The 144,179-nt window shown below is 36.2% G+C and overlaps 3 protein-coding genes across 3 annotated transcripts; 2 read left to right on the plus strand and 1 right to left on the minus strand.

Annotated features, from left to right (window-relative positions):
* The first annotated feature begins 3,441 nt into the window (after nt 1–3,441).
* Nucleotides 3,442–6,403, plus strand: LOC113051938 (homeobox protein DBX1-A-like). Its single transcript, XM_026216130.1, has 4 exons — nt 3,442–3,898; nt 4,002–4,103; nt 5,389–5,591; nt 5,790–6,403. The coding sequence occupies exons 1-4, from the start codon at nt 3,556–3,558 to the stop codon at nt 6,060–6,062; spliced, it is 921 nt and encodes a 306-aa protein (XP_026071915.1). The 5' UTR covers nt 3,442–3,555; the 3' UTR covers nt 6,063–6,403.
* A 3,263-nt stretch (nt 6,404–9,666) lies between these two features.
* Nucleotides 9,667–13,266, plus strand: LOC113051940 (uncharacterized). The gene is made up of 3 exons (XM_026216132.1): nt 9,667–9,695; nt 9,765–9,781; nt 11,569–13,266. Exon 3 carries the CDS (start codon nt 11,725–11,727, stop codon nt 12,742–12,744), a length of 1,020 nt encoding a protein of 339 aa, XP_026071917.1. The 5' UTR covers nt 9,667–9,695; nt 9,765–9,781; nt 11,569–11,724; the 3' UTR covers nt 12,745–13,266.
* A 62-nt stretch (nt 13,267–13,328) lies between these two features.
* LOC113051939 (neuron navigator 2-like) lies at nt 13,329–97,637 on the minus strand. Its single transcript, XM_026216131.1, is given in 40 exon segments — nt 13,329–15,654; nt 16,515–16,715; nt 16,916–17,034; nt 17,142–17,338; nt 17,611–17,682; nt 18,279–18,433; nt 18,635–18,870; nt 18,968–19,136; nt 19,775–19,870; nt 19,965–20,065; nt 20,173–20,323; nt 20,483–20,636; nt 20,714–20,886; nt 23,757–23,905; nt 24,172–24,295; nt 24,399–24,482; nt 27,172–27,246; nt 27,557–27,580; nt 29,487–29,539; nt 31,530–31,709; nt 31,924–32,081; nt 33,427–33,477; nt 33,915–33,980; nt 35,211–35,627; nt 36,894–37,599; nt 38,319–38,625; nt 38,896–39,028; nt 47,640–47,762; nt 53,266–53,649; nt 54,411–54,519; nt 54,778–54,890; nt 55,258–55,792; nt 55,795–56,352; nt 61,140–61,273; nt 62,536–62,589; nt 65,017–65,224; nt 65,984–66,056; nt 74,087–74,139; nt 75,722–75,839; nt 97,174–97,637. Coding segments are annotated over 40 exon segments (7,155 nt in total). The 5' UTR covers nt 97,390–97,637; the 3' UTR covers nt 13,329–15,528.
* Nucleotides 97,638–144,179: the final 46,542 nt, after the last annotated feature.

Consider the following 144,179-nt stretch of genomic DNA (forward strand, 5'->3'; position numbering starts at 1 on the left):
TTGAGGAAGAAAATGTAAATAATTTTTGTTTTATTTAAAACTTTGAAAAATTATTTTTACAGTGCTCGTGATGAGACGTTTTTCAGTACAAAAAAAGGCACTGTAGTGACTTAACATGTTTCTATGCTTTCTGGGTTGATAAACAATTAAGTTAAGTTACATAATGTAAAAAAAAAAAAAAAATCAAAGTCAAACTCTATCAGGAACATTTTGTCATGACAGAGCAATTAAATTTGCATTCAGTCATGGACAGAAGTTATGCACAAAAGATCTGTTTCAGACAAGGCCTAAGCTCTCAGTGAAATTTTAAAAACTGGCCTGTAGAACAGTGAATAGCCTGGCTTGTTCCTGATTTTGAGACTGGGGAACAATACCTCCAAGTAAAGAGGATTATAACAGCACCTGTTATGCAGCCAGCCAAACAGGAGGGACATCTGAATTTAGTAATCTCAGAAAAATTGTCTCTGCCATCCCAGTCCTTTCTTCGTCCAAACCTGCAGACACGTTCAACGGTCACAACCAATGGAGGGTTCAAGACCGAGGCCAAAGAAAAACCTTAATCCCTGCTGTGACCAAACGCGGGTTGGCTGCCTGACATATCAAAGAACAGGTGGACCGAGACCAGGCGTACTAAAGGCTTTGTTCAATAGATGTGCGGGTTTTGTAGGGTTATGTTAAATGGCGAGTTAATATCAATTTAATGCTTGTCAGCGGTTCTATATATTTTTTTGGCAATGCAAATCCCCTGAACGCTTAGAAAAATAAGGGGGAAAAAAATCATGCTTTGGTAGAAATGGCCTGCTATATCATCTGATTATACACAATATATGAAGCTTGTATAGAATGTAACTTTAGAATTTAATTTCAATTTATTTGTCCTGCTAGATTTAAACAATATAAAGAATCAATGCACTTACGAAGCACAAAAATGTAAGACTTCTTGTTTGTCTAAGCCAATCTAATAAAAAAGTAATAAACACTTAACTACCTGCCAGACACGACACCCAGTAAACTATCCCAAAAGAACCCTTCATGCATGTGTAATATATTTACTCAGCTCTTCTCTTAACTTTAGGCAATATTGACACCAGATAATGCACAAGTTAATCTGTTTAGTATATTGTTGTGAAATAAGGGAACTGTGTAAAGAATCTAGATGGCACCGTAGCTGCTCCCCTCTCCACTGTCTGCACTTAAGGTGTTCCGGAGGGGCATAATGTCTTGGAAATGTGCATTTAATGGGTTTAATCAAATCCCACCAGCTGTTTTTAGCCTTTGCAAAAAGGAATAGCTTCCACAGCTATTAGAAATTAGCTTCGGTCATCGAGACTAAGCCATGTTTCCAGCTAACCATCTGCTAGTCCACGACAATAGAAGGATTTTCCTGAGCAAAGAAATATGGAGTTATGTAAAAAAAAAAATTAAACATAATGGAAAAAGGCTTTGTTTTGGTAATTTGCTTCATCACTTTTGCTTCAGTTTCATTTACACAATGTACTTGTGTGTGTGTGTGTGTGTGTGTGTGTGTGTGTGTGTGTGTGTGTGTGTGTGTGTGTGTGTGTTTCTAGAAAAAAATTAAATAAAAAAGCTGGTCCAGACAAGTTTGCTAAATATCAAATAAACCCTTTTTACCCTAATTATTTTATAAAGAGAGTAAATAATGTCTGTATAAACATCTTAAAATGCTAAAAGTCCTAGGGATAGAGATGGTCTAGTAATTATAATTAGCTTAATTTAAATACATAAGTATATATATATACTGTATGTATAACTGACAAATGCGGGACATCCTGACAGATAAGGATAACATGATTTTTTTAAATTATCCTAATGGTAAAAGGATACAGCCACAAAAAAAATGTAAATGGAAAATAAAACTTTAAGAGATAAATAAGATCTTGGAGGCAATTTGGATTATTTTAATAAAAGTCTTATATAGTTAAACTGAGCATGCTAAACATTATTAATGTAAGATATAGAGAAGCTTTATTTTTTTATACCCATTTAGCTTATTTAGTCCATCTGATATTGTCCTTACTGTTATATTTACATGTGAACTGTTAAAGTTTAAAAAGAAAAAAAAAATTACGATGAAGAATAAAAGGTGAGAGTTGTAATAAATACAATCTACATTTAAAATAATATCTATGAGAGGCAAGGAGTACTATGGGTGCTTTAAAAATAGTTTATGCTTGGAGGAGTGACATCTCCATAACACATGAAACTTTCAAGACTTTTGAAACACGTGGTAAAAAAAAAAAAGATAATCGAAATAATGTTGTTTCTTTTTTTATTATATTATTTTTGTCTTAATTAACCGACTGGACCAATCCTAAAATACGAAGCTTTGACTCATCCTTCCACGAGAAGAACTTGCGTGTGTCCTGTCCCGCACATCAGTTAAATACGAATTTAAACGCACCTCTTACGCATGCGTTTCAAATCACATATGCACTTTTATTCAAGCGGTTAAACTGGCAGAATAAGCCTAGTCGTCTATAGAAACAGAGATCGGTGTGTTTTTGTGTCCGAGATCTTTGTGAGGGTAAAAGAAAGCGAGGCGCGAGCAGCTGAGGGTGACAGTTCACGGTTCAAACGGGGCTGCACACGTCTCGCGAGCGTGTGTAAAGTGAGGCCCCAGCAAACGTGAATGAAGACTTGCCCGGTTTCAAACACGGGGGATATATCTAACACATCTGTCATGGCGATTCAACCACAAATCCATTTAGAGCTGTACTCCGTGACAGAGCCCAGATTGGATTTCAGTAGAAGTATACAGCATACAGCATAAATGATTATTAAATGGGGGTTTAATCGGGAGGTTCTTGAGAGCCAAAGGAAAGGCATAATACAGGATAAGAACTGTGCATATAGCACACAGGCTTTACGCATAGCCTAAAGAGCATGTGCCAATTTTATTTTACATTTTACATATTTAAGTATAAAGTATCCACAAGCACGTTTCAGACTCTAGCAATTCTATCTGTAAAAAAAAAATGCATTATATATTTATATTTAGTCACTGATATGAATGCGACAACAATGCTCACATTCAAAAATCAAACAATTTTGATAATTACTCCGTATTCATTTTGTGTGTCGTAAATTAAAAATAAATTTGCAAAAGAGTAGCCTAGCCTGTATATTTACGACACGAGTAAATTGGCTACATCATCTCGGTTTGTTCTGTAAATAAATAAATAAGCAAATATTTGTCGATATGCAAAATTTATGACCACTTTTTCTTTGTTAAGCGGCATGCTCCGGTCATTCAAATCTTATGAAGTCTAATCCAATCATAAATTGCTCTGTCGGGCCAATCAGGCACCTCCGAGGAATCATTCAATGGGACTCAAGCGGAGGACTTTATTGAGTCTCATTGTTGTGGCTGTCGGTCCTCAAAGGACCTTTACAGGGGCCTAGATATAAAGGACCCCTTCCCAAACGGAGACGTCCAGAAGCAAATCACCTCTCGTTCAGTTCAGATCTTGGCAGAAGAGACTTTTCTAATCCTAACAGGAGTAGCCGTGTTTTCGCAACAAAATAGCCGGGACAATGATGATCCCCAGTGTTATTGCACCACCTGCAATTTATCCAGCATTTATGCATCCTGCAGCATCGTTGCATTCACCTTTCCCGGCTCACCCGAGCTTTCTGGTGGAGGACCTCCTGCGCATTAACAGACCCAGCGGTTACCTGAACCAGGACGCGCACTCTCCATGCGCCTCTCCTCCTACTTCAACACCTCTTTCTATCCCGGATCACTCCAGGCTATTGGACAGAGTCAGCCCCAGCATCACTGAGAAACATGGATCTTGCTCCCCAAAAACGTCTAGCAAGGATCCAACCTACCTCAAGTTTGGGGTGAATGCCATCTTGGCACCGTCACCAAAGAAAGGTGAGCGTTTTAAATGAACCTAATCCTTCAAATAATAATGATAATAAATCATAATGACAAAGTTAATACAGCAAACTAACTTCTGTTTGCTTCTCTGTTTTAGCCACATCCCCACCGTCCGTTTACGGCATGCTTCCCAAAGGATTCTCGGTGCCTTATTTTGATGGTTCATTCTGCCCTTTCGTCCGTTCCTCATACTTCCCTGGTGCGTATTCAGATTTAAATGCTTGTATAATTAACTTAAGTGGTTTGAATTCAATTAACGCTGCGGGTAGAGAGAGAAAGAGGCAAAATAATTAGAATTTAGATTAATCGACTGCCAACGTGAGGTTTTTCTCCTCTTTAAGTCCTCAAACTACACGCGCTTTTGGCGCAGGTCTTTCCCACAGTGAGGGGGCATTTCGGCCTGCTGACAGCCAACAATACCGTTAGCACCATGACCAATTTGGTCAGCTCCCTCCGGGGCAAACCGCCCACAAACCCTGCCAAAGATAGACTTTTAACCAGCGACAGAGGGGCGTTTACCAGTCATGGACTAATTTGCCCATTAGGAGCCATTGAGCGGTTTCAATATTCTCACAAGACCGCATAGAGTGTGATTGGTGTTTGCGGAAAAAGTTTCAAAAGAACAATATCGAAAGCTGTGCGTTTAGAATGGAAGAGCGGGAAATCAGAAAAATCGCCGACAAAAAGCATTGAAAACGTAGGCTAGTTGCAGTTGCCAAACATTAATTTCAGCTCACTGCGTGCGAGACACACTTCGGTTTGGACGTGCTCGACATAGCAGGCTTTTTAAAATACAAGCTTAAAATGCTCTTTGCATGCATAAAAAGTCTATTGCATGTTATTTTATCGATGCCAAATGATAATTGAGCACGACTCTTTTCACTGCGCGCGCTGAATACCTTAACAAAATAACTTGAGCGCCATCAACTGCTTTTCGTGTTCATTTAATGAAAATTATTTGAGGGCAGAAAACGCGGTCCCCGGTCATCAGTATTCTGGCATGCAGTTGCGTTCAGTTTGAAAGTGTAAATCTCTCTTTTGTGGCAATAATATATGGCCTTAGCCGTCTGTCCGGAGTCTTTTCTCAGCCAGTTCATTACTACACAATTACCGTTCACGGTATATTAACTCCTCTGTCCTTCACCGGGAGGCTCGTAGAAAAGGATACTCTGCCTTTTTACCATACCAATGCAGCGTGGATCCGGCCCATGTGCTAATTAGTCACCTCGTGCCATTTCACTCAAAACATTCCAAGAGAATAAATTCAAAATAATGATTATAATGAAGAAAAGGTTTCTTTCTCCCTGATCATTCAGCACTCTAGACTGTCCCTGGGAAACGCAACACCCAATTGCCCTTAGTAACGCAACGTTAACTTTTAGCCTCCTGGGAGAAACAAAATAAAACTCATTGAAAGCGTTGTGGTACCCATGAATGTGTGCATGAATGCGTTATTTACTTTATGCACTTGTCTCTTGTAACAGCTCCTTCAACGGTTGTGCCCATTCCTGGAACTTTTTCCTGGCCTCTTGCTGCGAGAGGGAAGCCCAGAAGAGGGATGCTCCGCCGGGCAGTGTTTTCTGATGTGCAGCGCAAAGCTCTGGAGAAAATGTTCCAAAAGCAAAAATACATCAGCAAGCCAGATAGGAAAAAACTCGCAGGCAAACTCGGACTAAAAGATTCACAGGTGAATATAAGACTGGAAAAAATATTATTAAATAGACTAATTTAAACAAAAATAGGCATATGATATAGCTAATTCACAATTTTTTACCTTTAAACTTACATTTAAATATATTAAATAAATTATAGGCACATTTTATACAGTGTCTATTTCAACTTCTCTGCTGGCTTTAGTTATTAACGACATAATCTCTTCAAACAGGTCAAAATCTGGTTCCAGAACCGGCGAATGAAATGGAGAAACTCCAAGGAGAGGGAGCTGCTGTCTGCAGGAGGATGCCGAGAACAAACCCTGCCGACCAAAACAAATCCTCACCCTGATCTCAGCGACGTGGGGAAAAAGTCTTCTGAGGATGAGGAAGATGACGCGTGCGCTGCGTCACATTTCTGTCAACTTTCAAACAGCACTGATTCCAGCCTTTCATTCAAACACTCGGACTTCTCTGAATCAGAGGATGAAATAACAGTTTCATAAGCAACCTTACCTAATCAGCTGTATATGTATTCAAGCACACGTATACGCCAAAACCATTCTGTGGTTTTATTGGCGTATAATTTCACTACTACGTTCGAATGAGTGTTTGTAGTAAATCTTTTCCACATCACTTTATGATTACTTATTTGGAAATTCTTCGCAAAATGATTTTGCTGTGTCGCACAGCTTTTTTTGGGGGAGATCTGTACAGTATTTTATACAAATATTTTTGTATGGATATTTTATAACAAGAATTTTGAGTTCTAGATTCTTTATTAAAGTTGTAGAAGTATGTATAATTTATACGAATGTATCTCTTTGTGCCACATTGTATATGTTGAAAATGTTTTGTATTGTTTGCAATAAATTGTAAATGTAATCTTTGTTTTGGGTGGTTGATTAAAAATAATTATTAATAATTTGCAAAAGGAAAACAAAGAACACGAAAATACGCACCAAATACATGTAAGATGCGCAACAGGCACCGCTGAATACACTATTTAGGTTTCAATTATGAAATGCAACCTCTAAATATCGTAAAATCTCTGTTGATAAGCCCAGTCTTGTAGTGAAAAAATATATACATAATTTGCTTCGGTAAGATATTGTGCTAACAGGTGAAGTTCTATTTTTAATTCTTTTTAATTTGTAATCCTCTCACACCATTTTACTAAATATATAAACAAATCACACACATATGTATATGTATATGTATATATATATATATATATATATATATATATATATATATATATATGTGTGTGTGTGTGTGTGTGTGTGTATATATATATATATATATATATATATATATATATATATGTGTGTGTGTGTGTGTGTGTGTGTGTGTGTGTGTATATATATATATATATATATATATATATATATATATATATATATAAATTATATAATTACGTTTTAATAAATACTTATCAATTAAAATGTCAGCATAAAAAATACTGAATACATTAAATCACTGATGTACTCAAACTCTACTATAGTTTAGTGCATGAAATCATTTTTTTTCCAAAATAGAGTATGACTGAAACGAAAATAAAAAATGTATGAACTAAGGCTTTAATCTGAATAATTCTGTAAAGGATCAATCAGTTCATTTAAACAAATCTTCCGAACGAACCAATTCACTAAAACGAATAGAACATTGCTAACTTTTATTGCTTCTGCTCGCGCTGCTTTATTAAAACTGTGACATAAAGACGGCAATTAAGTAGTTTATCTATACTGATACTTGTTACAAAATGTAGCTTGCTACTGGAAAAACTGCCATTCCATTAAAGAAACATTAGTAGAGTCTAATCTTTTGTTAGTCTGTTTCGTTAACCCTTCAACAAAATCAACGCGTCATACACCACGTCGCAGCACGCACGTGGGCTCAGTTGCATAGTGGGATAAACTTGTGTTTCTTCAAATTTATGTTGTAGAACAAAACATGAATGAATTCAAATGATAACCACTGACCTTATTGTTCCCCTATACAGGTTCATCTCAATAAATTAGAATGTTGTGAAAATTTCATTTAATTAATTCAACTCAAATTGTGAAACATGTGTATTCAATAAATTCAGTGCTCACAGACTGAAGTAGTTTAAGTCTTTGGTTCTTTTAATTGTGATGATTTTCACTCACATTTAACAAAAACCCACAAATTCAACAAAATAGAATACTTCATAAGACTAATACATTTTTTTTTTTTTTTTAGTGAATTGTTGGCCTTCTGGAAAGTATGTTTATTTACTGTACATGCACTCAATACTTTGTAGGGGGTCCTTTTGCTTTAATTACTGCCTCAATTCGGTGTGGCATGGAGGTGATCAGTTTGTGGCACTGCTGAGGTGGTGAGAAGCCCAGGTTTCTTTGACAGTGGCCTTCAGCTCATCTTCATTGTTAGGTCTCTTGTTTCTCATTTTCCTCTTGACAATACCCCATAGATTCTCAGGTCTGGTGAGTTTGCTGGCCAGTCAAGCATACCAACACCATGGTCATTTAATCAACTTTTGGGGCTTTTGGCAGTGTGGGCAGGTGCCAAATCCTGCTGGAAAATGAAATCAGCATCTTCAAAAAGCTGGTCAGCAGAAGGAAGCATGAAGTGCTCCAAAATGTCATGGTAAATCGGTGCAGTGACTTTGGTTTTCCAAAAACACAATGGACCATCACCAGCAGATGACACTGCACCCCAAATTATCACAGACTGTGGGAACTTAACACTGGACTTCAAGCAACCTGGGCTATGAGCTTCTCCACCCTTCCTCCAGACTCTAGGACCTTGGTTTCCAAATGAAATTCAAAACTTGTTCTCATCTGAAAAGAGGACTTTGGAGTACTGGGCGACAGTCCAGTTCTTCCTCTCCTTAGCCCAGGTAAGACACCTCTGACATCTGTGTGTGGTTACTCTTGATGCCTTGGCCCCAGCCTCAGTCCATTCCTTGTGGAAGTTCACTCAAACTCTTGGATCGATTTTGCTTGACAATCCTCATAGGGCTGCGGTTCTCTCGGTTGGTAGTGCATCTTTTTCTTCCAAACTTTTTCCTTCCACTCAACTTTCTTTTAATATGCTTAGATACAGCACTCTGTGAACAGCTTATTTGGCAATGAATGTTTGTGGCTTAGCCTCCTTGTGAAGGGTATTAATGATTGTCTTCTGGACAACTGTCAGATCAGCAGTCTTCCCCATGATTGTGTAGCCAAGTGAACCAAACTGAGAGACCATTTTGAAGGCTCAGGAAACATTTGCAGGTGTTTAGAGTTGATTAGCTGGTTCTGATACAGTTGTTGCAGATGGTAATAAGGAGTGAAAACAGATTAAAATACAGAAGAAAATTACTGAAAATAAATGGATGCAAACCTTTTTCTTTTTAATTATTAACCGTTTTATGTTGGGCATTCACATTGACATTACTTACACAGATCTGTTTAGTTATAACTGACATTTTCAGTGAGCAATGTCTCTTTACCAGTCTGCATTTTGCCACTCCCTTCCTCTTCTTTAGAAGCACCAGTTCAGTAGAACCAGGAAGCATTCACCAAAATCTTGCCCTGACATGTCTATCTTTATAACTGCTGCACATTCCTCCTGATGTTGACAGATTATGACAACACAACGTTACACTTCTGCTTACTGTACCTGCAAACACTGGCCTCTGTAAGATAAATGTTTTTCTTTAGAATAATTTGAACATAACCCTAAACTAATCTAAGCCAATTAATCTAAATATGTTAATATTACATATGCAACAGGGTGGCATAAAAGTTCTCTGTAATTTTATTTTGTTTTTTAATATGACTAATCTCACTTTGTTCAATGTCTGATCAATGGTTACAATTACATGTTCATGGTATACATTGCATTTAAAACATTTGTCAGTCATTTGCAAAAGCACCATATGAAAATAATCCAAAAAACTCCTGCAATTTCAGTGTGTGGACATTTACTCAATTTGTACCTTATCATATCCTGTATTACAAGTTATAAAAAAAAATGATGATCATACTTCATTTAAAAAAAAACAAAACAAAAAAAAACACCCACACCCAGTTTCCCACCCACTCTGTTAAATAGGGGAAGTTACATAGGAATCTTGTATTTTTCCTGGTGTGGTTCATTAGAACAGGCTTATTGTAAGTAATTGTAAGGACTTAAGTTTGTCTGTTAGTGAAAAGTAATCAATTTCTGCTTTCTTATTTCAGCACCAAACCACTTTTTGGTAAGTAATGTACCATTGTATACTTAATATATACTGATGTTCCTATGCCCTGTGTTTTGCAAGTAACCATATACTTAAACCATAGCTACACTATTAAAATATGAACTGTTTATTTGAATGATTATTATTTTATTTAATATACTCATTGAACATATCATTTATTATTACTATTATCTTCTGAGCTGATATTCAGATTTAAATTGCTATAATTGTAAGAATTAGTTGTCTCTTCATTTTGATTAAAAACTTCTGACAAGCTGTTGTAGCACAGTGTTAAGGTCTGCTACCCAAACAAAGCTCAAGGTTTTTTTTTGGAAAGGCCAATGAGGAGACCATTACAATAGTCCACCTTGCTGGTGTTAAAGGCATGAACAAGTTTCTCCAAGTCTTGATTGGAAACAAAACATCTCATTCTTGCAATGTTTTTAAATGATAGTATTCTGATTTAGTTACTGCTTTGAGATGACTACTGAAACTAAGGTCTGTCTCCAGAATCACAACAAGATTCCTGACTTGATTTTTTAGTTGTTTGACCCCTAGAGTCAAGGTATGCATTCACCTTGAGAACTTCATCTTTGTTTCCAAATGCAATGACAGTTTTTTCCTTGTTTAAAGGTGCTGTAGGGAACTTTTGTAAAAAAAAAAATATATTTTTTACATATTTATTAAACCTGTCATTATGTCCTGACAGTAGAATATGAGACAGATAATCTGTGAAAAAATCCAGCTCCTCTGGCTCCTCCCAGTGGTCCTATTGCCATTTGCAGAAACTCCATCGCTCCCGGTAAAAAATAACCAATCAGAGCTGCGGTCCGTAACTTTGTTTGTGTTCAAAATGTAGAAAAATGTATATAATAAGCGAGTACACCATAAATCCATTTTCCAAACCGTGTTTTTGGCTTGTCCTGAATCACTAGGGTGCACCTATAATAAGTGTTTATATTCAGACTATTTTAGATTGCTTCGGGGGTACCACGAAATGAAAAAATCCAGGCTGTTATTAACTACGAGGAATGTCCTCCTCTACTGTTACGTTCCTATTCCATTGATTCCTCCACATCTCCACATCGTATTGTAAATTAATTGCTTGAAGCTATAAAAGGAAATATAGATTATGTGGAAGCTGCTAAATCAAGAGATGATTGTGACATCTCAACATTAACCGCTGATGTGGTACTACTTGCAGCTCAAACTTTCATGTTTCGAAACAAACATTACAATGCTTCTGATGAAGAGGCTCTCCAAGCTTTCCTCAAAGCCATTCAATATCTAAAAGGGGAGCAACGAACATCTACTGAATTCATAAATTGCTACAGGCGTGAGCTCACTGAGATTATCCAATGTGTAAACCGGCATTTCACAGAAGAAAGCATAGATATATTTGGCTTTAGAATAGCTAAAAAAGTGATGGATAGTATGAATCAAGGCGCAGAGCCTCCAAAACCAGACAGAATTCTTAATTCGTGGGATGTATACTTGCTCTCCGAAGTTTATTGCCTCGGGGCTTACAATGCTATGAAAGAAGAACATTTTAGAAACAAGAGTGATGATTACATAATTCCAGTGTGGGAGAGGGAGGAGCTAAAGTGTTTCCGCTGGTACATGTTTCGTGCACAAGATAAACAAAAAAAAAAACTGAATATTATGCCATGCAATTAAAAAACACTGTTACAATGCAAGGTATATATTATGAAGTTGATGGGGATTTATCAGACAGCAAAGATCCTGCCCTTCTGGAAGTATTTCAAGATGGCAAAATAAATGGTAAATGTTACTATGAATTCCAGGGGACTTCTGCATATTGCTGGAGCAGAGATGGCACACCTCCTGCTCATCCATATTTCATTGTGGCTCAACTCTACTGGCCTAATATCCCACGCAATTTAAACTACCGAGAGGAACAAATCACAGATCAAGAGGCGCTAAGAATACTTTATGATGATATGTCTGCTCTAGAGGGAAAAAAAGGAAAAACTGATCCAAAAACATACACTTGGTTTTTGAACAAACCAGAGAATGCTGTTAATGACTTCCCAGAACTGAAAGATTATTCTGAGGGTCAGACTTTCTCTGATGATTACTTGCGTCCTTCAACAGAACCTCTTCAAACAGATGGCTTTACCTATGAGTTGTCAAGAGAAGAACACGAAACCACACACAAAGACTTCACCTTCATTTTCAGAGCGAGGCCAACCTGTGAACGAGTGCCCCAGGTCATTACAGAGGAACAGAGAATTAGACTTGATTACTGGCAGTATATCAAAGAGTTTGTCTTCTTTGGTGGGTCACATCGTGAAGGTACAGTGCTTGCCCCGGATCCAGCTTGGATTGATCAAGCACACAGGAATGGGGTCGCCATATTTGGCACCGTTTTTTTGCCTCCGCTGGGAAATGGAGGAAATGTCAAAGACCTGGAAGAATTGGCAAAACCGGAGAACCTGCAGAAACTAGTGGACATCGCCCACCAATTAAACTTCGAAGGGTGGTTTCTAAATACCGAAAGCTACAAAGACTATACTGAGCCTCTTTTAATTACGTTGAAACTTGCAATTCATAAAATGGATCTCAGGGGTAAACAAATGATCTGGTATTTACCCAGTTCTTATCAAAGCAATAACTTTGATCCACAATCAAATGGAGTAAGGATGACGTGTGATGACAAAATCAATAATACAGCATCTGCCTTTCTGGAAGAAGAGGGAAAAAAGTTGTATTTGAATTTTCATAATCTGGTTTGTAGTGTGCTTCTTAATCAGGCTCCTCGGAGTTACCTCATGTTTGTTGATGAACCCTTTTGGGAAAGCAAATTAAAAGGCAGAGGATATTTAGTAGACCCTGTCAGATTTCCACATGCGCAGAACTGTCTCAGGCAGTTTTTTCTAGGAGAAAACGGTCTGGAAAGAAAACCAACAGGTCTGTATCCCTGGTATGGAATTGCTAAATACGCAAAACAAAGAAAATGAAGACATGCTCAAGTTGAATTGAAGCTATTCAGGAGATTTTGACTTTATCTCTCTCACACTTAATGAGAGACAGTACATTGACCTGTTTTCTAGACCCTTTGATTGATTGATTCTCATTATGTGAATTGTTTTAACTTTTTTTTAAAAAGTTTAACATGAAAATACATTTACATGATTCCTCATCTGTATTAAAATGATCTCAAAGCTAATATAAACTCTTGCAAGATTAGCTAATTCACGTCTGTGTGGTATAAATATTGTAATGGAAGTATCTACAAAGGTAGAATGAAAGATGCTCTGGAAAAGTTGTCACACCAATCCTTGAATTTAACAATGTGTTCATTTTATTGTGCATGCTAAGGATTCAAACATTTATCCTTTCATTTAAACATGAGAATATTTTAGTCAGTGTTTAACTAAAAATGAATATTGGTTGTGTGTTGCTTTTATTGTATTACTCATTTATTTTTAGTTTGTGTTATGATTACAAGTTGATATTATACAGTAAAAATGATGTGAATATATTTCTTCTGTCTTTCCATTATTGTGCATGCATGAAGTCATGAAAACAAATGCACAAACAATTTATAAATAATTATTAGGTTTATTGAATTACAAATAATTTAAAACGGGTAATGTGGTCAGTAAATCTTTAGGGCTCGTCTGTGTTTCACAGACCATCCGTGGGACTGTTAAGATGAAAAAGACACTGTACACAAAATATTCCATAATCCCAAACACTGTTATAAATGGCTAGAAAAAGATCATTCATCAAAATGCAGCCGGCAAACAGTCAAATATTTACATGGATATTTTACAGCCAGAAATGACATATACATTCAGTGACATGAAATCCAATTATAACAATCACATATACAACATTTGTGCTTAAAATGACTTCAACATCGTCATCATAACCCATCAAAGAAAATGATTAGTAGGCACATATCCTAAAATTATTCACAAATTATATACACAACTTATTGGCAGTGCTGACAGCATTACAGAGCTACGATATTTGACTTCCATATGAAATCCAGGATGATGTTGCATAGGAGCGATGGCCGACAGGAATCAAACTGGAGTGAATGGAAGCAATGGTGTAATTAAAACCCTGCAGTGCCATACAAACAGCATTCGACAACATAAAGAAGGTGAAGACACTGAATAGCCCTATAAATTATGCTTTCCCATGCAGTGAAACTCACTATCCATCCAAATAACATTCCTTTATAGACAATCCAAGATAAAATTTTATGTACAAATCCTCAAGAAAGCATCCTTGCATTACAAAGCAGCAAATACAGTATATTATTAATCCAATGACTATGTGGACATTTCTTACACTTTCACATTGAATGCATTGATATGTACATGAAAAAGGCCTAAATGGTCAATGAGGTATACTCATGCACCAAATTATGAACAATTTCTCACTGTGCTTTTGTCAAGATGTGATGAAATGGTCTTTAAGCACCACATAAAGCCTCATAGAAGATCCACTTAAGATAAAAACATGTATAAAATGGATCATTTTTCTCACACATGTTTGAAAGTTTTCAAGAATATGTAAAACGTCTCTTTAACTGTGTCACAACTTTGCTTAAACAAAATTTAGTTTCAAGACAGATGGAGGTTACAGTCACTCCCTTTATCCACTTCCTCTTATCTAAACCACACATATCGTATGATATGATGACTGAGGCTGTTTATTTTAGGCAAACTCAAAGGACTAGTGCAGAGCCCTGTAGTTCAATTACGAACTGTAATAAAATCAGCATTTTTCGGGAAGTATAAAACATAGTGCCGTTTATTTATTCTTTACAAAATGGAGTAAGGCACCAGATTCTATTCAGCACCAAAAATTGTGTGCGATCGAGTGTAAAAAATAGAGAGATAGGCTTTTCTGCTACAGTAAAACACTGAAACATGTGGTCAGCAGTAAAGAAACGGGTGGTTTAACAAAAAATGGGCAAAACAAAAGCACGTCCCAGATGGCAAACGAGGTATTATTTTCCTATCCTCACAATAAATAAGTCCAAAATCATAAGTGTAGCAACATGCTACTTCATCTGTATCCTTATCATGTAAAACATGAAACAATGGTCAGCATTCGATCAAGCTGGTTTTGTAAAGCAAGTCCATCAAAACAGGGAAAGTCTATGAGGAAATAGATGCTGACGCAAAGATGGCAGTGTCAGATTCAAGATGTAATTCCTCCGTTTCACCAGTAGAGGGTAAGACAAACCAGCATTGCATTTTTTGAAAAAGTTTCGTCGACAGTTCAGGTGCGATCACATTTAGAGAAGTTCTGCGAATTTTTGTAGGTGAAATGATCCAGTCAGTTCAGTAGAAATCCACGAAATTGTGATTTTCGTGTTAATGCGAAAAAAATGTTTTTGCAGTAGCTTCAGGTTGAATTGTGTGAGCTGCGTTTCATACATTGCTACATTATTGACGATGAATAATTAACCTTTTTTCTGTTCATAAAATTTGGCTAATGTGACCACACTTTTATTTTTGAGGTGCAAATTGGGACAAAGCACTTTCTTCTGATTTTGTTGATGATTTTACGTTGACGATTTACATGAGGCAGCTATAAGTACCGCTGAGTTTTGGCATATATATATATGTATTTTTATTGTTAAATATATCTTTTTATATATAAAGCATCATTCTTTATTTGGGTTACCTGCACCCGTAGATGTGATGTAATGACTTGATTTTGCTGCCTCGGCTGGCATTAGAGTTGAGGAATTAAATGGCAGAAGGGATCAGGTCGGATCACAGTGTGGACTCCAGCGAAGAGTCCAGGATATCATCATGATGACTGTTACTATTGGAGTCACTGTCGTAACTCTGTGGGCCGGAGCAGCTGGCCGCCTCTTTCAGACGCAGGAGCATGTTCATCTGTTCACACAATACATAACAGTCAGGCAGATGTCTTAATATATATTCCTGAAGAAATCGGAGCTATTATACACATTTGTGATTAGTGTGGCTACCCTTAGTTAAACTAAAACTAATTTGCATTCATTAAAATAAAATAAATATTATATATTATTGCTAACTAACTGAAATGAGTATGTTCAATCTGAAATAATAAAACTAATAAAAATTAAACTGACACAAAAACAAATGAAAGCTAAATAGAAATATAATATAAAAATATATATATAATATTTTTAAGCCTAAGGAAAAATGCACATAAAATTACTAAAACTTAAAAGTAAATTTTAAATGAAAACGGGAGATATAAAATTAAAACTAAATTTAAAATATTAATAAATACTACAATAGTATGTATGTATAATACTACAATAAACATATGTGCCATACTCTGTTTGCAGGCATACAGTATCATCCATAATTAATTAATTCTAATTTAATCTCAGTAATAATAAATAAATAAATAAATAAATAATTAAATTATATTTGACAGATCATGTAATATCAAAATGGGGGGAGGGTCCTTATTTAGAATAAAAAAGTTTTTCTTCACCAATGATCAGCCTGGAGTCCTCATTTTATTTGAATTTACATCAACTATTATGTGTATTAATAATTTTCAATCATTGTTCATTTTAGGATTTTTTTAAGCAATCTTTTCAAAATCAATTTTCGCCTTTATAATGTTCCCAACTTGAAGAGTTTAGCATTTTTATTAATTAACTATTGCAGCAAATAGTATATTTTTATAAACATAAAACCACCAGAACACAGTTTATGGCCACACTACACCAATACTACATTCTGTCTGTGTTTCTCACCAGTGGGTCGGCATCACTGTCACTCTGAGTACTCTGTTTATTAAGGCCCTCTCTGGAGGCGGAGTATCCATCGAAGCCCACGTCCTCTGGGCGGAGCTGCAGCAGAGCTGGCCAATCAGGGTGCTGATGAGAAGCTGCCCATGGAAAAGTCTCCAGAACCCACAGCGCAGGATCCTCCCATGCAGCTCTGCGACCATATAGCTAAAAAAATAAAATAAAAAATAAACACTGAATCAATAGATTGCTCCAGATACTGAGAGATACATAGAAGGATGAAAGAACAATGCATTTGATAATGGACTTATAATGCTGCGCAAGGTCACTTTTACAATGAAATGTAATAATTAAAAAAGATATCAGTGAAAAAGGTAGATTTGACTATAAAGGAGGGCAAATGTTACCTGTAAGCCTTCTCTCACAGCCTCCAGCATGTAGGGGATGATGGAGTAGTTCCACAGGTCAGTGAACCAAACGCGGGAACCGTCCACATCCATCGGACATGACAGGAACAAACGTGGACCTGGATGAGGAGACATGAGACTCTCATTTAACACTTGTAGAGCATATTAGTAAGCCTTGGAAGGCTCTGTTAATATCTGGCTTCAGTACAGTGCTTTATCTCCGTACCAATGGTCACATCGGAGGAGCTGTGGGCCTCCAGGAAGCGGTTGAGGTGGTGCCAGACCTGAGGGATCCAGTCTATGATCTTCACCAGCTCAGGGTTACGCGCTCGGCTGCCGATCTCGGTCTCGATCAGCTTCCTCCTCAGAAACCGGCTCAGGAAACCTTTTACCGGCTCCATGTGGTTAGCGCACAGCACCCATCTGGGACGGAAATCACATGTTCCTCATGTTAGCATCTCTCATGTATATAAACATATACATATTCAATTCCAGTCCTGCCAACTCAACTCAACTCAAATTAAATATAATTAGAAAGAAAGAAACATGGATAAAAAAAAAAATTTAAAGAAAGAAATCTCATCATTGCTGCCAACAACAGGGCAATGGTGCCCCCTTGAGATCACTCTGTAGAAGTTTCCCTGTTTAGGTATCATTTTAGTTAATTAAAGAACGAAAAAAGGATAGTTTTGTACCTGAAGTTATGATGGAGCTGCAGGTTTGGAGCAGAAGATGTCGCCTGACTCATCGTGCCGATTATATACGGGCTGCAAATACAGAGAGACAAAATTAATTGTGCACTAATTATCATTGCTGTGTTCATGTGACACAAACTGCAGTGTGTACATAGCCTTTTTTTATTAAAATAAATTATATAAATATACCCAATTGTCAATATTTTAATGCTTCTGAAAGCCTCTTATGCTCACCAAGAATTTATTAATTTGATGAAAAATACAGTAAAAACAGTGATGTTTTGAAATATTACAATTTAATACATTTTATATATTCAAATATATTTAAAAATGTAATTTATGTGATGCAAAGCTGTATTTTCAGCATCATTCCTCCAGTCTTTAGTGTCACATGATCCTTCAGAAATCATTTTAATATGCTGATTTGCTGCTCAAGAAACGATGTTGAAAACAGCTGTGCTGCTTCATATTTTGGAAGAAACTGTCATGCTTTTTTATTTCAAGTTTCTATGATGAATATAATATTTTATAACATTATACATTTCCATTACTTTCACTTTCGATCACTTTAATGTGTTCCTACTTAAGTATAAAAAAAAAAAAAACATACTAACCACAAAGATTTGAACACTCATGTATTTCTGAAAAAGTATGACAGGCAGACTGACCAGCGCTGGTATTTGCAGTTAAGCAGGCCGTTGAAGATCTCTCCCAGTGAGCTGATGTGATGAAGGTTGTCCAGAATGAGCACGAGAGGGGCTTCAGTCTCCTGCCCGTCAGCGCTGCACTGCTCCACTATATTTGCTAAGTACTGACGCAACTCCTGGAAAATAAATATATATGCATCCTTACTTTCTAATGTACAAGGATTTCTAGATCATTTTAGCATTTTTCATTTACATTTTGGAGATAAAATGGGTTTTCCGTGCTCTTTTGACATATATGTTACATAAAATAGAGTTTAAAAGATGCAGAGCTGATACAAACAATTGCTCACAAACTAAGGAAAAGAGATGAGTCTCACCTTGCAGGATTTATGGTCGACATTGAAGGTGACGATGTTGCTCTCATTGGGCAGTTTGCCCCCTCGCAGCACCAGATGCTCCGCCAGTCTGTGGGCCAGGTAAGATTTTCCAGTACCACTGGGGCCTGAAAGGATGATCCTGCGATGCTCCTGGAGCAAAGACACGTAACGCTGAAGCATGGGTTTGGGAATCAATGTCTCGAAGACCAGAGAATCCTCGGACTGAGTGTTCACACCTGAAATGAGAGCAACATAAACAACGTTAACAACTACAGAAATATGGAGCAATTAGAACCAATGCTGACAAATAAAACTTTAGTTGATTGTGTGAACCTTTCAGCGAGATGTTGATGGTGTCATTCTCTCCCACAAGGTATCCACAAGGCAGGAGTTCAGGTGTGTCTGCTCCGCCGGACCGGATCACGTCTCCAATACGATATCCCTCCACACTGTCTGAACCCAGGCCCAGATGACTGACCGGATCTACATGCCTGATGTACTCCTACAGAGAGACCACCAGGTAAATCAAATCCAACGGGTCTCCACTCATTTTTAAATATGCACACAATAATGCACACAATCTTCTCAGGATGGTTGCCTTCTTTCATATAGCAAACATCAATAAAGTCAAATCAGTTGCATGTGACTAAATAAATCTGCTGTCAATAAATGTCCATATTTCACCCTAAAATTATTAGCAATTGTTTTTCCCCATTCATTTTTAACATTATTTTCAAACAATTATGGACATTTCTTCCATTAAAAGTCAGTAGCCTACTGTAACAAAAAATTAATCACATTAATATTGCATATTTTAATATAAAAATACTGTGCATTCACAAAAGCAGCTTAGTTTTAATTGAGCCATATGTAATTTGCTCTTGCATTAATATATGACCTGAACATCTTACAGTCTTACAGGTTGCTTTCACGTGTTTGGATAATACTTTGTGTTGCTATTAGATCTTTCAGAAATCAGACTAGAGCACTTTTCACAAACCATTTCATGTTAAACACCTCGACTCTTTCTGAAGTATACAGAGACTGCAACAGATCAAGCAGCCCCCAAAAATGAATGCTATAATCCACTGTCTAATGTTTCTGAATGTACACAAGTCATCGTCGTGTGAATGAATGTACCTTAAACAAGCGCCGCACAACTCCGTCCAGAACATCCCACTTGGTTTTTCCACTGACACCGATGCAGCCAATCAGATAGTCCCGAGTCCTGCAGTCCTGTGGGAGACAGAAGACAGTTCATTCAAACAAAACCCTCTCAAACGGGGCATGTTTTATAAATCTTCCTGTAAAAAAAGGCGGGAGAACTGACCTCTTTCCACGTGACGTCCTCTTGAAGACTGACCACTATTTTCACATGTCTGCTCTCTTTACGAGAGCTTCCGTCTCCACCAGAGTCGTCCAACAACATGTCTAAAAGCAGACAGACTACATCTTTAATGTGCTTTTATGATTGTTTCTCACATGCAGCTACACAACTAGCTTTTTATGGAAAAATGAACCAGAGAAACTGCTCATACCGAAGCTGCTGGACTCTGTGTGGTTGAGGCTGTGTTCAGACAAGCCAGGCGTTGCGGTCGAGCTCGGGTTATAGACAGAGGCCCTGCTCCCACTGGCTTGGCTTTCCAACTTAAGGCGATCATTTTCCACCTTTAACTTCTCGATCTCCACCTATCAGACCACCCACATAATGATAAATATATAACATTCCTCTTTTTTGTACTAAAAACTTTGTAAAACACTATTGCAAAATGAAGCATCTCAGATAATTGTTCCAATAAATCTGATTCGTGGGACTCCAAGAAGGTAACGTGAAGGTCAGTCTCACACCTGCATGTGGTTCATAGCCTCCCGCAGCTGGTCCAGCTGGTGGGCGGAGCTTAGGGCTTCCAATCGAATGTCCGTCAGCTTCATCTCCTTCTCTCGTAGCTCGCTACGCAGCTGCATCACAGTCTCCGCCTCCGCATCCAGACAGTCTGACAGTCTACGTGACGACACACATGATGTCAGATGAAAAGAGCACGAAGATGAAACAGAAAAGGTTAACACAAACACACTCACATTGAGCTGGAGTGTGTGTTGCGGAGCAGCAGTGCCGAGGTGCTGGAGCCGTTGTGAGGGAGTTTGGGAGAGGAAGGGAGAGAGGAATCCGTCATCTCCTCAATGTCTGAGTGGGACGAGGCTGATTTAGGGGATTTCTTCTTACTGAAGGCCTGTTTGAAGGAGCTCCGCAGCTGCAATGACAATAGAGAAAACAGAGAGAAGGTAATTAAGGAAAATGATTAGATTACGCAGCAATGAAATATGTGCAGGAGAAGCAATACAGTAAAGACAGGGGAGTAAAACTGCTAGAAAAAGAAAGTAGGGAAAAACAGTGCAAAATAAAAAAGATAGCCTTTTATCTGTGTTTTTATGTATGGGTTTGAATGTTTTGAGAACTGTTGTTTCAGTATTACATCTATTTGTCTATAGTTGCAAAACCAGAAAATTTATTATTAATATGTTTACAACATTGTAGTTGAAAATAAAAAAAAATCTAAATAAGTTCATAATCAAGAATTAAGAAATGTAACAAAAAAAAGCAAAATTAAAAATCAAGTTTAGAATCAGAATGTTTATAATCAAGAAATGTAAAACCAAGTTTCAGATTAAAATTAAAAACAAATCAGAAAGTTAAATAAATTGACAAAAACATTTATAAATAGCATTCAAAACCAAAAACTCAAAGCCAAGAAGTTCATAATGAAGATCTCAATATAAAATCAGGAATTCAAACATCAGGAACTCATGATTCCAAGGAACATTTCTGCAGACTTTGCTCTTTTGTGTAACAGTATACACTTAAATAAATATCCGCTTAACTGTATATATAAATATAATGACTCATAGATCACTATAAGACATCATTTCAAATAGGAAGGGAAGAGAAGAAAAAAGAAGGGAAAGGAGGTCATAAGGACAGTGTAAAGGTGAGAAAGACATCTACGGTTAGCAGGGTTAGTGGTGTTAGTAGAGCTGGGTTAACCAAAGATTCTCTGAACACACACTCTTACCTCATGCACCTGCCATATGAAGCAACAGCACAGCGAGAAACAGAGAGAGACACACAGAAAAACACATTCAACCATGTGTGTTTGTGTCCTGCACAGGGCTCTGAAGCACAAGCTGCATGTCTACCACTAAATCTGCAGGAAGAACTGCTAAGTTGAGAGTTGAGAGAAATAAACTACATTTCACTTCAAGACCTCTCAAGACCAACATGAACCCAGGACCAATGCGAACGCAATAACACAAATCATCTGCAGGAATAGAGACCTACTGTAGTTAAGCTGGTGTTACCATTCTCCAAAACACTAGATGATCACCAAGCCTAAATGACCAGGTTTTTTTTGCTAAAAGTGCAGTGACCCACCTACAAAGCTAAATAACACAACTAAAATCAATCTAAGATTAATCGTTAACTAGAAAACATCACAAACTGGGACACTAAACAACAACTCAAACTGTTGTGTACATTGTCATTCAAACGTTTGAGGCTGCTAAGATGTATTATTTTTAAAGTAGTCTCTTATGCTCACCAATGCTGCATTTATTTGATCAAAAGCACAGTAAAATAGTGAAAAAGTATTCAAATTGCCAATAACTGTTTTTTATTTGAATATATTTAAAAATATAATTTATTCCTGCGATTATTTTCAGAACAGAACAGAATTCATGCTTAAGATTTTTTTTTTTTTAACAATGTAAGTGTCTTTCCTGTTACCTTTAATCAATTTCATCTATACTTATGGAATTCATTTTTTGATTTCTTTCAAAAACAAGGGGAAAAAGTCTTACCAACCCCAACCTTTTGAACAGTAGTGTATATAAATCTATGTGTATATAAATCTATAAGGACTGCTGGACTATCGGGTGACTCATGCTACTTTAACATACATATTCATATTCATATTCATCATCTGACACGTCACCTCCAGCACAGGTCACCAGCTACAGCCATAGCATGACACAGCAAAACAGGAAGTACGATATTAAACTGTTTACAGGAAAAGTATAAAAGTAAATGTTTGTTTTTCAATATGTTTGTTAGTAGTGTAATCATTTTTTAAGTTTTAGCAACTTCAGACAAAAACATTTCAGACAAACATTAGACACAAATAAAATGCAGAATGAAGAAACACAGTTAAACATTTCTTTAAAGGGATAGTTCACCCAGAAATGACAAATTAGGTATCTAGTTGTTCCACACCTGTATGAGAAGATAGATATTTTGAAGAATATCACTGACTTCCATAGTATAGACGGTTTCATCGGGCGCACGCGCCTGGACCTAAGTTAACTTCCGGTCTGTGTTGTGTATATGGTCTGGCTGCGGTGCCATCTACAAACGCAGTTAAAGCCAAGGTGATGAGTAGACTTGGTTGGGCTCAGGTGGCTGTGCTGCGGGATGTGTTTCCCATACATTTATTTATTTTTGGAGACTCGCAACAATTTTAAAACTGATCGATTTTCAAAAAGGCTTCTTTTAATAAACATGAGTAACATAACGTTACGCAACGTACTGCACGTTTAATAATAATAATTCCTTACATTTATGTTTAAATATCAAAACGAGGCACAGGTGTTTTTATATTGCTGTATTTCTGAAAGAAGACTTGCATGTTATATGCTTGATAAAGCAGCGTGTGAGCGTACCAGCTCTGCTTTGTTTACAGCTGTTACTGGGGAAACCTCTATTTCTCGCGCTTTATGTCTATGCTTTAAAACATCTCCTGCTGGCAAATAATGAATTAGCATTTTCATTAAGTCTGCCTGATCCACACAGAAAACACATTTTGTTTGTTATCAAAAAATATCTGCTCTAGAGGGACTTGGCTGTTGTTATTGATTCTATTTGGAGTCTACCGGAAGTTAAGTTAGGTCCACAAAAGCGCTCACGCGCATTAACGTTTGTTTATGTTGATGCCGTTGAAACCGTCTATAGATGGGGACTGGAAACTGCTCTGTAACCAACATTCTTCAAAATATCTTTTTTTGTATTCAGCGGAAGAAAGAAACTCATACAGGTTTGCAACAACAAGAGAGTGGTTAAATGATGGCTCACCCAGTTCTTCCTCTTCTTCTTACTGTTGGAGTCGGGGTTGTCCATGTTGGAGCCCAGGCTGGAGTGGCTGGTGGCGCTGTTGATGCTGGAGACGCTGTCAGATGAGTGCTGTCTGCGCATGCGCAGGTCCGGCTGCGCTCCATTATTACCTGAAGAACAGAGAGAGATTTTAATTGACATCAAGTGTGCCCTTTAGTGTTCAAACTGCAAAACTTAACAATACAGTACAATACATCAACCAATCAGAACAGAACAATGTCTGGGAAGTACATATACAGAATGCTCAAAATACATAATGTTACTAAAACAGAAATGTAATCACGTTAAAGGAGAAGACACAGAGCAAAAATTTGAAATCAAATCTCATAGACGAAGTCAAATTTAAAAAAAGTAATGATTCTTTTCTTTTGCTCACCTGTGCGTTGACTCTTGCAGGTGAGTTCTGGAGTATTGATGACGCCGTTGATAGCCGCTTGAGCCACTGCGTTTTGCTTCTTTAGCAGCTCGATGGTTTTCCTCAACTCATTCAGCTCAGAGTCCTTACACACAAATATAAATTGAAATGCATCTACAAAACCATGCTGTTTAAGTTTATTGATGAACAAATGCGGTTAACTCAAATGCAAGCTTGTTGACATTTACCTTCTGTTCTGCGGTCATGGTGATGCTCTTCAGTCGGATGGTCATGTTGCCCAAACTCTGCTCAAACGCTGCCACCAGGTGGGCCTGAAAAGAAGAACAAGTAAAATGAGGAAATCCAAAATGACATGCATGCATGCATCATAGCTGCACTATAATACACTATTCACACAATACACAGTGATTGTGCAATCTAACTTCAAAGTGGTTACATTAAATCTGAGCAAAGCTTTCTGTTTGAGATGATAATAAGCATCACAAATGCACTTGTTCAAAGCTGCATGTACTGCATGACATGTGTGAGAGCTGCCTGGATATAGAAATGATCAACAGAAGCAGCAAAGCTTAAAATTATTAATATCACTCTTTGCCTTTAAACAAACACTTAGACGTGCAATCTAAACTTTGGCCCATATCCCAGACTGACATGCGGCAACAGAAACCTAATTTACCCTCTCATTACAGCTTGCCTTTCCTTCTTAATCTAATCTTCCCCATGGGAATGAAGACAATTACAATTGATTTCCTAAATATCTTGAGTGTTTCTCCCAGACTGCAATGAGAATTAACGGAGATCAACTGGAGAGCTCCGTAAAGTATCTAGATCGTCAGACTTGAATAAAACCTGAATATTTACAAATGCATCCTCTAAAAGCAAGAGATTTCAAACCTGAAAAATCAACCCCTATCAAAAATCAAATTCTTCCGAGAGAACATTTTCTGAATGCAACTTTTTAAAATATACGAACAATTGTCTTATTCGTTTTATTTCTCACAAGATATTTTCAAGAAAATACGAGAGTCAAAGTTAAAACTTCCGAAGCTAATATTCCTAAACTATGAAAAAGCTATCACTAAACATACAATTTTCTTCCGGGTCGTCACCTCACCTCACATCCAAGAGGGACCTGGGAGCTGTCAGTTGTCTCTGTAAAGCCTCTCTGTCTATATGTTTCTTCCTGAGAGGGAGAGTGTTTCGCTGGGCACCCATGGGAAGGGTAGCGGTTCAAAGGGAGCCAGATCAGAGGGCCGGTCCCGACAGAACAAGCACTAGAGCTCTTCTGCTGTTCCATTGATAGCTCAGATTCTGATAACTAAACTACAGGGATATATCAAGAAACTGCAAAGCTCCTCCTAACACTGATAACTGAGACAGACAAAGCAATGAGGTCACCTGGGGCCTTGACATGTTTTACTGATGTCTCAAGGGCCCTCTTGTGTTTTTTTACCATTCTTTTTCTTTCTATTTGGACATTTCTTACTGTTCTGTAGCTGAACACCCACTAAAGTGTTTTGTCTGCATACAAGATATGATCATAAAACCGAAACAATGTTCTATATACATCTTACTCGGATAAATAATCCTTCACCTCACTTCATTCCAGTCAAACATGCTCATGGTGTACTACTGTACATCATGTCAAAAACCATTACGTACAAGCCTGAAACAGAAGAAATGACAACAATGCAGAAAAAATAAAAGATCTTGTCTTATTACTACACATTTAAACTCCTCTTTTGGTAGTATCTCTAAAAAATCGTGTCTAGGTTGTACTTACAACACAGGATTCCTTTGCCTTAGGCATAACAGACATGTCTTTATGATTCACACATGCATTTATCTTTAGGAGGACGCATCAGAAACGCTGAACATGGTCTGTACTCGCCTTTGTCTATGGCCATAAAACATCAAATCAAACACAGCCCGTTTCTCCTGTGGAAATGACGTGGATATTCTGCATAGTCTCACAGTATATTATCATTTAGTCTAGTATGTTAATATTATAAATATACAGTGGCCCCAAATAATATTTTATTTTATATATAATTTTGAATTTATATCTCACATCATGAGTTTTATTTCATAGTTGTGACTTTATTTCTCAAAATTGTGACTTTTTCTGTTGTATGCTACTTTTTTCTAATAATTGGGAATTTTCTACCGTAAAATTGTGAATATTTCTCATAAATGTGATTTTACATCTTACAAATGTGACTGATTATTGCAACTTTTTTTCTGATGACTGCAACTTTTGTATGCGACTCAACATTTTTTCAGATGTTGTATCGCAGAATTTTTTTTATCTATCAATATTACTTTATATATCACAATCGTGTCTGCTTTTGATACTTGCAACTTTTAAACGATACTATGGTATATATACTATACTATAAACTTCTTGACATAACTGTGACCTTTATATCACAAAATTGTGACTACTTCTCACAGTTTGAATTTAATATCTCACAGTTGGATTCTTTTTCTTTCTTTTACAGTATATCTCAAACTTGCGACCATTTCTAGCAAATGCAATTTTGTATCTTACAACATAGCATGAAATTTCAACTTCATACCTCAAAATTGTGACTTTCTTGCAATAATAACTGTACATCTCACATTATGACTATTTCTTGCAAATGCAATCTTATATAGTAGAGCGATCTCTAAAAGTTAAAACAAGTTACATTTTTTTAACTTGACAGGTTTAACTTTATGAGTAAGTACATGTTAAGTATAAGAATAAGTTTTGCAATAACAAGTGTTGCCTAAGACGTAGCGCTATTGTATGGTCAGGTAACGACAAATGAAACTCCAATGAGGTCATGATGACATTAATCAAATTCACAACCCACACAGGCGTCACTGAGATTAGGATAACACCATTTATAAGATGCCTCAGGATGACAGCTGACACTAGATGCAGAATTGGGAATTAATTATGCCCTGTAGATATAATAAAAGATGATAAATAAAGAGTCATCTGTGTCCACCTACATTAGCACTGAGTTGCGTTGTCAGGGCGGACACCTTTTCCTGGGAGGCGTCCAGTTCTCGACGCAGCTTGCGGATCTGGAGAGAAAAATGCAGAAGAGAAACAGGATGAAAAGGGGAAGAAAAAAACAAAGATGAAAAGGAGGCACACAAGGGATCTAGGTGTGTCGTGGAAAGAGAACTTTGTGATTCGGTATCAAAGGGGGGAAACAGTTTGCAGGTGGATGTGTGTGTTGCACAGGTGGATGTAAAGATCACAGAGACGTGGATCCGCCCACAGTTTGTGTTCACAACAGGTCAATGCTGGTGAATAAACACGATGCAGGTGACAGCAATGCGGTTCACAGGTATGTGGTGTTTTTACCAAAGTTAAAAGACATGTCCTCACCTCTGACTGTGATTTCTCCTCCGTCTGTTAAAATGAAAAGACAGAGTGGTTACTGGCACATTTAAACAGCCTATTTGCACAACTCCTCTTGTGTAACAGTTGAAAAATGAGCTGCTTTCTCTCCTGAGGGTATACAATGAACACCAGAGACAGCAACACACACCTGAAAGTGAACAGAATGCTAACCCTAAAGCTCTAAAGAGGGACTTTTCCTTTTCCTATCATCTATGAGCTCACGTCTACTGGCACACTGGCAGATAAACAGGAAGTTGGAAACATTCAGATACTGAACACATGGATTTGCGGGGAAGTTGGTAACTCGACAATGGGAATCACCTAGAAGCACTTGAATGATACTGACATAAACATCATGCGTAAAAGCCTCGTTTAAAAGATGCTTGTTTTTACCAATTTATTACAGATATTTAATTTAATGCATTAAATGTATTAAAATGTACTGTATACAGTTTGTGTAATTAGAGGTTCAGTGCAAAGAAGCACATCTGACCTCTTGTGCCAAAAAAAGTCACAAATTAGCTTATTTGAATAGTGATCTAGAAATAATGTCCAATATTAAATATTTGACTCATATCATAACTTTTTTTTTTTTTTATCATATTTTGAATGCAGATTTTGAAATGTTCGGGTGAATATGCATGCTTGCTGACAGCGGAATGCTTTAGATCGTAATAGCATACTGGGGCCCTTTGTATGTTGTCTGGCAAACATGCATGTATTGACACTCACTATAATGATTTTCTTCGCCGTTGACACCTGTCCAACAGCTAGACTGACAGTGGCATTAAAACAGCAGCATTGTCTGTCTGTCACGGCATCATATGACATGTGGGACAAACCCAGATGCGTCTAGCTGGTCTGGTTTAGTCACGTCTTGCTCTGTGTAAATGTGTCTGATCCTACAGACTCAACATGTTGCCTTGTCAATGCAACTCTGATCAGAAGAGCTTTGTTGGAAATCTCGAAGCTTTTGTTGTCTTTGAGACGGAGGATTACCATGCCATTATATCTGTCTTTTGATGAACATTCAGTACTCTGTAGTACAGAATGAATCCGTATCTTCAAAAGCACCACAGAGATTTCATGTTAGTGTCTAAGAGACGCTATGTTTCTGCATGACAGCTGTTACCCACATACACAAACAAACACACCTCACAGCCTCCAACTTCAGACAAATCAGCATTAATACACACTAAAGAGTCAATTCTCTATTTAGCGAAGTCCAACAAGAGACACTTTCCAAGTCAGTACAGATCATTAGTTTCCTATTTACTGGAACTTAACTGAGAATGAATGCACCGTAATAATATGTCACACAAATGTATAAATATAGAATAGGGGCAATCTAAAAACTAAGGTTCCTACCGTGTATCCCCAAGGAGTCACAGCTGTCCCCATAGAGAGAGTCGCCATCATCATGATGTTCCACTCGTTCTACTTCAGTGAATCTGATTCTCTCTAAACAAATCTCTACCCCCTAAGTTCCTCAAATCAACCTCATTTGAACTGAAGACTCACCACACATGTGCCTGAGTAAGACTGTTGTTAAAACACCTCTGCAGGTAAGAAGAGCCGCCCATCTGGAGGTGTGGCACAGTCCAAATCAACCTATATCATCACTGGCTGAAATATACACTTAGCCTATAATGAAATACATAATAATAAAGCTTAAAACCTATCTATCTATCTATCTATCTATCTATCTATCTATCTATCTATCCGTCCGTCCCGTCCGTCCGTCCGTCCGTCCGTCTGTCTGTCTGTCTGTCTCTCGTACAACAATTTGGTGTTCAGATTGTATCATTTGCAATGTTCATAAATGTTTATTTATTATGAATGTGACTGTACGAATCAAAGACAATACAAATAATTTTTTTTTCTTAAAACACTTTAAAAGGGACTGAAAACTCACCGTTGAATAGACAGAAGAGGTGCTGGACACCAGCGAGAGAGACGATCCATGAACTAAAGAGAGAAACATACATTTCTAGAAATTAAGGCTTATTCTTGTATGAAACTGTTCTTATTTTACTGCATTGGGGTGTGACAGACTGTTGTTAGGCGACAAAACTAAAACCCCAGATCACAAGTAAGTACATCACATCACGCAGCAGAGAAAATCAGTGTATTTTAACCCTAAAATCTACTACTTCCATTAAGCAGTAACTTTAAAGTACACAGAAGAGATTACATCCAGCAAAGTGTTTGACTGTTTGCTTTTCAAAACACCTAAATGCTACGTTAACCGCCAGCTAATCTCTGCAGAAAAACAGACACACACAGACAAAAGCATCAACCCACACACACTGTGTCTAACAACTAAAACCTTTAATTAAACTTTCACCTGCCCCGACAAGATGTGAGTCATCAGAGGTAATAATAACTTCAGTCACAAACAGTAATGTTAATCGTGACTGTGAGCTCAGGGGTGTGACTTCAAATCATTTCCCAAAGAAATCACAGACACCAGCCCAACCACAGTCCACCCACGGCTCGCCTGGCACTTCCTCATGATGCCAGATCAGCCCGGAGGAACAGCCAAACGGCTGGCTGGGCGTGATGTGGGCGGGGCTAAAGATGTGAGAATGAAAGAGCAGCGATGCGTATAAACTCAGCTAAGGACCACACAGAAAACCAAAACAGATATAATGTGTGAGAGAGGGAGGATGGTTCAGGGACGGAGGAAATGCATTATGTCTTCCTGTGGCTCAAGTGGTAGAGCATTGCATTAGCAGCGCAAGGTTGTGGGTTCAATTCCCAGGGAACACAAGTTAGGTAAAAAAGAAAAAGTTTGTCTAAATGCACTGTAAGTCACTTTGAATAAAAGCGTCTGCTAAATGCATAAATAAAATAAAAAATGAATGTCTCTTGCACCGTATTACCTGCATGAGTCTGTAACAAACATGGTACTGTAGTCCACCACACTTTGAAATACACTATAACCATCTAAGTTAAATGTAAGCATAATTTAATTCTATGTATACCTGCTCAAGAAAGCACTTTCTGATTTCTGAAGGTAGTTATTTACAATGGTATTTACATGTTACTACAAGATATTTCCAAGGTAGATAGATACATACATAGATCACTACTGCCAGAGGCTGAGGATATGAAATGTATCTTCTTTACTTCCTGTGTGTGGATCAAGTCCTCTCTTAAACCTGTTCCCACAATCCCTCTGGGACGTTTACAACACTCATGTTGCAGTGTTCAGTCCCCTGTCCGTGCTACACATACTGTATCATATTTTGATTCTGAAGAGAACGTGCATGGCTTTTAACCTGGATTTGGTTTCAGATGTCACAAAAGGCACAGTTGGGTAATACTGGGTTAGTGTGATGTGAGTGTCATTCTAACTCTTTTCTACAGGGGACAGTTTATGGCTTAACTGTCTTTGGCAAACGTCTTCCTGTTCTTAAAGGAGAGACTCGTAACAGGTAAGTGCGTGAACGAGTGTCTGGGCTGAGTGAAAAAACTGGAATGACTTAAAATACTTTAAAAGCTTTATGTACACAATAATTATTCAAAGTCGAGGTCGAGGAGAGGAGAACAGAGACTGTTGATTAAGTCAAATGTGACTGAAGATAGACATATAATGCTAACCCTAAAGCTCTTAGATGGTTTAATACTGGAAAGTACTGCCATGAATACTTCAGCATTATTATAAATTGACCATTTCACCCTATTTTTTTCTGTGTTATATATCAACTATAATGGAAACTATTTTGATTTGTATGAGTTGTGCTATTTGCCTGTAATGCCATTGCAATGTCCAAATCAATCACTTATGGGGTTTCTTTTTCAGTTAGGATACTGTCTTAAAAGGTAGCTGACAACACAGAACAGGTCTCTCACTTTGTTTCTCAGGATTATGAGTGCATGAATGAAATTAAACATTTACAAAGTACAGAAGAGCATCAGTCAATCTGCTGTCTATTGCATTTATTTTTCTCACCTTCCTCAAACCCGTCCCTGAAGGATCCCGACCGGCTCATGGTGCGCGTCTTGTCATCCAGCGACATGCAGGAGTTGCGCAGACGGGAATCACCATGGCTGTCCAGCGTGATATCCTGATTGGTCAAACTGTTGTTGCGCAGGCTGGCCAGGTTAATCTGAGCACCTGTGGTGGGGCTTCCTGTAAATAACACAAGACAAATTATGTTTTAAAGCAAAATGCACGCTTAGATAAAGTCTATTTTTCTATTATTTCTGATTTATTGGCATGCAAGTGAAAAGTAACAAATTTGCGCATTTCAGAAATATTGAGTGAAATAATCTTCACAGACTTTGGACAGAAAATTTATTATAGCAAGTATTACATATTATATCAGTAAATGCATTTGGTTTACCAAGTTGAGCAAAGTTAAATCGCGTTCCAGATGGTGACGTCAAGCTGGAGCCGGTGGAGAAGGGAGAGTTAGTGGCTGAGTCCTGCAAACCACCAGCCGAATGTGAGCGCAGCCAATCACGTGCCTCCTCCTGACGCAGCTGTGCTGAAGGGGCGTACCTGCAACAACAGGACCAACCAATCAGATGCCGGCATTCAAATCTCACAAATATTGTGATCTGACACCTGACCAATTGGAGTGGAAATAAAGTAATTTTAGTACATATAAAGATATCTTATTTATTCTAATTTTAATATATATATATATATATATATATATATATATATATATATATATATATATATTATTTTTTTTTTTCTTCTTCTGATGTTTCTAATATTATAGTATTTTATTTTAAACATGACATGTTGACACTACTGTTCAAAAGTTTATTTGAAAGATATGAACACTAATATTCAGCAAGGAAACATTAAATCGATCAAAAGTGACATTAAATCATTTATAAAATTATAAGATTTCAATTAAAAATTTAAAATCTTTCTATTCATCAAATAATCCCGAATCTGTTTGGTTTCCACAAACATATTAATCAAGCACAACTGTTTTTTAACATTAATAATAAGCAATGTTTCTTGAGCATCAAATCATCATATTAGAATGATTTTCTGAAGGATCATGTGACACTGAAGACTGGAGGAATGATGCTGAAAATACAGCTTTTCATCAGGAATAAATTACGTCTTTCATTTTCTTTAACAAATTACTTTAACTTAAAATATATTAAAACATAAAACAGTTATCTTAAATTGTACAAATGTTTCAGAATATTACTGTTTTTACTATATATATATATATATATATATATATATATATATATATATATATATATATATATATATATATATATATATATATATATATATATATATATATAAATCAGCCATGGTGAGCATAAGATACTTTTTAAACATTTAATCTAAATATTTTAAGAAATCTCACCGACCCCCAAACCTTCTAATTGTAGTGCATATGAAAATATATTTATATTTGACATTTAAGGACATCAATTACTAACATTAATGTGTAATCTATATATTGCATTTACAATAAAAACTAAAAACAAATAAATATTAATGTGAATAATTATTTACAATTAATCACTAACTTGCAATAACATGTGTGTAAACAGAATTACGAATAAAAGTTTAAAATGCTCACACACTGCAGACAGAAAAAAAGTAGAAAAACTGTGGAAAGAACAACAGAAATGTACAAAAAGCTGCTAATTCACTTACAGTACTCCATACTCTGAAACAAACTCTGTACAAAAAGTGACAAGTGCCATGCACTCACACCAAAAGTGCAACAGAAAACAGTGCTCTAAAATAAAATTGTGGCCACGATGCATATTAAAACTGAAGCATGTGTGAGAGAAAAAGAGATAGAATAGAAAGAAGGAGAACATGAGTGCCAAAGCACAGTCTGCACATTCCCACAATGCACCTGTACTTGAGTCCCAGCTTGGGAAGTGTGTTTCTATCACTGCAGGAATCACTGAGAGATGGATGAAATGAAAACAACAAGAGATTGAGGAAGATCTTACGGTTTAATTTAATTATAATAGCAAGGTGATTATCATTTGATCTGTCCTTTGACTTAACTAGAACTCATGAGAGTTTTGATTTGTGTCGTCACATTAATCATAAACCCAACAAACCATCACTGTAATCAAAGCTCTGGCTTTGATTGTGGACAGTTATGGATTTTACCACTAGGTGTCGCTGGAGTAGATTTTTTGGTCAATTTTTCCAAAAGAGAAAGAAGTTCGCTATCATATAAATGGCCTCAAAACTAAAAGACATGGACTAAAAGCAAAAAGTTTTGCTCACACGGGGTCTTTAAAACTAAAAAATTATGCGAACACAAGACACAAAGCCATGTCAGTATTAAAAAGCAGCACAGGCGGACCCAAAAGCTGTCAGACATTTTACCTGTCTTGCTTCCGTGGCAATGTGTTACGGCAGAATTTAGGACTCGCAGAGGGAGAGGAGAGGGGACTTGGGGGAAGTAGAGGGGAGAGGAGAGGGTTGATAGACAGAGAGAACATTGGAGAAGAGATGAATACAGAATTAGAGACACAAAAAGAGGCTTCCACACTGCAGTATCATGTTCTTCAACCTGATAAAGTGTGTTAAGCAAGTTATTCTGAGCACTGTGACAGAATGGTGCAATTTACATTTGTAAAACTACACTTTATCCATCAATCTGGTTTTTCAACAAACACCAACTGACTTTAGTACACGTTTAAATGAAATCAATATCCGAATCAAAATCCGAATTCTGTTTCAGATTCCAATTCAGTAGATCACCTAAAACAGAGAATTCCGATCCTTCTGATTGGCTGAGTCACGTTCGAAGCTGTTGTAAATTATTGTACTTAGATATTCAGAATAAAATGTATAATAATGTAAAAAATAATGTAAAAAAATAAAATAATAATAATAATAATTTCAAATTAGAACTATAAATTAAAATATAAACATCAAATAACAGAATCTGAGTTGAAACTGTTTTGTATTGTAAACTATGACTAAAACACATTACAAATAATTATATGAAAAATTACCCTTAACAAATAAAGTTAAAAATGCTGCCTTAGCAACTACCTGAAATGCATGTTAAAGTACTAACATTTCTAAAACTAAAGATAAAGTTTTAGACAAAAAAGATATAAAAGACAAAAAACTTGGACTTACATGAAAACCTACAAATAAAAGCTAATCAAAAACATGAATAAATATTATCATCGTATAAAAATAATACTAAAATAACACTGAATCGAAATTGGTTTCCTGATTTGCGATGTGATTTAATTCAAATGTGTAAACCTAGAGTCTTAAGGTGTTTTAAATAACACCAAATAACTTATGAAACTGAATCGGCATTCCGAATCAGAATTTGAATAAAAATCTGAATTCTAGTTTGAGATTACTGTAGATTCCAATTCAGAGTTATGATTATGACACTGCAGCTATCATGTCTCTTCTGCCGTGGTCATCATCACCATGTGAGCGTGAGTTCAGAAGTGACTCCTGTATTCCATGGACATCATTAAAATCATTAAGGAGATTCGGTTTTTCAGAATAAACAACTCGTTCTGATTCTGAATCAAAATCCAATTCAGATTAGCACTAAAATTGTGAATTATAAATCACAATATTTCAGTGTTAACCCAGACCAGTCTCACAGATAAAAAAGTACCATGTATTTCCTTCTCCCAGACTCACCTCTCTGACATGCCTATCTTAGCACTGCCCGTTCTCATCAGCACCGGGTGGACATCATCACGGTGATGCCCGCTGCCCACTGACATGTCGATGGATTCGCTGCTGGTGTGCATGCTGCTGACGGAGGGGTAGCCGAGAGCCGAAGAGCTGCTGATGGTGGTGCCCCAGGTCCCAGTGCCCGTTGAGTACACCGAACCAGGGCTTGAAGCCTGTTCACTGCCCCCGATGCTGACACCACGACCCCCGTACAGAGGACTGCTGCCGCCGCTGCCTGGTATTGTGGAGGGGGAGTCCAAGGGCCCACCGGAGGACTGGGTGTGCCCGAGGGTAGCGTGGGGGTTGGAAATTACGACTGAGTTTTTCATGCTCTCTGCAGTGGTGCCCGGGACTTGTTTAGCAGCCTTACCTCCAAAAAGTCTGAGAGTTGAAGAAAGAGAAACAGAGAATATATTAAAACGGAACATTCAGTAAATCTGAAAGTAACAGCAAAAGAGAGGATCAGAAATCATGAGTAAACTTGACATCTAGATTCTTTCATTTCTGAAGGAGTGGGTGCTCAAGGTAGCATAAAATAAAGTAAAATGGAAAGGCATTTTAGTTTCTTTTTATACTATGAAGCTAGTGTACATACTGTATACATTACCAAAAGTAATAAAAATAATAAAGTTGGTAATATTTCTAAAAATGATTTTGAAAGAAGTCTCTTATGTTCACCAATTTGAACAAAATACAGTAAAACATTATTTTTTGTGTGTTAAAATAACCTAATTTTCGAATGTATTCTAATTTGAAATGTCAATTATTCCAGCGATAAGAAGGTTGAATTTTCAGCAGACGTTACTCGAATCCTCAAATATTGTAATATGCTGATATGTTGCTATTGCTAAAAAATATATAATATATGTAATTTATTAAATATTTATTTATTACAAATATTAATTCTTATTACCATTAATGTTGAAAACAGTTTTAATATTTTTGTGGAAACTATGATAATTCTTATTTAAATTTTTTCTGTATTCTTCGCTCAATATAAAGTTTAGCACTTATTTTGAATAAAAAATCTTTTGCAACATTATACATATCTTTATTGTCGCATTTATTCAATTCTGAATAAAAGCATTGACTTCTTTCATAATAAATAATCTTTCTAAAAATAATATTGAAAAAAGTGTGATCAAGTATATAACGCAAACATGCAGGACAAGTTAAATACTGAAGTTGAATACAAAGAGTTATATGTTTTCAAGTATGAGCAATTGGCATACTAAGTGAGAGTGATGCTTACTAATTTCTATTTCTCTTTATTTTCAACCTTTAATGTTCACTTTGTCCCTTTTTAACCCCTGAAGCTGAGGAAAAAGCATGGTTCAATCATTAAAAACAGTGGGAAGAGATTAAAAGAGCTTTTCTCATCAATAACACGAGCGGCTCAGAGGGAAACGCGAGCCACCCTGGAGAGTCGTGATCTATGACCGTCATGAAGCAGGCTGTGTAAACAGCTTCAGATAGACCCTAATCACAGAGCTGGAGGAGGTTACCAAAACTCATTCCTTCTTTCACATGTTTGGCTGTGTAAGAGGGGCCCGAGAAGATGAATGGAGCTATTAATTGAGGAAACGTCAATGGAAGCTCTGATTCATGAGGGTGAAATTCTGTGTGTGGTAAGTTGCCATTACGTACCTTCGCAATGTTGGAGACGAGACCTCGCTATACTTGTTTCCCTGTCTCGCTGTCTGTGGGATAGTCGCCGCCCCTCCTCCCGAAACAATCGGATTGGTTCTCAGGTTGTCTATCTCTGAGGCCACGCCCTTCTCTTTGTCCATCTGATTGGCTTGGACTATGTGCCCGTTGGTTTTAGTGGCAGAATCTTTCGGTTTGCCGGCCGTGACGGCAGTAAGGACAGGTGTCCGGGAGATCAAGCTTGACTCAATGCTGCTTGTGGACGATCGGTTTCCGTTACGGGCCGTGGCTCCAGAACGAGAGGGTCGAGGTAGACTTCTGTACTGCAGTGTTGAACGAGCACTGGGGGACAGGTAGCCATCCTCCTGAGGGGGCAATACACCATCCACAGCCCCTTTTATCGACCCTCTCCCACCCACCAGAAGGGCGGAGGACTTGGGAATCTTACCCAGGGTGGCAGAGCCGCTGGTGATGGTGGCACCGCTCGCTGTCACCAGAGGGATGCTGGAGGTGGGAACCACAGTGGCCGGGCCGTGCACGCCATTGGGCTTTTTGAAACCAAATGTGCTTGTGGGGACTCGGCCTGCAGGTGTTTTCTTGGCTTCGTCTCCGCTGCTTCGACCGGCGTCGGAGGAGGAATGCTGGACGATGTTGGAACTGGGAGACATGCGGCCTTTCTCGGAGACCTTAGCATCATCTGTTTTACCTATTGAACAAAAGAATGTTACATCTTTGTTTATACATTATTTATTGAATTATAAATAATTTAATTTTAATAATTGTAAATTATATAAAAAAAAAGGTATTTTGCAGTCCATCAGATAAAAAAAGTGTGCTTACAATCAAAAAGATAAATAAATACATTTTCAGGTTTGCTGTGGATGTCTTTAGGGCTGCACAATTTGGCCAGATTCTTTTTGATTACATATATTAACATATAAAGATATAAAAAATATATATATTTAAACAAAAAAAAACTAACATTGCTATTGTAAAAAACATTTTTTTAAGAAAACAATTTAAAGTACAACTGTAAAATACTTACAATACTTAAAATAACTATATAATATACTATAGAATAAAATAACTTTCAAATGTTCATAAATTTTTTTTTTTCTACAATTATGCATTTTTAAATATTAAACCATCAAGCTTTTATTTTGGCAGAAACCTATAGAGAGTCCTTAAAGCTTCTCTTTTGTCGTCAACAGCTGGTTTATAAGTGTTTTTCATTACACATTTGGGAAGATAGTTGATGCCTATTTTGTTCCCAATTGCATGTTTCAAGCCACTCAAAGTCAGGACAGATGAAGGGATCACATTGAGCCAAGCTGTCATTTCATTTTATTTTCAATTTTCTGAATTCCGTCACTGACCAGTCAAGTTGAAATGTTTTCAAAATGCTCTTAGATAGAGAACACGTACCTGTCCCTTGTGTCTTAATCACTCCGGTTCCCGTGATTACTGTTGTACTTTTGGTCTGCGGTACAGTCACGCCCACCTGTGCACTCATGCCCCTCCTCCAGGAGCCCGTCTGACTGATAGGTGCTGTTTTCCGTCCAGAGGTGCTCTTATCGGACTCCTCTGAAACATCTGAAGGGGTCCGCCGCCACTTCAGACCTGCTTCCAATTTGATGTCACAATCCAAACCCCCGTCTGCCTTCCTAACTTCATCACTGGACCAAGCAGTGTTGTGTTCACCTGCTGAATGCTTCTCTGCATCTGTCTGAGGCTACGGAGAACAACACAAGCTTTCAAATCAACATTATGAATGTTACAAATTTAGCAAGTACAAATATTCCTTAATTTTAGAAATGAGTAATATAGTCATATCAGCAAGTATTCACATATTTTCCACAGTGATGTGATATAGAAATACTATTATATTAGTATGTTAGGATGCATATGAGCTCCAAATTTCAGGTCTTACACAAAGGTTCATACTGAATCAGAGTGTGTGTGTGTGTGTGTGTGTGTGTGTGTGTGTGTGTGCGGGTCATACCTGTCCATTCAGGGCCTTACGGGACGCGGCGGGGGTGTTGGCGTAAGAGCTTATGGAGGAGCTGGTGTTCATGATGTCATCGGTATCAATAGCATCACTGATCCCACTGCTGACGGAACTACTGTCATCCCAACTGGAAACACACACACACAAAAGAAAAGTTTAGACATTATCTGAGACTCTGTTATCAAATATATGAAAGGTATGGGACTTAAGTTTTCAGTAGAGACATTATATAGAAACATATCTTTGGACTGAAAAAAGAAAAAAGCATCGGCTGTGGTTATTGAGTGATTTTTGACCACATCACAGGTCTATGAAGCCCACACATGACAGGCTTTTAATGCACTACATTTACTGTACAGTTTTGGATCTTCTCAGGGTCATAGTGGCTAACCGGAGAAACTGAACACTGTGTTTAACACCATCCTCTCGCTCACGGGTGGCCACCATCATTCAGACCGTACTATGACAACAAAAGAAAACACAAACAAACACACACACACACAAACACACACACACCAACTCAAACACACAAGCCACACAACAGTACAAGTGACCTATGTGACCTTTAACTCCCATCTATCTATCTATCTATCTATCTATCTATCTATCTATCTATCTATCTATCTATCTATCTATCTATCTATCTATCTATCTATCTATCTATCTATCTATCTATCCATCCATCCATCCATCCATCCATCCATCCAGTACATTAGTCTAAAAAGTGAATGAATGTGCACCAGCTATCTTTTGCTTTGCTGTTCTCTTAGTTTTACAGACGTTGACAGCTCAGCCTCAGCATTCAGTTTAAATGATCATGTAAACTTTCTCTAGTACAAGACAAAACGTTTAAGGACAAGGCACTGATTTCTCCATAAATCCTTTTCTTTAATAAGTCTACCTGATTCGATGTCCGCGACTGCCATGGATTCCAATAGCCGGGGTGGGAATAATGAGATTGATCGGAGTGAAAAGATGCCTCATGATCTTAAATGCTCAAAATGTAAGCTACAAAAAAGTTGTATTTATTCCTCACTCCTTCCTTTACTTGCACGATGATGCATGTATTCCCTCAGACCTCTGCCTCCTGTCTCTCTCTCTCTCTCTCTCTCTCTCTCTCTGTCTGAGTTTTTTCTCTCTGGTAATTTGATCCTTAAGAGTGACGTTCAAACCCTGCAGATCGCTGGAGTCGCCACAGACCAAGAAGCCAGAGAAATGCTCACTCACATTGACACACAGACAAACAGAGCGTGAGAAGGACAAAAAGAGAGTGATAATAGAGGTCAAAAAGATTAAAAAAAAAACAGCACACATTTATCCAAACACACACACTTTTTTCTCTTTTACACACACACATGCACATGCAGGAACCACCCTACTGGGTCTAGGATGCTAATTAAAGATCAGTGTTTTGAGTGTAGCTTGAATGAGGGCTTCTCTCTGGCTCGCAACCCTAACATTACTGTCTCCAGTGGACCAGCAGGCTAACCAGCCGCTCTGCTTTAAACAGCAGCTCCGCAGTTTCTCCCTGAGAACCCAATCCTCCACACAAACCTGCAGGGGTGACGTCAGTTACTTCAGCACGCACACAGATCTATGACCGTTGTCTTTCATGTAAACAGACTTAATGGTCATTAAGGAAAGCGAATAACTGAGAATTAGATGTTGACCCCTGCATGGATGTTCGTTTATTAAATAATTTAGTAGCTTTCAGATACTTATAAGAGTGTAAACATCTTTTCCCATATTTAAATTAATTCTGTAAAAACACACAGATTACCCAATTATGCATATTCTGTCTGAGCCTAGCATTTAATAACATACATATAATATAATGATACTCTTGCTCTAAAATATGACTGTACAGTATTAAGAATTTATAATATATACAGTAGAGAATTTAGTATATAAAGATTATAGTATACAGAATTTATATTTTAATATATATATATATATATATATATATATATATATATCTTATATATTATAAATATGTAAAATATTTTTCATACAATTATTCATAATTATTTAAAAAATCTTAATTTTCTATTAACACTAGTGTACTGTTAGATATATAAACATAAAAATTTCTGTCAAAATAAAAATTATTATAAATAAAATAATACAAAATAACTGTAATTAACCTCATAATTGATTTAAGTCGTATTTAAAATGAAAGCATTGAGGAATTAAAAAAACAATATTGTTAAATTTGGTCAATTTTAATTATTTTTTTATTTTTCATTATATATTTTCAGTCTGTTTTCCATGAAATTTTTCCTGAATCCCCTAGCTATATACATGACACAGTTTTATATCATCATATGACACGATGCATTTTTCAGCCATTCCTCCTTATACATATAAAATACATATCTGACAAACCAGGAGACTAGCATAAATAGCTAGCACCAAAAAAAAGACAAAACAAATCAAAATAAGGAACATTAGAAATGTATATTCTGTGCTTGCTCAAAATGTGGAGCTAAATCTCTACTAAAACATACATTAAGATGTTGATTATGCAGCTTTTAACCACCTCTCAAATCCCCCCTCTCACGATCTGGCATCAGTGCAATAAACCTTAGCACAGGGAAGGCTGGAGTTGGGGTTAAACAAGGCAAGTGTGTGTGTGTGTGTGTGCGTGTGTGGAGTAGGTTAACTGGCAGGCTTTTATAAAGACCGTTACGTTCCCAACAGTTCGGGGCATTCCAGACCTTTCCATGCTCAGCTCTGCGGTAGAAGAATGACAAAGCTCTCTCTGACCACGAAACAATGAGAGGTCAACAGGCTTTTTATTCTTTCATCTGTGGTTATCGTTTTTCCCCCTTCTTGCATGCACTATTTAACCAATTTGCTTCATCAAGGTCTCTTTTGCCATTCGACTTTGGTTTAGAGTTGGTCCGATTCAGTTGAACAGATCAGTTCAAATGGAGAATCTGTTTGAACTGATTCAGTGACTCGAACATCTTAACTCTCAAATCTCATTTATGTTCTCCTACATGCAAATACGGCTCCTACCGAAGTACCAGGCATCAAGTCATCAATGGCATCAAACATAATTGATCTTCACGTCTCATCATTGACATTACACTTGGTACGACCTGACTTGGAATATAGACTGTGAACTATATATTTGGTGCTTTTTAGTCAATTTCACTGTATGGCCAGGAATGACTTAAGACATCATAATCCTCTACGTCCACTACATTCTCAAAACTCAGGCAATTTGATAATACCTAGAATATCAAAATCAACTGGGGGTGGCAAATCTTTTTCCTATTTGGCGCCTAAACTCTGGAATAAACTACCTAACATTGTTCGGGAGGCAGACACACTCTTGCAGTTTAAATCTAGATTAAAGACCCATCTCTTTAACCTGGTTTACACATAACACACTAATATGCTTTTAATATCCAAATCCATTAAAGGATTTTTAGGCTGCATTAATTAGGTAAACCGGAACCAGGGACACTTCCCATAACACCCAATGTACTTTGCTACATCATTAGAAGAATGGCATCTATGCTAATATTAGTCTGTTTCTCTCTTATTTCGAGGTCACCGTAGCCACCAGATCCAGTCTGTGTCCAGATCAGAGGGTCACTGCAGTCGCCCGGATCCAGGACGTATCCAGACCAGACGGTGGATCAGCACCTAGAAAGGTCCTCTACAGCCCTGAAGACAGCGGAGACCAGGACAACTAGAGCCCCAGATACAGATCCCCTGTAAAGACCTTGTCTCAGAGGAGCACCAGGACAAGACCACAGAAAACAGATGATTCTTCTGCACAATCTGAGTTGGAGTCACTTCATCAGCGATATCATTGACTTGATTGCAAATAAATGCACAGACACTTTTTAAACTGAACAGAGATGACATCACTGAATTCAATGATGAACTGCCTTTAACTGTGATTTGCATTATTGAGACACTGTTTTCCTAATGATTGTTGTTCAGTTGCTTTGACACAATGTATTTTGTTTAAAGCTCTATATAAATAAAGGTGACTTGACTTGACTTGACATCAGAAGATCACAGAAGAGAACTCAAGTTGGAAATGATATGTGCAAGGACAAGCTGTAAAAATGAACGTATTTGTGTGACTAAATGTACATAAATTAATGAAAAAAAAAAAGATATATATATATATATATATATATATATATATACTGTATTGGCCTAATGGTTAGAGAGTCGGACTTGTAACCCAACCCCCCCAACACACATTTAAAATGTGCAGCTTCTTAGGTTTTAAAGCATATAAACACAGCGACGTGCACACATGAAACACTACTGAGATGAAGATCCCATAACTGGAGTTTATATTACGCTGTATCAGTTTACACTGAGAAAAGCAGAGGCCGATCCATCTGTTAAATGTATCTCATACGATCTCTATATAAGCATATACAGTGTGTACACTTTACTACCAGCTCTATTTCTTTGACTATTTCTAAAAATAACCAATAACAAGCGAACAAACCGATATATTCAGTTTGAGTATTAATTAGAAGTCTAAAGTCCACCTACCCGACACTCACCACTTTCACTACACCACTCTGCTTTCCAAACGCTGCAAATCCTAAACCGTAAAATTCCAGATTCCCACTTTTCCAGGTTTTCTAAGGCTCTGGGAATCTCGACAGATGTGGGCTGGTAGAGAGGAATCTCTCTTTTTCAGGGCCACAAGAGAAAATGTCTTCATGCAAGTAGAAGCTTATCAGTAAAAGTAAATGTCTTTTAATAAATACACTAGAGTTCAGAAGTCTGGGGTCAGTATGATTTTTAAAGGTTTTTCGAAGAAAATATTTTTATGTTTTTGAAAGCAAAGATGCACTGATTTGATCAGAAGCCAGTATCAATATTAAGAAATAGTACATTCTATTTTAATTCATTTAAATATTGTTTTCTAATACAATATATTTGTAAAATGTAATTTTACCATTACTTCAGTCTTCAGTGCCACACGATCCTTCAGAAATCCTTTTAATCTGCTGATTCGGTGCTCAATAAATGATTATTCTTGTTGAAAATGTTCATTATAATATTGCTGAAAACAGTTGCTTAATATTTTAATTGGAAAAGGTGATTCTTTTTTTCAGGCTTCTCTCATAAAACGAAAGGTTAAATATTAAAAAGTAGAAATAATTTGTAACAATGTAAAGGTCTCACTTTCACTTTTGATCAGTTTAAAGCATCCTTGCTGAGCCCAAACTTCTATGTACTTCTTAATACAAAAAGGGCCGAAAACGTAAAGTTTTGCATTCTTTTAAATAACTCTAACCTTTACAAACTATGTATGTATTGTTTATGTACACTAGCATATAACTGAATATATTCTTTATGCTAAAAACCTACAAAGTGTATCCAAAAAAAGTTCTAGACTTTATAAGAGTATATACTTCCGTTTTTATATTGTTCTAAAATGGCAAAAACTGTAATTATGTGTGTCCAAACTTCCAACTGGAGTTATCGTTTTAAGACTCTTTTCTCAATATATCACCAAAATATTAGAAGCCCCACGAATGCGAGTCTTTACAGTTGAAAACAGTCCAGGACACCCACATGCAGATGAGAGAGATGGGAGGCCCTTACTGCCAGGTGTCTCACGGCTGCACCGGTGTGCTGCACACAGATCAGACACAGATCAGCAAACAAAGGAAAGAAGGAACCTACGACATTGCACAAGGCGATCACAAGCACACAGATCCCTATCAGTGATCCACTGCACCTATGCAGGAAAATGCAAGCCACCTTTGCCTCTTTATACCAACGCTCTTTGTCCTATGCTTCAGTCTTCTCACAGCCTGAGAAGTGTTCACTACAGTCCACACCCGGCTGAGGGGCGCTGGCTTTGGAGTGCCTGTCCGTGGTTCAGAACGGGGTCATTTGAAGTGCTCTGACCTTAAACCTCTTCCTCTCAAACATGTGGTGGAGAACATGGCTGTGTCGTTCCCAGGGCCTCTCGAATGCTATCTCTCTCCCTTTTATCTACACTCCTGCCAGTAGAAGTGTTATTTAAAACAGGACACCCCAGGGACTTTTGAAATGTTTTCCCCTCATTAGGACACTAGAAGACAACGTGATGATTCATGGTTAATTATATGAGCTGTAAATAATATCCTCTCATCGTAAAGAGTATCACGTGTTCTAAGTGTTCGAATCAAACAAACAAAAGAAAAAATGACTCATCTGATTAACTGATGTCATTATTTATCAACTCCATATGAAGCCTGGAAAAGATTTTTACTCACTCTAACATACCAGCTTAAATATGCTAGCATTATTCATTATATATATATATATATATATATATATATATATATATATATATATATATATATATATATATATATATATATATATATATATATATTATAGCCTGAATGCACTGTAAGTCGCTTTGAATAAAAGCGTCTGCTAAATGCATAAATTTAATATAATTAAATTTAATATATATATATATATATATATATATATATATATATATATATATATATATATATATATATATATATATATATATATATATATTATATAACTTTAATTATTTTTTGTTTCAGTTTAAGTAATTAAATGTATTTTATTTCAGTTATTTTCATTTTCTAAGGTTTTTTTTTTTTTATCTAAATTTTATATTGTATTTTATTTCAGCTTTATTTCAATGACCACAAATAATATTTTTAAATGGTTTTAGTTAACTATAAAAAGAGATTTAAATTCTGTCAACATTTACTTTTTGGTGCAAATAATCTTGATTAGCATTACAATTGGAAAAAATACATAAAGTGCTATGAATGCATAGAAAATGGCCAAGTCAAGTCAAAGTGGGCCCTGATTGCTTTAACATCCAAAACATCTGTGCCATATCAAAGCTGACTTTCCAATATTATAGTCTGGGAAAAACAGGAACTTCTGATATTGCATTCATAAAGAATCTCTTGTTATTAAACGGTCTGCTTTGCACTGAGCAAAGGGAGCAAACGCACTAATGTGGTGTGGTAAAAGGGTGTTGGAAAGAAGGAAGGATGATCTGGATGCAGAACAAAAAGGGGAAGATAACAGATAGATCCGGCTGAAAGACACAAACAGAAAGAAAGAGTAATGAATGAGTTTGAGGGCAGCAGAGACAGTGGTAGATGTTTAGAGGCTGGAGGTTAACCACATCATCCTCAGCACAGTGGAGGGGACTTGTTCTCAGAAGAAGAGGGAGAGGAAGCATCCAAAATAGAGGGAGGCTTTTATGGTGCATGAAACACCCATATGATATCATTTAATCACTGCGCTGGTCATTTCCTCTGATGTGCAGAGTCTGAGGGGGGCAGGGAGGAAACAAGGGGACGGGACTATGAAGAGACTGGAGAGATAGTGAGGAATTCCCCCATGTGATCGTCCTAACATGACATACTTTAGTGAGGGTGAAGGGTGCATATATGTACAGGGGGTACATTTCTAAGTAACCATTCCCAGCATATCCCTGAATACTGAACTATAAACACTGACGACAGTAATCTAGTGTAAAACGGTCAAATGCAATTATAATAATATGTAATTGTCTCGAGACATTCTTGATCGTATTCAAAACCGTCTGTTTTTAACAGATCCATGCTAATGGTCCAACACAGAGACAGACTCTTTTGTTCTGGTGCAGAGAAGGCAATTCAAATCAGATGTGAAGGACTCTTTTCACATTTGTGTTTTGTCTAGTAGAATGAGAAAATATGTCATGTGTCAAAAGGCAAAATTGAAGATTACTAAATTACACATCCCGACTGCAAGAAGTACGATAAAATAAAAAAAAGTATACATATGAAATGTGTGTGTGTGTGTTTTAAGTTTTAAGATTTAGATTAATTTAAGTTTTTAGTATTACAAACAACACTAAACTGAAAAACTAGGGAGTCTTGATTTAGTACAGATTTTTATAACTGGGTTGTTGCTATACAGTTATGGTGTTCTATGAAACTCTCTCTATTAAAAATAATAATATTGACATAGTATTGATATATTCGTTTACAATTTATTGAAGCAATGGTTTGGATTTGCTAATCTGCATTCAGTTCAATTCTTTACATGACTTAGCAGCAGCATGTAAAAATATTTATAATCATGTAAATAGATGACCCTGGAGCACAAAACCAGTCTTATGTCGCTGGGGAATATTTTAAGCAATAGCCAAAAAAATACACTGTACGGGTCAAAATTATAGATTTTTCTTTTATGCCAAAAATCATTAAGATATTAAGTAAAGATCATGCTCCATGAAGATATTTTGTAAATTTCCTACTGTTAATATATCAAAACTCAAATTAGTAATCTGCATTGCTAAGAATTCATTTCGACAACTTCAAAGGCAATTTTTCGCAGTATTTAGATCTTTTTGCACGCTCAAATTCCACATATTCAAATAGTTGTATCTTGGCCAAATCCCGGTTTTGTGGTCCTTCACCAACCAGAGCCAGCTCCATACAAGATTTCCCCCAATTAACTTAATATAGACCTACAGCAGCCTACAAAACCAATGCAGCTGTGATGATGGGGCTGTATTCTGACAAAACAGTTAAACATGATCAGATACAGGAGCTGATATTATTATTACACTTTTTTAATAATAAAACTACACTCTATAGAATTGCACAGTTAAAGGAATGACAATAATATTTCAATGCAGGTGTGACTCCACATTGTGTGTATTTAGAGAATGCAAGATTTGAGGAGAAAGAGGTTTTAGGTACCTGTCAGCGTCTCCCTGGCCGGTGGAAGCATTGCGCTGCAGACTTTCCCGTACCATTGCCATTCCATCCGGCATCCGGTTTAATCGCCGCGTATACAGACTCAATCCCCCATCCGTCATGTACCTGAGAAAACACACACAGATCCAACATTACTTATTCAATTAAAATTGTTATATGAGAAGTGGACATAAAGAACTTTCAAAAGCAATTAAAGCGTTCATAGACACTGTACAAAATAACCATTGACTAAAAAAAAAAAAATATATATATATATATATATATATATATATATATATATATATATATATATATATATATATATATAAACACAGGCTTGGAGGTCTCACAGATTTGGAAATTTTTTTTTATAAATAAATGAATAATAAAGTCATTAACTAATACAATACAATACAATATAATATAATATAATATAATATAATATAATATAATATAATATAATATAATATAATATAATATAATATAATATAATATAATGTCTCTGACATATTAATTGTTAAATAAATAAATAAATTAACTGCTAATAAATAAATAAAATACTACAGTCATTAATCCAAAACAAATGAATAAAAAGGATATATTATAATATAATATAACATAATGATAGATAATAAAATGATCTAGATAACATCCTTGACATATTAATTGTTAAATAAATTAATTAACTGCTCATAAATAAATACTACACCCATTAATCCAAAACAAATGACTAAATGGAAAAATATAATATAATATAATATAATATAATATAATATAATATAATATAATATAATATAATATAATATAATATAATATAATATAATATAATATTGAAAGAAAAATAATCAGCTGCAAAACTATAATGAACATCTCAGTCAAAACTAAACAGTCTTTCAACTAATAGAGCCCCCATGACATCCAACCCTCCACTGATTTAAATCAGGCAACAGGAAGTAAGTGTGTGTGTGTGTGTGTGTGTGTGTGTGTGTGTGTGTGTCTGTGTGTGTGTGTGGCATGAGGTTAGCGGGGTCAATAATTCAAGCTCACTCCAAAATAAGATGATCCATCATGTTTTAAAACAAGACTTCACATTAATTCAGCGTGATAATCACACATACATAGACAAATGATCGCCCATAAGCATATACACATAATACTATTGAACAGATAATAAAAAACATCTAACAATGTGTAACAACTGTCAAAAACCATCAATTAACTGCAGCTGTCCCATAATACCAGATGTGTGCACACCGCTTTCACTCAAGCAACATCACTCATTTCTTTATCCATTCATTCATTCACACACGTCTATAAGATTCAGATGGGTGAAAGGGCTACTTGGAGAATACAAACCCTCACTAAAACAAAATCAGATACTCTTCCAAATATTTGCCCTGTAAATAGATTCCTCGCTGCTCGTAGTCAGTTCCCACTGGACACTGGAAATAAATCCTCAGTCTACACTCAAAGTAAGACAGTTGTGCGTCTGTTAGCGTGTAGTCGTGAGTCGGTACAGAGCCTCTTTGTGTAAAATACTGTCACATCTTATTGTGAATGAGCTGCTGGAATATTGTGGCTTTATAGGCTGCCAAAAACCTCCAGACAGCCAACAGTGTAACAACATCTCTGCTTAGACCACCTCCACATACGCCAACTCTACATTTCCCTCCATATTTCTGAGATTATGGGTGAATCTCACAATACAATACAATATTAAAATATAATAGGAAATTGATACCGTATTTTTCGGACTATAAGTCGCATCTGAGTATAAGTCGCATCAGTCCAAAAATACGTCATATTGAGGAAAAAAACATATATAAGTCGCACTGAACTATAAGTCGCATTTATTTAGAAACAAGCACCAAGAGAAAACATTACCATCTACAGCCACGAGAGGGCGCTCTGTCTTCAGTGTAGACTACAGACTACAGCCCTCTTGCGGCTGGAGACGGTAATGGTTTCTCTTGGTTCATTTCACTTAGTTCATGTCAAATTAATTTTGATAAATAAGTTGCACCTGACTATAAGTCACAGGACCAGCCAAACTATGGAAAAAAGTGCGACTTATAGTCTGGAAAATACGGTAAATGTAATGAAAATAATGCAAACAATTTTGCATTTATTTTATTTTATTTCATAACATTTGCACTTTTATACCATCATATTTACAATCCAACTTAACAAATACCATCACTGTACTTCTCTTGAATTTTGATTTAGAACAACTAGAGCTTTGTACTTCGAAGAAAACCTGGATCACACTAAAACAGAGACAGACCTAAACCTCCAAACCTAGATATAATATCTAAAACTTTTACAATCTCTAAAAGCATTAATGGTTACTTGATAACAATAAATCAAGTTCACAACAAGGACTGACATACCTTTCAGTGTTACAAATCCATCAGATGTTCAATTTGCCAAAACACAGGTCCTCAGAGATCCTGTGAGAGATACACACTTTCTGATGTGTTTGTTTGCATTAGCATGTGAGGTTCTGCATGTTTTGGATGAGTTGCCTCTAGTGCTGGAGTATCTTCTACATCTCTACTCTTGTGTGCGAGTGGCTGAAGTTTATGCCGGTGTGCTGGACTGTTTGGTGAAGAGGGAGGAGGCTAAACCATCCAGCCCAAAACACACACACACACACACCCTCACATAAACACAACCCCCACCCCATGAACAGACTGGCCAAGAGAGCCTGGAGGGGTTCAGGGAGAAGGGCAGCACATGAGGAGAAGAAAGAGGGGGATGAGAAAGAGAGGGAACAGGAAAGAAAGTTAAGAGGAAATTAAGACCTAACCTAACCCTCACAGGAAACTTTGTGCATTTTTACTTTCTCAAAAAAACTCATTCTGTATGATTTATTAGAGTTCTGAAAAATGGGGACATGGCTTATGTCCTCATAAGTCACCTTCTCCTTGTAATACCTGTGTCATACCCATGTCATTATACAGAGTTGTGCCCTGATATGTCACAAAAACAAGAGCACACACACACATATATGTATGTGTATATATATATATATATATATATATATATATATATATATATATATATATATATATATATATATGTATAAAAATTCCAAGATAGGTAAAATAATTATTATATTATATTATATTATATTATATTATATTATATTATATTATATTATATTATATTATATTATATTATGAAACATTAAGTCAAGAACTTGAATTCAAATTCAATTCAAATTCAAAAAATGACTATGAAAAAATCTCTATGATCCCAAATCAGGCTTAAACTACGCTAAAGATAATTCATTTTATTTTATTTTTATTTGTTAAAAGTGGGTGAAATATCAAGGAAAAAAAATTTTTTAAATCACTACAAATCTTTTAAAACTAAAACCGACAAAATGCAAAAAAAACAGCCTATATAAAATATAATAATAATTACAAATTATTTTTACAAAATCCCCAAAACCCTGAATATGAAAAAAATAAATAATAATAAATCTGTTTTGAGACAATTTTCTAATTGGTTGTTGTTACAACCGCAAAATGCATTTTGAGATAATTTATTTGATTAAAACCACTGAATGTCTGTTTCTGTGCAAACAAGACCTGGTGATATACAGTATTCATGATCTGACAGCTAGTGAATAATCTGTGTTTGGAGAGGAACATCAAGGTCTTAGCATGTGTTTTCTGACCTACTAAAGCAAAACCATTTGTGAACCAACACTAATACAACTGCACAAAGACCCGACAAACTAAAAGCTTTAAATACCCTCAGCTTCTGCAAGACTATATATTATAAACAAACGTTAACCTGAGACATCATTTCCATCTTATTTCAGTTGATTATTCGCTTTTCAGAAAGCCTCACAGATGCTCTAACCACAATGTCAATAATAAAAGCCTCTTTTAACTAAAGAGCATATTCAGTTCAGCACCATACATATGATGTAATGTGACAAACCTGTCTCTCCATTAACAGAGAGGAAGGAGATCATATTAGCTCAGCCTGGGGTGAACTTCTACAGCAAGTCTTTTAACTCCTCAGCCCTGATTGGACTGTGAAAACAACCACTTTGGGACCTAGGAAATCAGATCCATCACCAGCATCATGAGAACCTCTTTCTGTGAGGGATCTGGTTCAAACATGTTAGCGCACTTCAGGATCCACATAGCCCTGCAAATATAAATCTCACTTCCCTCAATGCTCATGACAACATCTATTGTGTTGGAGATCCTCTAGTTTAAGAGACATTTATCAAAGCACACTGGGAATCCCTTATTTTCTATCTCAGTGTCAGTGTTAAGGATGTCACATTCAAAATGTCACAAGTACAATAGCACTGATAAGACAGGCAGTTTAAATGCGCAAAACAGTCAATTTGACAGGATCTTGAAGCCTGGATTTTTGTTGGACGTTTATTAATTAACATCTAAGTGATTTTTGTATTGAGACGTCAGGCTTATGGCCTGGTGTAATTGCAGCCTGTCACCTGGCCTGTTCTCTATAATCTGATAATGTTAGAAGAACTAGAACGGTTTGTAGCGTTCAAGCCACACAGGAAGACTGTGATTGTGGGGAAATAACACAAGAAAATAACACAAGAGGTTTAAATTGCACATTATCACAGCCAAGGTATGCAGAGAGCTTGTTTCAGCACGAACGGGGCGTTAAATCTGTTTCATTGCCTCTTCAATCTGAACACTCAGTACAAGAAAGAGCACATGCACTAAAAAATGAAAAAATCAGGTTTACCATCACAATAATAAATTACTTTTAAAATGTATTAAAACAGAAAGCATTTTTAAATTCTAATAATATGCCACAATATTGTTTTTCTTTTTCATTTATTTATTATTTATTCCATTTTTTTTAATAAATTCAGCCTTGGTGATTATAAAATACTTTTTTCAAAAATCTCATGACCCCAAACTTTTAAATTCTATATCCTCGTCTGAATTTGCACATTCACTAAAACAATGACTAAATGTAAAATTAGGTTAACTCTGCCCAATACAATTAAAAAGGTAAACAAAACAAAAAAAAAACTGTTGCTTACAAAAAGTAAAAAAGAAAGAAAGAAAGAGAAAAAGAAAACTTAAAAAGTTAATTTCTGACCCTGGTAGTCATGTATTGATTTATAATAACAATATGAAAATGCAGTAGACCTAGGAAAAGAACATGTGAATTCATATTTAGGGAATCATATCACCCTCTAGTGGCTACACTGCAATAAAACCAGACTACAAATGTCCACTTTGAGAAGTTCTCTAGTCTTCGCAGAAAGCATGATTCATTTCATAAGTGTTATGCCTTATGGTAATGTACAACTTTATGAACTTAATACACTAATTACAGTAAACTCAACTGACCTTTAATAGAAATATATTTACACCAATCTGCTCCCTTTAGGCACTTTTTTGACACAATTTACACAATAATTGGTTAATAACGCTTTTCTAGGACCAACAAGGAATCACCACTTGTAAATAATGATGTGCACCTTTAAACTGCCTTTTAATTGTTTTATTTTCCTTTCATCTCCACTGAAGTACATTCAGACGCCCATAATCATCAGCCACTGAAGAGCCCCATTGGTCGTCTGTCTTAACCAGTGACAAGTCTCCTCCACACTTACCCGCTGGTCAGCTCATCAGCGCGTGCGTTCTTAGCCAGCACGTCTCCATCACTCATGTAGCCGCTCATCTCCAGCCCCACACCTGCCAGCTCCAGATCCTCCACCCTGTCTCCCAGCTCCAGGCCACAGAGGGCGCTGCTGCGCACTGCCAGCTGCTTCCGGAGAGGAGCCCGATACAGATACCGGCCCTGACCGGACGCTACACCTCCGCTGCGGGACTGAAAGCCGTTACCAACCGAGGGAGCATCTCCTGCTTGAAGACGGGGGCTGGACTGGCCCATGCGACTGGCCCAGGACAGCGGCGTGGGTCGAGATGCCATGCTAAGGATGCTGCGACTGCTCATTTCAGTAGTAACCCCACCATCAAATGTGGTCTCCAGTGTACTGAGGGAAAGAGCATTTCAAATCCACTTCAGATGACATTTTAAAACTAAAATGTACCATTGCATTAATAGTTATACCATGGTACCTATCTATAGTTTCTGCAAAAATACCATTATATTAGTTATTTTTATTACTAAAATTATACCAATATTTCTAGACTGTTGCAGTATAGTTAATTCCAGGAAACTTACAGTTACCATGGTATTTTTCACCAAACAGTATTCAATTACAATATTTTCTTGGCTTATAATATGAGGAAAGATTTTATTCATAGTACTGAGGAGTTGTTACCACCTGACACCGTAGGGAAACAAAAACGTCTTGCCCTAAAATGGACTTATTAAGCAATTCACAATTACTTCATGATGCCATCATAGCAATGCAGTCTGGGTCAGTTAGATGAATAATCAAAAAAGAGGAACAAAGAAGGTTTTAAGAATGGAGATGGAAAGAGGTGGACAGACTCTTCATTTAGTCATTTACAGTAAAAAGAGTCAAGCTGTGGCTACTTGTTACTGTCTCAAAAGATAAAATACTGTGAGAAAAAAATAAAGTCCTTTTATGGCAGCCTGTCTTTGCCAATTTGATCAGGATGAAGGGAAAAGAGGAAAAGGGCATAAAGTTAGGGGAAAATGCTTTTTCATCACTGTTAAAACTGGCTTCATGGTTCACCAAAGAATTGTCTTCTTCCTCAGCTGCTTTCTTTCTTAAAGTTATCCACCTGCATCAGGCTGTGAGAAGTAAGAAACAGAAGCATCTACCTGTGTGTGATCTGTGTCCCCCGTAAACTTGACATGGTCTCTTCTAAATTCTGTCGCAGGTCAGCAATATTTTTGACAGTCCTCAGGCGTCTGGTCTCTGGATCTTCACCTGAAAACAAGGCATTCATCTTCACTTTTTATATCATATATCAGTATTTAAAAACTGTTAAACAGTTTAGGGTAAGATTTTGTTTTTAATAGAGTCATTAATGCTTTTATTCAGCAAGTATGCATTAATATTAAGCATCTAACAATATATTATTAATATATATATATAATTGAATGTGCATTGATTATTATTATTTCCAACAGGAAAAGTACCAGATCAATGTTTTAGACTTCATCAGATATGAAGTGAACAGCTTACCTGACAGGTCCTCCGTAGAAGACTGGTTGATCTTACTGAAGCTACAGGAGTCACTACTACGACATCCAGAGCTTGGGTTTGTGTCAATGTTTCCATCTGCTTCATTCTGAGACCTAAAAAAACACAGGGGTTAAAAATAAAAAAAGATCTCCTTCATATAGATGCACACATATTTTCTGTGACATTCTAGTCAGCAGAAGTCATGGCCTGACTAAAGGAATCCTTTATGGACAACAAACACAGGGCAACAGGTCGGTTTCAGAGGAAATACCAGGCAAACGCTTCACAGCTGAGCCTGACGGGGAGTCAGACACATGTGAGCATGCAAGCACACTTACTAGAGCCGTTCACAAGTTTATGAAAGTGCCATAATGGCCCCTTATGATCTCTAGATCTGGCCCGAGCTACTCCTTTGATCTAAAGCTATGTTTTTGACCCATTTTATCATCCTCCAGTTAAAAATCCCGATAAGAGTCTCACCTGTACATGAAGGGTGCTACGGTGGCTGTGTTGGGGTGGTTATACTGCTGCTGGGGGTGAGGCAGCTGCACACTGACTGTGTTGCTGGCTGTAGATTGTGTTCCACTGGCCACCGGGGCGGTGCTGTGGTGTCCTCTCCCCTCAGTGGAAGCCAGGCTGGAAGAGGACGAGGAATGCCGGCTGTCCCTGTGAAGTCCCAGACCCTCTCCCAGACGCATACTGCGAGGCCTCTCATTGTCTTTACCACCGAGGGGCAACGCTGAACTCTTCACCGCTCCATTTCCTGAGTTTTTACTTCCTGGTTTTGGAATTCCACTTTGCACAGGGGCGGAGCTATCTTTCTTGGTACCTCCCACCTTGCCGCCTTTGGGCATAAAGCTGGCGATCTTGGAGGCTTTCCTGGGCTCTGCCTCGGAGGAAGCAACTCTGCTTGAGGGAACAACTTCCTCTTTAACTTCCTCTTTGGTCTCTACCTTTTCCAAGGCAGGGACACGCTTTGAGCCATTTTTGTCTTTCTCCTTAGCATGTTCTTTTGCTTTTCTTTCTCTGCGGCTTTAGTTGAGGCTTTTTTCGCCGTGAGTGCCCGGCTAAGTGTCCGCTGTGCAATGCCCTTTAGTGCAATCTTTGGGCTGCTGGTTGTCATTGTAACAGCACCCGACCCGCTCGTGGGTCTAACGTTACCTTCCATTTCTTCAATGGGTTCTGTATTGGAACCAGGCTTGACTTTTTCTAAAACCAAACCGGCATCTTTTCCTCCTGTTGGCGTAACGGCACCCTCTGCTGGCCTGGATGACTTGGAGCCACCTTTGCTGTTGAAAAGTTTGAGTTTTTCCAGCATAGACTTCTGAGGCACAGCTTTCGGTGGGGGCTCTGCAGGCACTGCCTGCTTGACTTGGGGATCTGGTTTGATGGAAAGCGCGGTGGAGGTAGCAGTGTGCTTGGTGCTCTGAGATTTGCTTCTCCAGGGTTTGCTACTTGAGTTGGGCTGGGGGATGGCTGACGATGAAGATGAAGATGCCACAGTGCTGGTGCTAACAGAGGTGCAGGCGGACACCTGGGATGACAGAGTGTGCTCAGTCACACTCTCTGATGATTCTGGAGACGAAAAGACACGAGAGGTGACAGTGAAACACAGGAAAATCAGAGAGACAGGTTAAAATAGTCATGGAGAAAGTTGGACTGCATATGTGGGAGGAGTTAACAGCAGTTCACAGAAAAATACGCAAGAACTCATCAAATTCTGTACCATGCTTCTGAAACCTGAAATTGAATTAAAATCAGATTTTGAAATCTGAAATGGATTTCAGTTTCAATGGTCCAATGTTTTTTTTAGTTTATATAGTAATATATTTGTTCTTTTTTTTTTCAAATTTTTTGAACCATTGAAATAAAATAGCTTTTCTTCCAGAGTGTCCTTTTCAAGATGGGCAGCAAAAAAAAATAAAAAAATAAATTCACAACATATGAAATACATGAAAACCACACAGTAAGGGAACACAAAGTATACCAAAAATTATAATAATAATAATTAACATTGTTCTATACAAATGGGCAGGTCAAGAGATGGTTTATATGCCATGTTTAGTATTAATTTTAGTTTATGTTTTAGTTTTCTTTTTTTAATGTGCTTTTGTCTTTTTTTGACATTCCATTTAACTTCAGTTTATTTTTATTTGACTTTTAGTAGTCTTACGAAATTTTTGCAGACACACCACATGGATACGTTTTGAAATCCAATTGAAATCTCATTTTTGCGAGACGAACAGTCTGATTAGATTTCATGTGGTTTTTCATCATTACGGAACACATAACATCACTTATGACACGTAAATCATTACTATAGTAACAGATACAACAACAACAACAACAACACTGATGAACAGTCAGCCCTAAAAAACGGATCTGAAAACCAAATGGATGTTGTGGAAGAAGAACAGGTAAGGTAAATAAGAGTGAAAATTAAAGTATATTAAATCAAACGCTAAGAAAAACAGGTCTGAAAGTGTTGAAAGTGTTCTCCCTGCCCATAAAAGGCTAGTTACTCCTGAGCTAATGCTATTCTTATAGTAAGCAGCAGACAGCCGACTGAGATCGATTCTAAACTGTTTACACTAACACAGCGAGTAAGACTTTAATGCCCATTCAAACACTGAAGGCCAAATTTAGCTATCGTGCTCTCAATAAAAACTTCCTTTAAATGACATGAAGATACAAACACAATCATACAAAAACAGAAATATTAATAAAGAATGAAAATCTACAAATAGCCAGTGTAAAGTGATTAAATAACCAGATGTGCATTTTAGTACAACAAATTTATAAAGAAGCTTTTGAAAACAATTTGTAAATTTAGCCAGACCTTACAGAATGACATGTATTGTTCACACGAAATATTCCAAAAGTGTAAATTATAACCAGAAAAAGGAAAAAAAAAACCTGAAAATGTTCCTCTACACTGCAGTAAAAAAATATCTGTTTACAAAAATCTAATAAAAACATAAAAATTCAAATGAAATCAGCATGTTATCTGTCTCTCATTCACCTGGCAGCTCCATTTGTTAAAGTGTCAGTCCAGCCTGTAGTTTCTCAGTAGTCCTGTTCACTCGCAGGATATACACTGTAATAAAACTCTCACTGCAAACATTGGCGAGTTCTCGCACAGAAACCCCTGCTGTCTGAGTCCAGCCCCCTCCCTCTGAGCCTCTAGATCACGCTCAACACATTCACTCTGTCTGTCAGTCGCCCGGTGGTCCAGACCCAGAAAAACAGTCCCCAAAAACTCTACGAAACCCTAAAAATATCTGAGCATTTACAAATGCTGCACTTTCCTTATGAGATCTAGCATTACAGATATAAAAAACTATAGATTTATCCCTAGTTGGAGTGCCGGATGTATCTCACGGACACTTTATGCACAGTTTATTCAGATTTACGTCATTTTAAACCGAGGAAAATATGCCTATTATTTGACAAAACATCAGATACAAACTTCTGTCAAGCATTTAAGTTAAGACTGAATGTACTCTAACTAAAAATCAGTTGATCACACTCAAATGTTTCATTATTTTTCAGGTTAAGCGTTTATTTAATTTTTTTTATCTGTATGTTTTATTAAACAATCTGACATGAGGGGAAAACACCATTCCCATCTCATTCAGTTTGGCATTTAATGAGCGGCACAGAAACAAAGCGGCAATTAGGAAGTGATTAAGGTCCAATTAGCCATGCAAGCCAGAGAGAAGTGGGTCAGACCACTAATGACTTCCAATAGGTAGAGAGAGGAAAGAGAGGGGCCGAAAAGGGGATAGTTCGGGGAGAAAAAAAAAGTTAAGAGAGAGGAAAAGCTGAGCAGTTACTCTCCAGAAACAGACCATATGACAATGAACTGCAAACCCTCATATCATTAGGAAACTCTAGAGCAACTTACTGCCCTCAGGGTTTGTGGCCCCTCTCAGTTTCTCTTAATGTCCATATTTAAGTGATTATTTCTCCACGGTAGAATAACAGCTATCATTAGTCTCAGATGACCATCCCACGAGAGCCCACCAAAAAACTCATCATGCATGTTTCATATTGACCCTTGATAGCTTTTTGTTTTCTCTGATATTGAATACAGTCATGAAGAAAATTCCAATTGTTATTGGTCATATTTAGATCTTGTAATCATCATGTAAACATGCCTGATTAAGCTAATATTTCAATAAGCCAATACAGATACACAAATAAAGCAACTGCTGTATATAAAGGCTTAAACAGAATATAGACCATAAGGGAATAGTTCACCCAAAAATAGTCATTTTACTCTCACCTTCTTTCATCTAACGATCACATAAGAGGATATTTTTAAAAATGTTGATAAGAAAACAGTTTCAGTTCCCAATGGACTTTTTCTTTTTTCATTTATGAAAGTCAGTGGAAATCAGTTGGTCACCAACATTCTTCAAAATCTTTTTTTTATGTTCCACAGAAGAAAGAAAGGTTTGGAAAAATAAAAATTAAACTGCATAAATTACAACTATACAAATACAACAACTGAAACTTACTTACCGGTCCAGAACAATGATTTCAAACTCTAAAAGAACATAAAAGGCACGTTTTTTTCTTGCCTGCTTTACAATTTTAAAACTGTAAATCTCTTCCCAACCCTCTCTTGACTTCTGCCATCTCAGACGAGGTTTGTCTCTGTTTCAACAGTGAGACAGAAGAAACGTGATTCACATTCTCACTCTGCTTTGCATTAAGCAGGTCACACCCAACATAACAGAGCTAAATGCATTATGGGAGAATCAGCCGGCTGGCACAATTTACTAACTTTCATATTTCATATTACTAACTTTATTAACTCTTCAACTGCTTCAAAAGTCAGATTATTCAAGAAAATACTCTTAAAACGTGAACATGGGCATACATTTTGAATACATTAAGTCAAAGTCCACCATTAGAAGAATTTCTTATGCTTTTATTTTTTTTCCTTCAGATACTTCTCTCAATTTAATACTTAAGAGTATGTACACAACATACAAAAACTCAAAAACAGAATAAATGACCTAAAGCATGACACTGTGGAAACCTCTGTCTCTCTTTCACTGCCACAACATCCTCAGAGCCAAAACACACTAATTAGAGCTCAATTAATGCAGAAATCCTCTGCTTTGAAAGCTAGTACCATGCACACACACACGTATGGCACATTTGCAACATCTTTCAAACATCTCAGCTAGGGTTTGTATGGCTAGCTTCACTCAAAGTCCTTATAAGCAGTTATTTTCAACATTGACTGCTACATGAACTACTCTAAACTCAGCACAGCTCCGTCACAGAGCACTGAAATGTGGTTGGTACATTTTAATACAGTGATTGCTTGAAGTCAACATGAACTCAAAACTGACCCGGTTTATCTTATTGTGCATAATTCATCAGCCCACGTTACTCCAGAAAATGATTCAAATGCAATAACTTCCTCTAGAAAGTCAACTTCTGTTTTCTGCTGACTTCATCTAGGACATGTGGGCTACCGGAAAATGATAACCAAGAGCTAATTTTTACATCTAGACATTCCTGTAAATGCACAAAAGGATACACAGTAGAGTACCATTCAAGTTTCTGAAAACTCACTAAGACTGCATTTATTTGATCTAAAATACAGTAAAAACTTGAATACTATAAAATATATATATATATATATATTTTAAGTACTGTTATATATATATTTGAATACATTTTAAAACATTATTTATTCATTATTTATTTAACATTATTTATTTATTTATGATTATATGTTAAAAACAGTTAAGCTGCTTATTAGTTTTTGTCTATACAATGGTTTTCAGGATTCTTTGATGAACAGAAAGTTTCACGTACTCTAAATGTCTTTACTGTGACTTCAATTTCAGTTTAATACAATTAATGCATCTTTGCAGAATATAAGTATTAAAAAAGAAGATAAAAAAAAAAACGTACCCTAAACTTTTGAGGGGATGTGTACATGCACACAGTCCACATAGTAAATAAAGACTAACTCCATAACTTTTTTCTTTTAAATGAAGAAGACTGCTCTATTACTGTTTGGAAACCGTAAACATACCTCATTCATAATCACAGATCTTGCCCTACATAGCTACAACATGATACAGTTTTCTACCAGTAAATCTGAATAAATGAATCTTATTTTGTTTCCCTTTGGCTAGATAAAATCACAGATAATATATAAACTGGAAGGACACTGTAGAGATAAATGTGTACAAAACTGTCAGATGGAAACAGTTTTATATTCATGCGCCGACTGTGACACGAAATTAATTCAAGACCTGCCATTTTCAGATGAGATTATGAGTTATGTTTCAGAGGTCAGTTCACCTTAAAGAGTGTGAAGCTGGGCTTACCTTTGGCCTGAGCTGCTGCAGGTTTGGCTTTATCACTGAACACCTGACTGCGGCGATTCCCTGCTGAACTGATGGACCCTCGAGGAGAACCGTCACTGCCCGCAGTGGATGTCCTCGAGGTGGGGCCAGGTAATCTGTCACAGCGAAAGAGCAGAAATATCAACAGCCAGATTTGTACATTTGCTGTCTTGTCGGTGCAGAACTTGTGCTCAGGTGCTGGTGCTTGACAGTGGATCGCAATAGGGTTGCTAATGCATACTTAGTGGTGGCAAGATGGTTGTTTAATGCATAAAGAGTTTCTTATTAAAAAAAAAAAAAGATTGGATTGTTTGTGGAGTTTCTCAGAATCAGCTTGTTCAATGAATTCCCAGTTAATGAAGCTGAAAAAAACATCTCCTCTCCCCAAAAGCACTTTAAATTGCTTTTGTGTGCTTTTTTATTTACACAAAGTGACAGAGAGAACCACTTAAGCAAATAGTATATTGTGCTTCTAAGCAATGCAACAATTAATAACCATAAGTCAACAATGTATTTATTTCTAATGTGACATTTCTCCATCGGTCCTAGCCTTCAAGCCCTTATGATTGACAGACAAAAATAATAATGTCACCTAACAATCAAGTCTAGGTAATTGTAATGTAAAAGACAAGGATATCTGTAGATATCCATGCTAATCACATTGCTGTCTATTGTGTGGCCTCCTTGACATTTTCACATAAGTATGCGGTAGAGAGATATTTTTCTCTTAATTTTCCTTCTGCAATTATAACTATCCACCATTAGATGGCAACATTGTGTCACATGTTGCCAAAATGAATGGTGGAATATTAAAGACTGATCCAATATTCAAACTGGGAATTATGAATAAGGTGATTCATGGTATTTTAAGTGTAGTTATCTGAAACACATTACATGTATGCATTTGAAATGCATTTGCAATGCATTTACAGCACTTGGTGACTTAAGGCACAAACACATCATTCGTTGAAACCAAAATTGCAACTTCAACCTTTCTGTCACACACCACAATTAATAATTCATCTCATACTCCAGAAGGGCATCACACAGAGCGGTTATTTTAAGGTTATCACAGCTCACTGAGCAGACATTTCCACTGGGACATATTCTGTCTGGCCAAATAAATTAAAGGGAAAGTTAACCAGGGTAGGTATTTTTTCTTTCTTTCTTTTTTACATTTTAAATAAAACTGTTTTTATTCATCAGTATAATAGTATCTCTATCTAACAATATATCTGTTAAATAAAATAAATATATATCAGTAGAATTAGACCACAAAATCACATGCAGAGAATAAGTGAGGAAGAGGAGGGTGATGACAAGCAGGTTGACAGGAGAGAAAATGCATGAGCGCACAGGATGGGAGTGAGAGCGCTACCTAGAAGACTTTTTCTGACCAATGGAAAACTTGAGTTTACTCTGAGAGCCATCCCTAGATCGAAAGAACAAGAGAGACAACAGAAGAAAGAGCGATAAAGAGAGAGACACAGGCAAACAAACTGTGATGACTAACACAACATTACACAATCACAAAGCTAAGAGAATGAAGACACATTCAGAGAGAAAGACAACTTCAAATCAATTCACAATCCATATAACATATGTACATTACAATGGTAGAACAGATTAGATAGATAGAATGCTAGAATACTAAATAGAACACTAGATAGATGGATGACAGACAGACAGACACACAGACAGATAGATAGATTGATAGATAGATAGACAGACAGACAGACAGATAGACAGAGAGACAGACAGACAGACAGACAGACAAATAGACAGACAGACAGACAAATAGATAGACAGACAGAGACAGACAGACAAATACAGTATTGTTCAAAATAATAGCAGTACAATGTGACTAACCAGAATAATCAAGGTTTTTCGTATATTTTTGTATTGCTACGTGGCAAACAAGTTACCAGTAGGTTCAGTAGATTCTCAGAAAACAAATGAGACCCAGCATTCATGATATGCACGCTCTTAAGGCTGTGCAATTGGGCAATTAGTTGAATTAGTTGAAAGGGGTGTGTTCAAAAAAATAGCAGTGTGGCATTCAATCACTGAGGTCATCAATTTTGTGAAGAAACAGGTGTGAATCAGGTGGCCCCTATTTAAGGATGAAGCCAACACTTGTTGAACATGCATTTGAAAGCTGAGGAAAATGGGTCGTTCAAGACATTGTTCAGAAGAACAGCGTACTTTGATTAAAAAGTTGATTAGAGAGGGGAAAACCTATAAAGAGGTGCAAAAAATGATAGGCTGTTCAGCTAAAATGATCTCCAATGCCTTAAAATGGAGAGCAAAACCAGAGAGACGTGGAAGAAAACGGAAGACAACCATCAAAATGGATAGAAGAATAACCAGAATGGCAAAGGCTCAGCCAATGATCACCTCCAGGATGATCAAAGACAGTCTGGAGTTACCTGTAAGTACTGTGACAGTTAGAAGACGTCTGTGTGAAGCTAATCTATTTTCAAGAATCCCCCGCAAAGTCCCTCTGTTAAAAAAAAGGCATGTGCAGAAGAGGTTACAATTTGCCAAAGAACACATCAACTGGCCTAAAGAGAAATGGAGGAACATTTTGTGGACTGATGAGAGTAAAATTGTTCTTTTTGGGTCCAAGGGCCACAGGCAGTTTGTGAGACGACCCCCAAACTCTGAATTCAAGCCACAGTACACAGTGAAGACAGTGAAGCATGGAGGTGCAAGCATCATGATATGGGCATGTTTCTCCTACTATGGTGTTGGGCCTATTTATCGCATACCAGGGATCATGGATCAGTTTGCATATGTTAAAATACTTGAAGAGGTCATGTTGCCCTATGCTTAAGAGGAAATGCCCTTGAAATGGTTGTTTCAACAAACCAATGACCCAAAACACACTAGTAAACGGGCAAAGTCTTGGTTCCAAACCAACAAAATTAATGTTATGGAGTGGCCAGCCCAATCTCCAGACCTTAATCCAATTGAGAACTTGTGGGGTGATATTAAAAATGCTGTTTCTGAAGCAAAACCAAGAAATGTGAATGAATTGTGGAATGTTGTTAAAGAATCATGGAGTGGAATAACAGCTGAGAGGTGCCACAAGTTGGTTGACTCCATGCCACACAGATGTCAAGCAGTTTTAAAAAACTGTGGTCATACAACTAAATATTAGTTTAGTGATTCACAGGATTGCTAAATCCCAGAAAAAAAAATGTTTGTACAAAATAGTTTTGAGTTTGTACAGTCAAAGGTAGACACTGCTATTTTTTTGAACACACCCCTTTCAACTAATTGCCCAATTGCACAGCCTTAAGAGCGTGCATATCATGAATGCTGGGTCTTGTTTGTTTTCTGAGAATCTACTGAACCTACTGGTAACTTGTTTGCCACGTAGCAATAAAAAATATACTAAAAACCTTGATTATTCTGGTTAGTCACATTGTACTGCTATTATTTTGAACAATACTGTAGATAGATAGACAGACAGAAAGACAGACAGACAAATAGATAGATAGACAAACAGACAGACAAATATATAGATAGACAGACAGACAGAAAGAGACAGATAGATAGACAGACAGAGACAGACAGACAGACAGACAAATAGATAGATAGACAGACAGATAGACAGACAGACAGACAGACTTACAGCCAGACTGATAGACAGACAGACAGACAAATAGATAGACAGACAGAGACAGACAGACAGACAGACAGACAGACAGAGACAGACAGACAGACAGACAGACAGAGACAGACAGACAGACAGACAGACAGAGACAGACAGACAGACAGACAGACAGACAGACAGACAGACAGAGACAGACAGACAGACAGACAGACAGACAGACAGACATACTGATGTTACCTGGACTGCATCTCTGGCTGTGAGCTGTGTGTGTGAGTCCCATGCGAGGTGGAGGTCAGTTGGGCCGGAGAGCTGCTTTGCTGGCTTAAGGGAGTGTGTGAATGTGTGTGTTGCGTGTGTGTCTCTCTGTTGGTCTGCTGCTGTTGCTTGTATCGAGACAGACTAAAGAAAAGCCCCAAGATGGCTTTCAGATTTCCATTCCGGATCTCTGTGAGGGAAAAACATTTGGTGTTTACTATATAATTTTGCAGACACTTTTCGCTCAAAGTTATTAGTAGGGCAAGCACTAATCACAAGCATAGTCCCCTGTAAAGCATGATGGGGTTGAGTGCCTCACTCTTGCTTCTTATGGGAATTGAACCTACAACCTTCCAGTTCTCAGCCACCAGTCAAGTGACTGACAATAAACCCAACGCTTTGATACTTTACTGTTTCAATTACATGCTTTAACCTAACATCACTTTTTACGTTAAGCAGCTTGTAGTTTCGAAAGGGTGATAGCACCACTTTTATGAGACTTAAAAATATGATTCATATTCAGTAATATTATCAATTAAACTGCACTGATACTATCAAATTAACTAAATTGAACCGACTTACGTTAAATTAATAATTAAGAACACTATTCCTTCTTAAGAGCTGCTCACTGTTTAACTGAACTAGTTTCATAATTGATAAACTTTACAGAAAAGAAAACACATTACGTGATGAAGAGGCACTCGAAAAAGGAAACAAATTGTGTGCTGTACTTGTCCAATTGATGTTTTAACCTCATAAGTATGCAAATGAAAACATTAACCCACAGTTTACAGATGTACTGTGTAAATTCTTGAAACCTGGAAACCCCAAATTGCTTAATTACTAATCTATAGTGAAGTATGAACAGTTTAAAATAGATCAAATAGTAAAATAAAAAAATCATACTTGAAGCATTAAATAAATGAAAAAAAAAAAACTGTGTTTTTACCTTCAGCTGAAAGTCCATGTATGTTCACACCTTTGGCTGCTAGGAAGCTCAGACAGGCATCAATGTTCTCGATCTAGAGAGAAATGAAAAGATAATTTTAATTAAAGTAATCATTACGAACCACACACATCTAAACAGAAGTGAGCCATTATCACTTAAAACAAACAGGCGTGTAAAGTTCAGGATAGATGCTGTATGTGTCCATTCAGTCTAGACTGACGCTGCTTCACATCGGCTCTGTGGCTGAATACGTGACTGGACGTTCACTCACTCTAGGAGCTGCAGTGATATCAGAGAGCATAGATTGGCTGCTCAGTCAAAGCAGTATGCAAAGTCTTTGCTCTCAGTCACCGAGGGCGTCACATTTGCCCTGTTGCTAGGAAATGCCGCCGTGGCCCTGACTCTGACCCAGCCGTATCCTAGTGTCACTCAATTCAGAGCATAAGCGTATCTGATTGGCTAAGAAGAGAGTGATGTAATAGGCTATACATTAAGGTCATGTGGACTCTACTAGGAATATGTTAATGACATTTACCACACTCTCAGGTCTAGGTTATCCATAATCATGGTTCTATTTATGGAGCCAATATTTCATGTTATGACAATAAAGTGGCATTAATGCAAAAAAAAAAAAAAAAACCTTCCACACACACACACACATATACTAGCAGACATTAAAATCTATAATTCAGGTAAATAATAATAATAATTGTAATAATAATAATAATAATAATAAAAACATCATAATTTATTCAGAATAAATTTGCCATTATAATATAATATACAATATAATACAGTGATTTTTATCTAATGTTTTTTTTTTTTTTTTTTTGCCTAGTCTATTAAAAAAGGTGACAAACATTCCTACTTAAGATTAATATATTTAGTTTTCTCAAATAATACATTTTAATTTAGTGCAAACATTAATCTATTCATGTCAATGTAAATTACCAACTCCTATGAACGCACCAGCCTATTTAAAAATATTAAAACAAGTGAGTAATTTATTATGGGTCCCACAAGAAAAAAAAAAAAAAAACACTTAAAAAAATATATGAATATTATTGCATTAAATAACCACATTTCAAAAGCATTAATATTAAAGAAAGAAAGTATACTTTTCAAACATTTCACAAAAGTTGTTTGTTTTGATAATACATGGTTCACTATTAAAAGGTATTACAACATTTTCCTGTTTTGAAACATTGGAGGAACTTCCTCATTAAAAGTCAATGCAAAAAAAAAAAAAAAAAAACAGCATTGCTTTGATTTATTTTGTTATGCAATGAAATAAATACATTTTCAACTGATGCTCAAGTGTCCCAATATTTTGGGGCGCCACTGTGTTATTAATAGAGCTTGGCTTTGATTTGCTGCCCATGTTCTGCATTTAAGAACTGGTCATCTGCCATGGGTTAGTCAGCACAAGTGTGAGTTATGTCAGCCATACAACACATTTCTGCCCCACTGACTGTATCCCAGTTGCTGGCAGCCAACAGTTGCTGGCCTTTAGGGTCAAGGGAGATCTAGAAATGTGAGGAAAGAATCTGCTCTAGATTCCTCTGGCCCTTTGAAGGAACCACATCCCAGACATCCAGGACTAAAAATAATGTTTCTAAATAAAATATATGTCTCAGAGAGAGGGGATGAAATGAATTTATATCCTCTTTCTCTTTGTGAATTGAATTACAAGGCATAATAATATTTGAAATCAATATGAATGCATTAGAAAATTAGTTGTGGGGCAATTTAGCGCTAACATAACAACATTGTCTTCTCTGATTGTTGGTCCGCTGGTCATGCACGACAGCAAATACCTCTCTGAATGACATTCTCATAATAGATGCATTAAAAACTCACTGGGTCAATAGAAATCAGAAGCTACTGGGATAAAAGCAAACAACGGATTGCAGAGCCATAAAAAGCACCAAAACCAAACAAAAGCTAATGAACGTACAGTATTAGTGAAAAAACACTACTTATTTACCACTATGCATTTTTCAAAGACCAATGGCTATCTTGTTTGGCTGATAAAATGGGTAATGTTTATTTGACTTAAGATAAAATAAAAACTAAATAAAAAATTAATAAAATAGGATAACATTTTACTTTTACATTTGATTTCAACAAAAATAAAACACTATAATTTAAGGCTGCAAATACATACACAAAATTGTATTCAATTGAATAAACACTTAATTTTACACAATATTAGACAATATTTTTATCTAAACAATGTGGGAAAATTAGATTTGCATGTTGCTAAACTATTATTACAATACTCTAATAAGCAAAAATATTGACCCAGATATTGGAAAAAAGAAGTGAAGTGATAAAATGAAGTAAAATTGTCTCAAAATACCAAATATCATCTAATATACATAATTATTTCACTAAAATCATGGTAATTGTGAGCTCAATGTTGACAGGCCAAATATGCTAAAAACCTTACGAAGATACTGTAATAAAAACAATAAAAACATTATTTCCATAATACTGATCAAAAGCAAAAAGAAGCTTAAACCAAGTTAAACATCAATTGAATTTACTTAAAATCATATTTACTTTGCATTTATGCGGCTGTATGATTATCACAGTTTATACAACACTTGACTGTTTCTATCAGAAATAACAATATAATAAGAATTTTAAGTTCTCACTCCTTACATGCTTATCCTATGTGAAAAATCAATTCAGGAAGCCCTTAAAGCTACAAGAGCCCGTACCTGAAAAAAAGAGCACTTTTTTTTATCTCACCTTGAGAGAGTGTAAAAGACCGTGAGAGTGTATCTATTCCTGAGTGAACAAAATCATGTTTAAGAGAGGGACAGCCTGCTAAACAAACACCTTCACACACAACTATTGTCTGTCTCAAGCACATAAACTCGCTATTACACACACACACACGTAAACATACACCGGATACATTCCTTCTATATGAGGCTCCATACACACACACACACACACAGTCTCCATCTCTCCCTCTGGTTGTTTTTTCCCTCTCTGTCATTATATTTTTCACCACCTAATAAACTCCTCTTTGTGTGGAAGTGTGTTTATGTGACAGTGGGTTAGAGTTGTGGAGAGAGAGAGAATGCATGTACTCAAAGGTGATGATTGACAGGCGAGTTGGTCATGTGACTGGAAGCACTTTGAGTACTTACATGAAATACTGTTTGAAAAAAAAACAGATGCATGCATATTAATAGAAATACTGCAGAATGGTGTCTAATCAGGCTTATTTTTTTTCTCCAAGGTCCACTTATTCATTTAAGTGTGTTTTTACACTAATCACAATCCTAATTTAGTTATTTTTATGATAATTTTCATTTCATTAATCATTGTGCAATATTTGCACTACTCAAAGTGTACAGATTAGATTTAAATTATTCTGTTCAATAAATTTTATCCTCTTCTATTCGATGTCAGAAATTTATACCAAGCTTAGTTTCAATAAATGCACTTAAAAAAAAAGTCACCCATGCATTTAAATGATTAAATCGCAGTTTGTAGTAAAAATAAAAACCTAATAATATATATATAGCAAATATATATATATTTTTTTTTCATTTTTTATTTTAATGCATAAAAATAGAAATGTGTTTTTCTAGGTCAAAGCAACTTGTGGAACAGTTAATGTGATAGTTTCAAGATATGACCAAAAATAAAGCAACTTTAATACCGTTGTCAGGGATCTGGAAGGTGGACCCAATTGCAGTGAGAAATAACAAGGTTTTATTGACAAGACAGACTGATACAAGAGGGTAGTGACGTGCACAATAGATACCACAACAGGAACACCGTAAACAGAAACAGTTAGGGAAGGCCACTGGAAAAGCTTCAGGAAACAACTGGCAGAATACTTTGGCAACAGAGGGGGCTGCAAGACCAGGCTGATGGAGAAGACCACACAAGGCACCATAGACCAGAGCTCAGACACTTGTTGACCACCGACTCAAACAGACCAATGCAAGGCAGGTAGAACCCGGGCAGGACACACAGGGACAGGTCAGGAACTTGAACAAGACTAGACAGGACAAAGCTCCACAAAAACACAAATTAAAAAAATAAAAATAAATATATCTATCAATGAGCTAATAAAAGGTTAAATATATAATAACATATTATTAAAACAAGAAGCAAGACAAAAACATGAACCCACAAGGACTAGACTAAACACAAGACCAATCAGGCAGGGAGACACGGACACATATTCAGCCACATCCACAGAAAGAGACCACAACTGTGGCAGAGGGGGTGAAAATGACCACGAACCAGCAAACACAAAAGGGTAAGGGGCACTATAAATAGGGAGGAAAATACATGAGGGACAGGTGAGCACAATTAGACTAACCAGGCTAACAAGAGGGTGTGGTAGAAAGAAAACGAGGAAGGGCTAAAGGAGCACATGGCCGAGAAAACTACTAACAAGGCCATGTGCTGACACTAGACATAGACACAAGAAACAAAACAAAGTAACAGTGCAAAACCCTGACAACCATTCCAAAAAAAAAGTAAAGACATACTATCAAATTAAGTTATCTATATATATTGAAATTGTTTTTATTACTGAGATTGCAAAGCTGAATTCTTACTGACCTCAAACTATTCAAAAGTAATTTGCACTCAACAAAAACAATGAATTTCCTCCAACTTGACTCTCCCCAACGATTTATCTCTAGGTCTCATTAAAATTAAAGCAAAGAAATGTAAGCCTCTACAGAAGAATGTGGCCCGTGTTTTGATTCCTTCCACATCCTGAGCACAAATTGCACACAACAAGACTCCCATGATGATCGACGGACAGCCAAATTAGATTAACATGCCAATCATTCCCCTTAAATAACAAAACTAAATACAAGAGTGCTCAGGAAAGTGGTTAATGCCACATCTTTTGCTTATAATCTTTTGTGACAGAGTAAATGACTTTAAGGTGCTATAAGTCATGTTAGATGCTTCGCTAACTTCCACCAGACGTGTGACCAGAGAATGACTCAGCTGAAGCTACTATCTTTGTGTCAATACGCTTCACTAGGGAGGAGAATTTGAGTTACGACACTGAGGTTTCCCTGTGTGTTTTACCAGCACTGTGTCAACAGCCACTGACATAAATGCTGCATATCTTGCTTTTCTTTGTCTGCACTGCTGGTGGGTTAAAGGGCAGGAGGAGATGATCTGAAAGGGATCAGACAGAACGAGCAGGTGTAAAAACAGCCCCAAAGGTGAATGACTGATGAAACGGCTATCAAATGAACAGAAAATATCCAGGGGCAGCACTTAATGTATATTGTTTCAATAGAAACTAACACACTCCACATAACGAATGTTCATTTTATACATATACACTTTTTTGGCATATATACTGTTAAGACCCAAAAAAACATATAGGTTGGACTTAAAAATGTATATTAATAAAAGCACACAATCAAAGACTGAATGAAAGCATCTATATATATATATATATATATATATATATATATATATATATATATATATATATATATATATATATATAGATGCTTTCAACTGACCAAAAGGGACAGTGAAGACTTTTAAAATTGTTACAAATGTTGTACATTTCAAATAAATTATTTTAAACATTCTATTAATCAAATTATCTTTTTCTTTTATCATGGTTTCCACAAAAGGATGTTTTTCATGCACCAAATCGGCATATAATAATGATTTCACAATGATCATGTGATGTTGAAAACTGGAATAATGCGTTAACATTCAGCAACATTTCAAAATATATCACTATAGAAAACTGTTATTTTAATTAAAAATAAACAGTTTTTACCACATCACTGATCAAATAAATGTAGCACTAACTACACTTTGTTTCTAATACATCTTCCTGGTCTTAATGTGGATGATGTTCTTAAGTGTATGTTATAAAATCAAAGTGTAATGATTTGCTCCAACACTTTGGTCGACATCAGCAAGCCTCTTAAATAACACCCATTCCAATTTTTTATTTATTTATTTATTTTTAAAAATGGAAGTAAAATGGGTTGTGTAGCACATTTAATGCTGAGTACTCAAAACTGTTCAATACAATTAATCATATGCATCAATATTATGATCCTCCAAAGCTTTTGTGAGAAATGCATTCAAATTCTACTCCTCGGTTTACAATATGAGCCCAAACCCCTCTTCTGATAATATTAATGTGTTTACATATTTAACCATCTGAATGCTGAGGTTAAGTATCATGTCAGCAATTAGCGGTCGCAGTGATATTACTCTGCCCAATGGATCTTTAGTAATAATGTAATCCACTGAGCGATTGTGCAATTCCTGCTCTTCATAAAAACACACAATGATTATATTTACATAATGGCTTTGCTTGTACCTGCTTCCAGCATTGCTTTGCTTTCTAGCTAAAGGCACATGCACACAAACAAATACACACGCTGGAATTTAAACAGCTTCGGAGTAACTAACATACAGGAAAACTGCATTCAGACGCCTAAATACAGAAAGCCTGCTGAGATGTACAAAAAGATATGCATATATGCACACACTTGTACAGTTACCACCAGCTGAGTTATAGAAGAAAAGCTCATTCAAAAGACCTGAGTATTCATGCAGCTCACACAGGATGAGAGAAAACAGTGAGAACATGGGAACACAAAGGCTGTGTGTGTCTACAAGTAATAAATGATGGTGCAATTTGCTGCTAAGGAGACGGAGCTAATTGATGGAGCCAAAGAAAGAGCAATGAGAGAGATGTGTAAAAGAGATCAGCTCCTGTAGATTGTAACGAATCCCGGGATTGATTCCGGCATTGAACCCGGGTCGGGGACCTAGTAACATTGCCGGGTTCAACCCGGGACGAGCGATGTGCGAACAAAAGCCAGATCTAATGACGTGTCGAAGTGATGACGCGCATTATCGTGCGACTCTTTTACCGGCTGTTTTGAAGGAAGATCAACGTTAGCAATGAAAAACTATTTGCAAACTGTAATGAAGCAGAGATCAGTTAGTTCCTCACTTTCTGCGCTGACGCAGAGATCGTTAGCTTGCTTCAGTGAAAGTATAACGTGCCTAACGTTTTCGACTCATACATTACATGTCACGCGCTGATGTCACGTGTCGTTACTGGATCTTTACAGGTTGTGTGTGAAAGCACGCACATATCCCGGGTCATCACTGGCAGTGTGAAAGTGCAAAATACAGCGACCCGGGAAACAATTGCCGGAACACTTTACCCATGTATTAGCCGGAATGGCAGTGTGAAAGGGGCTTATATTTCTTTCTAAAAAATAAAATATATACTGAAAGTATCCATATTTGAACCGTTAAGGAACATGAATTGTTAACTGGTATCAGAACCAGAATCTTTCAATTCCTCGGGATTCCCATCTGTATAAACTGCAACAACATTATCTTTCTAGTGAAGCTAGTTGGCCACAGAACGCAGCACAGCAGTCTCCAAAACCAACATGCAATGGTTTCAGCTGAGTTTCATCACTGTCAAAACAAGAGCAATTCCTCAACAGCCCACCATTAAAATCGAAATCTCTAATAACAACAAAACGCATGTATAGACCTCAAGCCCTTTGAAAAAGATTCCTTTGTTGTGTCCAATAAGGCTCGACGGCCGCCTTTGTAATGGAGACAAGTCAAAAGCAACCCCTGCCCCTGGTTCATGTGTGATACGACTGTCAGCGATCCTCAAGACTTCTAGGGTTTGTTTTGCTAAGCTTTGGCTTGGCTAAAATAGCTCTTTATGTCTGTAATCTGGCTTGTGCTTCATCCAAACCTATACATTTACTGATGGTTTTGAGAGTTTTTTATAGTATCTGCCAAACTACTCCCCTCTTTAAACCAGACGTTTATAAAGAGACACCACAAAAGAAGAAAAAATAACAGTATTAAAGTGCATGTCAATAAGCCTGCTGGCAACATCAGTGAGAATCTAATGTATTACACTCTCAGAAAAAATAACCCTGTCTCTGGGTTGGTATCATAAGGTAAAACAAACTAAAAGGTACAACTTTTTACATATTAAATACAATAAGTACCTTTTTTCTGAGTGTAGTGTTTCCCTGGACAGATTGAACACTGTCTTTTAATGCACAAAAGTCATTATCTTACCATCTGAGAACGACTCTTAGGGTATCCATTAATGTCCTCAATCTTCTCATTTGCTGTGAAATCCAAAAAGAGAGAGAAATACAGACAAATTAATTGCTAAAAAAAGAAAATAAATGATAGATTTCCTTAATGGTACGCCAAATGCGCAGCATGTCCTTTCTGTTTCTGTACTGGTCAGATTTTTGACCCCTAATGTGGAAACTATATCCAGTTTGAGCAACTGTGTGGCAGGGCCTGCTGGGATTCGACTGCTTTGGGGCTTTCGTGAGGGGGACTGCTCTCCACCCTGCATCCCGGCGGGCCCAGCCCCAGCCCCACCCCCACCCCCCACCTCACGGCAGCTGAAACAGGGCCGTTCACTCACAGCTGACAACTACACACACGGCTACAATGACAGCTACATGCCTGCAGGAATCACTTTACCGTCTGTGCTGCGGGAAAAATGTGTCAGGAATGTGTAAGATGTCAGGTGAGTAAGCATGGAGGACAGACACATCTGAGACGAAGGGGCTCTCGGACTACCGGAGAACCATTTGGGTGGCCATGTCTTCTCAATAATTTGTGATTTAATTATCATTTTATGATGTTATTTAACATGGAAGCCCATTTCCACCATGTATTAACAATTCTTACTTTTTTCTTGCAATTCTGAAAGTCATATGAAGGGAGTTGCGAGGCATGGACTCATTATTGCAATAAAAGTCATTGGATTTTTTATTCCATGGCAGCAACAAGCTTCTGAAATTGAATGACTGTTTATACAAAATGTTCAAGTCACAAGTAAGAATGCATTAATGGCACTGCATTAGATATACAAAAATATCAACGTGGCATCTGCAAACAAAATCTAGACCTCAGAATTAATTTATAATTTTTTTTTTTTTTAGATAATATTATCATTATAATTTTAGACTACAATTTACCACATCATTTGTTACTTAACCATTATTTTATCAGTACAAAGGGGCACTTTTGGGGGTTGGTGTAAGCTCTAAATGTCCTTGTTGTCAGCATTTCAAGAATTGTCTTATTTCAAAATGCACTTACAAAACTTTAGAGCAAAAGTCAATAAATGTAAAATGTGGAGTATGGCACTGGGTGCATGCAGCATTTGTATCTGTCAGAGAAAGGCAGGTTGGATTTCAGCTTCAATTGGCCAGTGTTTGATTCCCTTGAGATGTAGAAAACACAAGAGGACAAAGTGGGATGACCACAATGATGAGTCATTTAACACCACTTCAACCCAGAAGACTGTACTTTCTGCTCTTATTAGGTAACCAAATACTTTCCGGCTCTTACAACACTTTTAAGAGGACAGAGGTAATTAAAACTCTGTTTTTGTGTGTCTATGGGAAGAGCTGCTGACTGGGACTGATTTGCTTACCAGGCATTCAGAAGTATGGAAATACTATTAAAACATTAAAAGCTCCTGCAATTGGGTGCAACTACAAAGAGGTCACACACCCTTGAGCTAATTAATAATCTGCCCTCACAGAATGATCACTGTTAAAATATTAGTATATATTAATATTAGTGTACAAGATAGCATTGCTAATTCAAACTGTTTTGAATTTTATTTTCACTAAAGTTATTAGAAACATTAGCGCAGACACTTTACTTGAGTGAATGGCTCACCGATGACCTGGATGATCTCAGCCAGCAGCACGCCGTCGCTCACATCCTGCTGCAGGTCTTTAATCAGCCGCTTGTGTCCCGATTTGGCCAAGTAGTGATTAGCCCAATCCGTGTAGATCTGTCAACATGAGAAAAGAAACCTCGTTTATAAATCCATCCATAAAAAAGTTTCAAAGAACTAGGATTGACGACGTTCACGTAAGCGTGACGCATCTCTCCGGCGAGACCACGGCTCCGTGCTTCTCTATTCAAGTCCGCTCCATTGTGCCTTATTCAAGTTATTCAGCAGGAATAATGCTCAAATTCTCCTGTCTGACATCACAGAAAAGCCCCTTCACTGGGGAAGGAGGAGGGAGACCCCGAGGGAGCCTAAATTAAACCTCTGAAAGGAGTTATGTGTTGTTTGCTGTTTGGAGCAGGTCTGTCCAAAAACATTCCCGTATCCCGTCACATTTAAAGAAAAAGGGCGAAACAAGTCAAGCAGTTCAAGCTTTAAAAACCACCAAACTGTCACATTGCTGCAGTTGCAGTGCAGTAAGAATAATAAGAAATTATATATATATATTTTTAATTGTATTTAAAAGTACATTCATATTCAAAGTATTTAATTATTAAACAGTTTGTCTTTGACGTTTCTATTCACTGAACATTCAAAAATGTATAACTGTTTCCAGAAAAATATTGCAATAAAGACTTCATTTAAAACATAAAAAAAAATCTTCCTGACTCCAACCTTTGAACAGCAGTGTATTTGTCAAAGGTACTATATATTTCTGTATGTGTAAAAATGTATGTTTAAAACTGACTTTATGAAGTTAAAGTAAAACCCGCTTTATGAAAGCAGCATTCATACATAATACACATCCTCCACTGGGACATTTTCTTTTATAGCAAAAATATCCATATACATGCCATCTGAATCAGCACTTAGGATGACACAGTTATGCTGTGAAATACAGTACACTGACCTTTATATTCTGAGTCAGTGAGGCATGATGCTTCAGTCCCAATGCTGTAAGAATATTGTGACAATCCCTCATCTCACACAAAAGCAGCACTTAGAAAATCGCCCCCATACAAATCCTGCTTCGTTGTGTGGTAGCCAAACTAGCATCTAGTATTTCTGCACTCTTCTGAGCCTGTGGCTTTGTACAGTCCACTCTTGACCCGAGCATGAGCTGTTCTCTGAGTTCAGACATGCCTTTAGGGCTGCTTTGTCACTGAACAACTCTGGAGAACTGAACAGGTGGCTCTTGCATGCATCTGCACGTTTAACCTGTGTGAGTAAGACGGGAAATATCAAACGGTGCGTTTCAACAATTTACCTACAGCTGTCACTCGGACTCATCTTTAAGCTCAAAGCGGAGGTACAACACTGTTCAACTACAAAGGCTCTCATGTCAAACACTAATCACAGGGCCGTTGGTGTTAGTCACAGACAGAATTGTTAGGTTCACGAGAGAGGCTTTTAAATAATATGGGACTTTAAGGCAATTACAAAAAAATCATTTAATTGAGGTGAATGTAAGGTCCGATAACCGCCCTGATTAAATTGTATTCCTATTAAATCATAATTTGCAAATAATCCTAAAAGATCTTAATGGAATAAAAAAGATTACTATTAAGAATTTTTATTGGAATTATAATATATGGAGATTTTATTTATAATATATATATATATATATATATATATATATATATATATATATATATATATATATATATATATAAATATAAAGAGTACAGCATTCCAGTTGAAATGTTTTTTTTTTTTTTTTTCTCGGTTACATTTAATTAAATTTGAATCATAATTTGAAAATAATCCTAAACAATCCTAATAGAATAAAAATATATTCTTAAGAATTCCTTCTGGAATTATAATACATTATAATTATATTAGAATAATCATCATTTGTAACCAATCCTTAAGAATCCTGAAAAGTCCCTAAATAATTAAATATGATTCTACAGAGTAATCTAAAATTCTAAAATAAAATAAAATAAAATCCTAAAATGTAAAAATAATCATAAATATTTTGTCAGAATTTCTGTGCATGTCTGCATGCATGAAATTAATTCGAAATTACTATTGTAATAATTATTATACTACAATTCTAATATATTATAATTTGTATAGGAATCCTGTAGATTAAATAAGGATCTGTTCTGCTCATGATTGCAACTGACTTTCCTAAAATGTATTTCCTTAGTTTCTCACAAATCTTTCCCATTTCCTTTCATCTGAACAATTTTTCCAACAAGTGCAAACTTTTATGCATGCTTTTAATACTTTAATGCTTCTTTTCATGCGTCATTCACTGAATTCACGTTTGCTGATGCTTGTCTCTAAAGGTTTACTGTTGATCGTTAAAACTGACCTTTCTTTCACACACACATACAGAATGTATATATATATATATATATATATATACACAATGTATATATATATATATATATATATATATACACAAATGCATGCAAACACACACACACACACACACACACACACACAAGTATAGAGAGGAACAAAGCATGTGGGAGCGTCATGTGTGTCGGGCTGGTGAGAAGGGTGACAAACCCCCTCTGCACATCTCCATCCCCCCTTTAACTCGAGCTCACACTTAAAAACAAACACACTCTGCAGGTTTCAAAGATCGAGCACATGCACTAGATCATACAAGACCCTCCAGTCTAGACCTGCCAAGTTTACTCACATATAATACTGTATGTAGAACAGTAGCATATACACAAAAGGTGGTCTTTATCTTAGGAACAGTATTGAGTAGATATGGTCAGGTATGACTGTATTTATGATCAAATCAATGCAGCCTCTGTGAACATCATCTTCTTTTAAACTTTTTCTGTAAACTTTTGAATGTCAGTGTAATCCTAAATTACATTTTTTACTTTGTGTTTTAATAGTTTGAGGGAATTTCAAATACATGCATTTTATTTAAAAATTACAAGTTTTATGGTGAAATAATGAGCTGCTTTCCTGAGAGCTGTGCAGTGGATGTCTCTGGTTGATGGGGTAAGGTGTGGCAGACTGCCGTGAAAGTCAGTGAGCAGTGATTGATTCTTGAGGTCAAGCATTATAACGAGGAGAGTCAAGCTGAGGTGAGGAGTGTAATCCTCATAGTAATCGTCATAGTAACAGAGAGCGCACACTTTCATTCGGCTTATTTACATGGTCAAGTATTTGATGTCTAACAGTGATGCATCATTAGAAGTGGAAATGCTTGCAATAAACAGAATAAACTAAGAGTTTGGTTCCATTAAAAAAAAAAGAAAAATTGTTTCTGCCAAAATCAGCATTGTATCTGGTCGGTATTGAATAGTACATTTTTAATTTTACGCAAAAAGCGATATTCACAGAGATATTTGGTAATGTTTTCTCCCTTTTTTTAAAAACAGTGACAAACACCAGTCTCACTTTTTTGCTGAATGCGATGCATCCACTCAACCAATCACAGTGCACCATTCAACGCACTGTAAATAGTAACAACCAATCACAGCGCACCATTCAATGCACTGTAAATAGTAACAACCAATCACAGCGCACCATTCAACGCACTCTAAATAGTAACAACCAATCACAGTGCACCATTCAACGCACTCTAAATAGTAACAACCAATCACAGTGCACCATTCAACGCACTGTAAATAGTAACAACCAATCACAGCGCACCATTCAATGCACTGTAAATAGTAACAACCAATCACAGCGCACCATTCAACGTGCTGTAAATAGTAACCACCAATCACAGCTGACCATTCAACGCACTGTAAATAGTAACAACCAATCACAGCACACCATTCAACGCACTGTAAATAGTAACCACCAATCACAGCGCACCATTCCACGCACTGTAAACATTAACCACCAATCACAGCGCACTATTCCACGTACTGTAAATGGTATCAACCAATCACAGCGCACCATTCCATGAACTGAAACAGTAACAACCAATCACAGCGCACCATTCCACGCACTGAAACAGTAACAACCAATCACAGCGCATCATTCCATGCACTGTAAAGAGTAACAACCAATCACAGCGCACCATTCCACCAGTAAATACCAGTAAATTTCCATCACGTGCTTTCAGATGGAAATTATTCAGATGCATTTAATACACAGAGCCATAGATCACTGACAAGTTACGCTATATCACGTTCATTAGATGGAAGTTGAATGTAAGGGAAATGTCGTTTTGGAACTTCTGTGGTCTAATGTGATATTGTTGTTCATGTTCATGATAAAATTTAATTTATAGCATTAACAAGATGACCTGTTGAATTTATTTGGAAGTGATGTATTTTTAGTCCAGTGCCTGTATATAAGATTAGTATTGACCAAGTCAGAGGCTGTCATATGTGGATCAACTTACTATGTAGTGTATTTTCAATAGTTTCAATATGAAAATAAGTTTCATATTGATTCAATGGATTTATTTCATTTTGAGAGAGAAAAAAAGGATTGTGCTTTGATTACATTTTGGGGAATCTTTTTTTTATATATAATAAATCTTTGAAAATCGAAACCTGGATTTGAATTTTGAATGTTATTGTAATCTAAAGATGCTATGTGAAAGTTTGAAACAGAAAATAGTGGTTTTCATCTTGTCACTTTCTTGTTAAAGAAAACACATCTTAACTCAAATTAATCAAAATGGATTTATTGCGTTTTGGAATCAAACTCTTCAAATGAAAATACACATTTTAGAAACATCCCTGTTGAAATGTTTGATTTATTTATTTATTTCTTTTCTGAAGAATGAAAAACATAAATACTATGCCAAAATGCCAAAATATTAAATGCCATCAATGTATATTTACTGAGTAATCTACTTTCTAAAAAGGGGCTCAAAATAAAAACTTTCACCTGAGATTTGGGTCAAAATTACAGAAGAGAGACCATAAGTAATTTATTTTCACACAGAGATTGTTAGGGCTATTAGTAAAAACTGTTAACAGTAAAGAAAAAAAAAACAAAGTAAAAAAAAATTGGCTTCCCCAACACTGGAGGATTTTTATTACACTGAATTACGTTTGATGCTGTGTGTTAACTGTGTATTATCACACACTGTTGTTATTGTGTGTCTAATGTGTGTAAAGCCACTTAGGACAGGAACAAACCAGTGTTAGTCATTACCATCCAGAACTAGGACAACCATTGTAGCTGGGATGAATAGAGATCTATTACCCAAGACTGACAGAAACCCGCTCAGGAGAGATGCTCTATGGGAAATAAACATCCACCTCTTTGCTTTTGTCCTGATTATTAGTGACAATAGTGGTCTGATTTTATCCAGAAGAGTAGATTAGATCAAAATTGAGACACTGTGAAAATCATTTTTAAATAAAACAAATATTACTGGAGATTTTTTTTTTGTCTACTTCCAAATTCCATGTTTAATTTGTCATTTCTTTGTAATTATGTGTGAAATTTACTAATGAAGGTTTCTGAATGAAAATTGTTTCAAAGTAATTCCTCCAAAGTTTTTTCAGTACTAAGTGATAAAAAAAGACCAAAATAACACACATATACCCCCCCCCCCCCACACACACACACAGGGTCAAACTGAGAGCAGATAGGAAGACACTTAGGATTCAACAGATCTATTTTTCCTAAAGGATCAGAAAGAAACAGTGCACAATTAAAGCTTCTCATACAGAAAGACTCACACTAAAATAAAGAAAAACCACTATTATCTTCAAAGAAAAAGCAGCACCATCCTTTCACCCACATGACTACTAAAAAAGATGCATTTCATCAAACTCAGTCACACACACTGGGAGCTTTTGTAAATACTGAAAAAGGTTTGTCCGTAGTTCTCATGGCCTGCTCCCTGCATCTCTGCCGTGACCCCTAAACCGTAATTATACTCCCCGCGTGACCTCAAAGTGCCCTGCTTTTAAGTGTTTTCCTTCAGCCTGTGATCAGATTTCGGCCTAGTTAAATTAGCCTTCCTCTTACCCATCAGGGAAAGGAAACCTTGATTCCTGGTGGAGAATGGACCATTTTAGACAGTTACCACACAAAAGCATGAAGACGAGAGAGGAAAAAGACATGCCCGAGTGTTTTCTCAGTCAGAGAAATGGAAGAAATAACAGCAGTCTCTTAACAGACACTCCGCCAACTTAAAATGTGCTAACCTACACTAGGCCAACCTAAAGTATCATTATAGCATTTTTAAAATGACATTTGATAGATTGTAAGCTGTCAATGTGAAATATCTAGTAGGAGATTGTGGCCTTGATTTGAACTGGTGATGTGTGAATTATGTGTGAATGTGTGTGTGTATATATGTGTGTGTGTGTGTGTGTGTGTGTGTGTGTGTGTGTGTGTGTGTGTGTGTGTGTGTGTGTGTGTGTGTGTGTGTGTGTGTGTGCGCGTGTGTGTGTGTGTGTGCGCGTGTGTGTGTGTGTGTATATATATATATATATATATATTAGGGGTGTAACGATACGCGTATTCGTATTGAACCGTTCGGTACGAGGCTTTCGGTTCGGTACGCGGTACGCATTATGTACCGAACGGTTCGTTGGACTAATTAATTATATTTGCAAAATAAATAAAAAATTGTGAAATATAATGATATGCGTTCAACAAGGTAGCTCAATAACCCAAACGACGTAACAGGCAACGCCCCTGACACCCCCGAAGAAAAAAAAACACCATATGTTATATAGGCTACTCAGTCAGGCGCTCGCTCACTCAGTACGCGCTGAAGGCTCGTTGCAAAATGGCCAATGCGTTTAACAGACCAGAAATATAAGATCCTCCAATAACCAACAGGTCTGGTGTTTGGGTGCACTTTACCAATCGATCGGGGCATCCGAGCAAGCACGGAAATCAAAATGGACTAGAACTGTACTGTGTCGGAATTTCCTGAGCAGTACGATACAATTAACAGGCCTGCACGTTATTAGATAGAACAACTGTTATAAATAGAACGTATGCACGGGCAGTTTTGAAAACTCCACCTACTTTGCTCTTGGCATAGTGCAGCGCAAATCGCGTTGTATCTGAAGGGCAACGCTGAGCCCAGGGTCCAGCGCCGCGCGTACTGAGTGAGCGAGCGCGCTCTGTAGTGGAAAACGCAGGTTTTAAGAATATGCTTAATGTAATTGAGCCCCGTTACAATATTCCTTCACGAGCTAATTTCAGCCAGACCGTAATTCCTGCTTTGTGCCAAAAAACAAAAGCCCTATAGAGAACCAATTGAGTAAAAACACACTCAATATAAAGAGTTATAGAGTTCCATATTGTATTTGTTCATAACTACTACAACAATAATATAAAATTTTAAAAAAAATTTTATAAGGAGCTGTTTTTGTTTTATACAGTATGCTACTAAGAAAACACCATAGAAGATGGGTAAAGAATAGCTCCATCATTGTTCAATGTAAAAAAAACATACTTTGTTAGTTTTAATAAATATATTTTTTTAAATCAAGGAAATGTATCTGGCAATTTTTTCTTTTTGCTGTATCTAAAACGTACCGAACCGTACCGAACCGAACCGAGACACCAGTGAATCGTATCGAACCGAACCGTGAATTTTGTGAACCGTTACACCCCTAATATATATATATATATATATATATATATATATATATATATATATATATATATTACACACACACACACACACACACACACACATATATATATATATATATATAATATATATTTTTTTATATAATTTAAAGGTTTTTAATATTGCCCATTTATAGGTTATCTAGTCATATAACTAGTCATTAGTCATAAAAATAATTATTGTCAAAAAAACTAATCACTAATGAATTGTATAATGACTTTTTTTTTATAAGGAAAGCTCTAAAATTTACAGTTAATAACATAATTTTAGCATTGAAAAAATGTATACGATAATAAAAGTTAACTAAGAGCACAGCATATTTACAAATAAAATATTGTTTTGTTAAAATTAATAATTCATTCATTCATTCATGAAAATAATAAAAGTAAACTAAGAGCACAGCATATTTACAAATAAAATATTGTTTTGTTAAAATGAATAATTCATGATAACAATAAATGAAAAGCTAAAAAATAATTTACGTTAAAATTAGAAACATTAGTCGAGTTCACAAGTGTTTTGCACGTGTGGCTTTGGTCGTGTCCGCCGAGCTCCACAAGCACTTCAAGTGGCTTTGGCCTTGTGCTAACATGACAAGCTCCGAGAGCGGCTCTTGACTGCTGCCATGTCTGTGGCTTGGAGATGAAAGCGTGAACATTAGACTGATGTGAGCGCCGCCAGATATGACCTCTGGGACTGTGAGAGTTCACTCGGGATTAAGAGCCACACTCAGACCAAACAGAAAGCAGGAAATATTTCGCCGTCCGCACAAGTGCTGCTTTCAAGATGAAGAACTGGAACTCAACAAGTTCAGAGCCATCTGCACAAACCAGAACCCAGCACTTGATGACACTCGAGCTGCGGTTCTCAAATTAAACAGTACCCTTTTAGATTTTACATATTCACACATACAATCTGCCATCTGCAGGGCCGGGGCTACGAGACACATCCAGGATCTACTGAAGCACCGTCAGCTCTAACAAACTGTCCCTATAAACCATTAACTACTCCTCACCTTCAACCACAGACAGTCTGCTCAGCCTGTGCTGTATGAATACGTGATTTGATCGAAACAAATGTTTCCCTTCTGTTCTGATGAAATATGAATAATAACATTGGTCGATTTTGCTTCAGCCTTGAACATAATGTAATATAACTTCTCTGAGTACTACAGTCAAACTTCTCAATAAACCTTCCGTTGTACTATTGTACTGATGAAACATTCGTTTACAGGCAGATAAAAAGACAAGTCAGACTAAACGGTTGGCACATATGCTCCAGATTGTCTGTGGTGCTCAAATGGGCAATGTGGGTTCCAATCTGGAATGCATCAAGTCATAATTCCGCATTCTTACAAAAGGATTTCTTAAACCCGGGATGTAGGGGAACTTCAGAGGGTTTGTGAGATGCTAACATCATCACAGTACTGTTACAAAAACCAACTCTGTTGGTACCTTAGTAATGTTATCAAATGACATTACTATGCTACTTTGAAATGTAAAGTGGTACTGAAATTTATGAACCGTTGTATTTACATATAGCGATGGTACTAGCACAGTATATGTCTCAAAACTTGATAGCACCATGTAGGTCTCAAAACAAATGAAATGACCATGATATAATGTAGAAAAAAAATTTAGTACTATGGTATTTTTTTTGTGTGTCCTTCCTGTTTATTCTCAATAAAGTGACAAAAGGCCCTCAAACCTAATTGAAAAAGGCAGATATTCAATACTGATGCTGAACTGTTGGCGCAAGCAACACAAAGGTCATGGCTTCGATTCCCAAGGAAAATACATGCTGCCAAAATGCTCAGCTTCGGATAAAAGTGTCTGGCAAATTAGTAAATGTAAATAGTAAACGCTGAAATAATAATAATCCTATAAAATGAGCAGAAATGGGAAAGAAAGGTGAAAGAAAAATAGAGATGATTTAGAAATCTCTGCCCTTTGAGGTCAATGTTTGATGACTCTTAACAGTAAATCATGTGCTCTTTTTAAAATCTCCCATATTGCAATACACATAACGGTTCATAAGGTCATAAAAATCAATAAACAATGAAGCTGAATAAATAACTCAAGTGCAAGTCTCGAATGTGGTCATTTTAATTTGCACAAATGGGGCTCCTGCGGAGTACGTGAAATTAAGTCTGGTTGAGATTGGACGTCTCTAATTAAGTAGCCGAGATGTGTATCTCGCTCTCCCAGACCAGGATATTTAAAGGTCCGATGATGAAGTGAATGAACGAATGTGAGGTGCTTTTAGCCTTCGCTCTGATTCTTTCATCTTGTAGTGTCACTGCAATATTCCCTGATGATATTATCGGGTCGCACGGACACGTTTCAGCCTCCATCACCTCCTTTCCTTCTCTCATGCACACATCCGACCTTAAACATATTCAGTTCACTGGCACTTGTGCTGGGCTCCCCATGTAATCCATAATTAAACGTCTCCCCTTATCACCTCATCACCAGACAAGGAATAAGACGGCCTGCATTTGTGCCTTTGACGTGCAGAGGATAAGACCACCACACAAGCCACAGGAAAGACTACGGTGGGTGTGCATGGATTAATAAAGAGAAAATATAAAGGGTGCATTCAGAAATAAAAATAAATTCATTATAAGCAGAGCTGTTGCTTTACTATTATCTGTCATATGGTCAAACATAAACGCTGAAAGACAACAACAAACAAGCTTTCTGGCACAACACAAAATAAGTTTAAATGCATTAAGAAAATCCACAAAAACAAAAACCTACAGTACATCAAGTATTTTCAGTCATAGGAAATACACAAAATATGCAAAAATGGTAAATAATTTTTGCATTTGACACAAGTCAAAATGTTTGCATATAAAATGCATGATTAGTGTTAGACTCAAAGATTTTAAATAACATGATTGTTCATAAAACCAAAATTATAATATAAACAACATAACAATGTAGTATATATTAGTAAAATATTGTAATAATACACAGGTGACACTGTTTAAAATATGTATTTTTAATATTACAATTATTATTATATTATAATATATATATATAAAATAGTATAAATGTTAGTATGTACACAATAATTCCAAACATAAAATCTATATACTTCAATTACATTTCTCAATTGCATTATTTACAATTATCATTCATGAATTATCCACTATGAAAAAATTAATTTATGTACACATATATATGTATGTTTTTTAGTGGAATAAATGAGCAATAAATTGTAGTTCAAAACTTAAATGACAAACAAATCTGAGCAAGCTACTGAACCCTACAACCGAAAAGAAGTATTTTACCAGTTTCATGCTATGATTTTTGGGATCCCAGCGCCACAGTATTACACTCATCTTCTGCAATTCAGGTGCCGGCGGTCCAGACACACAGATCCCATTTACAATCCATCAGCAGAGGAGAGAAGCATCCATCACAACCATCCACAGAAAGAGCGATTCAGAAGAGCTGAGGAAAGGTCTGACGGAGAAGGAAGAATGCTAGGTCCATGCTAATGGAGAAAAGGAAGTTCAGATGAACCTGGATTGAATGCAAGAGAGTGAAAGAGAGTTTGAGAAGAGTGGATGGGTACCAGAGATCGAGAGAAAGTGAAGCAGACAGAACTCTCTCCACTAATGTGCAATGCTGAGGGCAGCTGCCTCCGAGTCTGAAACACAAGCTCAGGGGAGGAGACACCAGCCAGCACTCACATGAACCAAACCAAACAGCTGAAGGGGGTGGGGAGGAGACACCAGCTGGATAGACAGGCAGTGCGGCGTGGGGGAATCCCTCTGTACCTCCCCCACACCACCCCTGCATTACACCCTCTCCCTCCAACCATGCAACCATTCATCCATCCCTGCCCTGAAAGGTCCTGGCAGCACACCGTTCTGGCTCTCCATTAGCTAAGCATCAGAGACCTGAGTTTGTACTATTCAACTATTATCCACCTCACAATTATCAACAAGTGAAATCAAAAGCATCACCTAAGTAGCTTCACTGCACAATGCACACTTTCTGGTCACACTGTTTAATTTTCAACGGAATAATAAAAAGTCTGTTGTGAACGGGTATCTTTAATGGGTAAATTACCACTGGCAAGATGGACTTTTAATAAAACTTGTCTGTGTATGCAGTAGAAACAGAACTGGTTTCAACTGACTAATGACTGACTTTACAGGAAAATTGAATTGTTCTGCATCACTGAATCATTATTTTTCTGTTTATCACTGTAAAGCTGCTTTGAAACAATCTGTATTGTATGAAGCACTATATAAACTGTATAAAATGGAGATAAAGAGTTGTGCGCTAACTTTTGCCATTAACTTTTACGTTCAGAATTCGTTTTTGATTTTGGCACTTCTTCTCTGTAGATCTGACTGTCAGTGAGCAGGATTGTCTATTAATTGTCACCTTGTATTATTTTGTATTGTGTCAGCTTTGGCAGATAAATGTAAACATTCCAGAACTTTTTTGTTTCTAGTCAAAATAACCCAACTGTAGTTTGATAGAGATTAATTGGAATGCACAATGAGAATGAACTTATCTGTTTTTGCTAATGGAAAATATTATATATTAGGGGTGTACGTGTATTTGAGCCGCACGGAAAACGAGTGCATGCTAGAAGTAGAACCGACACCTATTTTTCACGCAACACAAAAGCATGTTGGAAGCGTTTCCAGGCAAAATAGAATAGGAAAATATGTTTATATGTCATTTTGTATACAAATACATATTGATTCATGACACTTTGATGTTTGAAAGTCTATAGGTTGACAAATTCAGATATAAATGTAATTAAAAAAATTAATTAATAATTATCGATTTTCAAATAATGCACCTGTCAAACATAGTCTATTTTGCCGTCAATACTGTTGACGGTGTCCTTTTTATTTAAATACTTTTAAGAGTATTTTATTTAGTGGAGAACTTTGCAGCAGTATTTTATTTCTTATTCTTTTTATATTTTATATATATTTTATTAAAAAAGTATTTACAAAAAGTGTATAGTAATAACCTGCAGTTTAATGTTTGCATTTCTTTCCCTTACTGTACCGAAAATTAACCGAACCGTGACTTTAAAACCGAGGTACGTACCAAACCGTGATTTTTGCGTACCGTTAAACCCCTAATATATATATATATTAGGGGTGTAACGGTTCACAAAATTCACGGTTCGGTTCGATACGATACACTGATGTCACGGTTCGGTTCGATACGTTTTAGATACAGCAAAATGTAAAAACATCTCAACTTTTCAGAATGCCGCAAGCGCACCGCGGGTCATGTGACAAGAACTAACCAATCAGCTTCATCCTTTCCCGTAACAAGGTTGAGAGCTCAGCCAAGATGAAGGAACAGCTGATCATAGTTGTATATGGATTGCAATTTTGAAATAAATTTAGTAGCAGAGCTACTGCAAGCGATTTTTAGAGCTGCAAATCCATTTATCCTTCGCTGAAATTTCCGCGTCTCATGGAGAGAGCACGTCATTGTTGCTTAGCAAAGACAGACGCCTCATGAGCGCTTCTGCCCGAGCGCTTTGGAAAGGAGGAGAAAGACGTGCTTAGCGTTTTCCACGCGTTTTTAGGAGCGATATGTGAACGGCCCCTAAGGCGCTCGCTCACTCAGCACGCGCTGAAGGCTCGTTGCAAAATGTCTAATGCATTTAACAGACCAGAAATATAAGATCCTAAAATAACCAACAGGTCTGGTGTGTCTGGTGTGTCAGGTCTGGGATAGTTTGCTGCGTGCATGTTTCTCCTTTTTTTCGTCTTTTCCCAGATAGTACTGACGCATATATCCCAGATATTCCCGCTGGTGTTTTTTTTTTTTTTTTTTTTTTTTTTGTATTCCCGCTGGTGTACCCTGTCATGTTGCAGATGCGACATACCGTTGTTTTTTTATCCACCACTCTCTTGCCATCACCATTATAGCTTAAAGGGAATCCAAAGTGCACCCAAACACCAGACCTGTTGGTTATTGGAGGATCTTCTCATTTCTAGTCTGTTAAACGCATTGGCTATTTTGCAACGAGCCCTTCAGCGTGTACTGAGTGAGCGAGCGCCTGCTGAGTAGCCTAACATAAACATATAAGATGGTGTTTTTTTCTTCTTCGGGAGTGTCAGGGGCGTTGCCTGTTACGTTGTTTGGGTTATTGGGCTACCTTGTTGAACGCATATCATTATATTTCTATCTCTCTCTTTTGTTTTTTTTTTTTTCAAATATAATTAATTACTCCAACGAACCGTTCGGTATACATAATGCGTACCGCGTACCGAACCGAAAGCGTCGTACCGAACGGTTCAATACGAATACGCGTAACGTTACACCCCTAATATATATATATATATATATATATATATATATATATATATATATATATATATATCACATAAAGTCTGGAACAACATGAGAATGACATGGAACTATTAATTAAATCTGTCCTCAAAACAAATTATACACAGACTTGAGTAACAAGTACAGTATTTTCTGTATTGTGTAAACGAGATGTAGTGGTATTCTGAGAAACTCGATGCTCTTGAGGTGGGGCTCTACCTCAAGAACTGCAAAGATCCCAGAAAACCTCCACTCTAATGATATTGTGGGTAAAGGCTGAACCCCAAACCACATACTCTTCATCCTACATAGTATGCCAGGTTATGATTACTGCATTCCAGATCATAGGACACCGAAAACAGTTGGAAGTGTGCTATAATCTTTGGATTTTGTAAGTATGCATCAATATACAGTATATACATGCTTTCTGACCTAATATTTGGCCAAAGGAGAACTGGGTCCCCAACTGAGCCTGGTTTGTCACAGATGAAGTTTTGGTCCCTTGCCACTGTCGTCTTTGGCTTACTTAGTTTGGGGCGCTTGACTGATTGTACAGACATCACCGAATCATCAATGAACTGAATTTAGCTGGAATAATGTCTCACTGTTATTGTCTTCTTGCATTAAAGACTAACTATTTTGACACTATCTGACAACGTAAAGCTGCTTTGACACAATCAGAAATGGATAAATTAATGTTTAATTAAAGGTGACTTGACTATTGCCCCTAAAGCTTCAGCTAAATATGTAGATATAACTTTTCACTCAAGTATGAAGTAACACAAAATGTGCAAGAGTGGAGGATTGAAAACCACTGATCGAGAGACTTTCTCACTAACTACTTTCTTTAAACTCCTCAAAGGTCTAATTCAGCTAATCTGATTGTAACAAGTTGAGCCAATTTCATTAAACACACTTTCACGTCAGTGAAATAACGGACAGTCAATCATATTATGAATAAGAAAAAGTCTTAAAACTGACAAGATGATTAATGCATTCAGTGTGAAAAGGGCTGATCGCTCTAATGACGATCTACACTCCAGATCTGTGTGCTGACCCCTGCCAACCTCCCGTGGACCCCGAGGGTCTGAAAACACAGAGGTCAGAGCCTCCTTTCCCTGCGGTGCTGGAGTGTGTGCTACAGACTGCTGGCAGGAGCTGCGGCGCGAGACACGAGGTGCTCCCCATGTCCAAGCTCTCGCTAAAACCAATCCAAAACACAAATTACAAGCCAAAATTCAGTTTCTGGGGATCGCCCAAGTTACTGCCCTCATTCCCACACTAAAGTACCCTAGAGGCTGAAAAATGAAGCACGTTTTAAAAATATACAACACACACAGGGGTTCTTACTCAAGCAGATGTTTTACAACTATGACAGAAGGGATCTACTCGAGCTTGAGGAGATTTATTGCTGGCAACGCTACAGTGAAACTGAAGCAAGCTATACTTAACATAATATAGTTCAATTAAAAGTGAAAAAGGTTTTTAAAAAAAGTTTTACTGCACACGGGATAAAATAAAATCTATATGTGATAGAATTTATTTTGACAATCAGAGCTACACGTTTACACCAAATATGTACAACTAATAAAACTACCATTTAGTGTTATTTTTATTTTTATTTATAATACAACCATTTAACATAAATTCAATAAAAGTAAAAAAAAATAAAAAATAGGAAAGTTAAACTTCAAGTTAATATCACAACATATCTAATTACTGTACACTGGATAAAGTCAAACCAATTTTTATATAAATATAAAATTTACATTAAAAACAAGTAATAATCAGTGTTTCTTTAGTATTTTTGATATAGTAGAAACAGTTAATTCAAAACTTTAATAAATATAATAAATAAATATGTCTATTATAGTATTTATTAAAATGGTTAATTAGCTTTTGTTTATATTTTTCTTCTTTTTATTTAAAATTTACGTTTATGATTCAGTAATTTTATGTGATTTTGTGATTTTTACCAGGTTTCCCACCCCACCCTAATATTTTTATTTATTTTTATTTAATTTTTCCGTCTTATTTGATTTACTATTTCAGTATTAGTTTTAGTAATTTAAGTACTTCGATTTAAACTAATTTATTTCAGTGGCCAATGCCTTTCATAACTTCATAATTTCAATTTTTTTAGGATAAAGTTTTTCCTGTTTAAAACATTTATGTTTTACTATATTTTGATACAATATAACACAACATAGTATATTGTAATATATGCAAAATAACTCTCACTAAATCAGCCTTTTAAAAAGCGAATTGCCTCTTTATAACTCAATCAAATGATGAGAAAAACACACTGAACATTTGAGCAGATTTATTGTGCTTCTGTAGAGGCGAGTGATGTGTGGCAGACGCTACATGTGACAGGCAATAGTGAACAAGCTCATTAAAAAAACAACAGCCATTCATTGTGTCAATAGATGGTAAAATAAATCCAAGTATGTGAGGACAATGTGGGGGCTCACCCTGTGGAGAGGCTCTTTGTTTTGGGAGACCCCCATCATCTGCTTTTCGAGGGGGTTTGGGGACGTTTAGGTCCCTACTGCCAGGCTGTTAGGGAGTGGGTGGGACATATGGGCTTTTCTGGGGCTCTTTCTGACCAAAAATCATGAGGGATTCAGAGGCACCCTGCATATCCCGAAAGAGAACAGAGCCTGTGGTGGAAGGGCTGGAGTCGTTGTGTGAACTCAAACCATGAAAAGACACTTGTAAGTAATGTCCAACTGCTAATGTCATGCTTCTGTTAGCTAACATTTTAGCATTTCCTTTCGATTATTCCTCGTCTTACAAACATATAGCATGGCAGTGATACTGGTTTTGTTGAAATACCAACACAAATGATTAATTCTCCGGGGGGAAACTGCAAATAAGTTAAAAAAATAATAATAATTAGTTTTTAAAATGTAAATTTAACATTTAAATTAAGATTAATATATAATATTTGGTTATTATATTTAACAGATATATTAAAATAAAATGATTATAAATATTATTAATATATTATATGAATTGTAAAATACTGATATTATAAATAAAAAATATTTTAAGATAATATTATTTCATAATATTTAAAAAATAAATATTTCAGAAACTTTGTGATGCGTGTGGTTAAGTTTATGTAATAATTATATTATTAATTACGAAAAGTATTTATAATAAACATAATATGTATATCATATGAAATATTTTCACACACACACACACACACACACACACACACACACACACACACACACACACACACACACACACACACACACACACACACATATATATATATATATACACAATTAGAAAATATAATTTATATTTGAAACAATGAAATATAAAAATAATATCTAAACATATAAATTACATATGATGTAAAATTATAATTTATATAATAACCATATGATAAATATAAAGCAGAAATCTATTAAATACATACATGCAAACCTCAAAATATAAAAATTCACATATGAACACATTTTTATTATATATTATTTAAATTAATGTTATTTTAATATAGATTAAAATAATATAAATTTGAATATTATTTTAAAAAATATATATTTTCTTTACTATTATTTAAGACAAAAAAGAGAGAGTTAGTCATGATCCAAATGTTAGTGTGATGTTGGACTAGGACATCCTACATCCACATCACAGTAACATCTGTGGGCGGTTGCCATAGTTACCAAATGGCTAATGAAAGTGTTTAATCTAGATGTTACCATGCTGTTAGAATAAGGTCCTCCTGCAGTGTTTCTCCTGCATCATAATGAGCCTCTTTTGCTACAGTTCATGTGCAATGAACATCAACACAGCCAGCAGTAATAGTAATAGTAATACAAATAATAACTGTTAAAAAAATGTATATTCAAGCCAGCCTGGGTCAGTTATTGACACTAAATGCATAGAAACTGATCCTACCCAGAATCCACCTGTTCAAAGTGAGGACCTAAATAATTTCAGTCAAGTCCCTGTCAAAGCAGCCAGTGTCCGATATTTTAAAACGGCAAAATTAAACGACAAAGTTCAAGCACTGAAAGCTTCATCAGTTGTGACCTTTCACCCCAACCTGTACACAAGTGCATGCTGACCTTTACTGTTCACATCGCCCATGTCACAGCAGATGTCTGGTTCAGTTCCCAAGCAGCATGCGGACACATAACGACACGTTTCTCAGTGTGTACCACAAAAAAGGTTTAGTCAAAATAATAAATACATACATGCATAAAGCAGTAAAACAGTTCTTGTCGTGCATGCATTTCTATTTTAAAACTACAATATGAGCATCATGTTTGCGCTGTAAATGTCCTCAGAGGAATCAAAGATCTAAAGTTTTAAGATATGCAAACATCTACACATCTAAACCATCTTCCTCTTTAATCTATTTCAGTCTCTGTCTGTTCGTTACGCCCACCATCATCTATTTCATATGCAAATTCTTGCAAGACACTTTAAGGAGAAGAAAAAATGGATGCTTTATTTCATCCACTGAGATGAGATGTTTGCTGAGCTTTATCCAGCAGGACAGGCTGCAGTCTTTCTTTTGCGTTTCTGATAGAAGGCCTCAAAGGAAGCTCGCACAGGTACAATCGAACAAACACCAACGGGGGACATTTGTCATGCATTACGGACACCTGCTGTGCACACATCGTGAAAACAAGCTTCTAAAGTGTTTAAAAGTACTCTCACACAAAGATCTGCTTAGGATCCTTCGTGCCATTAGGAAACAGTGATGTGTTACAGAGGTAGAGACAGATGGTGACAGCTAAAACGAGCAAGATTTCTTCACAGCCTGACTCTCTGCACATCCTGACAGTATTGGGATGCTCTCTGTGTTTGATTCAGAAAAATCTGACTAGAAACCCTGCAAGCAAAAATGGAGAGCATACTATGCATAAGAGCAATGCATTTTGGACAGCATTATAGATGTCCTTAAACGAAAAGTTGCAAAAAAATCATCAGTTTACTTAAACTTATGCCATTCAGAATTTAGGATTGCTAAATAAAAAATAAATAAAAAATGCATCCTTTGAAATGCAACAAGACTCTCAATTTTTCCTACTTTTGTGATCATATATATATATATATATATATATATATATATATATATATATATATATATATATATATATATATATATATCCTCTTTCTTTTTTTAATATAACCAGTACAGTAAATGAAAGTGACCATTGGGTGAAGGCATCAAGACGAGATTTCCATGCAAATGCATGGCTGTATTGTTATGTTAATATCCTTTCTCTTATTCAGTGCTAAAGTGCAGACAGCCAGTCCACTATATTAGCAAATTAAAAGCACTATCACCTGCAAATCAATATGGAGAAAGAGGCAAAGATTCAGTGATGCATAATAACATTATTTAGATATAACACAGAGGTGCTTAGAGTTGTTACATCCTTAATAAATGGATCCAATCTCTTTACCAGATGGCCACAAATGGTGGAAACCTGCAGTGTTTTTAATGTGTTTACACATTTACTTCTCACTTTCAGTGTTTATTTGATGCATACAATGATTCCCTGAATCCAAATGCACACAAACCAGACATGACCCTTATTTGTTTTGGCTGTACTTGTTGTGAAGATCTAGCTAAGACTGTGAAATCAGGCTCATTATGACTACATTAAATCATTTATATCTTTCTGAATTATTACTTACGAGAGAGAGAAGTACATGCTCAAAGCACTAGAGAGCGCTGTAGACTACATCATGATCATCTGCTCATGGACTGAATATGTCTTCTGCACGGATCTTTTTTTTTTCTTGAGTTAATTGAGTGGATTAGTATCATACTTTGATTGGCATTTTACATTGTACTTACGCATAATCCATGATAAACTGATCTATTAACAGAACGCATTTCCTGAATATACCCGACATTTATACACATGTGCTCACCAGTGCTGCATTTATTTGATTTTATTTGCATATATTTTAGAATGTCATTTATTCCTGTGATGCAACGCTGAATTTTCAGCATCATTCCTCCAGTCTTCAGTGTCGCAAGATCCTTCAGAAATCATTCTAATATGCTGATTTGCTGCTTAAGAAACATTTCTTATTATCAGTGTTGAAAATACTTGTGCTGCATTATATTTCTATGGAAACTGGAATTTTTCATTTATATAAAGTCCAAAAGAACAGCATCTTTCTTTCTGAAATGCCAAAGCAAGACCAGAACTATAGCATGCATGTAGAGTAAACACCCAGCTACTACGTTGACTGTATATCACACACACACACACACACACACACATACTATATATACTCACACATGCATCATCTACTATCTCTAAACACAGACTGCCAGCGCAGCTGAACGCCACACACAGGGCTAAACGTACTGTTTCTCAGTATAATACCTGATTCTGCTAAAGCCTGTGTCTGTGAGCCAGAGCTGCGGATATAAACGTGCATCGTCAACATAATTATTGTGCAATGCTGTGCAGTGATAAATAATACTAACCACAGTCAGATTTGGCCAAACCATTCACATTCAAAACCACGTCTGTCTGTTATTATTCATTACCTTGCATATCCAAAGGTCAAGCTCTGGTTCCTCAGTTCTTTTGAATCAGTTTGTGTCCAATCTGCACCCTCCTATCAGAGATGACACACACACACACAAGAACACACTCTCCTTTCCCTTGACAAAGCCTTAAATGGCATTTGGACATGTTTGCAGGGAGAGAGAGAGGGAGATGTCTCCTGGGTTGCCTAGCAGACTTACTAACTCAAAAATAAACCGAGCCACACTGGCTTGCTTAGATATGACTGAGAACAAATACACACACACACACACACACACACGCACACGCACAAGCTCAGAACCAGTAGGCTGTTAAAACAAACACTCATCAAATAGCCTTTCACAGAATAATGGTGTCACCATAAAATATAACATGGACATGCCACATTTTTTGGACACTCTCATGATTTGAATATCATGAAAGTATTTAACATAAAAATGGCAAAGGATATAGTAATTGTTCAGTGTTAAGGTGTGTATTAAAGTGTATAACCACAGTGCTATTTTGAAAGAAACACACACACACACAGATTTACTAGATCTATCTAGATGAGCATCTGAATATCACCTTATAAGGCAAAGGTTTACTAGTGATTCAGATTACAGTGTATCGGTTATCGGTTTGCAGTAACGGCCCGATATTACACATGTATTTAATTGTGCTTTTTTAATATCTCTATTATTTTTGCTGTCATCTAACGCTAACTAAAGTTCTTCTTTAAAAACACTAATAATTTCATTCCTGTTGAATGTGATCTTTAACAAATCTCAAAATTTACACAAAATAATATAGAATTTAGTTAAAATATTGGTAATATATTGGTATTAGTGCACAATACTGCTGCTTTAAGTAGAAGTATAGTATTTTATTATCTTCAGTATGTATGTATATAAATCACTTTATTACAGGAAAAGAAGACTCAACCTGAACTCAAACACTATTAACATACCCACACATATCTTTCTAACCTGTGTGTCCTCTCCGCTGTCAGCAGGATGGTAGTTTTTGCCTGTTGCCCACCCGTCTTGGCTCCCGAGGTGGAGGTGAGCGATGCTCTGTGGGGGGCTGGCGAAGCAGGGCCGGGGGGCCACAGCTCGGGCGGGCACCTGCGGGATGGGGAGGGCACTGTGGATCGGCTTCGGCAGTCCAGACTTCATGTTAGTGACCACCAGGATAGCAGGCATCTTCCCCTGAACCCAGAACCTGTCCACTGTATCTCACCACACACTGAAGCATCCAGCTTGCTTGAGATATTATTCCCAATACAGTGCCTACTGTAGTCTTCAAAAAATCAATCCACCTGTAAGTTGAGCAGTCCGAGACGCTCTTCTAAATGCAAATGTGAATCTGTTCAGCACTTGAATCTATTCGGTCCCAGGTTTTTCTGAAGTAAATAGCCCAAAATGGAAAATCCATGACAGGAAAAAAATCACAGCATCATGGGAAGGAAAGGAATATAGATGAGCAGCAAATGTATGACAGCGGCGAACTGTGCTCTGCTGGTGACTGCAAGGCACTTGTCCACAATCTCTCTCTCTCTCTCTCTCTCTCTCTCTCTCTCTTTCTCTCTCTCAAGCAGGTGTGGCTTTAAGATGGTAACAACAGTAACTAGTGGCTCTTGCCCGACACCAGTGTGTAAGCACTAGTTTTCTTTCAGCTGTGCGCACACACACACACACACACACACTACACCCCTCCCATCTTCAGAGAGGACGTCAGAGCAAATGAGTGGTATGAAACAGCAGAGACTGGATATGATTAGCTTGTGTGTGTGTGTTTTGTTTAGAAAGGAAGGAACTATGCATGTCTACATGTGCAAATACTATAGGTTAGAATTGTTGGCTTGTGTGTGTGTGTGTGTGTGTGTGTGTGTGTGTGTGTGTGTGTGTGTGACAGAGAGAAAGAGATAGAGAGAGGGAGAGAGAGAGAGATGCAGTGTTCTCCATGTTTTGTGCTTTCCTCTAGGCACACTGCATGCAGTAAAAGTCAAATGAGGTGAAGGTTAATTGCAGGGATTAGTTTGTCTCTCATATTTCTCTGTTTTTATTCATTATTTCTTTCTAATAAACTCTCAAAAATCACTGCAGAGATCCACTTCTGTTTCTACGTCTTTGTTTTTAATGCATTTTAGAATGATAAAGCAGTTCAGAGACATTGGAAGAGAATATATCCTACATATCCTACATAATTGTGTATATATATATATATATATATATATATATATATATATATATATATATAATTGTATTTTATTTACAAAATTTTTGAAATCATATTAGAATGATTTCTGAAGGATCATGTGACACTGAATGACTGCTAAAATATGTCCCTGTCCCAAATAGCACCCTAAACCCTCACAGTCTTCCTCTGAGTCCGCACTTTTGCGACGTAATGTCGCTTTGACTGTCGGGTAGAAGTCTGCTGCGAAGTGTGGATCAAGGGTGCATAACGGCCGCAAAGGGAGTGCTCACTAGCACCCTTTTGAATGTTTGACACCCAGTGGTTGAACTAGGTATTGCAGTCCAAATTCAAAATGCTGGAGAGGTTTTTTGTTCACCTGGCCCCTCCTCCTCAAACTTGATGTATACGCAGGTTGCCAGATTGACTACACAATAGCGCACTTGACGATGAATAAAATGCAATACACTGTGTTTTCCGCCAAATGGCAACCTGGCTTGCCGAAATATACAATTTGGGTAAACTGGCAGTGGGCTGGTTTCACAAACCTACACAGTGACCGAAATTCTGGCCCGAAACTCATTTTCAAAGGAGAATAACTGACTGTAGCTTTGTTTTTCAGATAAACAAGTACATTATGTAAGTTCTGTATGTTAACTTAGCATGTTATGCTTTAGTAGAGTCAAAAACGTACATACAGCACCTTCTGTTACATTTTGTTCCTGTAGCTCAGTTGGTAGAGCACTACGCTATGAAGCGCAAGGTTGGGGGTTCGATTCCCCGGGAACACATGATATGTAAAAATGTAGTCTGAATGCACTGTAAGTCGCTTAGGATAAAAGCGTCTGCTAAATGCATACATTTAATTTAATTTTTAATTTAAATTACATTTTAGAATATATTATCATATCACTGCAGACAATGGACATATTACCTGAGAATGACGCTGCTGCCCATTACAATTAGACTTTAACAATCTGACAGTGTCCAATCCAACACAACATTTCAATTCAGGTTAAAGGATTGGTGGAGTTCAGTCATTCATGAAATGAAAGGGAGTGAAGTAATGAGAAGATTGGGGTCTCTAGAGATTGTTGTTGATGTCCGCAAGTCTTCCCGGATCAACGTAATCCTGTTACCCATAATGCAAATCTGTGTGCATTTTGCATTTCTGTAACTATGCATAAAATCTTACCGGTGTATGAAATGCAAAGAGAAGTGCGACAAGAAGACAAAAGGTAATACGCAGATCTGATCAGCTGAATAAATGAGATCAAAACGAGAAATCATCTTCCATCAGCGGTCACATTTCAAGGCCTTACTTTTGAGTCATTGCGGAGGCAAACCCTGTTCTCGTTCTGTCATTTCACCAAATCTGTCAGTGGGGCACAAGAATATCATTCAATAACACAGTGATGACTGGATCCACTGAAGATTAAGGTGGAAATGGTTTAATTAAAGTCTGATTGAAGGCTTTTATCTTTAAATGTATATTTAAACAGTTGCAGGTGTGTATTATTGCGGGTTGGTTTAATGGAGTGCTTGCGCACACACACACACACACACTCTTCATCATGACACAACAACTTTTGAGAGCAGCTTTGTAGTTGCAGGTTGACATTTTCAGTCCAATCTATATTTGGAAGCTGAAAAGCACTTGAGACTAAATCAAACCCTGGAGATGTTTGAGTAGATGTAGATGTAAACGGCTGTATTTCATTACAATAACATCCTGAAGCTTATCAAGGTACAGTAGGACATTCCTCAAAATAAATAAAGCCACAGAGTAAAGCCACACACCTGATAACATAAAGGCGCACTAATTGAAATCTAGGCTCTTCCGTGTTTCACCAAATGGTTTCGTTGTAGGTTTCCTGTAGTGAAATTCATGTAGTTCAATGACTAAAATAGTATAAGGTCACTTTAGTATAAGGTCCAATTCACACTAATAACTAGTTGCTTTTTAGCATGTCTATTATTGACATATTGGCCGTTTATTAGTGCTTATAAAGTACATATAATGCAAAACATTTATAATCCTACCCAATACCCTAAACTTAACAACTACCTTATAAACTATTAGTAAGCAGCAAATTAGGAGTTAATTGAGGCAAAAGTCATAGTTAATGGTTAGTTGACAGTGAGAATTGGACCCTTAAATAAAGCGTGACCAAAAATAATAATAATGATAATAATAATAAAATGCAAAAAAAAATTAACCTAAAACTTTTAAAATGAGGAAATAAATAAACAAATGAATACATACATACTGAAACTTTTAAATAATTTTAAAATAAAATGTCTCAAAGTTACGGTTTAATATATATATATATATGTTTTTTTTTTTTTTTTTTTTTTTTTTTTTTTTTTTTTTTTTGCTTTAATCTTAAAATAAACTGACATTGACAAATACATGGAGCTTATAACTTGCTTATAACTTGCACACCCCTCTTCCTAAAGAAATAAATATAATAACAAAATGCAACAGTAATGATAATAATAATAATTTAAAAGCTATGAACATTAAAACTACAAAAATTATTAAAAAAAAAACTAAAAGGAATAATATATATATATATATATATATATATATATATATATATATATATTATAGTATCATAAAGTATCATTGTAAAAAATAAAAATGTCAGGTTTCTTTCAGATCAGGTAAGTAGTAGTGCATAATAAATCCAAAACCTACTGAAAAAAGAAGAGATGATAGCTTCCTTTCTATAGCCAAAGTTTAACACCTTACTTCAGATCTCTCTGAACCCTGAGTATGAGCGACAGCCACTGTCATACTTGCCTTAGAAACACCACTGATAAGAACACCACAGTCAGAAAATGTGAAGTAGGTTCGATAATCCATTAATCCAGCTGTGTGCAGTGACATTTTGACTGCAACAGCAAATGATTTTTACTCACAGCACACAGTTGTGCACAGTCTAATGAGATGTTTGAGAAATAAATAGGCTAAAAATATCTTCATGCAGGCAAACAGATACCACAGATCTAGCTGAACACTAACTGTAAAGAACTACAATAGAAAAGTGAAAATGAACAATCTGATGATGCAGTTCATAATATCTTCCTGGTGTGCACTAAATGTCATATTTTATTTGTAAATCTATCCCAAAAATTCAAATACAACCCTGTACAGCAAAGAACAACTGAAATATCAACAAAAATCTAACTGCAATAACGTCATGAAAAAAGGAATTAATTTTGAAAAAGAAGTCATGTGACCATGGCATGCTGCTCTAATGAAGCGCACATAATTAACTCATAATTAGCTTCCATTTGCCTCCTGCGCTCTGTCTTCTCCTCCCCACACTGCAAAACGACTATTTTATAATATTACACAGTTTAATGTCCCTGTATTACAATCAGAATTTTAATTTCATACACTCTAAATTCTCGTATACTTCTTTAAAATGCTAATAAGCATTCATTATGATTAGTGACGCATCTTCAACCATGATGATGCTCTGAGACCTCAACTAATGACTCCTCATATCATGTAGCTAGGCATTATAACTATATGAAGCCATGTTCTTGAACACCAGAGGATGACGGCTCCACGGGGAGGCGAGTGCTTTCTGAAACGTATATCTTCAAATGTGCCGTGATGGGAAATAAAGTACATCATTCATCAAAACAATGCATACCATACTAAGCATCCAGCATTCACAGATATATTGTTGGAAGCAACTTTATCCACCTGATTCCCAGTTATAGTTCATTTCTGACCTCAGGACCGTGGATGAACACACTATAAAAAAAATTCAGTAGCTTTGTACATTTTACAAAAAATAAATAACTATACTACCTTAATAAAATATCTGATCAATCTAAGTAAGTGTGTGAGCTGGACAAACCAAAATAAATGCCTTAAAGTTCAACAGTTAATTTTGTAACACCAAAATCACCAAAATATATAAATATATATATATATATATATATATATATATATATATATATACCATTATATTAAATATCAAACCAAGTATTTTTATAATGGAGAAATAACACTGATCAGTTTCAAGAGCTACAACAATTACATTCCATATCCATCTTCATCTTTAATAACAATTCATGTACATAATAATCATGTCATTATTAAAATATATTAAGTATATAATTGAACAATGCATATTTCATCAGATATTTCATCTTTTCAGATATTCTCAATCTGATATGTCATTGACTTCTCAGCTTTAAATTTTGTAAAAAAAAAATGTGTTAAAAAAGTGCATTATAATTTTTAGAGTGCATCAACATATTTTTATCAAGCCATGCCTGAGTTTGTTTGGTGGGTCCGTTGTGTGTGTGTGTGTGTGTTCACGCAGTTAGCTGTACAACTCAGCTTGACCCAGAATAACAGGAGTGGAGGTCACCCAAACACACTCAACACTCAGCTGACTGGCTGGAGTCCACTCTTCAGAATAACACACTATCACAGGGGAACATTTCAACAAGGACGGCCAAGTGCGGCCTGCCGACTGGTTTTGCACTGGAAACATTGCCAGAGACACATGAAATCAAAAGAATAGAACAAGCTGTGAAATAAATTTTTATACATGTATTTTATGCATATAGAGTCAACACACACACACATTCACACAACAAACAGTGGCATCCCGCTGCGAGGTTTCCCAAAAATAATCTCTCCAGGAGCTGCTGTGACCCTAAGCTGTCAAAAGCAGTCACTCCAGAGATAAAAGAACACATCTTCCTGAAACCTGATCTCATTTATCTTCATCTCAGTTGACGCTGTCACATCCAGAGCTCTACTGCAGAAAGACTCAGAGGAGTGTAGCAGTATGGTAAAGTTCTGTAGAGTGATTCAACATTCAATAACCCTAACAACATAAAATCAAACATCAAGACCATTCGTTGTCTTGTCACAACAAAACACTGTAAAGCACACATCAGTGCTTCGTGTATGTCATTAAAACAACGGCATATTCATGAGGTCAAGCTCTGATCTGGAGCAGAACCAACACTGATTCTGACCACCAAGCAAAGACACAGAGGAAATGTTCACGAACACATGACTACCGACTGCTCTCATTTCCTGCTCTGATGCTTCAGGGGAGCTAAAATCTGTGTTTTCAATTTAACAAAACATTCTAAAAAGCAGAAAAGAGGAAGCATACAGCTCTGAAAATAATCAGCCCCTGCGTGTCTGGGATAATCCAAATACAGAACAGAAGGGAAAACAGGGACAACTCCATAATACAGGACTAATTAAATTCGTCCATTGTGGGTACACTTTGTTTCACTTTGCTAGGAGACATAAAATCGAGGCAAACATTAATGGAGGGCTTTCGTGAAGATCTGTGATATGAAAATAAGTGGTTTGCGATGAAAGGCAATGGTGGTTCTAGCCAAACAGACTTCGATGCCATCTCTCTATAAATAATGGAGTAATTGCTTTGTTAAATGGAGTCAATGCTGGCACTTAATTCCAGCAATAAGAAAAGGTGCAAAAACAAGACTAAACCTCCATTGATGTGGCCAATGAATATTACGCTGCACTGGAACTGACTTCAGGCATCTTGGTGCAATAAAACAAGGTGCAATTTTATAAGATGCTGCTTCTAATATTAAAACCACCCAAGTGGACTCCATTAAACTATGTCTGGTGAACTGTAACCAGTCTGAGATCACTAAAAATAACATTAAAGAGGAGTGTGAACTTGCAAGTATGATGTCTAATGCTGTAATATTCTCCGGGCCGCTCTCTGCTTAAAGAGCCAGTAAGATGAAAATTCTAAGCTTCCTATCACAGTTTATAAGTCCTGTACATTAGGTTTAAATCCATTCAAGGTTAAAAAACATTGTCATTTTGTCAAAATATAATTTTAAAATTACCTCAATTCTCAGAGATCCCCAAACGGTTCGCGCAAAGCTTTTCAAAAGATTCAGTTTCCTTAAACCCCACGTTTCGCTAGCATACTGTGTTTTGATTGGTCAACTAACATAGTCAGGTTTGATTGGTTGTTCCGCACACACCTCCACGGTAAACTATGCGGTTAGCATCTGTTTGGGGTGAATTATGTCTTATTCCTCTCATCGCGAAGCAAACAGTAAAATAAAAACTTAATAAGAGCGTCTGTGTGGGGGGGTGGGGCAGGTCAGAGATCCGTTTCTCTCAAGACGGTAGGCGGAGATTATTATGCAAAGTGTTCCTAGTGACGTACATAGAGATGGGCAAAAGATTTGAAATCTATAACGACTAGTTTCAGCGATTCAGAGTCGACTCCTTACTTTAGAAGTCAATAACTTTATAAATCGTGTACTTTTTGGTTTAATTACTTTGCACATTGTTTACACTGATGGACAGCTACATCATACACTGTAATACAGCTAATTTTTGATTTCCCATCTGTGTGGCTCTTTAACATAGTCATGAGATAAACAGCAGACTGTCATCCCTCAATGGCTGGATGTCTAAATGGTGCCCAAAGAACATCATGGTTTCATAGACAATTTTTGGGGCAGACCTGACCTGTTGAAAAGAGATGGTCTTCATCCCTCCAGAGGTGGGACTACTCATCTCTCTAGAAATATGTCAGTTCATTCTCAACACATAGAGACTCCTTCACCTAGATATCACATACTACAGTAACTGCGTCTGTTCCCCAAACTAGCAAATACAAAAAATGTCCAAAACAATTTAAGGGTAACAATCAAATTGATGTTCAACAACTAAAAACAGATATAGTAAAGATAACCACATGATAAAGCTTGGCTTAATGACTATTAGATAGCTTTTTGTAAATTATATGATCCAAACCTAGATGTGCTATGTTTGACAGAAATGCAATGGGATCAGCATTTATAGACATTTCTAAACTCTATTGGGGTTAGACAACAAGTGTCAGGATCTACTCATATTCATAATCATACTCTAGGTTTACTATCACATGGAATTGATGTTGATGGCTTTGAAATTCTGCAGCAGAGTGATAATATCTTGGATCGTTATCTAAAATTGTGTATACTCCTTATAGCTAAAGCTGCAATTTCTTACACATATGGTAAAACCATCAATTCTAACACAAATGACTGCTTTGTAAATAATCTCCCCAATTTGTCTCAATTCCTCAGCATATCCAATAGCTATGAAAAACTTGATGGTGTAACGGAAACTATGAACTAACTCTCTTTTCTAGCACCTTATATGAGGATAACAGTCTGACATCATGATAAAATGAACACACTGGCGCCTTAAAGAGTGCAACTCCAATGCGCAGTTGGGAGTAAACAAAACTAGAAGTATTTTGCATTGCATGGAGGGAAAGTACTTCCTCTTAAAGAAAAGCCTTAAAAACTGCTAGATCTGCTGATGTATTAAATATTATACTCATCAAAACAGATATAAGCAACCCAGTCAGTGGAATTAGTTTACCTGCGTCTGATGAATGAACATAGGTTTAACTTTTGGAGAAAATTACTAAAGTTCAACAGTTTTCTGATATTTGATATACAGCTGATATTTATATATGCCTTTTTTATATAAGGAATCTGCTATACAGTTATAAATATCTCATTGATTTAAGTTACCAATGGTCAGAATTACATCCTTTTTTGGCCATGTAAATAACAGCAACTGTACCTTATTGGATTGTTTTGTTTGTTTTCGGCATCTGAAAGAAAAAAGGAAAAGAACCGAACTAATGGACAAACATACCCTCAGTAGAGAAAATAAATGAAATTCACCCCTTTTCTGATATTTCATATGCAATTGATATTTATATGCATTTTATGTAAGGAATCTGCTAAAGTTATTAAGATCGTATAGATTTACATTATAAACTATCAGAATTTAATCTTACTTTTTGACCATATAAATATCCGCAACTGTTTGAAATTGCATCTTTTTGCTAAGTTTGGCAATCTGAATAACTGATGGGTTTTTTATTAACGCCATAATCTTCTAAACAATAGTATTTGCATCATAAAAGTCTGATGTATGACAATCAATAAAACACATACTGTATGCAAACCACCCAAGAGAACTCAGTTCACCTAAGTCTAATGGATGAATATATAATCAGTTCTTGGAGGAAACTACTAAAATTCAGCTATTTTCCATTACAAGCTCCAAATTTGTCAGGTGGGTCCTAAAAATAGCTTTCATTGGTGCTTCTGAGCATCTCTGTGAAGCTAAACCTGAAAGACCTATTAAATCTGTGCTGTCCTTTCAGTTTTTTAAAAGGGTGTCTGCAACTTACTGGGATGAGTGTAAAGGAAAAGAACAAGAACTTGATTCAACATCACGGCAATTGGACCACAGTTATAGTTTACGGTGGTTCAGAGTCTCGACGTACTTCCACATATAATATTCACTTAGTGAAAGGTTATGTCCAAAACAACTCGATCGTGTTCATAATTGTAGGTCATTGACTGGGCCTGCTGCAGGTGGTTGATAGAGGTTCAGTCTGCACTAATGACAATCCTTCTTAATGAGATTAGATTTAAAGGTAAGCAAGCACACAGGCAGAGAGAAATACGTTAAACAGCTTAAAGGATGCCGGTGGCGGGTGTCTTAGCATACGCTAAAACTGACAGCTTCTCTCTAACAATTATCCTGTCTTCTTCTAATTGTGCTGCATGCAAACGTTTTGCTTAGAGTTCAGAGAATAGGAAAAAATGTTGTGAGAAACCTGTACAAAATGATTTTTTTGAAGTAGCTAACGATTATTGGAGTAACCTTTTCCAAGAAAATACCATTTCTACGTAGTTCTTTATCATTACTTGTGAAATTCACTAGCAATTACAGACATGAAATCACTCTAATTTAGTGAGAAACAAGCAAAATGAACACAGTGTGTATTGTTTTGGAAGAGGAGGACCCCTTGTTTATGTGGTAAAACCGTAATCTCTTGCGGCATCCTCTGCTAGCTCCAACTGTGTCACATCGCATCACTGCTGTGGCCAGATTATTTCGAAATATAAGTCTTGAATATAAAAGCCAGAAAGAAATATAGATAAGCCTCAGGCTCACAGAACAGACAAGAGAGTCTGAGAGTGGTTGAATACAGGATCTTATTTCTTAAGCATGACAGCACAACCTTTCGTAAACCTGAAACAGCTTAAAGTGAAACCTATAGGTGTAACACCTCAACCCCCTTGCACTTCCTACATGATCTTACCGGCTTATACCTCTACTGAACATGGCCAATGGGCTTTGCAAAAGCTTTGCGGGTCACTTTCCCGCCTCTTTTCCTGCAGAACTGCTTAAAATGCCATCAGTGAATCTATCATCCTTCTTTCGGTATCACATGTGAACCAATTCAGAGCTCTCTCCTACTTGTGCACCCACAGCTACAGATAAACTTTGCTTCAGAGTTGAATTAAAATGCCGCGGTTGGTGGAGACTGCTTTGACAGCTTCCTACCCTTCTACTGCCCAATCACTTGTGCATCCCTAAGGGCCGCTTGGCAGATGCAAGCTGACTGTTCACAAAGTGATAACAAAGCATGAGCTTTCCTTCTTTCTTCTTTGAGGCTGAATATAAATGGCTAGGCCCAAGGGCCAAGTAATTCAGTTAATACGATTTTTGTCACAAGCTCAGTAGTGGTAATTTCAACGAACCCTGAGTAAAAAGTTTGACTTAATGGTGTCATAATGCAGCTATGGCAACAACGGTCATTTCAGAAAAAAAAATTTAAAAAAAAGAGAGAAAGGAACATTTGTCAGCAAAACTGAAGGCTCTGAGATCTATGTATTAAGTATCAATCATCATACTATTCTAACTTTATTTTACATACCCATTTAAACCAATACTATAACAATTGTATGTAAAATAAAGTAAAATATTTATAACAATAAATATTAACAGTAAAATAATTATAATAATAATAACAATAATAAGTTATTATTATAGTTAAATATTTATCATTATATTATGTTGAAATATTTAGCCATAAATGTTATAAAGTGTATAAACAAATATATAAAATAATACTGAGTGTGTGTCTGAATTTCTGCATCTAGTGACTGAAATTATAATGATAAAATATAACTAAAATAAAAATATAAGTGATTCTATCTAAATGCAAGGGGTTGATTAATTAAGCTGTAGAAAATGATTACATTTTCGTAGTTTCTTTCTGATGAAGCAGAGCTCCAGAAATCTCAAGACCAGCTGTTGGAGTCGAATTCACTCAGATATGAAGATCCCATCTGTTCATGTTCAATCAGACGCTTGGGTGGTGCATGCAAACATGCTGTGTCCCATTGCTGCAATTTAAGAGTAAAAGATGACGTGCAGTTTCTAGCTACACAAATAGGAAAAGTACAAATAATGACTGTTTCTAGACAGGTTTCTTTAAAACTCCTCCTGTGAGCTTCCATTTGGTAGAACATCTGGATTTAACAGACAGGAATGTTTGCAAACAGCATTTCAAAGGACAAGTTAGACAACACAATGTATCTATACGACCTGCTCCTTTAAGAGTGAGGCAGTAAAAAAAGAGACTGTGACCTTCTGAATGTGACACACTTTATACTCACACCAAAGCTTTCATAATCTAACTGAGAACAAAACTGAATGAACAGCGTAAGAATATTTGGAAAATACTGACGTTTCCCTATATAACTTTTCCGACAAATTAGGACAGAATTATGTAAAAGAAGTTAACATCTGGCTAAAATCACACACTGCAACAACATGCACTCAATATTATGATTGAAAGAAAATTAGTTAACTAACTAATTAAAAATAAGGATAACAACAATAAATAAATATATTAAATGAAAAAAAATAAATAATAATATAATAAGTGTAATAACAGAAAAAAAACTCAAATAAGTCAGGTTTGCAAGATGTAAAAAGTCAGAATTGTGAGATAAAAAGTTGCAATTACTGTTATTTATTTATTTATTTTTCTGTGGCGGAAATTGGCTTCCATACCAGTGTCATGTAGAAGATTGGAATGGAAACAATGTTAAATATCATAATTATTTTGTATTATTATATTTATTGATATGTACTATTTTTGCAACTCTCTTATAACTTTTGGTGTGCATTAAAATTCTGTAAAACTAATGAACCAGGAGAAAGTCTTTGGGTAGAGAGATAAGAGTGTGTGGTTAAACCGGCATGAAGCCTCCTTCTGGAGTCTGGCTCATCCCAAAAATGACTCACTGTACCGTGTCTGCACCGGGACTAGCCTACCACCCGCTGCTACACATAATAATATTTGATATTTTGTATGATGAATATCCCATATTACACAGAATTAAATACAATGAATATTTAATATTTATTAAATATAAAATGCTGAATATATTTTCATACCAATTTATGTACAAGAACTACTGATCTCTTAAGCATTATAAACTTTTTAATGATTTATTAATGAAAGTTACTGCAAAGCAGGGAGAGAGAGAAGGTGTAAAAAGATTTGGAAATGTCGCAGGCTGGACTCAAACTTAAGTCTCTGCATGAGAACCAAGGTTAACCGCTGCACCATGGCTTCAACTGAAACAGATTCTTCAGTGGTGAAACCAAACAGTCAAGACAACTCAAATTATTGGTCTATGGTGGTCATCAGATTGTAATAAACGTGAGATTTATACTGAAATACATTTCTCAATCAGTTAGTCATTACTGCAAAATGAACCCGGAAAGAGTGATGAGAAACTTAACGAAAAGTGCAGAAAACCCAACAATACAGGACAGGACATACAGTGCAGGACAAATAAAAAATAAAAATAAAAAACACCAGAACAATTAGGTCACCTCTGATGTTCCAGGCTGCAGAATCACACACACACACACACACACACACACTCAGGAGACTCTTCCATTTCTAGACACTCAGTTCCTTGTTCTCATATTTCCATGGAAACACACCTCTCAATTCTCTAAGGATCAATGGAAACTATGAGGCTGTGATAATGGGCTATTTAAGTCTATTAGATAGTCTAAATAGATAATAGTGTTAAAAAAAACACATGTCATCTTCATACACAAAATCACCCCCCACACACACACACACACACACACCACACACTTCATTGGAGGCATGTGTTTTTGTGACTACTAAGCTGAATAAATATGATTTATGACCTATATATACTAAAGCAATATATAGACCAGATCCATCTATCTGTCTATCTTAATAAATAAAAATTTGAATATAATTAAATCAGATATTTTTCAGTAAAATATGAAGCCCATATTAATTAAAATATAAAAAAATGAAGCAAAAATTTTATTTAAACTTAAACCTAAACAAAAATTAGGATTGTTGCCTTTTTTGTTTCTGTCATGCACCATCATTTTTAACTCTTGAATTCAAATAGCTATAGCAGTTATACATATCTTTTTTCATAGCATGAATTTTACATGGCAAACGCAAGAAAATCTGCCATTTAACACAAAGCTAGCTAATGGCTTTTTAAAATTAAATTGACGACTGATTTAATGTTGACGCTTCCATCAGTCACCCTTAATGTTGTACAAAAACCTGTGAAGAAGTGTAAAATCAAGCCAAATCACCTATCAGTGGTTCACTGCACACACACACACACACACAAAAATAATAATAAAATGTTCTTCAACATATGAAACATAAACATATGCTTATTCAACATGATCTTGAAAAAACCTTGAGAATGCATTACTGATGAAACACATCTACTCCAAAGATCACCAGCAGAGAAACTATTGGAGGTTAATGATGTTCTCCTAAAACACCCACAGCAATGCAGGGACAGAAAAACAGCAAGGAGAGAGAGACTATGTATGATTCACTCTTACACACTAATAAGACCATAACTGTCTGTTCGCTAAATTTTACAACTGAGTCAAGCAGATTGAAGGGTTTTATTTAAACAGATTTGAGCCCAAAACAACTTCTATCTTTAACTTCTATTGCAGTTGATTGATGGTAACTCTATTAAAACTAAAAACCTAAAAAATATAAATAGTAAAAATGTAATGATTATATCTTGTTTTAAAGTAGTAGGTACACTACTGTTTATTATGCTTATTAATAATTTTTTAGTTTTCATTTACAACTATCAAAAGTGATAATAAAGCTATTTTTAATATAACCATTTCTGTTTCAAACAAATGCTGTTCTTTTTAACCATCTAATCATTGAAGAATCAGTTTCCATGAAAATGCTGAAAATTGCTTTGTCATCACTGGAATAAATGACATTAAAATAAAATCGAGAACAGTTCTTTTAAATTGTAATTATATTTCACAATATTACTGTTTTTACTGTATTTCTGATCAAAAAATGTCTTTCAAAAATCTTACAGGGCTCAGAGCAGTATCATTTCCTTCCTTAAAAAGAAAATCATGCATCAGAGGGTTAAAATGTGGTGAGAAGAAGAGAAAGAATGAAGACATGGACAACATCAAGACTAAAACAGACATTTCGCCATGTTTTATATTGCCTGTTTTGTTTTACAACCTCCTTTTGAACTGTGTTTGTGTGTGTGTGTGTGTGTGTGTGTGTGTGTGTTACACAACTAACTGCTGTCTTCTACTTCATATGTGGGTGGATCAGAAGTTCCGAGACGTTAGTGACGTAAAGGAGAGCAGGAGGAATTTCCACACCTCCCAAAACCGTTGACAGGATTTAACGGCAAACCCTCAGCGGCACGTCAGTGTTTCTCCAGAAACGCTTTTAACATTCTTACTTCAGGATAAATGGAGGATAAGCTCCAGAATATTAAACGTCTCTCACACAAACACACAAAGTGTCGCCCTCTTCCCATTCCACAATCTGACCGAAATAAATACAGACATTTCACTCAACACAAGCTCCAGGCATAAACACACACACACACACACACACACACACACAGGGGAGCAGGTGCTAATAACAGGTCAAGCCTAAAGCTCTGTCTGCTGAATAATAATAAAAATAACAAGGGAACGAACAAAGGAACGAATTTCATACCTAATTGTACAATGAAAATGATACAAAGTAGAAGGGATTGTATGAAGACATTGAATCATTTCAAGTTACTTAACTCACTTTTTTTTTGCTGTACTAGAGAGTTTGACCAGTTATTCTGTAAGCAGAGTCTGTCAGACATCTGTGACAGATGCTGCGCATTACACTCTGTGGTTGACGGTTTTATGGTTCTTTTCAAATTAGTTATTAAAAGCCCTTCTTGATGTGTCTTTATAAATGCGTATGGGAACCCAGACGGTAAATTAGAGTTTCTCATCATCTGGGACCAATTTTTTTGTCATAGGCTACAAATTGGATTCTATGACGACATTGATTCATTTAAAAAAGGTTAAGTTTGCCGCAGTTCAATTAGCAGGTGAAAATATAAGCATATTGTAAGTGACAGTTTGAGGACAGACAAAATAGGTGCTGGTGTGCATGAGCTTTACATATTTGGACACTTAAAGGCGTAGTTCACCCAAAAATGAAAATGTACTGTTCATTTACTCACGCTCAGGCCAGTAGGTGACTTTTTTCTTGAGTAGAACAGAAAAGAAGATTTTTAGCTGAAACTATGGTCCTTGGTCATTCATAAAAAGCAAGTCAGCGCCTGCTGGCACTTGAGAGTAAAAAAAAAAAAAAAAAGAAGAAGAAGAAGAACAAAATACGGTCAAATTAATACATGTGGCTCATAATGAAATATTGAGGTCTTATGAAGCGAAATGACTGGTATGTGCAAGAATATCAACATTATTTACAACATTATATTGTAGTCCATAGCCTGAGACAAACAGGGAAGTCTGATACTTTTCTGCAAACTGCTTCTTTCAGCCAGAAAGTGAGTTTTGATTGAGTAACATGTAGATATGTGCTGCTCGAGCTAAAAACTGTTTCAGATTTGGTTTAACTAGTTCCTCAAAAAGAACTGGTCCAAAAGAATGATTCTTCCATTCTTCTTCATTTTGTGATCCCCGATACTGCATTTTATAAATCACCTATAGTTTCAGCTAAACACTTCTTTATTGTTCTACTGAAGAAGAAAAAAATCACCTACTTCTTGGATGGCCTGAAGATAAGTATATTATCTTATTACTTAAAATACTGAACACTTAAATTGTTGGGATTGTATTGCATGTAGAGTAATAACAAAATATAAACTTACGAGTCTTAGGTAAATAAATGATACTGATTAAATAAATAAACAATAGCACAACAAATCATAATAAAAGAAGTCGACTCTACTCCTTACTTCAGCCTTCTTCAAGTCTGTGGTGTGAAAGAAGGGCATGAATTGCGAACATGATCCAAACTGCAAAACACTTCATAATTAGTCTTCTTTAGACATAATTAGTCTTCCTTATCTTTATTCTAGTAAAGAAATTATATTCAAATTATATATCTTGAATATGATGAAATCTATGATACTTTTTTTCCACTTGTTATTAACTGATACTTAACAAGTGACAGTTTATTAGACAAGTCTCAGTTAGTCTAGTACAGAACGCATAGCCAGGTGTTTTTTTTTCTAAATTCTCATTAGTACATTTTTTTTTTTTGCATTGCTACAATATTTAAAGTTCGTGGCATAGAATCTTTAAAATACGTCCGAGGAGTTTTACACACCGGGCTGTTATTATGGCGAGATTTCCATGTCCCAAAATGTGATGCTGAACGAAACGAACTGTGATTGGTTGTTTGACATGTCAGTCAAATGGCCTGAGAGGCGGGCCTTAGCCATTGAAAGCTGCCATAGATTCCAGACCTACAGCCGTCCGTCAGTCTGAAGGTCTGTCTATGCGAGACTAAACACGAGGCAACATGTGGCTAGTGTTTTCTTTTTTTCACATTTTCATAAACTTATAAACTGTTTTACAGTCTCAACCTTGTAGTTCCCCCATCCTGTTTGACGTCGCTCTGCTTTTACATAAAAGCTAGAGGACATACGCATGACCACACAACAGTCTTTATTAAATGACACATGTGCCGCATGGAAAATCATGGTTTGTTAAAGGCCAGAGCTTGGATGACACAGCGTGTCCAGCAGACGGAGCATACTTCTTATATTTGAAGTAATATTATGAGTTAAAAAAAAGTATTTTATTTGGATATATTTTAAAAATTAATTTATTTGTGCAAAGCAAAGCTGAATTTTCAGCATCATTACACTTCAGTGTCACATGATCCTTCAGAAATCATTCTAATATGTTAAAAAACATAATCGTATTACTATCAGTGTTGATGTCAGAGTCCGGAATTGTTATTGGAAATTGTAATTGGAAATTACTGAATAAATGTATTAATTTATAAAAATTCAAAAAAGAAAACTGACTCCACACTTTTTATACACACATACACACACACACACACACAAACAGTGATCATAGATGTACACATTACTCTTTAAATGTCCTTTGTAAGTTCACTTTAGGAAACATATTCTCATGCTCATTTCTGAATTAATTGCCTCTCCATTCTTGTCCAAACTGATGGAGGTGTATTTTTGTTTCAGCACTCTCAAAACAGCTTTACCAGGATCACGTCATGAAACAGACAACAGTGACGCACGAGTAAAAACACTGGAGAATGCACTGGAGCTCCTGCAGGCTGAATAGAGTGTGATCTAGTGAGAAATGTTCATACATCACATTACGCACATTCTCACACACACACACACACACACACATGGTTGCTGTGCCGCAGGAGAAGATGATGGTGTTGCTATGGTGACATGTCTGGATGCAGCAGGCTGTGCCACATGGCAATGAAGTGAGTGACCGGAGACAGAGAGAGAGAGAGAGAGAGAGAGAGAGAGAGAGAGAGAGATGTCATAGTGGCTTATCATCACACACTCACGTTTCGACACACACAATGACACATCACATACACACAGAAAGAGAGAGAAAGGCTGATTGAACACACTAAACCCACCGTCATAGACACAGACATAATGGAAGCAATGAAGCTAATTGCAATTTAGTATTTCAATAATTAAAACTCTTGAGGAACATTTCTCCATTAAAAATCTTGTGAAGCTTTGGATATGTTACATCCCCTAGTGGTGTAATCTATACTACAGTATAGTTATAAAATAAATAAATAAAAAAATCGCAGCTAAGCATGTTTCACATAAACTACTTAACTACTAAAATACCATATGGGTGAGCGATATGACACAATTTTATCCCCTCCATATGAATATATTAGATTACGCGAAAATATATAAAAAATGCAATCTGTACAACAACAAAAAAAAAAGTTTTAAATTTGCAAATTATTTTGAAAATATCTATTTAACTATTTTATCATTATTTCTTATTTTTATTTTATAAAGTTTTTTGGGGGGTGAGTGGGGCTTAAAAATAATTTTTTCTTAATTCTTGGAAAATGTTTATGCTATTAAAAACAAGAAACAATTTAGCATTCAAAAAATATTAATATTTGAATTTTTGTTCATCAAACTGAAATTTTAACCAAACTATGTTACAGACTTTCCATGAAGACCCTAAAGAATCAAATCAACTTGTGGAAAATGGAAAATGAAAAAATAAATAAGTAAATTATATATATATATATATATATATATATATATATATATATATATATATATATATATATATATATATTAGGGCTGTCAAAAATAGCGCGTTAACGACGTTAATTAGTTGTTTGTTGTTAATTACGTCAAATTTTTTAACGCATTTCACGCATGCGCAGTGTGACAAATTATTCAGGTCAGGAAAGTCTCGTCGATCTCTGAATTCTCAAGATAGTAAAAAACAGCGGCCAGTGCCGCGACGAAAACACAGAAGAAGCTTAAGGTTTTACCCCAGTTACTCTCAAATACATTCATGCCAAGCTCGATAAACAGAGACGACTTTGATGGTTGATACCCTGCTGGAGCTTCTTCCTGTTATAGCGTCCTGTGTTTCACACTGCGCATGTGCAGAACGCCTACATGCAATGCAGCGAAAATTACAGCTGTTTGGAAAAGTATATGCATTTTTACTTGGTTTTACTGGCACTTGAAGCCTTCATAACGTGTAAATATCGATCCTAAAGTATTTTGGCAGAGCAAATGAACACCTCCCAAAAACAAGAGTGCCCAGAGTGCTGTTTATGTGATGGTGGCACATGTTTGTGTTTCTGAGTTCATTCTTTTGAGTTTCTCTATGCATAATTTATAGATATGTGGCTATATTTAACCACTGGTTCACCTAAAACTCTTACACTATCTGTAGTTAATTGGCATGGTTTGATATAGTGCTCAGGTAAATTTGATCTAAGTAAATGTTAAACTTTTGAAATTCAGAAAAAAAGAACTTGTGTATTGATGAATCAATACATGAAAATTATGTATCTGTGTCCTGTTATTTATCTTTTGGTATGCATTTCAGAAGAAAAAAAAATGGTTAGGATTCAGGTGTAGTTGCAAATAGTGATTAATCCTGATTAATCCACTGAAAATTCTGATTAATTTGATTAAAAATGTTAATCATTTGACAGCCCTAATATATATATATATATATATATATATATATATATATATATATATATATATATATATATATATATATATATATTACTGATCCCAGAACTTTTGAACAGTATTAGGATTCAGAACAAAACTAAAACTTAAAAACGAACCTATGATTGGCCTCTACTTAAATGCTTATAATCTAATGAAAGAGACATTATTGACTCAAATTGATTTCTCCGGACTAATTTTCATCCTGATATTGAACATAATAGGAACTAGCCTGAGGAAACTAATGCTGTTACAAATATTCTACTTTTAGCAGAAGCTTTCTTATTCAAAGTGACTTACAGTAGACCGACTACAAGGACAATATGAGGTTACGTCTCAGCTGGAATAGAGACTGTTCATGCATCTGCACTGGTGTGGATTCAATGAGCTGCCCAGGTCTTAAACTACTACGTCACCATGCTAAGAATAATGCTGCATCTGTGATGATACAGACTGTTGCTGTTCCACCATTCACAGTCTATGTCTTAAAGTGGAGTCTGGGTGGGCCTGAAACGCTTCAGGCAAAAACAATGCAACTGTCTATTCATTTCAGTCAGTGTCTTTGAAAATGTGTCAGAGGAATAGCAGCAATCATAAGAACCGTATCATCTCCCGTCGGGATGAAGAGATAAAACTGCCGCTGAAGAAGAAGCAAGCCAAATCTCAGGATGAGCATGAGATAAACCCTCGCCACAATACAGAGGAGAAAATACAGCCTGGTTACCATTTAAAATCCACTTGTAATTAAAACATTATGATTATTAAAGTGGCATTCACTCTACATATTTAATGAGATTAAGTGCTGCCTCCAGACAATTTGGCTATGATATAATTTCACTGGGTTTTTTCACAGCTGCAGACTGTGAAAACTGAATTTAACGGCATTCCTGAAACAAAACACAAACAGCACAAACCCGAAAACACACAATACTGCTCCGGGATCAGCAGAGGGTCTGTTAAATAAAAAACTACTACTTTTTTGAGATAATCCTTATTTAAAAAATTGAAAACAGTTAGCAAACTATAATATATGCAGAGTAACTGTCATAACATATTTATAAATGTTACTTGGGTGACATTTAATTGTTTTAAGTGTTTTAAACATTAGTTTTATCCAGCTAAAAAAAAAAATGTTTTTGCTTTGTTTTGTTGAAAATTTAATTTCTGAACTTTCAGGGTTTTTTGTTTGTTTGTTTGTTTTAAAAACAGATTTGTGTATATGAACATTAAGGGTTAATTCTATTATATTATTTATCATTATGAGAACGTTTCTTTTGAAAGTTCTCTAAATGTTTTGAAGAAAGAAAAACATCCCTCGAATGATTTATGAATAATGTTTGACTGCGAATGCTTTGAGAACATTATTGAAGACCACATAACTTTGAAAGAACCTTGTCAGAACATTCTGAGAACATTCCAAGTTAGCTGCGTAAATAGTTTATATATATATAAAAAAGTGAAATATCACACAGACTGTCTGATACAAAGCTAAATTCAACAGAGTCTTGAAAACATTTCTGATCAAGAATTGAGTTAAAATGACAGTTAAAGACAGCAAAAAAATAAAAAAAAGTTTTGATCTGTTTTCATCCAGACATGGTCTTTAGCTGTGAACTGAATATCAATATTAATATAAAGTCTGGTTCGTATCTGTATTGATCAGTTATCTTAATACGCCACCTGCAGTTAGACTGATGAACTACAGCCACCTCTAAAGCATTTTATATTTACAGTACAGTATTTTATCTCATTTGTAGACTCTTTTAACCAAAAAAATAAGTAGTAAGTAATTTAACAGTGGTTTTAAAGAATGTTTGAAGGAGCTTTTTGTTTAAATTACTATACACATTTTTTTATTAACATACAAAATCATGTTTTCCGACATGCTGATAACTGCACATAGTTGAAAGATTCAAATGTAATTTATTATGTCTAAGTTAAGAGAATAATCTCAGAATAAAGCCTTGTGTAGATGTTTCAGATGAGGTTGAAATAAATTACATTTAGAATCAAATTAAAGTTCAAAACAACAAGATAAAAAATAAATAAAATGACTTTTATTAATATGCAAATTGCATGCAGCGGGGTTCCAAACTTTTAGATGCTGTGCCAGATCTACTATGAAGCACCAGGGGGCAGCACACAAATGGTGTTCATACCTCTCAAACTAATTTAAATAACTCTCAATTAAAAAAAAAAAAAACAAGTGAAATAATGATTAAGGTGTTTCTAATATTTACATTAAAACTAGCTGTTTATAGATGTTTAAAATCAAGTGAATGTACAAGAACTAAAAGTGTCTGACATCACAGTGTCTAATAGTGTCTAATATATTGTAAAAACAATAAACGAAGTAGATACAAAAATACTTTGTACCTGATCTTATTATACACATCATTATTCAAGAAAGTAATAATAAAGTAAATAAAAAACAATATTATTACAATAGTGTATATATATTTTTATAAATAAAAAAAAGTACAAAATAAGTATAAACTTAGATTTCTAAAGAAAAAAAGTGAGGCAAAAAAAAATGCTATTCATATAAAACAAGTGTTTCTAATGTCAGTTAAATACATTTTGTATTTTTGTGTGGCTTAACAAAAAAAAAATGTTGATTAATTCTTGAAAAAAATCTTTTATTATTTATTATTAAAAATAAATGATTTTGCTTTAAAATATTATTAATATTGCAATAAACAAACATATAAATAAAAGTAAAATTTAATTTGTCTTGCCTATGCAAAACTGTGAACTGTCCCTGAAAATGGCTTCTTACACCCTAAGTAGCCTTTTCTACCTTCGAAAACCAAGATGCATTTAAAAGAGTGCAGTATATTTATCTTTTTTTTTCTCTTGTTCTTCCCATCGTTCTTTTTCAGACTTACATCCTTTTCACTGCAATCCGAGCAGAGAGGAAACATTGAGAGGGAGACGAGGACCAGAGGAAGAAGAGGGGTGAAACCAATTAAAAGACTACAAGTCATGCTCGAACAGGACAGGCTTGATCGGTGGTGCGAGCCGGAGACGTGGCCTAGGAAACCCTTCAAACGCAGGGGAGCAAAAGCTGCGTAAAGGAGAGGAGTGAGTGAGTGTTTTGGCTTGGTGGAGTGGAAACTCATTAAGCTGGGCTGCAGATAAGAGCCTGTCACAGTCAATAAGTTTGTACACAAAGCAGTGGATAAAGAGCATCCAGCAGTTTTCAAGGGGAGAAGATGATGAAAAGGGGTTGGTGGGGTGAGTAAAGGGGTAACGCAGCAGGAGAGACGTGTGAGGAGAGACGGCTGTGGAACAAATGTCTTGAAACACCACATTATATTAACAAAGAGGAAATAAAAAGACCAAATAATGTCTTATTTCAATTGTTACAATCATTATTGCTGCCTGGTTAGAATTATAGAATTAGTCCCACATAGAAATCCCAATAAAGCCAAGTGTGAGTATGAAAAAAAAAAACATTTTATATGATTTAAATAAACTACTATTATTATTGTTTTATTATGATTATGGTAATTGTTATTACTAAAATTATCAAACAAGAAAAAATAAGGGGGGAAAATAATAAAACAATCAAATAAAATAAGAACGACAACATATATCAATAAAATATTATTATTTTATATTATTCTGATTATTTTAATATTAAAGAAAGAAATATTACTATTGAAATAATATATACTATTATTCATTAAATCATTATTAAAGCTCTGTTCCAATGCATTTTAATTCACAATTTCTGATATTCATTTTCAGCAACTGCTCAAGAATCACAGGAAGTGACATGAAAAAAAAATTGCAGCTTTATGGATAGCATCTTATTGGATTAAAAAAAAAAACTTTCAAAACAATAGAGGCCAATGGAAAGCCAACCCTGATCTTCTTCCTGCTTCTCTAATGTGTGATGAGAGATCTTTCAAGAGCTCAGTGTGAGTTACACACACCACAGGAGCTGAGATCTCCCGCTGACCAACAGCAACATGTGTTTCCACCAGCTAGTGAACAAAAGTTATTGTCTGAACCAGCTAATGATCATAAATGACCAGTTTTAACCAGTTAATTACAACAACCGACCTGCCTCAAAGAGCTAATGTCCATACATCACCAGGTTATGGTCAAAAAGAATCTGATTTAACCAGTTAATGACTAGAACTTACCATATTATACCAGCTAATGACAATAACTGTCCAGCTGCAACCAACTAATTCTCATAAACCTCCAGCTTCAACCAGTCTGACCATAAATGAATAGCGACAACCTGATAAATGACCTTGACTTCCTAGCTTCAACCTGCTAATGAATAGCAAATTTCAACTTCAGTAGCTAACAAACAAAAATGGTCAACTACAACCATGTAAATGCAGTTAGCCTTTAGTCTGTTTAGTTTTAATATTAGCATGTGCGGCGTATGGTCTCCCCTTCACAAACCTTCAAAGTCAAACAGCTGAGGCTGATATAAAAGCTAATGTTTCGGTAAGCTTTCGGGGACACGGATGGAACAAAAACATGCACTGTGTTTGACAAGGTACCAGAATGAAGCAAGGTGACACTGTGCTGGCAAGTACTTGGCAGGTAAGATAGCAAAGCTTGCTTGGCTAACACACAGGTGTTGTCTGAGATGAGAGTGAATTGGAGGTCATGAGGTCAAGGGCTGACTGTTTACCACAGGAAGATAACAACACAGAGACTAACAGAAGGGTGAGACAGGCCAGGTGTGCTGATTCACAGATGGAATCGCACAGGAAGTGATTTGAGGGAAACACATGATTGGCTGGGACAAATATAGCATTTTAAAAGGCGAGTTGCAAAGGTTGCCAGATCCTCTAAAATTTTTATTTCTGAGACGGATTACGTGAACATACGTAGTATCTTCCACCTTTTATTTTCTAACAGGTAAAAGAAACAGTGACAGAAGTTCTTGGGGGAAAAAAGAAAGAATACTGTGCAGGCTCAAACCTGAATTTCCCACAAAAGCAGCACAGCACAATATCAGAAGCACGTAAGCCTTTGTATCACAGCGGCCTGTAAATGTAAAATAAATAAATAAATAAAGCCAAAATTCTTGACATTGTTTTATCATCTATTGCTCCCTCTCTTTCTTCTTCCTTTCTATTCCCTCTTCTATTTGTGCTGTCCATCTCTCCTCCTGACAAAGATGATCCAATCCTCACATTCATTATTTACAGAGGCTGAAAAGCACTTCACCGCAAACACACACACACACATTTATTATGACAATTACAGACACCTATAAATGCGGTAGGTCTAGACCTCATTGTTTCTTTGATACAATAAATTATTAGTTTTATTACCATGACCTACACTGCAGTCAGCTCTTACACTAATCACTGAACAACACGGAATACTACTGAGACTACTATAGTTTCTTAAGCACTTATACTCATATTCATTACCATATTAATGGCCAAACACTGATCTGAGAGCATCCTTCCAGTGGTTACAGTATGCATATGGCTAAATGACATAGTAAATAAAACTAGGTTAATATTTCTAGATGGAAATACCAGGGCTTTCAAGTGCATGCCTTGTTTTCTGTTGCCAACAACATTACCTTTAAAGAGTAAAGGCACCTTGAGAAGGTTTTTTAGCGTACAAAGAAACACAAGAAAGAAGATAAGTCAGTGTGCAAATATTATAAACATTATCTATGTCAGTCTGATATCTGAATGGTGAATATTCCAGTAATATAAGCCTATGGAAGATTTGCAATAATGTACTAAGACAAATCTTAAATAAATAAATAAATATTAAATTCCTCAACATATATAGTGCAATAAAGTATGGACTTTTTATTGGAAATCCATTTGAATCTATCTGTCATGTATAAGTCTGAAACACAATTTGTTTAAATTAAATGTCATTCCTCCAGCCACCAGGTCTCTCAAGTCACCTCTCAACCTTCAGATCCTCTAATGGAGAGAGAATGGATCAATCCTCTGCAGTTAATGACATGAGAGCCTAATAAATGAGGGTCTCCTGGGCACCTGATGTCAGATATATGAGCATCATCTATATATGTGGCGCTGAGAGGAAGTGAGTGGGAGGAAGTTATAAAAAAAGACAGATATAAAGCAAATAGGTCAAGATGATTTGTAGTTTAGCTAAATAAACACACATTGGGTAAATAACAGATTAACGCAAAACATGTTCACATCATGAACAGAGCCAAAAAAAGAAAAGAAAAGGGGGTTGGGAAACCTGTTTGAAAACAGTCAGAGTCAACAGAGGCTAATGACACTTCAACCCCACACAAGTAACAACACTGCGGCTGCACCAAAACTTTTACAAGAAAACTACTTTTTCAGGACTAAACACAAAAAACAAACAAACAAACAAAAAGTATAACCGGGAAAAGCACTGGGAAAATGATCAACTGTAAACCAACTCCCAAAACAAACAACTCTTAAGAAGGTTTTTTTTTTTTTGAGTGAAAAAAGTATTATCTCTTTTGAGTGAAAAACATATCACGTGACCGGCGTTGAACAGTTTCCGAAATAAAAGACTCTTGTTAATGAACAAACTAGGGCAAGTCAGATTCAAGAACGGACTCATAACTAATTTAATGCAATTTGATTCAAAGATAATCCTAAAATATCTAAAAGACAAAAACCTAGTGATAAGTCTGCTTTAAAACATTCTCTAGTCTATATTTGCTATTATTTAAAGGCAAAATAGAATGATTCAGCTGTTTTATGATTCAGTGTTTTTTTTCTTCTCCTGCAGATGCAGGGCACCGGCTGTGAAATATGATTTCAGATATGAGAATATGGAAGCTGACAGCTGCTTACTTCAGAGAGACAGCTAATGTTAAACACTGTCAAACTTCAAAACCATCAAAACCAATTCATAAAGCACATTGTGTTGATGAAAGGAAGAAACACTTACAGTATTCTGTCTCAAGGGAAATTTATCAAAACTGAAACATCTACATGAGGAAGAATATAAATCTGTCATTTGATTATGAAAAAACATGTTATTCTATCCATGTATATTTGAAGTGCTGCTCAGTGTTTAAATGATATTAGCTTGATTGCTTGTGAACTTGACTGATTAAAATCCACATAATAGTTTACTAAATAAGCTAGACAATGCATTTATACTTCATGCTATACCGTATTGTATTTCAAAATACATGCATGCACAGGATGTGAAATTCATGTTGTGGTTGCATTGATTTTAGATTGGCCCAGTCCTTCAATATCACCAGTTCGATGGCCACTTTTCAACAGATTTAGCAGTTTTTGGCCAGGCCTTTTCCCATCCATCTTCCTGTCTGTGTCAGAGCTGACCTCTATGAAAGGATGACTTTCATGAATCATCAGTCTCAGACAGCTGTTGTGCTGCTGTTTCCACCATGGAATGAAAGATTCAACTTTATTTATTTCACAATGCAGACTTTTTTCTTGTTATAATCTTGCATTTCTGAGATTTAATCTAGAAATTATGATTTTTACATCTCACAATTCTATCATTATTTTCTCAGAAAACAAAAATAGACAGCTGGATAGATTGTTTATTTTTATTATATTTAAGATTTTTATCTCATTTCTTTAAATTACCAAAAAATAAAAATAAAAAAATATATATTTTTAGTTTAAGTTTATAGCAATAATACTCGTATGTATACAGTATAATGGCTGAATTATCCCTTCAAGCTAGAAAAACAGACAAAAAGTAACAAATAACACGTCCAGGATGGCTACATTATTGTCTTGTCATCTTCTAATGTTTCTATACATCAGTATTTTCTCGGATGCTCTCAGATCAATCCTCTTGTTTGTCATGGAGCTCTTCTTTCAAACTGTAAATATGCACACACTCAGTCAACCCACACACTCCTCTAGCAAATGATATTCCCATCAACCCACAAGCCCAAGAACTTGCTGAGGTGAGCATGTTGATGTCTCTGCAGTCAGCAGCTGTCTCACTGAACAAAGTATCCAGCATGAAGTGTCTCTCTTTATTACACTCACAACGAGAAAGACTTGGTGAAGAGGAACCATACTGTACATCATGACTCGCTGTGCCCCACTTACCTATTAATACAGACTACAACAGCACACGCTAATTTCACATTTTCATTTCAGTTTTAGCAATTTTATGAAAAAGTGAAACCAGTTAAACCAGATAACCAGCATCCTTTCCAGTTCTCTTTATGGATCTTATTACTGCCTTGGAAAACTGATTCATATATCAAAAAGACCTCATCCGTGAATTTTCTTTCCTACTGGTAGAACTCGGGAACTGTCTCGAGCGATTTGATTGGCTGAGCCACTGTCCTCTGAACCAATTAAAAGCCATTCTATCTTCATTATGAGGTTATATGCTACAATGTTTGCTGCTGAGTTAAATATGTTCCTGATGGGTTCATGCCACTGCTAATAAAAATCTGCAAGAATTTTTTCAGCGCTTCAGAGAACGGCTCCTTGATTTGCATAATTCCTTTGTCCAGCAACTGGAAATATTGTGGGGTGCACTCAGAATGGAGGCAAAGCAAATGAGACAACCTCACATGTCACTTCCAGTCGCTCCATATCAACTTCACCATCTCTCTAACACCAGAAAGACCTAAATGAAATCACATGCTCAGTTTGAATGCTGATGAATCTGTGTAGCTGCATGACAGTGACTTAATTTTGGTCCATCTGTTACAGAGTTACAACACTAAACAGGTAAGCCATATTTGGGTTAAAAACAAGGTTAAGGTTAGAGTGTTACAGTTAAAAAAGCTTTCAATTTCCCACTACAACGTAACGTACATTTCCAATAGGTGGATGCACTCACAGTTAGGCTGTTACTTTCAATAACTAGTCAAAGAATCATATGAAAATGGCAAATAATAATAATAATAATAATAATTCTAAAGGTAGAAACAATAACAACTGTCTAAATGGCTTGTTCACAATATACAATATCCACCAGACTTCATCTTCATGGCAAAAGTACCATTTGAAATTGTACTACATACATCATGTGAAATTCAAGATCCATTAAATGTCCTTATGAAACCACCAACAACACTAAATATGAAAGCAGTCATGGAGACATAAGGGACAGGACAAAAACAATAGATTTGAGCTGTGTCTGTCGAAGCGTGTCGGGAAAGCATGTATTCCTCAAAGGCTTCACTGGGAAATGTCTTACAGACAAACATATGATTGGCACAGGTGAACCCCGAGTCAGCCTTCACGGCTGAGAGGACAGGAGAGGATCTCATGACGGAAAAATAGAAATGACACATTTGCTGTAATGTGACAATACGCAACTTAAAGCTTCCCTTGGGATGAAGCATAATAATTCCAGATGATAAAAATGCTATGACAGTAGTGTATGTTTTGCGCCATTTTAATATTTATTGTTGAAGTATTTTAAGCTCAATTCTCAAGTTTGTGCCTTAAAGTCATTTTACCAAGGTTCATAAAAAACAACATAAAAATTAAAGTAGTTATTTGTCATAATGCACGTTCTAGTTTTTATTATGAACTATATATCAGTGCAGGTTATTCATAAGAAAAAAAAAAGTGATTTGCAGAACGCAATGAATACAAGTGTAACATCCTATTTTTATGGATGAAAAACAATTTAACACTTAAAAAATGTACAATGGGACTTGATTTTATTCGTAAAGAATTTATTGAATCGAGAAAATTGAGGCTGAATATGAGTTTGATAAATCAGTGCTAATAGTTAATATATGAAATAGCTATTTAGCTACTGGTTAAATTTTTTTTTACTTTATTTTCACATTACAGCAGATCTATTTTTCTGCTCTCCTGTCCTCTCAGCCATATATATGTTAAATATAGTTTTATCATCCAGCAAGATGTCACATTACACATGCAAAATACATCGCAAACTGCATTCAAGTTTAAATTTAACCTGTACTTGAAGCAAAATAATAAAAATAACAAATAATAATATATAATAATTAAAAATAGATAATAAATTAAATATTTAGATAAAATAAAATACTTCCTAATAATAAAACCACAGACCATTCTTCTGCCATGGCCTAAAATTCATTAACGTAATTATAGTTTGTTTGATATGCTGTTTAAATAAGGCAAACTGATATGCTGTAACAGGCTGTTTTACAACTTCAACCCTGATTTACCCAATTAGATTTTGACGTATTAAATTTCCATTTTATAATCCATGATGCTACATCACATTTAAAAGCATGCACAAATGTGTCTACATTTTATTTTCTCCGAAATGAACAAATGGAACAACATAATTCTGGCTGCCACATTTATTAATCACCTGAAACATCAGTGAGCAGAACTCATAAACAACTCTCTCCTCCTCTGCTCTCAGTGGAGACAGGAGAGTGTGCACATTGCACAAAAATCACATAAAAAAAAAAAACTCTTAATTGCATTCCCGCCGTGCTGCTACGCCTCTAACTCTCTCCAATGAGCCCCTGCGGATCCAGACGTCAGGCCTCAGTCAAACCAGCATCCTCAGAGCCAATCAGAGCCTGGAGGAAGTGAATGGGACCCAGAGCACAGAGATGCTGCTATCAACCCAGTGCTGATGTCTGTTATGCAATTAAGCCTGCGCATGACAGTGACTCCAAGTTACAAAAAAGCAGTTTATACCAACATACAATACTAACATTAAAATGTGCAGAGTCAGTAAGAATATTTTTTCAATTAATACTTTTATTTAGCAAAAATGTTTTAAATTCAACAAAAGTGAGGAGTAAAGACATTAATAATGTTCCAAAAGATTATGCTTTCAAATAAATGCTATTCTTCTGAACTGTCTAATTTCTATTCTGCATCCCAGTTTCCACAAAAAATTAAGCAAGAACAATTTCTTTAGCACCAAATCAGCATATGAGAATTAATTCTGAATCATCATGTGACACTGAAGACTAGAGTACTGAAAATAAATCCTTTAAAATATATATTAATTTTACTGTATTTTTTGCATTCAAACACAGCCTTGAGGAACATCTTTTTTCAAAAGCATGAAAAAAATCTTACAAACAACATTTAACAGATAAAAAATATTGGATGGGATTTGATTTTATTCATGAGGATCTGACTGAAACCAGAGTTTGTTAATCAGTGCCAATGGTTACTGTATTTAATAGCTATTTACAGTTTTATATTAGTTAACATTATCAACTAACCTGTGCATTAGTGAAAAAAACAAACACTTAATCAGACTTAAATTTTTTGCCATGCACATAATAAAACTGGTGTAAAAAAATCCCTGAGTATCATAGAGACTATTCAGAGTCGAAATCCAGAATACCCTAGCAAACACAGAGCAAAGCCCTACAGAAAATGTAAAAATCTTATTTAAATTGTTCTTAATTAAAATGCAGCACACGGCTAATCATACTATGTATAATTATTAATTAAAATCTACCCTTAGGCAACCCGTCGTAATATAACAATATTGATATCAGCTGTCAAAATCATGAGATATATCGACACATTTTGAGATTTTACAGAAAACCATGAAATTTTGTACTTCAAAAAAAGAGAAATAGCAAAACAATAATTCTTCCTGGCTCATTGTATTCTCTACGAGCTGGAGAATATCACTACCTTTTACTGCCTTGGTTAGCAAAGTGTGACAAAAACAAAAACCAAAAAATAAGGTGCGTGAAGAAGGAAAAGCAGAAATGGACATTTTGCACAGACAAAATTGCATATTTATGCACCGAAAGCAAGGTTCACAGTGTAATAGTAGTATGTTCTTTATGAAGAAACATGTATTAATAACAGATTCCTCCAAAAGCACAAAGCCTCCTGCTGGAATTGAGCTTTGAAGTCATGCATCCCAAATTTGTTAACTGAAAAAAAATAACCCTAAAAAAAAAAAAACAACCTCTGAGGTTCAATTCCCCTCACACCCCAAACAGAGGGAGGCAATACAGAGAGAGGGAGGAAGCAAGATATGTAATTGTCAGGGGAACAAGGCGTGTATAAAGAAACTCGCTTACATTCACACAGCAGGTGGATTGTGGGAAGGGTGAGGAGGACGTTAACCCTGCAGTTCCTGAAGCAGGTGTCTCATGATCAATTTAGATGGAACGCTTATGTTGCATTTGCTCATTTGTAAGTTGCTTTGGATTAAAAGCGTCTGTTAATTGAATACATGTAAATGTGATGCAAACTGCTTACTGGCTGAAACCTGAAAATTAAAAAAATATATATACAAAGGGCATAAAGGCATGTCCTAAATCAACAGAACTAGCTTTATCAGGTCAGGTTCCATCAAATTTGCCTTCATCTCTCCATCTGGTTTTTGAAAGTAGCATAAATGCACAGTTCGGTGGATGCAATATTTTTATTATTATTCAATTTTAACAATAATGTTTTGTAGCAATTACATATTTGATTGCTTATGTGATGTCTAAAGTAGGGCCGGCAAATTAATGCATTCATTTAGAATGACATTTGCAAATATGATTAAAAGATGAATATCTGACAAAACTACAAAATGTCACATTTTATTATTAGGTCTTTCGACACATACATGTTTTACCAAATAAAAATGATAGCACTTTTAGAGTTCATCCCACTATTTGATGTGAATTTAAGGCAGATGTAAAAGATTAAAAGCTAATATTTAGTTTGCTGATCCCTTGCATGCAATCAGAGCAGTGAGTCTGTAATCCATAGACATCACCAGACTCTTGGTCTTCTGCTTTGAAATGCTTTTATCCAGACTTCAATGCACCCATTTCCAACTGTTGCTTGTTTTGGGGAGTTTCTGTCTTTAGTCTCCTCTTCAGATGGTGAAATTAATGTTCAATCGGATTTAAATCTGGAGATTGATTTGGGCAATCTAAGACTTTACATTTCTTTGCCCAAATAAAGTCCTTGACTGAACTTGCAGGGTGTTTTGGGTCATTGTCCTGATCCAATATGAAGTGCTTTCTAATGAGTTTGGTGGCATCTTCTTGAATATTGGTAGCCAAGATGATTTTGTACCCTTCCAAATTCATTCTGCTACTGTCATCATTAAAATGAAGAGGTCCTGTTCTAGAGACAGCCATGCATGCCCATGCCATGACACCACCTCCACCAAGCTTACAGATGAGGTTGTATGCTTAGGATCATTTGAAGTTCCCTTTTTTCTCCACACTTAGATGAAACTCTAAGAGTTGGGTTGAATCACCCAATAATAAAATGTGACATTCTCTAGTTTTTTTTTTTTTATCATATTTATCTTTTAATCATATTTACAGATTTCTTGACTCCACGGCAAACAGAACATTTTGTCTTTGTTGTTCCAATTCTTATGAAAAGTTAACCACCGTTTCTTTAGGATAATATAATAATACTTATGGAAGGCAATGTATAGTGGGAGCAGTCAAGATGCAGCTCGAAGAACAGACTGTATAGTGTCAGCACATAAATCCGGAGCTGTGCCTAAAGAGACACTTTCAATAATATAAAAAAATATATTAAATCATTAGACACAAACTTATGGAGCCTGTCTGAAACCAGCATCATGCTGTTTTTTTTAAATCAGTGACTCTCTGGGCAGCGATGCAGCTGTCTTTGATTTCAGACACAGCCGAGATCTCCATCAGCTGTCGTACAGGTTAAAAGTAGCAAGATTAAAAGTCTGCAGTGAACACCTTGATCTCATCTAGCGCTTTGCCATTTCATATATTTATTCATGTCTACCTCCCTCACCGCTTGGAAGGAGAGATTGACTCGTTAAAGGAGCAGCACTGAGTTACAGTACAGCCATTAACTTCTAATGGGAGAACAAGAACTCCAGCAGCATTTAACCTGCCGCCACAACCGCTCTCTCTCTCTCTCTCTCGGTCTCTCAGCCTGCCTTTCTCTTGCTCTGAATGTGTGTGATTGCATCCTTTAATCTCAGTTCTCTCTCACATTTCCCCAGGTTCTCTGTGCTGTGTCTGTGACAATTAATTTTGAATGGGCTCTGTGGGCATGGAGCACCAACCAAGTACACATTAGGCAAGTTGTTGGTTACACTGTGTTATCATGTAAAGATGCACGCAATAACACCCATAACCACAACAAATCATGTAAAATTATATATTTTACTTGGAAGTTATGACTAAATACAGCTGGATATAAAAAATGTGTTTCCGTTTTCATTTCAGGCTGCAGTATATACAGTAGATCCATGTATGTAGCCTAGCTCACTAAAATAGACTAACACTGTTAATGCTCGGATGAAAAGTTAACCACCGTTTCTTTAGGATAATATAATAAGATTAAAAGTTAAATGTTTCAAATCTAAAATATGGTGTAACACTGTGTAGCTTAGAGAAAATATAAGCACAGGCTCGTAGGCTTAACATTTGTCCTGGTTGAATTCGTTAGCCTACTAAATTTTCATTTGTGAATATTAAATACAATAATTTTAAATACAGTATTTTTCTTTCATTTTCCCCAGCTGCAGCCATCAAATGTAATACATTGCCGATCCAAAGCTGACGTCTGTTCACTAAAATGTGCTTTGATGTGCTTGTTTGATAACTTTGGGAACACATGATATGTAAATAGATAGCCTGAATGCACTGTAAGTCGCTTTGGATAAAAGCGTCTGCTAAATGCATAAATTTAATGTTAAATTTAATGTTAAATTGAATTTTAAATTGAATTTTAAATTGAATTTAAAAAATTTTTTTTACATTTACTTTTAAAATTAATTTAATTACATTTTTAAATTTAACTTGTGGTTAAAGCGCCACTCAGTGGTCAAAAGCTGCAAATGCACTTTGCAGACACGGCGGCAGCAGAAACGCACGCAGCGGTAAAAAGCACACACTGGTTGGCTACCTACTGTACACTGCTACACAACTGAAAACTTTTTTTTATATAGGTGTTTTTTTTTTTTATCTTAAAAGGAATAACCACCTGTCCAAAAATCACAAGTTTCTAATAAATAAAGCTCTGAAAACCACTTTCCTACAGTATTTGCAGCTGCAAAGCATCTAATTCACTCCTAAAGGCCTTATTACACCAAACGATTTTACAAACAATCACCCCCCGAGAGACAGAATGAAGGTCATTTTCCAATAAAACAGCAATAAAAACATTAAGATATGATCTTAAAGTGAAAATGTTCAAAAAATACACAATGTTAGAGGCTAAATTACACAAAATGGTCATACCTTAAGTATGAGCTTGGGCAACACAACTATTGTAATGTATCTAACTGAAAGATTTAAGATTATATATCATGGCCAGCACAAAGTTCAGAAGGAGATATTAAAAAGGAAATTACTAAAGCAAACACTGTCTTACCTCTGAACAGACTCTCCAGGATATGTAGCAATGGACAGATCAGATTTCTTCAGAGAGAGTATGTACAGTGTACACAGGTGAGATCAACCCTGAAGTCTACTGTAAATTTATCATCTGTGAGTTTGAATGTCATCACTGAACCAATCACATTCAACACGACTGAACTTTGAACTCTTTTGAAAATAAACTGTCAGTTATTTCCTTATGACTGTTGACTGTATCCTTATTGTGATCACACCCAAGTTAATAATAATCCACACTTTTAACTGAAAACTGAGGATTTATTATTGTCCTTTTGCATTGATACGCTATTTTCCTATTTTGATACTGTAAAGCTGCTTTGACACAATCTGTATTATTAAAAGCGCTATATAAATGAACGTGACTTGACTTATGATAGTCAGTCCAATATGACATCATATATGGTCACAACATGTTCAAAACAGATGCCGCGTTTCCACCGAAATTACCCGGGACATTTGTTCCAGGAACTTTTTTTCCCAGGAACTTCCCCCCACCCCAGACCTGTTGCTTCCTGCGTTTCCACCGCGGTGTTAAGTATAGGGAAGATTAGGCAAACAGACTGGTGACGTAGGTCTGCGCGCGTTTCTCAATACAAAGTACGCTGATTTTGGACGTGCATCCTCTGTAGTTCAGACTTTGCGCATTCGCCTCGGGAGAGTGATGTCCGCAACGACGCAAATCCAGTAAATCTGCAAACAGCAGCGTACTTGATGACATCAGTCAGCTGACCATGGCTACTGCAATTTATCTCTCTGTATATTTACAATAAAACGAAATAGGATATCAAATACCACTTCCTCCTTTCGTTTTCATTTAAACATAATAACAGCTGCAGACATGTACTTAGTTCAGGGATATGTGTATATATACACAGCCATTACAATGAAACAAAATATTATATAAATTTTCCTTTTTTATTTTCATTTTAATATATAGATAAATTGAATACAGACCAAAGATAACCTGTTAGATTTACCCCGCAGCTGAATTATATTTTATGTTTAAAAACTAGACATCAGAGCCAGCGGCACATATCAGAAGGTCTCACCGTCTCCAAAATCTGTGAAACACATTTATAAATAGGAACTGTCTTTATAAATAAACCACAGATTTGAGTTTTAAACATCTACATTCTAGCCTGAAATACTTTTCAAATTACATTTCATGACACAATAACAGTAATATTTTGAAAATTATCTGAATGGTGGTTGAACTCAACCAATGCTGCGTGAACTCAACCAATCATCATGTTTAGCACCCAAGTCCCGCCCCCGAAACTTCCGTAACTTTGAAAGAGTACCACCTCGCCAGCAGGGACTTTCTGAGGGGCATTTTTTTTTACCTGGAACTGTATTTAGTTCCTGGTTCCTGCGGTGAAAACACACCAAGTACCAGGCCAAAATCCCTAGTTCCTGGGTAAAGTTCCTGCGGTGGAAACGTGGCTAGAGAATTATCAGTATATATGATTTACCTAGATAACTAACTATATCTAAATGCAATGTGATCTAGAACTTATACTTTACTGAGTGGAGTGGAATAACAAATTATATCATAATTTTGCATACTCTAATTTGGATTCAAAAAAAAATAAAATAATAATAATAATTATACTTTTACACAAAATTGGGTTAAATTGTATAACTTACCATCAGTGTTGTCTTAAGCCCCTTTCACACTGCACGTCGGACCCGCAATATTTCCGGAACATTGCCGGGTCGCCTTCCGTGTGAAAGCAACCACGTCCCGGGATCGATTACCGCATTGAACCCGGTTCGGGGACCTAGTAACATTGGGGGGTTCGACCCGGGACGAGCGCTGTGTGAACAAAAGCCAGATCTAATTCCGTGTCGAAGTGATGACGCGCGAGTCTTTTACCGGCTGTTTTGAAGGAAGATCAACGTTCGCGACGAAAACATATGTGCAAACTGTAATGAAGCAGAGATCAGTTAGTTACTCACTTTCCGCGCTGACGCAGAGATCGTTCGCTTGCTTCAGTGAAAGTATAACGTGCCTAACGTTTTCGACTCGTACATAACACGTCACGCGCTGATGTCACGTGTCGTTACGGGATCTTCAAGGGTTGTGTGTGAAAGCACGCACATATACCGGGTCATCACTGGCAGTGTGAAAGTGCAAAATCTAGCGGCCAGGGAACAATTGCAGGAACACTTTATCCCTGTATTTGCCGGAATGGCAGTGTGAAAGGGGCTTTAGTGTCACTGAGATACTATTGGATTTTTTTTTTTTTCAATACAGATTTATTATTTATTATATTAAAATATCATTTAATATTTAGATCAGCCTTTTCATTTTAATTTTAGTAAACGTTTTAATACTCTGTGTGTTGGTCATATTTAGCTGTTTTAGTTAATTTCAGTTTTATAAATTTTATATGAAGTTTTAGTTTTAAGTCTAGTTGTTGCTAGAGTGCGAGGACACATCTTCCGCGAGGGGCGTGATGTCAGGTTTATGGACCTGTCTGTGTGTGTGTTTTGCTCCCAGTGACCCAGTTTTCTCCCTCACGTTGATTGTGTTAATTTGATTCCAGGTGTGAGTGGTTCCTCCCTGATTATTTTGTTTAAAAGCCCCAGTCCAGTCAGTTAGTGTTTGTCAGTCCTTAAATGTCAAACTTGTTGGATGTCTCCCTGGTTTCCTGTCTCTACTTTGGATTATTAAAGACTTATTTGTGTTATCTCCAGCATTTCCTCGTTCCTCATTCCCTCCTTGAGGGAGATTGTGACAACACGTCGGCCATACAAACCTGTAAGTTGTTTCAGTGGCGCTCAGTGACTGCGCTGTCATTAGCGATAATCATGACACAATAGCAGCATCTCAAGACACAGTTAAAGCCTAAAGGGTTTCATTTGATGCCACACAATGACTAAAGGGAACAAATGTCACAAAACCTCAGATGAGCTCTGCATAAACTGAGGAAAACAAATGCTGCTCATTTTTGTAACAGGATGATACTTATGGATCATTATGAATAATGTGATAGAAGGACCCTATTCATCACACTAATTTTCTGCCTTTCCTTCTCTCATTCACATTCTTCTGCAGTAATAGATGCTAATTGAATTACTGTTGAGTGATTAAATGGCAGGGCAGAAGAGACGAGAGCAACCCAGCGTGTCCTCCTGGCCTCTGCTCGACAGGACAACTCTCTCTGTTTCTTTATTGCTCGACCACCAAGAAGGGGAGAGAATAAATGCCCATGTTGGCATTCGTCTAATTTAACCGGCCGAACTTGCTCCTGGAAATAGTTTTAGTAACTGTTTTATCGAATTAAAATATTTGAAAAGAACTTTAAAAATAAACGATTTACATTGAGAACATTATTTAATGAATTTCTTGAGCAATTAGTTTACTAACCAATCTTAAGGAAGCCCTGCATTATGTTTTGGATTCATCTGACCCAAATCTGACACATTTTTTATGTGTACATGTGATGCAATGACGTCAAAATGGTCGTAGATGTTTGTCTGAATATGTACTGCATGGGGAAAGGTCCTGCAAGACATTATTTCTAGAAAAAAAAAAAAATCAAACAAACAGCATAAATATAAAGTGTATTGGCATTATTCACTGATTATCCTGAGAAAAAAATTAAAATTGCTTTTAATTATATTTTTGTTACCAAATTCCACATTAATAAATGCAATTTTACTAATACAATTTGTTGACTGAAGTAAGGCTGTATCAGAGACCCTTTTCTGAATTGTTTGCGAGTTTGTGAGCTTTAGAAATAATGTGTTTGATATTTTTATGCAGACTTGAAATGTAGACCAGATTGTTGTTTTTTTCACCTTTTTATTGTACTTTCTTTACGTTTGTTTTTTTTTTTTCGTTTCGTGAACCTTTGTGAAGTATGTTTTGTTATTAGTTTAACGGTCCGTGGCTTGTGTGCTGCAAACACATACGAGCTTCATCACTGTGTCTGTCACGCGGCTCTGTTCCTCTTTCAGGCTTGAACTGAAGATAAAACTAAGGACATTATTAACTGTCATTATGGAAACGGGCATTACATTTCCGACGAGTGCTTGTGGTGTTCAGCCAATCACAATGCACTGGGTCAGTTGGCCAATCAGAGCAGACTGCTCTTGTCAAAGGAGGGACTTTGTAGAAAATGACGAGTTTTAGAGAGGCGGGGCATAGAGGACCAAAAAATAATGTACAGTATTTTAGAAAATAATGTGTTTTTTGAACATTAAAGCATGTCAACATATTCTGTTACACCAAATATACAAACTTATGATCATATGACCCCTTCAATGTTTATTCAACAAAAAAGGTAAAAAAAAAAAAAAAAAGTAAGATTTAAAGGGATTGAAAGAAACTTTTCAGTGAGAGATTGATGTCGCAAAATTTCTAACATAATATTATTTATATATATATATATATATATATATATATATATATATATATATATATATATGAAAGAAAATCTAGACAAACTAGACAACCTCATTAATGATCTAGTTGGTGGTTGAATGACTAGCTGACCATCATGCCCCATCACTAGTCTACTCTTCTGTAGCCTTCATTAGACTAAAGGGCATGTTGGTAAAGGAGGAGAGAAGGGAAGAACATGATGTGAATTTAAAGTGTAACTGCAGGCCCAATGTACAGCCAGCATTTAATGCGGACTACAAAAAACACAAACATCGCAAACAGTCAGCAGAACCTGTTGACAGTCACTTCTGAATTCATGTGAGTCTAAACTTTGCGCTAAGGTCAGTGACCTTGTCCCATCAACAGTGGCCAGATCCCTCATCCAAAACGGAGGCTGTTGTTGCCAGCTAGCTGTCTCAGTCATGGGAGAAACAAATGAAAACGTCCTTCCCTGCTCCTTCAGTATAATCACAGCATTACTGAACGCAGCCGACGGCTAAAATTAAAATGTGTGCGGCGTTAGCGAGGGGTGCTAATGAATGCTAATTGGCCTCTTGAGTTCATGAGGTGGAGTTGCTCTTTTACAGCTCAACACGAACGCAATTCGCAATCCCTCTGCAAAGCTCCCTTTCCATTAACCCAATTTTGTCTTTGCGTTTGTTAGAATCCTGGCATTCCTTGTGAAAAGCTCAAGAGTGAAGGCTCAGGGGAAAAAAGGTGTCTAGCATCTGTTGGTGGTACGATACTGTGGCAACCGTGATCTCGGCAACAAAAGTCTTCTCAGCAGGTAGCAGGAGGGCAGGCGAGAGAGCGAACTAAAAATGCTGCAGACGGGAACACGAGAGGGGAGGAAGTTCACAGAGAAAGTGGTCTCATACGAAATGAAGCAGCGCGTCCTCTCTGCATTTCACGCAGGGACCAGCGAGTCTGAACACAACCAGTCGCTCTCACTTGCCCCCACAGTGCGCAGATCAGCCAGAGGCTATTCACAACTCACAAAGACCAACAATATGGTTTAAAGCTCTCATTCATGATTTGGAATGTAAGAAAGTACATTTCTTAAAGAGGGTTACTTCAGTGCAACTTTACTGAATATTCTCACATTTCAGTCTGCTACTCACACTTCTTTTTTAGGCTTTTTCATTCAGGTTTTGGTTTCTAAAAGGTTATTGTGTATATATAGCAGGGACATTTACTGTTACACAACTAACAGGTTTTTACTGTAGAATTGTGCAGTTTTTTACTGTTAAAATATATATTATTCAAAAAACCAATCAAGGTTACCAGATTCAACATAAACAAAATATTCAGCACAGACATTCTGGTTTACATAAATCTGACAAAAAGCTCAGTGTTGTTACATTAGAGAGAAAGGGTCTTTGTATAATGTGTCATTCACGTCTCGACTCAGCTGTTCTGCTGTCATCTGATAATATAAGCTCCATGAGATACTAATTATTAACCATGGCCAAATCACAGTGCAGAAGCCAAATTACCACAACCTAGACAAATCACGACACACGACTGGCCAAATCAATGCATTATTGTCAAATGAAGACCAACAGTCAAGCCAAAATGCTAATGATGTCAAATTTTCTCCCCATACCAAAACGGCCACAGTCGAAGATAAACACCTTGGTTAGCTGGCACTGCACCGCTGGAAAACAGCAATAGTGTGTTTATTAGTCTACTCAATATTCAAAGAAATGCCTTCATTTTTTCATTAATGTGGCTTCATTTTAGGTTCCAGATTAAAAAAAAAAACTAAATAATGTTCATGCACACATACTGTATACTTCATAGCAATGTAAACAACTTGGATAGCTGTATTGCAGTCAGCTTTGACCCCTGATCTGGAAACCCATTATATTACATTACCAGCTTGGATCCAATTAGAAAGTTTTAGAAAGCACACATCCAAGTTAATGCTTCATTGTTTGTTAATCCGGCCCAGGTTCTTGGCAGGAGAGAGCTCTGTTCGCATTCAAGCCAGCTGGTCTTGGCTTTCTTAGACATCGTTCTTGGTCTCCAGCCTGGGACAGATTACACCTGTAATCCACCATTTGTTTGACACCAAATGTTTTTTAAAACAGACCACAGCCTTCCTGACAAGCCAGACACACTATGCAAGAAGCAAGACATGTATGAGCACCGGAACTGAAGACCAGGCTGAGTGTCTGCTTTCAGTAGCAACTCTTGACAGAACGGCAAACAATATAACACAAATCATATCAGCAGAGGACATTGTGTCACCCCCATGAGACAATCAAAATGTCAGAAGTTATTGCTTCTCATAGGCTGTGTTTACACTTGGCATTAGAATGCAATCACTGTGATCCGATCAAGCAGATCGGATCATCAGTCAATCAGAACATGGTCTGTTTACACTTTGCAACATCATCTGACTTTTCTATCTGGATAACCGATCGGATCAGTCTTTCCTGCTCAATATTTAAATAAGTCTGCAGAGAATGGCCCAGTGCAAAGTCTATCTGAAGCGTTGGGTTTTTCTTTTGAAAACATTTTCAGTCACAGGGCATTTTTCAAATCAAAGATAAGTGTAGGAATCTCACTAGTCTCCACACGGGTGTTCTCCGTGTTTTTTTCTGACAGTTCGCGAGAGAGGGGACGGGGTTTTGCATGACGTCCACCTGCAAATGCAGCCACGATGGCTGGATTGCATTTACATTACACTAAGATCTGATCACAATGCGTTCTCGACTACCTCTGGACCAGGACCTGCTGATCGGATAACATTCTGATAGGAAGTGCGTTTACATCGGTCTTTTCAATGTGTATGTGGATGACATCTGGATACAGGTCGCTTGTTAATCCCAAGTGTAAACGCAGCCATTGATAGCTAAATGGAGAGCAAATAGAGACTTTTGTCTAGTTAGAGAGTCTAGGGATAATTGGAAAAATTATATAAATGACATAATATCATAATAGTATGACAATATACAAATTATTATTTTAATATACTATTAATATACTATTTTTACCAAATACACCAAAACAATGCACACACACACACACACACACACACACACACAAATAAATAAATAAATACAAACTTAAAATGCTTGTTTTAAATCATTGGCTACAAGTGCATTTATACAGCATGATAAATGTGAAAATAGGGGAAATTAGGAAATAAGCTTGCAAAATTACATAACTAATATCTCCTAAAATTGTTTTCGTAAATTGAAATAATGAAAAAAAAACAAACAAACAAAAAAAAAAAACACTTGATAGAAATATTAGACAAAAAATTTCAAAGGAAAATTTTCAAGGAATGAAAATTAGAAATGTTGCCTTGGCAACAAAATGAAATAAAATTTGTATTAATAATTCTTAATAATAATAATAAAATGAAGTAAACATAAAAAACAAAAGAAAAATATAAATACTAATTAAAAATATTAATGAATACCAAAAAAGCAAAATACAAAAATAAGAATATTTCCTATACATATCTTCAAATTAAACCAATTTATAACCAATATGGTCACCGATATACCTTAATCCCTATTTATTCTCCAATTGCTTTTTCATAAGACACAAGACGAGAGATCTCATTAGTGCTCATATTTCCCAAAATTGTGAAGTTTGAAATTAAGTCAAAAGACTTCAAAATAAAACTTTCAAGCCCAAAAGATCTGAGCTCTCTGCTATCAACATTTTATAGCTCTTTGGCTCTTGTCAATGGTCTGATTTGAGTCTATTTTTATTTCTAGGACATTTTGGGTAATCTTCACAAACAAAGCTGATAAGTAGGTGTCTGAGTCTAATAAAGCAAGTGAGTGAATGAATATGATACAAACAGCTCTATCTCACATCGACACAAGGCATCTAATAATCTGTCAAAAAATTACTTGAAATCAAAGAATAAGGAGCAGGAGCTCTCTGAGGGATGAAATTAAACAGTGAGAACCTTAGATGAAATCAGACAACCAAACACACACATGCAACACTGCGCCATCAGTTCAGTCTAAACATAGACACTGTACATAACAACGCAGAAAATAGTAAGACCAGAGCCAACCTAGAAAGAGTAGAGAGACACACTTCTTATAAAAGGAAAAAAGAAACTCTTGATGAAGAGAAAAGAAAATACAGTGTCTCTCATTCAGTGTTGTGGAGTGGCACAGCGGGAAGTATAGACAGTGTTGACTAAAAACTGCACCACTGGGCACCGAATGTGACATGCTACACTAAGCACAGCTCCACACACCGCTACAGGCGCCTAAAGCACCCCACAACCCACGGCAATGAAAACAAAAACACAGCAATGACAAATCTGTTGATGTGTACAAGGTTTTTGTTAAGCTCAAATGCATTTTCTATGGGTGTAATTTAGAACAAATGTGCTGTCAAAACAGTTTGTGCATCAAAAACATATACTCCATTGAAAAGTAACAATTTACATACATTTTGTTAAACCAGCCAGTTCACAATATAGTAATCTAAATCACTTTTTTGACATGTTGCCATGTTTAAGTTGTCATACAACCTAAATTTACATATGCACGATATATGAAATAGATATTGTGTGTATGTATTTTCTGAGACTCTCACACACACACACACACACAGACACACATACAGTATCTGTCTGTGAAGCATAAACTTGGCCGCACATTCAGCTCATTCATGCACTTCTATTACAGTTTCATCATGCCATTAATTAAAACCACTGGTCACGTGACTGATCTGTGCACTGAAGGCAGGTAGCAATGTGTTTCGTGTGTATAAGAGTAATGCTGAAATGTTAACTGAATGTAGGTGACCTCTAGGGCTGTGTATCGCCAAGAATCTGGCGATACGATACGTATCACGATACAGAGGTTGTGATACGATATGTTGCGATACATTGCGATACTGTCAGCAAGACGATATATTGGGATATTTCTTATTTTAGGAATAGGATATCTTTTTAAGAAAGCTGTCATTAAAAACACAATTCAATTCAAGTTTATTTGCATAGCACTTTACAAATCAAATCATTGCAAATCAATTTCACAGAAAATTAAGTTTCTACAATATTTAGTAGTAGCTTATCAGTGGTGACTATCAGTTCATGAATATATGGCAGAAATGTACGGACATAATCAAACAGACGATGAACACTATTAACAGCAATTATATTATATGATGCAATCAAACTTATAGCAAGATTTGGTAGTTCTGTGTTGTAAGAACACACCCACCATATGCAAACCTTAGCATTAAGAAAACAAAACTCAAAATTAAACAACTGCCATGAATCTTGTATGTATCGATATTCCGTTTTTCAGAATCGATACAGCATCGCCCAACAAAATATCGCGATACTCATATGTACATATATTTTCTTACACCCCTTGTAACCTCCAGACTCTGAGATCTAGAAATTTGAGAAAAGTAGCAGCAACAACTTGAGCTGAATGTTCTGTTATTATTTACAAATTTGCAACAAAAATGCACCAGTATTGAAATTTTGGTGGCTGATGCTGATAAGTCAATATTATAATAATAATGTTATGGCCAAGAGTCATTAATGGCTGATATTATCATTTTTATGCAGTTATACTACTTTGTGTAAAAATGAAATTTTAATAAGATAAGATAAAAATAATAATAAAAACAAGTTTCTAAAAATAACTATTTATAAATGGTAATTAGATTATTAATTATTAATTATTAATAGTTATTAATCAAAACTTTTTTTTAATAAGAGACCTCCAAGATGCTGGTTCAGTTTTTAAATGGGTATTATAAAAGTGAAATGTGTTTCCTTTTTTTTTTCTTTTTTTTTTATTCTGCACAAACACGCACAGCTCTGCTATATGTGCACAGTAACCCAATTCAAAATGATCCTAAAGGATACAATCCTGCCTTTGATTTATTTATTTATTTTTTCTACCTCGGTGCAGCCCTAATCAACAGTCAAAATGGCCAAATACTATACTTTTACGGTAATCATTATGATCCCAAGCTGTAATTAACATGTTCATTATGTCTAAACTAAATACGCGAAATGAACTAACCACATAACATGCATTATATTATAGCTGTATATTACTGACATATTATTATCAGTCTGACATGCTCATCTCTGCCCGGTAACAGATTATTCCTGATTGTACCATCGAAAAACACACTTCTTGTGAAGCTGCTTTGAAACCGTATGTATTGTCAAAAGCGTTACGCACTATACAAATGAACTGAAATTGAACTGAATTGAACTTAAAAGTGAAAACTACAGATGGTTAAATCTTTAAATCATAAATCAATTTCCCCTGCTAATTATTCAGCGCAAATTACATATATTACAAGACATAAATAACAAGATATTTCTTTTGCACAGACAATATCATACAGACAGTTTCTCGCTCACACTGCAGGACTGTAACCCAAAATTTCTGATACTGTAAGAACTTTGTCAGAGCGAGAAATGATTGCCACAGAATTTACTCGGGCATTAACCTTTCAGCACAGAATCGAGTGCCATATTGAGTCTCAAGCAGCTGTAGTCCTCTGTTAAGGACCTCAGCATTAGTACAGGAAAACTGCTCACTTTATTCAAGGACAATTCCCTTATTAGGTGTTAAACCCAAGTCTGGATTTCGGTGTTTTATGGGGTCTCATGTTTGAATCCCAGAGGCATGGCACTCACTGCGTACTTCTACTGCGTGGATATGAGAAAAGAAGCGTGAATGGGGATATTAGTCCCAGCGGGAGACCTCACATTGCCAGAACCGCACCATGGTGTGCTTTCTAAGCCAGCGAGACTAAGGATGTTTGTGTATTCTGGGCGATCATGATGTATCAGTGACACTTGCACTTTTTCCCTGAAGTTAGACACCTCCCTCCATCCTCAGCTGAGCCCAAAACACACACAAACATGCACAGAAGCAGCTGGTCTGGGCTTCTTTATTTAATCAGACTTATTTACATGACAAGAGGTTAGGGGTTAGAAAAAGGAAATGGAGAGAAAAAGAGACAGATGGTTCAACTGTACTGTAAAATAAGGCTGTTTTTACACTTGGTTCAGTCAGATCTGAACTCTGTCCCTGCTTTTTACATTATTTGTTTATTTATTATTTACATTTAACAGATAAACTGTACTTCAGACCACTGTTTCCAAGCAGAAGTTTAGAAAATAGCTCTGATGATAAGATGAATTTGAGTTTGCACAAGAAGTTCTACACAAAACATTTTAAAAAATCTTACCGACCCCATACTTTTGAACATCAGTTTAAATACATCTCTAAATATAACTCAATTTGCATTTCCAAATGGAAACCGCAGCACTTAAAAGGCAGCAAAAAATAGATGAAGGAAGACGTGAAACAACACAGTTTTGGGAGGCATGCGACACAAAATTATATGGAATGAAAAGGCAGTGGATGAATAGATTTAAGTTAATGTGTTGCAAGAAAGCAAGTAAATTCAGTGTGCAAAGGAAAAACAATTAATATGCATATACTGCATTGACGCTAAGTTTTGCATGGTGAACATTTTTCAGGAATTTGAGCAGTATCAATGCAAATCATGCATTTGTAGTACACTAATATCTGTAAATTGTCTTGAATTTTGTACTTTGTATGTGTAATTCCACATAAACGCACACAATGTGAAGTAAAAGGTTTGTCTTGCATCCT

This window comes from Carassius auratus, chromosome 32 (assembly GCF_003368295.1).
Source record: "Carassius auratus strain Wakin chromosome 32, ASM336829v1, whole genome shotgun sequence".
NCBI classification, from domain to species: Eukaryota; Metazoa; Chordata; class Actinopteri; order Cypriniformes; family Cyprinidae; genus Carassius; species Carassius auratus.

Bases quoted from the DNA above. Each gene is read 5' to 3' on its own strand.
- LOC113051938 (XM_026216130.1), top strand. From the start codon at position 3,556: ATGATGATCCCCAGTGTTATTGCACCACCTGCAATTTATCCAGCATTT. The intron at 3,899-4,001 runs GTGAGCGTTTTA...TCTCTGTTTTAG, and splicing joins GGCACCGTCACCAAAGAAAG to CCACATCCCCACCGTCCGTT. The intron at 5,592-5,789 runs GTGAATATAAGA...CTCTTCAAACAG, and splicing joins TCGGACTAAAAGATTCACAG to GTCAAAATCTGGTTCCAGAA.
- LOC113051940 (XM_026216132.1), top strand. From the start codon at position 11,725: ATGTCTGCTCTAGAGGGAAAAAAAGGAAAAACTGATCCAAAAACATAC.